The 122,012-nt window shown below is 34.8% G+C and overlaps 1 protein-coding gene and 1 non-coding gene across 2 annotated transcripts; one reads left to right on the top strand and one right to left on the bottom strand.

Annotated features, from left to right (window-relative positions):
- Positions 1-509: 509 nt before the first annotated feature.
- On the top strand, positions 510-112,606 carry CEMIP2 (cell migration inducing hyaluronidase 2). Its single transcript, XM_003761640.4, has 24 exons — positions 510-1,096; positions 34,377-34,719; positions 46,372-46,512; positions 47,220-47,781; positions 53,003-53,172; positions 56,357-56,545; positions 58,566-58,735; positions 60,300-60,509; positions 61,691-61,896; positions 62,054-62,123; positions 66,079-66,207; positions 68,933-69,021; positions 76,801-76,932; positions 78,044-78,079; positions 80,195-80,350; positions 82,819-82,996; positions 87,172-87,387; positions 90,839-91,047; positions 93,074-93,256; positions 95,782-96,001; positions 99,844-99,942; positions 106,515-106,669; positions 108,833-108,936; positions 110,788-112,606. The coding sequence occupies exons 2-24, from the start codon at positions 34,389-34,391 to the stop codon at positions 110,982-110,984; spliced, it is 4,152 nt and encodes a 1,383-aa protein (XP_003761688.1). The 5' UTR covers positions 510-1,096; positions 34,377-34,388; the 3' UTR covers positions 110,985-112,606.
- LOC111719347 lies at positions 110,233-110,339 on the bottom strand. Its single transcript, XR_002769523.1, has one exon. It is a non-coding gene; the product is annotated as a U6 spliceosomal RNA (small nuclear RNA).
- Positions 112,607-122,012: the final 9,406 nt, after the last annotated feature.

Below are 122,012 nucleotides of genomic sequence, written 5' to 3'. Positions count from 1 at the left end.
TTGGGCTGCTTCGGGAGCAGATGTATTTTCTCTCTCCGCAAAAGCTTGTTTGGGATGTTGTAGCAGGGATTTTAGTTGAAGTACGAGCCGAGCTAGTCTCTTTGGTCCCTTCCAACACCAAGATTCCATAAAGTGAGAGGATACGCGAGAGAAAAGCAGTCGCAATTTCCCCTCCACCAAGCGTGGGGACGTTGGGAAAGTAGAGCGAATTCCTGAATGTGAAATGGAAGCAGTGCCTCCTTTCCCGGACCGCAGGAGTAAGGTTGCAGGTTCGGTGGGACGCCAGGACCGCGGCTGCAGAGTACAGCTGTTCCTAGGTGGGAGCAGGGAGCAGAGAGCAGGGAGCGGCGGCGGGCTCTCACCTAGCTCGAGCTCCCGCCCGGCCCAGAGAGAGCTGCCACCGCCCTTTCAGTCCCGAAGCGCCGCCTTCTCCCCTTTCCTCCCCGCCTTTCTCCCGCCCCCACTCGCAACTCTCGGCCCGGCTCAGCACAGCCGGGGCCATGGCGCCCTTCAGGCAGAAAGAAGCTGGCTGGGGTGGAAAAGAGCAGCAGCCCCCTCGGCGGCCGAACCCCGAGAATTGAAAGCTCTGCACCTCGGAGCCGCAGCCCTGGCCAGTGAGTTGCTGTGGCTGCCGCCCAGGATTTATCCTTTCCCCAAGGGGCTCCGAGCGGCCCTGCGAACTACACCACTTTTCCTCCTCCTTGGAAAGGGAAGGAGGGGGGGAAAACCCAGAGCAATAGCAGCGGAATAAAAAGCGGCGGGCACTGCGGGATCTCTCTCTCGGTGCCCCCGCCTACTCTCTTCCCTCCGCCCCCATCCCAGGCTCCGGGCTATTCTAAGAGGGAGGAAACGGCGCGTCACTCTCTGGAGGAAAGTATTTCACCTATTGAGCAAAAGCTGCCTGGAAGCAGCCGCTGTAGCGGTAGCCCTGTTACATACAGCCTCACAGCAACCCCACAGCAGCCCGGGCTCTACGAGTTTCCTTTGCCATGGAAAGCAGGACCGGGACTAGGGGCGGGAGGACCACAACCCAGTCTATCTTGACTGCCGCGGTTTAGACACCCAGATTACCCGACACCAAACTGGGGAGAGAAAGGTAAGCGGCTGTAACCTCTGTCCCTTTTCCGGGGGTGCTTTACCCCCCGACGGGATTAACCATGTAGACAGACCCGGCGACGAGTTCGTCTAGTTCACAACTAGCCAACCGCAGCCTGCTGGGCTGAGTGTAGTGAGGGAGCACGTTGGGGATTCCGGGTGAATCAATAACCCTCCCCCTCTCAGCCCCCACTCGGCCGGGTTCGCCTCCCTTTGCTGACTCCCTTCCTTTCGGGATTAGGAGTAACTGGATTCCCCATGAAGTGAACCCACTCCTTTGAAAAGATTAGTTGGGGAATTGTCTCCATAGTAGTTTTTATCTAGTTTTCTGGAAAGGAAACAATGGGCCTTTTAAAATTCATGTGGACAGTCTTAAACTCTAGGAGCCGGGGAGCAAAAGGGGATGTGGAAATAAACCTCACAGGAAGCCGGCTTCTGGGGAAGATTGTTGGAATGCATTGTGTGTATGTGTGTGTATACACACACACACACACACACACATACGTGTGTTTGATGGCTCTGTCCTGTTGCTAATTTGATGGGAGTTTTTTTTTTTTTTTTTTTTTTTTTTTTTTGGTAGTTTGCAATAGACTAGATCTCAAATTTGGAAGATTTTTGAGAATTAAATATTCCAACTTCATATATTGTTGAATTTTAGATAAGATTGAAAGGAACAGGACCAAAATTGTAGCGGTACTTACTTTTACCTGATTTCTAAAGTCAATCTTTACTTTGTTGTACTGAACGTATTGAAGGACTGAAGGGGGTTGCTCTCTGGACTACAGTGAACTCCATATGCCTTTTCGCCACAGGCTAGGAGAACAGGCCGACAGGCTTCTTCTCATAATGTGTTTTGAGTTAAATAGCACAGATCATGGGACTTCACACGCTGAAGAACTCATAGGGATAAGTGAGTACAACTCTGTTTCTTAGTTTCCTCATGTATAAGACGAAAAATAAATTCCTTTACTTCTTCCACATCAAGCCTAGTGGCCAGACCAGGACTAAGAGTCTGACTCCAAGTTTCCTTTAGCTTGTTTTGCTAAAGCATTAACGGATTAAAACCAATCCATTTCTTGGTTTATTCCAGACATGAGGAACTAACTTTTTGAGGTCCACATTCTTAGTGCAATTAGAAATTGACAGCAGAAGTACATAATATAAGTATTTAAGATGCACCATTGTTATAGATTGTGCATATCAAAAGGAACAATTGAGATTAAGAGAAGATACACGTTGAGGACAGCTGGCCTGAGCTGAATTTAAAATGCAGTAAGAAACTTTATTTTGAACATGTAGAAACTTAAACTCAATCATATGTTGTGATTCTTTAATAGCAGAATTTTATTGATCTTTTGTTTTCTTTTCATTAGCATTCACAAAGCATTCAGGGCCATCTCCAGTTGTCCTGATATATATCTTGTCACTGGAGCAAGATGGCTTTGGAGAAGAGTGAGTCTGGTGACTTTGCACAGAACTTCTCTCACTTAAATCCAATTCACTTGCAAGTCATAGCATCATCTATCTGATGTCATGCTCTTCTTCGAGAATTAAGGAAAAACCATGATCTGTAAGTAGTGGAGTGCCCTACTGAGATAGTAGAAGCTGTCTTTGTATTAGATTTGAAGTCCCATCCAGGCATCTAGATAGAGTAGAGGCCAGTTCCACCAGAGCAGCACAGCTTCTTCCCTCCTTTTTCTTCCTCCCTCCCTCTCTAGCTCTGATCTCCACTACTGTCCTTATAGAGTAAATTTTAATCACAGAAATTTAATCGCTTAAATTTTGATTACAGAAACCTTGCTAGATAGCTTGGAATTTAAAGGGCTAGATCTCTTCCTTAAGGACCTGGCCTTAAACCCAAATCACTCTGGCTCTCATTGATTGGCCAATAGGAGGCTCCAACTCAAGTCTCACTTGGTCATTGTTTGGGCCTTGATTAATGCAGAGTGAATTTGATTAGCAATTGTTTCTGTTTTGGCCAGAAACCATGAAGGTTTTACCTTTTTAGATTCCTTCTTCTCCCCCTTCCCCCCCCCCCCCCCCCCCCCGTTTTTTTTTTTTTTTTTTTTAAACATTAGATAAAAGAGGCCATTCTTTGCTTCAGGGACTTGTTAAAAAGAACAAAAAACCTTTGCTTAAAAATGCCAAGGTCTCCCACTGCATCCAGTGTCATCTCTTAATATCTTTCCATTTGATCCAGATGACTGTAGAAGTGAGGCCAGTGACTTTGCATAGTTCTCCCCCTCTTAAAATACAATTCACTTGCAAATCATGGCATCATCTTCCAGATGTCATAGTCCCTTTTGAGAGGGAAGGACAAACAACAACTATTGTTAGTGATATATAAGAATGCTGATGACTTTTGTGGATTTATTTTGTATCCTGCAACTTTACTAAAGGTGTGGATTGCTTCTAATAGCTCTTTAGTAGAATCTCTGGGGCTCTCTAAGTATATCATCATATCATCAGCAAAGAGTGATAATTTGGTTTCCTCATTGCCTATTCTTATTCTTTTAATCTCTTTCTCAACTCTTATTGCCAAAGCTAGCATTTCTAATACAATATTAAATAGTATCGATGATAGTGGGCAACCTTGTTTCACTCCTGATCTTATTGGGAATACTTGCGATTTGTCCCCATTACATATGATGCTTACTTCTGGTTTTAAATAGACGCTACTGATTATTTTAAGGGAAAATCCATTTATTCCTATACTCTCAAGTATTTTTTAATAGGAATGGATGTTGGATTTTATCAAATGCTTTTTCTGCATGTATTGAGATGATCATATGGTTTTTGTTATTTGGTTATTAATATGGCCACTTATATGGCCACTTATACTGATAGTTTTCCTAATATTGAACCAGCCCTGCATTCCTAGTATAAATCCTACTTGATTGTGGTGTATTATCCTGGGGATGATTTTCTGTAGTCTTTTTGCTAATATCTTATTTAAGATTTTAGCATCAATATTCATTAGGGAGATTGATCTATAATTTTTTTTCTCTGTTTTCAACCTACCTGGTTTAGGTATCAGTACCATGTCTGTGTCATAAAAGGAATTTGGTAGGACTCCTTCATTCCCTAGTTTTTCAAATAGTTTATAAAGCATTGGGGCTAATTGTTCTTTGAATGTTTGGTAGAATTCACATGTAAATCCATCTGGTCCTGGGGATTAATTTTTAGGGAGTTGATTAATAGCTTGTTCTATTTCTTTTTCTGAAATGGGACTATTTAAGCAATTTACTTCCTCCTCTGTTAATCTGGGAAGCCTATATTTTTGGAGGTAGTCATCCATTTCATTTAGTTATCAAATTTATTGGCATAAAGTTGGGCAAAGTAACCCTTTATTATTTCTTTAATTTCCTCTTCATTGGTGGAAAGTTCTTCCTTTTCATTTTTAAGACTACTAATTTGATTTTCCTCTCTTCTTTTTTCTAATCAGAGTTATCAAAGGTTTATCAATTTTATTGGTTTTTTTCATAAAACCAACTCTTAGTTTTATTTATTCAGTAGTTTTTTACTTTCAATATTATTAATTTCTCCTTTTAATTTTAGAATTTCAAGTTTGGTAATTGGTTGGGGGTTTTTAATTTGGTCTTTTTCTAGCTTTTTAAGTTGCAAGCCCAATTCATTGATCTTCTCTTTGTCTGTTTTATTCAAGTAAGCCTCTAAGGATATAAAATTTCCCCTTATTACCGCTTTGTCTGCATCCCACAAATTTTGGTATGATGTCTCATTGTTGTCATTATCTTGAATGAAATTATTGTGTCTATAATTTGCTGTTTCACCCAATCATTCTTTAAGATGAGATTATTTAGTTTCCAATTACTTTTTGGTCTATTTACACCTAACTTTTTGTTGAATGTAGTTTTCATTGCATCGTGATCTGAAAAGAAAGCATTTACTATTTCTGCCTTCCTCCATTTAATTTTGAGGTCTTTATGTCCTAATATATGGTCAATTTATGTGTAGGTTCCATGAACTGCTGAGAAGAAAATATACTCCTTTCTGTCACCATTCAGTTTTCTCAGAGATCTATCATATCTAATTTTTCTAATATTCTATTTACCTCTTTAATTTCTTTCTTATTTGTTTTGTGATTTGATTTATCTAAATTTGAGAGTGCAAGATTGAGATCTCCCACTATTATAGTTTTGCTGTCTATTTCTTCTTGCAACTCTCTTTAACTTCTCCTTTAGGAAGTTAGATGCTATACCACGTGGTCATATATGTTTAATATTGATATTGCTTCATTGTCTATAGTACCCTTTAGCAAGATATAGTTTCCTTCCTTATCTCTTTTAATTAGATCAATTTTTGGTTTTGCTTGATCTGAGATAAGGATGACTTCCCCTGCTTTTTTGACTTCACTTGAAGTATAATAGATTCTGCTCCAGCCTTTACCTTTACTCTGTATGTATCTCCCTGTTTTAAATGTGTTTCCTGTAAACAACATATTGTAGAGTGCTGACTTTTGATCCAGTCTGTTATCCGCCTCCTCTTTATGGGAGAGTCATCACATTTACGGTTGAAATTACTAATTCTGTATTTCCTGCTATCCTAATATCCCCAGATTATGCTTTTCTTTTTCTTGCCCTCCTTCTCCCAATCTGTAGTATTAAACTTATTGGTCCCCCTTGCATCACGCAGCTCTCCCTGTTTAGGATCCCTCCCTCCTCCCTTTGAATCCATTCCCCTTTCTTGTACCCTTCCCTTATTACTCTTTTTCCTTTTCCCTTTTCCTCTCCCACTTTTTAATGAGGTGAGAGAAGATTCTCTGTAAAACAAATATGTCAATTATTTCCTCTTTGAGCCAACTCTGATGAGAGTAGGATTCACACAATGTTCCTCTCCCTCTCTAAGTTCCCTCAGATATAATAGGTTTCCTTTGCCTCATCGTCGCATATAGTTTTCCTTTTTTTAATCTCCCTTTCCCTTTTTCTGACACTATCCCCTTTCCATTTCTATTTTCCTTTTTTATGTTATATCAATAAAATCAAATTATGCATGTGGTTTTTATGTATATCCACAACAGAAATACAGTTCTCAAGAGTTCCTTTTACCTTTTTCTACTTCTCTTGAATCCTGTTGTTGGAGATCAAATTTTTTTTTTTTTTTTTTGTGGTCGAAGGCATAATTATGATTTAATCAAGATAAAATTCTATGCCTTTAGTAATTAGCCACTAAATGGTTTGTAGCTACAATGGAAGGAAATATGAAAGTTGTTCATTTCTTTGCTGAGTTTGTCCCCAAAAGGAACAAGAGGTTACCTCTTAGAATGTTTTGATGTTATTGAGCTATGAGCTATGACTCCTGAGAGTGTTTTTTTTTTTTTTTTTAATAGCCTTTTATTTATAGGTTATATGTATGGATAACTTTACAGCATTGACAATTGCCAAATGTCTTCTTCCAGTTTTTCCCCTCCTTCCCCCCATCCCCTCCCCCAGATGGCAGGATGACCAGTAGATGTTAAATATAATAAAATATAAATTAGACACACAATAAGTATACACGACCAAAGCGTTATTTTGTTGTACAAAAAGAATCAGACTCTGAAATATTGTACAATTAGCCTGTGAAGGAAATCAAAAATGCAGGTGGGCAAAAATATAGGGATTGGGAATTCAATGTAATGGTTTTTAGTCATCTCCCAGAATTCTTTCGTTGGGCATAGCTGGTTCAGTTCATTACTGCTCTATTGGAACTAATTTGTTTCATCTCATTGCTGAGGATGGCCAGGTCCATCAGAATTGGTTGTCATATAGTATTGTTGTTGAAGTACATAATGATCTCTTGGCCCTGCTTGTGTCACTCAGCATCAATTCGTGTAAGTCTCTCCAGGCCTTTGTGAAATCATCCAGTTGGTCATTTCTTACAGAACAATAATATTCCATAATATTCATATACCACAATTTATTCAGCCATTCTCCAACTGATGGGCATCAATTCAGTTTCCATTTTGTAGCTACTACAAAGAGGGCTGCCACAAACATTCGTGCACATACAGGTCCCTTTCTCTTCTTTATGATCTCTTTGGGATATAAGCCCAGTAGTAACAGTGCTGGATCAAAGGATATGATTTAGGCCAGTTTCAATAGTCTTGTGATGAAGAGAGCCATCTGCACCTTGCGAGAGGACTGTGGGTACAGAGTGTGGGTCACAACATAGTATTTTCACTCTTTATAAAAAGTTTTGGCATTTTTGCACATGTGGGTCCCTTTTCCTCCTTTAAGATCTCTTTGGGATATAAGCCCAGTAGAAACACTGCTGGGTCAAAGGGTATGCACAGTTTGATAACTTTTTGAGCATAGTTCCAAATTGCTCTCCAGAATGGTTGGTTGTATTCACAGTTCCACCAACAATGTATTAGTGTCCCTGTTTTCCCACATCCCTTCCAACATTCTGCATTATCTTTCCCTGTCATTCTAGCCAGTCTGACAGGTGTGTAGTGGTATCTCAGAGTTGTCTTAATTTGTATTTCTCTGATTAATAATGACTTGGAGCATCTTTTCATATGACTAGAAATAGTTTCAATTTCTTCATCTGAGAATTGTCTGTTCATATCCTTTGACCATTTTTCAATTGGAGAATGGCTTGATTTTTTATAAATTAGAGTCAATTCTCTATATATTTTGGAAATGAGGCCTTTATCAGAACCTTTGACTGTAAAAATATTTTCCCAGTTTATTGCTTCCCTTCTAATCTTGTCTGCATTAGTTTTGTTTGTACAAAAACTTTTCAGTTTGGTATAATCGAAATTTTCTATTTTGTGATCAGTAATGATCTCTAGTTCTTCTTTGGTCATAAATTCCTTCCTCTTCCACAGGTCTGAGAGGTAAACTATCCTGTGTTCCTCTAATTTATTTATAATCTCATTCTTTATGCCTAGGTCATGAACCCATTTTGACCTTATCTTGGTGTACGGTGTTAAGTATGGATCAATGCCTAGTTTCTGCCATATTAGTTTCCAATTTTCCCAGCAATTTTTGTCAAACAGTAAGTTCTTATCCCAAAAGCTGGGGTCTTTGGCTTTGTCAAACACTAGGTTGCTATATTGTTGACTGTTTTGTCCTTTGAACCTAACCTATTCCACTGATCAACTAATCTATTCCTTATCCTATACCAAATGGTTTTGTTAACTGCTGCTCTATAATATAATTTTAGATCTGGTACAGCTAAGCCACCTTCATTTGATTTTTTTTTTTTCCCATTAATTCCCTTGAAATTGTTGACCTTTTGTTTTAACATATGAATTTTGTTGTAATTTTTTCTAGGTCATTAAAATAGTTTTTTTGTAGTCTGATTGGTATAGCGCTAAACCAGTAGATTAGTTTAGGTAGTATTGTCATCTTTATTATATTTGCTCACCCTATACAAGAGCATTTAATATTTTTCCAGTTGGTTAGATCAGACTTAATTTGTATGAAAAATGGCTTGTAATTTTGCTCATAAAGTTTCTGATTTTCCCTTGGCAGATAGATTCCTAAGTATTTTATACTATCAGTAGTTACTTTAAATGGAATTTCTCTTTGTAACTTTTGACTGTTGCATTTTGTTAGTGATATATAAGAATGCTGATGATTTATGTGGGTTTATTTTATAACCAGCAACTTTGCTAAAGTTGTGGATTATTTCTAATAACTTTTTAGCAGAATCTCTGGGGTTCTCTAAGTATACCATCATGTCATCGGCAAAGAGTGATAATTTGGCTTCCTCATTGCCTACTCTAATTCCTTTAATCTCTTTCTCAACTCTTATTGCCAAAGCTAGCATTTCTAATACAATATTGAATAGTAACAGTGATAGTGGACAGCCTTGTTTCACTCCTGATCTTATTGGGAATGATTTGTTTTCCCCCATTACATATGATGCTTACTGATGGTTTTAAATAGATGCTGCTGATTATTTTAAGGAAAAGTCCATTTATTCCTATACTCTCAAGTGTTTTTAATAGGAATGGATGTTGGATTTTATCAAATGCTTTTTCTGCATCTATTGAGATGATCATATGGTTTTTGTTAATTTGGTTATTAAAATGGCCAAAATATATTGATAGTTTTCCTGATATTGAACCAGCCCTGCATTCCTGGTATAAATCCTACTTGATCATAGTGTATTATCCTGGGGATGATTTTCTGTAGTCTTTTTGCTAATATCTTATTTAAGATTTTAGCATCAATATTCATTAGGGAGATTGGTCTATAATTTTCTCTGTTTTCAACCTACCTGGAAATTTTTTGTTTATGTCTGGTTTTTTCTTTAGAAACAAATGGAGTTCTTCTGTTTCATTAAATGTCCATCTTCTTCCATGGAAAAAAAAAAGCTCAGCTCAGCTGGGTAGTTTATTCTTGGCTGCATTTCAAGTTCTTTTGCCGTTTGGAATATCAGATTCCAGGCCCTTTGATCCTTTAATGTTGCGGCAGCCAGATCTTGCATGACCCTTATTGTGGCACCTTGGTATTTGAATTGTTTTTTCCTGGCTGCTTGTAATATTTTTTCTTTAGTCTGAAAATTATGAAATGTGGCCACAATATTCCTCAGAGTCTTTATTTTAGGGTATTTTTCAGAAGGTGTTCGATTAATTCTTTCAACACCTATTTTACCTCCCGGTTTTATTGCTTTTGGGCAGTTCTCTTTCATGATTTCCTGTAAAATGGTATCTAGGCTCTTTTTTTCATCATAATTTTCGGGTAGTCCAATGATCCTCAGGTTATCTCTCCTAGATCTGTTTTCCAGGTCTGTTGTTTTTCCAAGTAAATATTTGACATTTTTTTCCAATCTTTCATTTTATTTTGGTTTTGCTTGATTGATTCTTGATGTCTCAATGAATCAGTCATTTCTATTTGTCCAGTTCTGATTTTTAGTGACTCTAATTTATAAGAAATCAAACCATTCTCCAGTTGATAAATGGTCAAAGGATATGAACAGACAATTCTCAGACGAAGAAATGAAACTATTTCTATCCATATGGAAAGGTGCTCTAAGTCATTATTAATCAGAGAAATGCAAATTAAGACAACTCTGAGAATCCACTACACACCTGTCAGATTGGCTAGAATGACAGGGAAAGATAATGTGGAATGTTGGAGGGGATGTGGGAAAACAGGGACACTGATACATTGTTGGTGGAACTGTGAATACAACCAACCATTCTGGAGAGCAATTTGGAACTGTGCTCAAAAAAGTTATCAAACTGTGCATACCCTTTGATCCAGCAGCATTTCTACTGGGCTTATGCCCCAAAGAGATACTAAAGAAGGGAAAGGGACTTGTATGTGCCAAAATGTTTGTGGCAGCCCTGTTTGTAGTGTCTAGAAGCTGGGAAATGAATGGATACCCATCAGTTGGAGAATGGTTAAGAAAATTGTGGTATATGAATGTTATGGAGTATTATTGTTCTGTAAGAAATGACCAGCAGGATGAATACAGAGAGGCTTGGAGAGATTTACATGAACTGATGGTAAGTGAAATGAGAACCAGGAGATCATTATATACCTCAACAATGATACTGTATGAGGATGTATTCTAATGGAAGGGGATTTCTTCGACAAAGAGATCCAACTCAGTTTCAATTGATCAAGGATGGACAGAAGCAGCTACACCCAAAGAAAGAACACTGGGAAATGAATGTAAACTGCTGGCATTTTTGTCTTTCTTCTCAGGTTATTTTTACCTTCTGAATCCAATTCTTCCTGTGCAAAAAGTAAACTGTTCGGTTCTGCTCACATATATTGTATCTAGGATACACTGTAACATATTTAACTTGTATAGGACTGCTTGCCATCTGGGGAAGGAGGGGAAGGCAGGGAGGGGAGAAAACGGAACAGAAGTGAGTGCGAGGGATAATGTTGTAAAAAAAAAAACTACCCAGGCATGGGCTCTGTCAATAAAAATTTTTTTTTAAAAAAAGTGTATATTGATATCCTGAGCTTCCTTGCTAATGCAAGTCACAACGGAATGCATTTACAATTATCCATTTTCTCTTTAACCTTTGATTCTCCCTATCGTGTGATTAATTCCTTCTTCCTAGAAACATACCTGGATCATTTTGTGTGGGATGTAGAAGACTCTTACTCAAAATAACCACTCAGAGATCACTCAGTAGAAAGCATAAAGATTGTTTATTAAAACCTCCAGAGGATGAGTTGTGCTATCATGAGATAAGGGAAAGAGAAAGCTCGCGGTAGGGGGGCTAAAGAAGTAGTAAAGATACACAGCTTTTATACAAAAGATTACATCATAAGTAAGAGAGCATTGAGAAGGGGAGGGGGAAAGTGTTTAATTGGTTGTTGCTATCCAGAGAGATTAGAATGGAAGGTTTCTGTTTCCCCAAAATCACCTGAGTTTTAGGAAATAGAAAATGAGGTCTTCAAGCTTCAGATAATTAGACAGTGGTCAAGCTAATAAACTAAATATTGATAAATGTCAAATATTGATAAATGTCATCAGCTTAGGTTAAGTAAATATGTTTATAGCTGACCAAGGCTCAAGTAAATATGGACCTGCCCATATTATACAGGTCATAGGGGAAACACAGAAATAAAGAAAATAAAATTCAGAAAAAAATTCACACATTCCTGTAAGTTCTTCACCTTATCTCTATTCCACACAATTCCCTCCTTGTAATATGTAAATGATTTTTATCATATACCTATGAAGAACTTACACACTGTTCAAAATCAGTTACTATATCTATACATTGTTTATCACGTTCACCATCAAGATCATCCCTCTCTAATATATTCCAGCCTTTTCTCTGAAGAATCATTTTAATAGCATCTTCTGTATGCAATATTTTGAGAGGGAGCATTGTACTATTCTGGTTATTAATGTAATTATACAAGGTAGACATAGTGGCAACAGAATAATACCACCAATTGCAGTAAGTCCATACCATAAAAATTGCTTCCACTAACTGTCTTGGAAACATTTATCACAGAACAGATTGGCATTTGGCAGAAATAAAAATACAAAGATAAATGAACAAATATGACAATCTAGGGAAACTGAGGCACAACATCACACACTTTCTTTCTGAATATTTGAATTTTTGAAGCACTCCCCTAGATACCTGGGAGGTCTCAGCACCATAATTTTGACCAACCCAATGTAAGAATTTATGGCAAAGGCAAGTCTCTTCCTGACAACTCCTGAGTTATCAACAATACAAAGGTCCTGATCTCAGCCAGAGAATCCAGTTTGAGATGGACAGTTCAACTGTGTTAGGTGGTCTTAAGACATTTGTGTACTTAACTCAGCTTCTGCTTGTATAGGAAGTAGCAGTGCTCAAGACAGTCATGCTGCCCATGCTAGGAGGGGCACTCCAAGTTTGTCAGGAATTCCAAAGGAGGGAAAGAGTGAGGCCTGGAGTAGCTCCACCTGTCCCCTCTGATAGAATAGGAGCTGCTACTAGGATCCAGAAAGGATTTCTGAGCAGAAGGCAGACAAATCCCGAACTTTAGAGGCTTGATCTCAAAACTGCAATGTCCTTTGAAAATGCTGAGATGCCAATTAAGAAACTGGGATCACAGGGTTGGAGACTGCCAGTCCCAAGACATATGTCTATATCTTGGATATTTCCTAAAAACAAGCAATCAGAGAATAGTCTGCCAGAGCAATTTCAACAGAATAAAGGATTTCAAAGCTAAAGCATCAAATAACCATCCCACATATAAAGTTACTATACATTCATAACAGCAATAGTTACACAATTTAACAATTTCCATCCCAAATCTTAAACACACAGTAATACACTTGTATTTTTGACAACAATTCATCAACCACTTTCCTACTTCCCCCATATCAGTCCAAATTACATTAAGAGCATGGGCGATGGTCTCAATCTAAGCTGCTTCAGGCTGAGAAATGGGCAAAGGCTCTCATCCATGCAGGGGTTTAGGTGTGGTGTGCAGACAGCTACCAAAGCTTCAGATGGGCTGATCCATGTCTCAGAAGAGGTTCAATAATCTGTAATTTGATCAAAATCTAGAACAACAAGAAAATCAAATCTAACAAGGTTAGATCAGTCTGAGATAGAAAGACTTGATTCAGCAGACTGCTGCCAACTGTGAAGAGCCAGCAGCTGAGTTTGCTTCACATGGCAGGCAAATGGCTGTCAGCTATATTCCCAATAAATAGAACAGTAGTTAGATTTCATAGACCATTGTTAACTGTCCTTTTATCATTTAGAAACCTTTTGAAAAAACACTTAAATATCATAAACACAATATCCAGTAACAGACAGATGACTAGCCTAAATACTTATTTGCCTAAGCATTTAGGATATAATGATTACATATAATTAGATTAGAAATAACAAGGTATGACATAATTGAATTGCATTAACAGTTTCTATTAAACATTGCTCTGATCATAGAAATCAGTCATAGGAAGAAAAAATGCAAGAACATAACTATAACATAACATAAGCAGTTAAAACTCAACCTTCAGCACATAAGAGAGTGGAACTTTAAAATTCCCAAAAAACTATAAGCAAGAGATTTTTTTCTCCAAAGTTTCAGATAAATCCCAAACAGTTATTTACCATGACCTTATATTGGTAACAATAAAAAATTTATCCCAGAAAATTCACACAATTCTTACATACGCAAGTAGATGTTGAATCTTGAATAAGTTGAATATTATACCAACCATTTTGCTTTTAAGATACCCAATACACAGAAAAATCCCAAACTATATATTGTTCATAACAAAAACATTTTCAAAAGGACGAAGGCAAAAACTCTTAGTCTTAGAGTTCCTTTCAGATAATTGGTATCAACAAAGTTAATTAAAACTTCCTATTTTCACATAAAAGAATCTGAAAAGTTCTTGAAAGCATCAATTAAACTTTTTTGAAATAACCTTTTCAAACTATCACATTTCTGATCATATTCTTTAATATTTATAACCATTATGTATCTAAAGAAACAAATGGTCAATCAATTAACATCTTGGAAGAGCAGCCTATCCCTTTAAATCACAGTTTGCTTTCTTCAGCCAAAGCTGAAGCTTTGCCAAAGCTGTTGCCGCTTTCCACTGCTGCCCCTCCAAAAATAGATCCCATCTCACAGCTGGCTCTCTATGACTACCCTTTCCAACCAGTTCCTTCTTTTCCCCACTGATTTCTTCTTGAAATCATTTGCTCCTACTAATCAGTCCTTCTTAAATCGCCTTCATTTTCCTGTCCCATCTCTCTGTCTCACTCTCCTCCCAATGCCTACTTGCTCAAACCTTCTCTGACATACTTTAAATACTCCCAAAGCAATAACCCTTCTGACTAGATGCTCCATTTAAACTATTAATTACTTTTGTAAATCAATCTTTCTTTTCTCTTTTCTTTAAATCACCTTTTTTTAAAACTTCAAGATTCACAATTAACTTTAAATCAAATTTCATAAAACTTATAATATCGCTTACAAATTACCCAATACTTTTAACAAGCAATATACCATTTAAGCAGGGAGATACAAACATGACCCCCTCTAAGTAAGCTATTGGCATTTTGTTTAATAACTTATATTTTTAATTTGAAGTCCAATCAAATAATAATAAAAAGTTTTTCTCTTCAGTTGTAAAGGCCACAATATTCAAACAATTCTTAAGATTTTATACTCAGAATAAATCTAACATGTGCAAGGCAACAGTAAAATTATTTCCCCCGATTTCAAATTATAGTACTTCTTTAAAATATAGTATGTTCTTAATCAAATGTTGCAGACAAAAACTCTTAATCAAATGTTGCAGACAAATAATTACCCACTTTAGCCTTCTTAAACTTTCTGTTCTCTAACTCCATGAAAGCAAACTTGCTAATAATGCTTTTTCTTTCTTCTCCTGGGAAAATTTTTAGAAACATGCCTAGTTTTCCCACACGTCCAATAGGTCAGAGAGACTCCGTGTTCAGCTATTTACCTCTCTTATTCTATTTTTATTCCTCCCTTCCAATATCTGCAGTTTCTTATTTCCAATCTTAACACACAAATACCAATTAAAAATTATTTTAAAATTAACCAGTACATTAGTTTGTGAAATTTCCTAAAATCTACCTAGACATTCCATTCAAACTTCTTTTCTTTGGTAAACCAGGAAAGAGTTAGGGACCAATCTTTGCTTTACCTTGAGATTTTTTTTTCTCTGACAGGATTCCCCAAGCTTGAGTTCTGATAACAGGCTTCTTGCTTATAGGAGTGATAACATACTGTTCTTCTATTTTCTCAAAATTTTCCAAACTTTCAATTTATGTTTTTATTTTTCCCCTTCCTTCTTTGTACTTTTCTAATCTTGAGAAGCCCAAAATTAGCTCCCAAATTACCTTACCATGATCTAAGACCAATATATTCTAAGCCACTTTGAAAGAATTACTACTCTGAATGAATTCCAATTCCCACAATTCAGTCTGATATTTTTCTAAGCCTGCAGCACAGAGGCTGAATTTTTATCTCTACAAACTTGCTAACTTTTAACACAGAACAAAAAATACAAAGCAGACATACACACACAGACACATGTAGAACACTATTTTCACCTTTTACATACAGATTTAAGTCTGACATACCTAAATAGTCCTGAGAACATCCTCCCAGTTTTTTTCCCTTTTATATCTGGGAAGTTCATCCCAGTCTTGAATTCCCTAGCTAATGTCCTGATACAAATTCTTGGACTGCTTCTATCCCATTTTACCACCTTGGACCCAGTCCAGGTGTTAGCAGAAGCTCTTCCTCTCATGCCCCACAGCCACCCGAGAGCTTCCTCAGGAAATATCCTTTCCTTGGAGTCTAAAGCAGTCCCAACACAAAAACAAATTTAGGGGTCTCCCTCGGCCCAGCCAATAGACCCCCAGACTCCCAAGAGCATTACCTCGAGTTTACATGTGTAAATATTTTTTAGGCTACAATGCCGGCCATCAGGACTCTACTTCCTTCAATCTTCAATTCTGCTTTCCACTGGGTATCTCTGCCTGGGGTCGTTGTCTAAGAGGAGAGGGAGGCTGTTACCTAGAACCAGAGACCATGGAGAAAACAACTCCGTGGGTGCCTGTCCCTGTTCAGGGTACAGACAGCCATCTCCCTCAAAGACAAGCCCCCAAATATGTGGGATGTAGAAGACCCTTACCCAAAATGACTACTTGGAGGTCACTCAGTAGAAAGCAGAAAGGCTGTTTATTGAAACCTCCAGAGGATGAGTTGTTCTATCATGAGAGCTCCTCGAGGCAAGTGGAGCTCATAAGCAAAATATTGGGGAAGAGGGTAAGGGGGAAAGAGAAAAGTATAATTTGGGTTTGATAAGATGGCAATAAATACAAAATTAGCACTTTTAACCATAAATGTGAATGGGATGAACTCTCCCATAAAGTGTAAGCAGATGGAAGAGTGCCTTAAAAGCCAGAACCCAACAATATGTTGTTTACAAGAAACACATTTAAAGCAGAGTGATACATACTGAGTAAAGGTAAAAAGCTGGAGCAGAATCTATTATGCTTCAGGTGAAGCAAAAAAAGCAGAGGTAGCCATCATCATCTCAGATGAAGCAAAGGCAAAAGTAAATCTAATTAAAAGAGATAAGGAAAGAAATTATATCATGGTAAAGGGTACCATAGATTATGAAGAACCAAGTGGTATAGCATCTGAATTCCTAAAGGAGAAATTAAGAGACCTACAAGATGAAATAAATAGCAAAACTATATATATAGTGGAGGACCTCAGTCTTGCTCTATCAGAACTAGATAAATCAAACCACAAAATAAATAAGAGAGAAGTTAAGGAAGTAAATAAAATATTAAAAAAAAGTTAGGTATGATAGATCTTTGGAGAAAATTGAATGGAGATAGAAAAGAATACACTTTTTTCTCAGCAATTCATGGAACCTATATAAAAATTGAACATGTATTATGGCATTAAAAAAGCCCCAAAATCCAGTGCAGAAAGGCAGAAATAGTAAACGCATTTTTTTTCAGATCATGATGCAATAAAAATTACATTCAGTAAAAGGTCAGGGAAAAATAGACCAATGAGTAATTGGAAACTAAATAATATCATCCTAAAGAATGAATGGGTGAAACAACAAATCATAGACACAATCAATAATTGCATCCAGGAGAATGACAATGAGACAACATACTAAAATTTATGGGATGCAGCCGAAGCGGTAATAAGAGGAAATTTTATATCTCCAGATGCTTACTTGCATAAAATAGAGAAAGAGAAGATCAATGAATGGGGCTTGCAACTAAAAAAGCTAGAAAAAGAACAAATTTTAAAAGTCCAATCAACTACCATACTTGAAATTCTAAAAATAAAAGGAGAGATTAATGAAATTGAAATTTAAAAATGATTGAATTAATAAGTAAAACTAAGAGTTTGTTTTGTGAAAAAAACAACAAAATAGATGAATCTTTAGTTAATTTGATTAGAAAAAGGAAAGAGTAAAATCAAATTGTTAGTCTCAAAGATGAAGAAGGAGAACTTTCCAGCAATAAAGAGGAAATTAGAGCAATAATTAGTAATTATTTTGCCCAATTTATACCAATAAATTTGATAACCTAAGTGAAATGTAGGAAAACCTACAAAAATATAGATTGCCCATATTAACAGAAAAAGAAATAAATTATTTAAATACTCACATTTTAGAAAAACAAATAGAACAAGTTATTAATCTACTCCCCAAGAAAAAATTCCCAGGACCAAATGGATTCACATGTGAATTCTACCAAACACTTAAAGAACAATTAACTCCAACACCGTATAAACTATTTGAAAAAAATAGGGAAAGAAGGACTCCTACCAAATTCCTTTTATGATACAGACATGATACTGATAGCTAAATCAGGTAGGATGAAAACAGAGAAAGAAAATTATAGAGCAATCTCCCTAATGAATATTGATGAAAAAGTCTTAAAATATTAGCAAAGAGATTACAGAAAATTATCTTTGGGATTATACACCATGACCAAGTAGAATATATATCAGGAATTCAGGGCTGGTTCAATATCAGAAAAACTATTAGTATAATTGACTTTATCAATAGCCAAATTAACAAAAACCGTATGATTATCTCAATAAATGCAGAAAAAGCATTAAATAAAACACCCATTCTTATTAAAAACACTAGACAGTATAGGAATAAATGAACTTTTCCTTAAAATAGTCAGTAGTATCTATTTAAAACCATCAGCAAGCATCATATGTAATAAAGACAAACTAAAAGCATACCCAGTAAGTTCAAGAATGAAACAAGGTTGCCCACTGTCGTCATTACTATTCAAATATTGTACTAGAAATGCTAGTTTTGGCAATAAGAGAAGAAAAAGAAATTAAAGGAATTAGAGTAGGTAATGAAGAAACCAAATTATCACTCTTTGCAGATGATATGATGGTATACTTAGAGAACCCTAGCTAATCAACTAAAAAATTACTAGAAACAATTCACAACTTTAGCAAAGTTGCAGGGTACAAAATAAATCCACATAAATCATCAGCATTTTTATATATTCCCAACAAAGTCCAGCAGCAAGAGATACAAAAAGAAATTCCATACAAAATAACTGTCAATACTATAAAATATTTGGGAATCTGTCTGCCAAAGGAATGTCAAGAACTATATGAATACAATTATAAAACACTTTCCACACAAATAAAGTTAGATCTAATCTAACTTTATCAATATATCAAATGCTCATTGGTAGACCAGTGAATATAATAAAAATGACAATACTATCTAAATTAATCTACTTATAATCTTAAATAGATTGTAATCTATTTATAATCTTAAATAGATTGTAATCTACTTACATTTAATCTACAATCAAACTCCCAAGAAATTATTTTATAGATGTAGAAAAAAATAATAACAAAGTTCATCTGGAAGAACAGAAGATCAAGAATTCAAGGGAATTAATGAAAGAAAAAAATGCAAAGAACGTGGTCTAGCTGTATCAGCCCTAGAACGATATAAAGCAGAGGTCATTAAAACCATTTGGAGCTGGCTAAGAAATAGAGTAGTCAATCAATTGAATAGATTAAATTCACAGGACAAATAGTCAATCACTGTAGCACTCTAGTGTTTAACAAACCCTAAAATCCCAGTTTTGGGGATAAGAACTCATTATTTGACAAAATCTGCTGGGAAAATTGGCAACCAGTATGGAAGAAACTAGGCCTTGATCCATACCTAACACAACATACTAAGAGAAGGTCAAAATGGGTTCATGATTTAGATATAAAGAGTGATATTATAAACAAATTAGAAGAAAATAGGATAGTTTACCTCTCAGATCTATGGAGAAAGAAGGAATTTCTGTCCAAAGAACTGGAACTCATAATTGAACACCAGATAGATAATTTTGCTTATATTAAGCTAAAAAGTTTTGCACAAACAAAACTAATGCAGACAAGATTAGAAAGGAAGCATGGCTAAATAATGCAATGGCTATAATAATAAGCAATAACAATAATAACAATAAGCAATGGCTAAATAATATGGTATATGAATGTTATGGAATATTATTGTTCTATAAGAAAGTATCAGGAGGGTAATTTTAGAGAGGTCTGAAGAGACTTATGTGAACTAATGTGAAAGAGCAGAACCAGGAAATCATTGTACACAGCAATATCAATGTTCAATCTGTTGGACATGATTCCTTCCAACAGTGAAGATGATTGATGCCAGTTCCAATGATCTTGTGATGAAGAGAGCCATTTATACCCAGAGAGAGGACTATGGAAACAGCATAACATTCTTATTCTTTTTGATGTTGTTTGCTTACATTTTGTTTTCTGACTCATTTTCTTTCCTTTTTGATCTGATTTTTCTTGTGCAACAAGAGAATTGTATAAATATGTTTACACATACTGGATTTAGCATATATTTTAGAATGCATAACATATATTGGATTGCTTGCCATCTAAGGGAGGGGGTAAGGGGAAAGAGGAGAAAATTTGGAACACAAGGCTATACAAGGGTCAATGTTGAAAAATTATCTGTGCATATGAAAATAAAAAGCTTTAAAATTTTAAAATAAAATAAAATAAAGATTGCCTAGATTAAAAAAATACATTACTTTGAGGCTTTTCTCCAGACTTACAAAGAGTTCATGATACAAAAAACTAAGTGTTTCTTATCTAAATACTTTAAATCTAAATACTAAAATATATTACTATGATTAAACTAAGGCATGTGGTAATTAAAATGATTTATCCAAAGGACATATATCCTGGGTCAGAAGACTTTTCCAAATCAGTGCTTTACTAAATCAATTAGACAGTACATGATCTTGTCTTCTTGCTTTTTTAACTCTAATTGTTCACTTATTTCTATAGTTAGCGGTCCCTTGGGTAACTCTGTCTAATAAAATGTAAACTTCTAGATAGTTGGGGATGGTTTTATTTTTGTCTTTGTATCTTTGAGATCTAGCATAGCGCCTTGCACAAAATAGACACTGGATAAATGATTGTTGAATAGGATTAATTGATTTCATATACCTCCCTGAATCATTTGCCATGCTTACTAAATATTGAATTCAATTGAATGCAAAATATAGATGAGATAAAATCATACATGATATTTGGGCTACAAAATCATTTTGGTCAACCCTTCATTTTAAAATGAGGAAACCGAAAGTGACTTGTTTAAGATCACACAAATTATAAGTAGCAGGAGTCTAGCCTCTAACTAATCAGTTCTTTTCCTAGTGCAGAGCTCCATTTTCCTTTGTATTCTGAAAAGAATCCATTGACTCTGTCCTTTGCTGTGACTTTAATTAAAATAGCCTCTTTCAAGTCAGTGGGACACCTGCCTTTTGGTTTTTCTTTGAGGGTCTAGTCATGCTGCTGATTAGATGCCAGAGCCTGGCTTTGTGTGCTTCAGCCCAGTCATCATTAACCATTGGCTAAATCTCTTCTATCATCTTAACTCAGTGATTGATGGAGGATCAGGGTAGAGGGGAAAAATAGAAGGAAGGTGGGATGGAGGCAGGGAGAGAGAAAAGGAAAAAAAAAAAGGGGGGGAGCAGCTATGTAATAGAACTGGGGAAAGGAGAAAAAAGGAATTCATGAGATGGCAATTAAAGAGGAAACAGAAAAGAGGAATAGTTGAAAAGGACAAAGAACAAGAGAAAGACTAGTAGGTGGAATTTAACCACATTGAATTTTTGAGATTAAAAAAATCCTTCTTTAATTTGGTCATCTCATTTTATTTTTCTGTTTTGGGGAGTATATTGTGCTTTATCTGCCTTGAAATTTTCTCCAAATTGACTTTAATGATGTGTTAGATGTTGCTCATTGTCATTCTTTATTCTTCCCTACTCCCATCCACATTGTCCAAAATGTGCAGTTCTCGTTCTCTTGTTCTCTCTCTGTCTCTTTTTCCATTTTTCACTTTCATTGAAGAGGAGAGTGCTCTGTATATTTTCACTGTGTCATATATCGTGGCTTTAGGGTTAAGCTTCCCCGTTAATGTGTGCATGTAATTTCATAAAGGGGGTAGAATTGGGCAGTCTGTTGTCACCACGAGCATAGAAGATTTCGTTCTCTTTCATATCACATAAATGAAAACATAAGAATGAAAAAAAAGTCCAATAGTCCACACTTATCACAATGCTTAAAACAGGAAAAGAAGTCTTGCTGATAATGTCACTGAAAATTATTTAACAGGCCATAATTGAACAAGTATCTCAAATAAGCTTTGTGTATAAATAGATAATTTTCACAAGTTTGCTACTGGTGTAACATGTTCACGTATATGCCTTTAATTTAGGACCTTGTGCATTTTTTAAAATGCTCAAAGCTAAGCAAACATAATTCTGGGATATATTTGACTTTTTTAGTGTTAAATATTTAGAAAGCAATATATTTCCCAGTTGTATTTGTTTAATGCATTTTGTCATAGCCTAACCAAAAACTGTTGTTTTACTCTAGTTAAAATGCTTGCTTAAGGGAAAAAAATTTTTCTGTTTTTTCAAGTTTAGCTTATTTAAACAAGGTATTTAAATGGCCCTTATTGCAGTTATTTATAAGTGTAATGTTGGAATATGCCCTTTTATAAATGGTTTGTATATAGTTCATATATATGAAAGTAGTTAGGATAAACATTTTATGTGGTTTAAAATGTTTTGAGAAGAAACAAAAGGTGAAAAGTAAACAGTAAAAATAAAGAGAGTAGATTGATTGGAACTGTGACTATGTACACAGAAGCAAATGTCTTCATGAAGGATGTGTGTATATTTTTCAGTCATTTAGGGGTTTCCATATCTCCATATGTGCAAGCATCGTCTTTATTTCAAGTTGATTCATTGTAATGGATTTGGAAGTAGAGTGTTTCAGTTGAATTTTGAAAAGTGAAATTAGTAGAATTAACTAGAAAAACTTTTTATTTCAATCAAGTTTGAAAAGCTTTCTAAAATGTCTAAATATGCTTTCCCCACCTACATTTGTGAAAGACAAATTGTATAAATAGATTGTGATGATTCAGAAATCTTACATTGCTCAAATCTTGCATTACTCAGGGTCATCATTTTAAAATTTAACTATATTAGGGTAATTACATTTAAAATGTGCATATTGATCTAAATGATGGTCATACAACTAACCCTGTGTGGTGGTTTTGTTTTTGTTTTTTTTAAATGATTGAATATCAGCTTGGTATCTGGTGTTGCCTCTTTCTCTTTAGAGAATGGGAAAAACCACAAAGAACCTGGGAGAATTTAGTTGGAATGTTATTGTCTTAAATAATTTCTTTGATGCATGTAGGTATTTCCTCCATCAGTTTAGATCACAAGCCACTCACATATTCTTCACCCCCATTTTAATTTATTAAAAATTTTATTCTGAACATAAGAAATAAAACAAGCATTTCTGTAATACAGTAGAACAGGAAAAAAAAATGATTGTACATCAAACTGCTAGTCTATTATGTGTAACTGGCTATTCCTTTTAAATATATAGTAAAGTTATCATGTAATTTTCTTTTTTCCCCCCCTCTCTCCCTGTCCTGGAGATGGCTGCATTTAATCACAAATATATATAAATCATAACCTATTCACATATTCTTAACCAGTATTATTCTTGAACCTGACTCTTTCTGTGAATCACCTGTAGAGGTGCTACCGGTGGCTTTGAGACCTCTTTCATTTTTATTAATATTTTGGAATTATCAATATGACACTTGAACTTTTAGTCTGTTTTCATTCAATTTTCACTGCAAATCAGTAGGCTTCCTTTTTTGGTTATGTGTTTCCACAATATTCAATATTGGATAGAATGCTGGACTTGGGAGGCAAGAAAACCCACCTTTGCATCCTGTCTCAGACACTGTGTAATCCTAGACAAGTTGTTTATATTCTTTCGTCCTTTGTTTTCTTGTCTATAAAATATATAGTGCCTATCTCACCGAATTGTTGTGAGGATAAGAGATGTAAAGCTCTTTGAACATTTTAAAGGACTTTATAAACATCAGTTATTATCATGCCATTTCTTTCAAGAAATGTCACTCAAGAAAATCACTATCCCATAAGGATATCATGCAGCTTTGCCTATTATACATCTTTTCAAGGTTTTCTGTTACATGTATTTTTGATTCTTCTGAGCTGTTTTTTGGTGATTTTTCAATCATATGGCAACATTAGTATAATATAAGTGCTAAAGAGCTGGACTTTGGTGATAGTGAGCAGTTTGAGATCACTAAAGGAACTTTCTCCTTTCTTTTGTAGAAGTAGGAAAGTATGAGTATGGACAATTGCATATGATTTCAGGTTGTTTTTTTAAATAAGTTTTGCTGAACTCTTCCTCTCCTCTTACCTAAATTTTAATCTTTGTTGTAAGGGAGAGCATTTCATGTAGGGAGGACAGCCAGAGAAAATTTTCAGAGTTGGGAGATGGAATGCCTTGTTTGTGAAACAGCCAGAAGGCCAGTATCACTGGATGGAAAGGTATGAAATAGAGAATAAGGTATAGGAAGACTGGAAAAGTAGGAAGGAACTGAATTATGACGGTTATTGAATACCAAACAGCATTTTGTATTTGCTCCTAAAGGCAATAAGAAGCCACTGAAATTTATTGAGGAGACAGTAACATAATGAGACCTTCCTTTTAGAAAAATCACTTTAGTGTCAGAATGGAGAATGGATTGCAGTGGGGAGAGACTTGAAGTAGGTAGACTTGCCAACAGACTATCATGTAGTCTTGTTACGAGGTGATGATGTGATGGCATTATCAGAGCAAAGAAGGAGGTGTATTCAAGAGACTGTACAAAGAGGAAATGGGCAGGCCTTGATAATAGGTTGAATTTGGGGTGATGATGAGAGAGAGGGAGGAATTCAGGATGATTCTTAGATTGAGAGCTGGGAGATTGGAAGAATAATGATGCTCTCTTCAGTAATGGGGAAGATTAGGAAGGTAGAGAGAGTGGAGGGAAGGAGGGAGGGAAGGAGAGAGAGACACTGACTGTATATGGGGGGGTGCATTGGAGTTTAGGGGGAAAGAATAAAGAGTGAACTGGAAGCAGAGTTATCCCAGTGACTTCTTTATGGTACAACTAACCCCCTTTCTTCTCTTCCCCCAAATGAGAAGACCAATGCAAGAAAGTCTTTGTTTTCAAGATGCTTATAAAAAAAAGGAAAAATTGGGTATAATCAGTAGAGAGCACTATCTTTAAAGGAGATTGGAAAAAGCTTCTTGTAGAAGATGAGATTTTAGATGGTATTTGAAGCAAGCCAAGAGGCAGAGATGAGGAGGGGGAAGAGTTCACCAGGAATGGTGAAAATAACTGGAGTCTGGAGATGAAGTGTCTTGAGTGAGGAACTGCAAGGGGCCAATTTTACTGGATTGTGTAATAAATTCTTATGTACTTTGCAGTTCATCTGCAAAGGAATGGGGTGGAGAGTAAGATGTAAGAAGGTGGAAGTGGTAGGAAGGGGTCACATTGCAAAGAATTTTAAATGCCAAATGGAGTATTTTATTTTGTACCTGTAGGCAAACACCTGGGAGTTTATTGAATGGGGTGTGAGTGAGGAGTGTGACATAGTCAGACCTGTCCTATAACATAATAAATACACTAAGTATTTGTGAATCTTTTTAATCAATTTCTTGTGGTGGACTTAGGTAGCATGGTATACTGGTTACAGAACTGACCTGGGAACTTAAGAACTGGGTTCAAATTCTACCTGTCAATCAATCCTGAAATACTTATAAGTTTCAGAGAAAGTATACATCTGCAATTCTGATGGATGTGGCCCTCTTCAACAATGAGAGGATCCAAATCAGTTCCAATTGATCAGTAATGAACAGAACCAGTTACATCCAGAGAAAGAACACTGAGAAATGAGTATGGACCACAACATAGCATTTCTACTCTTTCTGTTATTATTGTTTTTTCTTCTCAGGTTATTTTTACCTTCTTTCTAAATCCGATTTTTCTAGTGCAGCAAGATAAAAGCATAAATATGTATACAAATATTGTATTTAACATGTATGGGACTACCTGCCATATAAGGGAGGAGGTGGAGGGGAAAAGATGAAACAGAAGTTTTTGCCAAGGGTCAATGTTGAAAAATTACCCATGCATATCTTTTGTGTATAAAAAGCTATAATAAAAAAATGTTAGGAAAAAAAAAGAAAACAAAACAAAAAAGATATTTTAAAAGGATAGATCTGCATTGATAAAAGGAAATTTTCTCACCTAAGATTCTCAGTGCAGTGAAATCATAGGTACACTCTCTGTCCTTATCCCTGTTATGACTTAATTGTCCTTAGCAAACACTTCAGTATGCCAAAAACAATTACAACAACAAAAAAAAGATTGTAAATTAATCTGTGGCCTTCTGTTACATTTAATTTGTTTCGGTTTTTTTTTTTTTTTTTTTTTTTTAGAGTATATATTAAATCAACAAAGTAGTAACACACTTGATTTTTTGTGTTTCCCTTTGATCTTTTTGTACTTTTTATTTCCCAGTATTTTTATTGTTCCATCATTTCAGTACTGCTGGACTCCTTGTGACCCCAGTTTTGGGGTGAGGAGGGAAGATACAGGAATGGTTTGCCATTTTCTTTTTCAGCCCATTTTACAGATGAGGAAACTGAAACAAATAGAGTTAAGTGACTTGACAAGGGTCATACAACTAGGAAGTATCTGAGGACAGATTTTAACTCAGGAAGATGAGTCTTTCTGACTCCAGGATCAGCACTCTATCCACTGTGTCACTTGGGTGCCTCTTAATGTTTTATCAATGTTTTTTAAACATTTTTTAAAGTCTTTGTCAAGATAAGCCTCCCCATTCTTTTCTGCTTCTATCCTATAGCTGTGTGTGGTTCAGAAATGGTGAGGGGTCACCATTTAATTTAAAAAAAAAAAAAAACTGGAGAGATTTCTAGAAGCAAAACAAAGTTTTATTATACATTCTCTAGAGAGGGCATCCCACCCGTCCAGACAATCGAAGGGAGGAAACACCTTCTGACCCTCATCCCCATTAGCTGAGGATCTTACCTTCTAAACATGGGAACTAACCAAGAAATTGAACTTGACCAATAAGTACATAATTGCCCATATCTGACTGAAATAGGGAGAAACTGATGTCATAGGAGGATAGTAGGAAAGGGACTTAGGTATGCCCTTGACCCAATCTTCAAAGTCCTTCAGGCCTACTCAAACTCTGAAGTAGATGAAGCTTTATTCGATTTTCATGACACATGAAGCACCTAGGAAGACTTGGCCTTTAGAAGTTCCATGCTCAGTAAACTTTCCTTGACTGGGGATACTTTGTTTTGAGAATTCTTGCAATTCTTGGCATGGTTCCCTCTTGACTAAGGAACTTTTGCTATCTTTTTACCCTCTCTGGGATGCTGGAGGAGGCAAGGCACTATAGGAGTAGAAATTTTTTCTTTTGGCAAAAATGGGACACTTCTTTTATATCCTTTTTGTCTGTGTGTCACTGCAGAATGTCTGTTAGGCTTGTTCTGTGAGCTAGATTTTTTTAAAATTGTTTTTTTTTTTTTTATAGTGTGAGACAGTAGCAAACAGAAAAACTATATCAGAGACTCTCAGAGTAAGAAAAAGCAAAAATGGGTTTATTACGATTTTGTGAGAAAGGGCATCTCCCATTTGACTAGATATTTATCAGTAAAGGGGTGCAAAAAATAAACTGCAAAATGCAAAATTAAATAGAACAGAAAGTCCCCTCACCTTTAACCTTTTCTTCCATTGTTTGGGGGAGTCCAGACTTACACTTTAAACACTGAAATCTATCTCAGAAGCAAAAGAATAAATTACCTTTAAAAAAAAAAAAAGTACTTACATGCTAATTGAGTTGGTAGGAAACTGGAAAGGACTGTTTATTCAAGACAATCGAACACCTGCAGCTTTTTAGCTATAACTCAACTTGTTATGATAAAAGTATCAAGAAATATTAGAGAATAGTTACCATATTCCCACTAGAGGGTCTTCACTCAGTTCATCCCCATATGGTTCTGCATGTATAACTTTTAAAATATACATTTCTTTATGAATCATGTTAGGAGAGAAAAATCAGAAGGGGAAAAGCCACAAGAAAGAAAAATAAACAGAAAACGGAAGTGAACAGAGCATGTGTTGATTTATTCAATTTCCCTAGTTCTTTTTTCGGATGCAGACAGATTTTCTATCCAAAGTTTATTGGGATTTCCTTGGATCACTGAAGCACTGAGAATAACCAAGTCTTTCATAGTTGATCATCTTCCAATCTTGTTACTATACACAGTATATATAGTTCTGCTTGTTTCACTCAGCATTAGTTCATGCAAATCTTTCCAGGCCTTTCTAAGATTAGTTTGTTTATTATTTTTCCTAGAACAATAATATTCTGTTACCTTCATATACCACAAATACTAATCTACTCATTTTCCAATTCTTTGCTACCACAAAAAGAGCTGTTACAAATATTTTTGCAGATATAAGTCCTTTTCCATCTTTTATGATTTCCTTGAGATTCAGACTCATAGTGGCACTGCTGGGTCAAAGGATATGCACAGTTTTATAGCCTTTCATGCATAATTCTAAATTGCTCTCCAAAATGGTTAGATCATTTTACAACTCCACCAACAATTGCATTAGTGAACCAGTTTTCTTATTCTCCAACATTCATGATTCTCTTTTCCTGTTATCTTTGCCAGTCTGAGATGTAAGGTGGTACTTCAAAGTTATTTTAATTTGTATTTCTCCAATCATTAGTGATTTAGAGCATTTTTTTCATATGACTAGAAGTGGCTTTAATTTCATCATCTGAAAAATTATTCATATCCTTTGATCACTTATCAATTGGGGAATGACTTGTATTCTTATAAATTTGACAGTTCTTTATATAGTTTAGAAATGAGACCTTTATCAGAAAAACTGGCTATTAAAAATTTCCCCCCAGCTTTGTACTTCCCTTTTAATCTTGTTTGTGCAAAATCTTTTCTATTTAATGTAATCAAAGTTGTCCATTTCGCATTTCATAATGTTCTCTACTTCTTCTTTGGTCATAAATTCCTCCCTTCTCCAAAGATCTAATAGGTAAATTATCCTTTGCTCTTCTAATTTGCTATGGTATCACCCTTTATGCCCAAATCATGTACCCATTTTGACTTTATTTTGGTATGTGATGTGAGCTAGATTTTGTTACCAGGAAAGATTTAAAATATAGCCAGCAAGAAAAAAACTTCCATGTTGTAGTTAGAACCCTGGGAAAGATTTCTTAACAGCTTTGACTCCTACCTTAAAAAGGGAAAAGCCTGACTTTTCCTGTGGACTGCAGGTCTGGACAAGTTGAGGGCTATAGAAATAAAGTTAGTTAATTAAAATTATGTGGAATTTTGGAGGGGATGTGGGAAAACTGGGACACTGATACATTGTTGGTGGAATTGTGAATACATCCAGCCATTCTGGAGAGCATTTTGGAACTATGCTCAAAAAGTTATCGAACTGTGCATACCCTTTGATCCAGCAGTGTTTCTACTGGGCTTATACCCCAAAGAGATTTTAAAGAAGGAAAAGGGACCTGTGTGTGCGAGAACGTTTGTGGCAACCCTCTTTGTAGTGGCCAGAAACTGGAAACTGAGTGGATACCATCAATTGGAGAATGGCTGAATAAATTGTCGTATATGAATATGATGGAATATTATTGTTCTGTAAGAAATGACCAGCAGGATGATTTCAGAAAAGCCTAGAGGGACTTACATGAACTGATGCTGAGTGAAATGAGCAGGACCAGGAGATCATTATATACTTAAGCAACAGTACTATATGATGATGATCAATTCTGATGGACATGGCCCTCTTCAACAAGATGAACCAAAACAGTTCCAATAGAGCAGTAATGGATTGAATCAGCTACACCTAGCAAAAGAATTCTGGGAGGTGACTATGAACCACTACATAGAATTCCCAATCCCTCTATTTTTGTCCGCCTGCATTTTTTATTTCCTTCATAGACTAATTGTACATTATTTCAAAGTCCGATTCTTTTTGTACAGGTTTGGATATATACACATATATTGTACTTAACTTACACTTTAACATATTTAACATGTATTGGTCAAACTGCCATCTGGGGGAAAAGGTTGGGGGAAGGAGGTAAAAGTTGGAACAAAAGGTTTTGCAATTGTCAATGCAGAAAAATTACCCATGCATATGTCTTGTGAATAAAAAGCTATATTAAAAAAATTAAAATCATAGAACCACTAAAATAACACCATAGCAGATTCTCAAACTTTTGAGAGTTTGGCAAGAAAAAATATTCCTGAGACATTGGGGATAATTCCAGGAATTTATCCCATTCTGAAAGCAGAGAGTAGGAAAAAAAAACCCTAGGTAAATACAAATTTTTGCTAATTTTTCCTTGACTCTTATCTTGTACAGAGTCATCTTCTGCTCCATTGGGAAAAGAAATTATGGTTCACTTTACATAAAAACTAAGGTAGATACTGAAAAGGAAAAGAATCCCAGAAGGCATTAAGGCATCTTCTCCACAATCCTGGATCACTCCCCAACATTTTGAGTGTAGCTCAGTTATGGGAATTGCTAGCAATATATAGCTCACGTTCCTCTGTTAGTCACTCTCATCTCCAATCAGATTAAGAAAAGAGAATGCTGAAGAATTGTAGGAAAATTCAAAATCTGCCCTACTTGTAAGAATGAGTGAAGCAGCAATAGCAATGGGGTACTCACATACCTTGTCCAAGCACCTTCCTAACTCAGCTTGGGGAGTTGGGGATGGAGTGGGGGATAGTCCCCATGGTCAGCATTCCCTGAGCCTTGGCACTTGAAACTTCCATCAAAGGGAGATCCTGGCACCAGGCACCCCAGCCTTCAGCAGGGTCTGTTCAGCAACTTCCTGGGAAGATTTTGGGTGTCCCTGGTAGCATCAAGCATGGCAGTCAGTCTCTGCATTTGATAAATTCAAGTCACATGTCTTTTCTGGAGTTTTGTCTGTAGTCATCTAGGCAGGGCCAACTCTACACCTCTTATCAGCTGGAATTAGATCCAAAAGAGGAGACTTTCTTCCTTTTGCCCAAAATGAATTTGTGTCCCAATTGTTTGAAGGAAGAATGATGTAAAGTAGCTCCTAGAGAGGATGTAGCAATCACCCTAAGGCCACCTGGTCTTGGGATTGCTGTAGTTCCACAAATCATGCTGGTTGTCAGATAACAATCTGTGGGTCAGTAATAACAAAGTTTCTGAGACAATCTTGATGATGTTGTGTATGAATGAGATCCCTTCTGCTCTGAGAAGCAGGTTCAGAAGTGAAAGAATTCGCTAATCTGAAAGTCTGTGGCAAAAATAGGAGGTGTTATTTTTCACCAAGAGGCTTTCCCTTAAAGGGCATGTTTTTTAATGAAGAAATTTGCGAGGAATGAGCTGGCAAAAACCTATTTTATGAGCAAATCTGGGGGCAATTTGAACTGATTATCAGACCAGGATTTGCCAATTGAATGAAAATAGTTTCCTGAATGAGGATGCTACTCCCAAAAGATCAATGGGAGTTGATTTGCCCATGAATGATACTACTTATCTCAATCTGGGAGGATGTGCCTTCTTTTTAGACTCTTTGGAGCCTGGGAGATCCTGATCTCTTTTCTTTTGCAGATCAAAGGGGACATGGTTTCAGTAATTACACAACTTTTACAGATTTCACTCATGGTCAGTCTGAGATAATCCTTAGAATTCAGTAATGGGGTGTAGCTCCTCCTCTAAGACCACTCCTCAATTCTGCCTCTAAACCATAAAACATAAAACAACATCAGTGATATTGATGGAATTCGAGCCTTGGCTTGGAAACAAGAAAGGCAGAGCAAGGTCAGTTCTTGTGACAAGAATTCACTAAACCGAGTTATCTGTGGCAAAGAATAGGAAAATTTATTTCTGAATATCACTAAGAAAGAGACTCACTTAGTTTTATGGGCAGATCCTAGAGCTTGGAACTATTGAAACAATGAAGAATTTTTGGAATTGAATAGGTATCTGTTTACATCTATAGAGAACTTAATCAGTAGTGAGTGTTATGAATGGAGGATAACAAAATGAGACTGATTATTCTGTTTGCCTTGGGTAGGGTACAGAGGTAAAGTTCAAGGTAGCTTTCTCCTTGAGAGAGAAAGTTTCTTCAGCCTTCCCATTTTAGTGTGAAGCACTTTATCTTTTTATCTTTTTCCTATAAATATCATTTTACTCCTGGTTCTTTGCTAAATTCTTTTGGAATTTAAACTGCTTTTTGTTGGTGTTACAATTATAATAAACTTTGCCCCATGACATGGAGATGGATCTGAGCCAGCAAATTCTTTTGAGACACCTAACACAGGACATTGGTTTGGAACTCCAATTTTTGGGGGTCTCCTTTGAATCCCAACAAACACATTGACTATGTCTGAAAATGTATCTCATTCTGCATCTCTGGTTTGTCATCTTTCTAACAAAAGGAGTATTTTATCATCAGCCTCCTAAAATCACAACTAGTTCCTCTGTCAGAATTCTATGTTCTTTCTAAGTTATTTTCCTTTATATTATTTCAGTTATCCTTTAAACTGTTCTTCTGGTTCTGCTTATTTCACTCTTCATCAATTAATATAAGTCTTCCTCTCTGACTTCTGAGTGAGGAATGAAATATCTGTATTTTAATAGACAGAATATAGTTGGGTAATTAATATATTTAAATATCAATAGATGGGAGCTTCTCCCTCCAGAAACTTTAGGCTCACATCTCAACCCTTGAATTTATTATCTAAGATCTAAAACCTTAATAGGTTCAGACAAATTTGTTTAAATATGATAATGCCTTTTCTGTCATTGGTATTTTATCACAAGGAAGATGTGGCCTCCACATGTGGCTTTGTTATTTAGGAGTATTGATTTGTTTACCACATGCTTTTGTGCAACATTTTCCACTGTAAAAATAACTTAAAGCAACAAATCACCTTTAAGTGTTTAAAATACTAAGTATTTAGGTCTGCATCCATATAGTTGTTGGAAAACATTTGGAAGAGTTGAAGAAGACTTGTGGGCAGTAACCATCATGCAAAGACAGTGAAGCATATAGTTTTAGTTTGTGCAGTTCCCAAGTGAATTTTTCCGATTAAGATGCTATTTGGTAATGTTGCAAGACAAAAATTCATTGGTAGCTTGGTGACTCCATTTCTTTTTTCATTCACTGCCTTTTACTTTATTGTTTGTACATCTGGAGACATATTATCTCCAACAAAAGAATACTCCAGTCTGTTCAGTAATAACGTTTCTCATCCTGAAATAATGAAGTATCTGATTATTGTTGCCTTTGAAACAAAAGTTCTGTACTTCTTTTCAGAGATCTCCCTCCCTGATGAGCCTGGCATTCAAGAATCTTTAGTTTAGTCCTTCCTTTATTTGTAAAGGAGGATAGAGAGTCTTTTGTTGCTCTAATTTCCTTTGTTCCAACTGGATAAATGAATTGTGTTGTTTACTCTTCCAGTTTTTGGCATATGCAACTATGTATGCAAAAACACCTTAAATTTTAGAGCTTCTCTTCTTGTCATTAAGATTATCCTTTATCTAAATAATTTTGATCAGATTTTATGCTCCAGTTTAGACCCATTAAAATAAGTGACCAGCTAAGTGTTCTTGGGACAATGTGCTGACTCATACTATTCTCATAGGTAGGTAAAAATTTTGGAATTATATTCCCCTTAGATAACTTTTTGTTTTAAGCTGAATCTTGGGAATAATATTTAGGCCTATTTAATTGGCTTGCTAAAGAGCAAGATGGGGAACAGCAGCCCTGGGACCATTGTTTTGGCAAGCACTTGTGGACAAGAATGATTAGGTGTCAGATAGGAGGTGAGTCAGGTGTCTTCCCTGCTGTGCCATAACCCTAAAGGTTTAAAAGAGAGAAATAGATAGCCAAGGAAGTAGATGAATAGCTTGCAAATAATGGGTGAAGTCTTGAGAGTTTCTCATCACTTGCAACAAGGTTATAATGCATTTCACTTTTTTTTTTTTTTTTTTGCTAATACATTAAGAATAAAATTTCATCTAAAAATATTCTTACCTGTCCACTGAAAATGGAAAAGAATTTTGTTTATTTTAATTTTTACAGATGAACAAATAATATAAAATTAATTAGGTTTGAGTACTGAAGAATAAAGGAAGATGAATACATCACTGACATAGCCATTTATTACATTCTTGTTAAATAATTTACTTGTAATTATTTTAGGTTACTATCATCATAATTTTTTAATGCCCCTCCCTACCCTAACCTCATGCCATAACCTAGGTTTTAGGGAATTATAATGCATTGTGAAAAATACTGCCTGTAAAGAAAAATTTACAAGAGTGAGAGATAATAACGTTCTAAAAAACATTTAACTCTTGAGGCAGTTAGGTGGTGCAGTGTAGAACACCAGGTCTGAAGTCAGGAGGACCTGAGTTCAAATTTGTCCTCAGACCCTTAACACTTCCTAGCTGTAAGACCCCTGGGCAAGTCACTTAACCCCATTTGCCTCTGAAAAATAACAAACACACACACACAAAAACTTAATTAACTGTACATTAGCCAGGACTATTGAAATGTAGGATACCAAAGTACATGGTTACCTTACCTTTTTGTGGGACCTTTTACAAGTACAAATTGCATATATTGTTTTTTAAATTCTAAGACATATGAGCATTAAACTTTTTAAAAGAGTGTATTCATTACTAATAAATATAGTCAGTATTATACCAGTGATCTAAGCTAAGCTTTATTTTTTCATAGTTAATAATTTCAAATATTTTCTAGATTATATATTTTCTTTTTTCTTCTGCAGTGACATTGTATCATGCATGCCAGTGATTCCAGGGGAAACTCCCCTGCTTTCCTACAGCCTCAGAATGGGAATAGCCATCGATCTTCAGGTTATGTTCCAGGAAGGGTTGTTCCATTGCGCCCTCCACCCCCACCAAAGAGCCAAGCTTCAGCCAAATTTACCTCTGTCAGACAAGAAGCCCAGGCAACCTTTGCATTCTCTGCTGAGGAGCAGCACTCACAGAGAGAAGACCGAAAGCAGAGGAGACACAAAAATACATTCATTTGTTTTGCCATTTCCAGCTTTACATTTTTTGCTGCACTTGCAGTCATTTTAGGAATATCCTCAAAATATGCTCCAGATGGTAAGATTGTCTCTGTCCGTCTGCCTGTCTATCTTTCCCTCCTTCCCTCACTGCCTTCATAAAAAATGAAGAAATGAAGATATATGAATGTATTGTATTGCTTATAGTCATTTGATTGTTGATTCATTTGGATTTAGGTTGGATGCATAAATTATGGATGAAAAACTGACTTCAGTCTTGGTTTTTGACTGAATATTTGCTTGGACTAGATCTAACTATTTCATCCAAGACAACTGTTTCCATATAGATTGCCATAGAAATTATTGAACATCTGTTCTATTTTATGTTTATTTGTTGCCCTTCCAGTGTCATCTATAAATAAATGCTCTTAGAGTGATATGGTTTAGTATCATGTTATGTCTTCTGCAAGTATTTTGTGTTTTCTGCCTCTCACTTTGTGAGTTGATAGCCTCATAATTTTCCATCCTCTTTCTCTGTAATGTTAGCTAAATGTACTTGTAGTCCAAACCAGTGTTGTGCTTTGCTGCGATGGCAGTTTGATGAGCAGATTACTAGCTTCTTTCAAATTCCTTAATGTGGTAACTATATATTATATTGATTAAGCTTTTCTAAGACATGATGATGTCTTTATTTTTATGTTTTCTATTTTTTAAAGATAAGAGCTTATTTAAGTAAGTTAGATTGGAACTGCTGTAACTGCACACAGTTGTCTTGTCATCTGTTGTGGGGTTGACTGTGACTTTTGCATAATATAAATAGACTACACATTGTTGGGTCTGTAATGGTTACTATATTGTTAAGTAGACTTTTCCTATCTGGTAAAGATAGAGCCTATTTTATTTTATTTTTTTTTTTTGGAGGAAATACATATTTGATGTATGACATGTTCAGTGCTTTCCCATTCTTTTTTTGAGAAGAGTATTCATTACATTATAGCAATGTGGCTTCTTAGTAATATAGAAGTTTGGTATTGTAATGTCAGAGAAACTGAGCAAGACAGAAATTAGAGAACAATTTAATGATTTATTATATAGAGAGATATACTGGGACCAAATGGATCCATGGTTGGTCCCAGGGCTGAATGTCCAGCACTGAGAATCGGGACAGTAAGATTGTTATAGGATAACAAGAACAATGACATAATGGGGGAGGTACCTAGATGGGGATAACCTAATGGGGAGAGGCACCTAGAATGACACAATGGAGAGAGGTACTGGAGAGGTTGCTGATATTCTAATGTCTAAAATGGATAGACCTTTATCCTGTCAAACATTAAGAAGGAATGATTATAGCCTAAAGATATAAAACCTAGATATATATAGATATCTAAGATATATAACCTAAAGATATAAAAGATAAAGTCTCATCAAACATTAAGAGGGAAAGGTTATATAACCTGAGACAGAGTAAATAGGACAATGGGGAAACTAAGTCAGGACATTAAAAAGGAACTGTGGCACAACAGTATGTTTTTTGTTTATTATTTGTCACCCTTATTTTCCAGTATTTTTTGCTGTTGTTATCCTTTTCCATATCCATGGTAACATTGAAGTTGTTGAGCATCAAAGTAGATTTTAATTTATTTGGAGGAGCTTGCTGAGTTTAGAAAATATCTCTCCTCTTTCTCTTCTATTCTGCAATAAACATTAGAATTTGATCTTAATAGTTTGTCCATTCTTCTTCTGATGATGATGATGATGCAAGGAGAGGTGACCAAGTATCCCAGGAAATAGTTTCTTGTTATTTTTAGGCACACGGTAAAACCAAGCGATGTTAATTCCTTTATTCTCTTTTCTGAGAACTTGTGAACCATCATGCCATTTAAGTTCCATTTCTTTGTCCTTTTCTTTCATTTATAGTAAGATGAATGTAGATGTGGTTTAATTCCTCAAGTATAGCAACTCAATATTGTTGGGTGAAAATCTCACAATGAATAACAATAGTTGAGTTAATGTCTATGGATTTTTTTTTTTAATTGTGGGCCTCTTGGAAGCACATTCTCCCTTGTCCCCCTTCCTGTCATCTTGCCATAGTCAGTAAAAACTGGAGGTAGGGTTTCACAAGACTAAGGACTATATTGTATTTTTCCTGTCTCATAGCTCACCATGTCTAAAGGAAAAAAGCACAAAGAGAAATTGTTTCATGAAGTTAAAATAGATCAGGGATTCCATATAGATGCCAAGATTCTAGAAATGCTCTTTTTAGCAAATGACTATAATATTTGCAGTCTACAGGGTAGTTAAAAATCTAGAATATACCAACATTTGTATTATTCACCTGAAAGGCAGTATGTGTAGTGGAGAGAGACAGAGGTTTAGAGACAGGATAACGTGTTTAGATTCAACTTCTGCCAACTGCTGTCTCTGAGACATCTTTAAGACCACAAGTTGCAGAAGAGTATCTTCATTGACTGAGGGAGATTCCTCACTGCATGTGCCAATGAATCACAGATAAAGTCCAAAAAAAAATCTCATACCTATTGCCACCAATGGTATACAATGGGTTGATATACAGGTTGTACTTGTCTGTTTGATTTTTTTTTCCCAGTAAATTCTCTGAGTCATACCTGTTTCCTCTTTAAGAACATTTTGCTAGAGAGCAACTAATTAAGTTTTTATTTTGACTAGAATCATAAGGCTCCCACATACCACACATAAGTTATTTCTTTCCTTTTCCTAAATGATTATAAAGCTTATTGCCATTTATATATTTGTGTCTATTATAAGATAATGAGAGAACCAGTCATTCTTTCAACAAGTATTAAGTATCCGCCACATGATACTTAGCATGGAGCACAGTGTCTTGCCACATAGTAAGCACTTAATACATTTTTTTTTCATTCACATACCACATGCTATGCTAATTCTACTGTTTGAAGGCAAGTGTTTTATGGAATGAGGAGAAGAAAGGACAATGACATCTCAGCACTTAGTTTAAAGTTTCAGAGATTTTTTTTTTTGTTTCTTAGATGGGAAGAAAGTCTGGGGAATTAAAAAAAATCATAAAGATAATGATAAAGCAGGAAATGTTTCAGTGATCATGAAATTTATGTGAGGAGAGTTAACATGAAAGTTTGGTGAAATATAAATATAACAGGATATTATACATTGAAAGAAAAGAAATAAGTGTCAGGCAGGCTTGGTGCTTAGAAACACAAAAGAATGTTGAATTCATGTGCATAATGCAAGTTGGAATGAGGAGTCAGATTTTTGTCTATATTAGAGAAAAACTTTGTATTGCATCTATTTGCTAAATATGGTATTACTATTGTCAGTGGATGTGCATATACAAAAGGTCAAGGATCACATGCTCCTATTTTTCTATTTGAATTTGAGGCTTTGCTGCTTCCCCTTATCTCACAATAAGTACAGAACTATGTATAGAGATTACAAAAAACAAAACCCAAACAAACCCCAAACAATTGGTGTTTTAGAAGAAATATCCTTTTTTTAGCCATATTTCCTAACCTGATTTCTCTTTACCCCTTCTCAAGTAAATCATCTCTTTTCCATTTTCCTTTTCAGTTAGACTGAGATTTCTTGCCTAGTCCTTTTATTTCTTATAATTCTTATTGTTTGTCTCTATTCCCAGTGTTATTGTCCCAGCCCGTTATTTAAACAATTTCGAACAGGATTTCCACTCTCTTGGCTCTTTCCTGTCCAAATTGACTTCTATAGTACGCAAGTCTTAATTTTCCTGTAATACTGTTATCACAATGTTATTTCCTTGCTCAGCAACACACGATTCCTACTTGTCAGTTGGTTCGTCTTCTTCCTGTTTTCCATGATACTCCATTATCCTTTCTATCTTTAAGTTATCTGACCTGATTTCACTCACATAAATGTTGGAAGGAACCATATAAACCATGTAATTTAACTTGCTTGTTTTTATAAACAAGCATCCTCCACTCTAATCAGACTAGTTATTTTTACATTCCAGACTCATTCCCATCTTTGTACTGATGCTTATAACTATTTCCCAGGCCTACAACATTCTTTTTTGTTTTTGCAGCCTAGTCCAGTCCATTTTTTTCTAGAAAACTTTTGCAGTTGTTCATATCCATACAGTTTTGATGTGAACTATCTTCCCTTGTCAGGAAGAAGCCCATCTGGCTATTATCAGGTATAACCAATTTCTAGACTACCCTGTTGGTATTTTATGACTGTGAGAATGGAACTCTTTTGTGTATCCCTCAAACGCTATACATCTTTAAACAGCCTTTGAGATATTGATTAATATATCTTTAAACAGGTCTGGGATCTGGATCCTTAATTCATTCAATCTGGGTCCCTAATTCCCCCAACTTTGAACTCCCCCACACTTCTCTCTTACGCTATATTTTTCCTATAAAGAATCTGCATATGGTGAAGTGTTGGAATCCTAGTGTCAACTCAACTTGAAACAAGGTGAACACTCAAGGGTGATGTCAGAATCCTGGTGTTAACTCAGTAGAATTGATACAGTGCTTATTGGTTCACACCTTAGAGTGAATCCTTACAAGGTGATAAGTTGCTAATCCTGATAGAAACAATGCTTGTGTTCACACCTTTAGAGAGCTCATAAGTATCTAAGTACTCAATGGAGTTCACATGTTTGGGAGATTTCAGAGAGCATGCTGGGAGATATCCCACAATCCCACTCTCAGAGAAGTAGCATAAATACAGTTCCAGTGAGCGACTCAAGGGAGTTTTGGGGGAACATCGACTGGAGTTGGAGAAGTCACTCTGGAAGAAAGCCTACAAGTCCTATCTTTGAGGCAAGAGAGATTCATTCGTATCTTCTAACTTGGTGCTGGCTGGAGGCTGAAGAAAGCAGAGGCAGAAGCCAAGGACAAAGCTGCAAGATCTCTTGGAGCCAGGCAGAGAGATAGGCCTCAACTAACCGGGCTAATTTGGAAAGAGAAATAAACGTTTGCACTTTTATCAGCTGGCTACGATTTTGGAGTAATTATTTATTTCAACTGAGACTAAAGCTGCCTCCAGAAAACCTTCACAGTGAAGAACTTTGCTAAGTTCTTTTCAGGACTAAGCCAACTATGGGGTACTATCTCTGATGCCTTTCTCCTTTCTTTAACCTGGTTAGTCTGGTTCATCTAACTATATATACTCTCCCAACTCTATTACATATTTGCCATCCTTCATGCCTATTTTCCTACTTATTTTTGTCTTTAACTTCTCCTAAATAAACCTTCCTTTTGGCAAAGACAATGACCACTGTGATTTGTCATTTTGACAAATTTGACAATTCACAAAATTATTTTGAACTAGATATTGCTACTCTGACCTCATCAGTTTTTATTCCTTCCCTAGATTCCTGGGACATAGTCAATACCAAACAATTCAGAATTGAAAATGATTTCTAGTTACTTCATTTAGAAGGTTCTTTGCCTCAGAGAGTTTGCAGACCCTGTGATGGCAGAGGTCATGCGTCATACTTTTCCATAACTTTTGAAATAATATAATGTTAGGTGATTGAAAGATGCCTGTGATAAAACTCTGAATATTGTTTTGGACTAAGAGAAACTAAATAATTGATCCCCGAGGCAAGCAGGCAGAAGGTTCTGATAGAAATCTGTTGGAATCTTTACAAAGTGTTAAGACATTTCTTTACAAAGTGTTAAAGACATTGGAGTTGATTTGATCTTAGAAGAAGATATTTTGGGCCAGAACTTGAACTAGTTACTAAGTACAACTGATGGAAACAATGTTTGTGTTCACACCTTTAGAGAGCTCTAAGAACTCAAAGGAGTTCACAGTTTGGGAGATTCAGTGTCTAGAAAGAGATATCTGAATTCACACCTTCCTTAGGACCAGAGAGCACTCTGGGAGATAACCCAGAATCCCTCTCCCTCCAGAAGGTGGAGTTAATCTTCGGGAGATCACATAAATATAGGGAGCTTTTGAAGCTTGAAGTTACTTCTTCTGGTAGAACTGACTGGAGTTACAGAGAGATTCATTGCATCTTCCAACTTGGTGCTGGCTGGAGGCTGAAGAAAGCAGAGGCAGAAGCCAAGGACAAAGCTGCAAGATCTCTTGGAGCCAGGCAGAGAGATAGGTCTCAACTAACCGGGCTAATTTGGAAGGAGAAATCAACATTTGCATTTTTACCAGCTGGCTGCGATAGTGGAGTAATTATTTATTTCAACTGAGACTAAGGCTGCCTCCAGGAAAACCTTCACAGAAATCAGTTTAGCTCCATGGTCCCACCCTTTGGGGAGGTGGTCCACTCTGAAATCTGAGTTATGTCAACTCCTGAGAACTCACCCTCTATAGAAGTCTCAAACAGTCTCATATTGTCATGCTCTGTTAGGAATCTCACTCATGTCCCAGGAGATTAAAATTTCCCTATAAAACTTACTTGTGGGCCATCTACTAGTTGCTATCTTCCTTTGGGTCAGCCCACCATGATACTCAGCCTCGTGATCTCTTTCTCCTTACCCATTCCCCCTGTCATGCCATGTAGGATCTCCCCTAATTCCTACTTCTTATAGCTAACTAAATCTTTCAGGGTGATAAGGCCCTTTCAGGATTTAGCCTGACAATATTTAATCATCCTTCCTGACACTGTTTTACTCCTGGGAGATCCGTTATATATTTCCAGGAAGACAATAATGATTCTTCAGCATTCCGGAAGAGAAGAAACTAAATTGAACTCTGTCACTGATGACTACTTTCCTTCTTCTTTCAAAGAGCCACATTTAAAATAGAAAAAGTTCCATTGAGGAACTTGTATTTCTCATATGCTCCCATTCTATTTCATATACCCATTCTTGGTGTCTATTATATCCCTTCATTTCATGTGTAATGTGTTCCCCAAATAAATCTACCCTTTGCCAAAGAGAATGGCCATCGCAAACTCTTCACATGACTGAACCCCAATTTTTGGTGCCTGCCATCATCTAGTGGGGTGCCTGCCCCACATCATAGCTCACGTCATCTGGACTTGAATAAAAAAATACAATGTGCCCAAAGTCTTAGTGTTGTTTTAAGATTTATTACACTAAGATATTTAAGATACCCTTCTTCTTAAGTTAAAATATAAACTCCTTGATGTCAGGATCTGTCTTTCTTTTTGCTTATATTCTTAGGACTTAGCCTGACGCCTGATCCACATAAATGTTTCTTGACTTGGTATGAATTAACCTGGAAAATAGAGGATGTTGAGGTAGAATGAGAAGACTTAGAAGCTGCTTGGATAATGGGGTGAGGAGCGGGTAATGAAGAGGAAGGCATTAGGACTGATTGAAGTTATGAACCTAGATACTTGGGAAGATAGTGGTGATGGTGTCTCTTAATAGAAGAAAGGCATTCCTTGAGTTTATTTATCTCTAAAATGAGAAACTTCACCTTTTCTTATTTTCTTTCTGTAGTTTTATTGCTGAAACTACTTGTGTCCAATAGCCTTTTTCTTTGAGAGTATAACCATCTTTCTTTTAAGAACCAATTTTGTGTTTTAGTGAAGCCACAGACTATTTTGTGGTGTGTTACATTCTAATTCACAAAGTGTATATGGAAAGAGACTGTTAAAGTCATCTTTCTCTGGAAACTCTTCTTGCAAGTCAGTATAGTTCTTGCTATTTTGTTTAGACTAGTTTTAAATGACTCAAGTAATGGGCCTTTTTACCATTTCCTAAGGGAAGTGATTCCACAGTCTAATAGATTTCATTGTTATGAAATGTTTCCTGAAATCCAGCCTAGAAACTTTGCTATTCTCAGGCTTTTCCCTTTGCTTTAATTTTTTTTTTTTTTCCCCTGGTTGAACATTCTAAGCCAATCTATTTTCTGCTTAGTTTATATGTAATTAAATTATTTTCTCAGTGGTAATTCTAACTATTCTTGAACATTGCTTGGTCAGTTAACAAATTCTGAAAATATTTAATCATACTTCCTGAGGCAATCTGTTTTACTCCTGGGAGACCCATTATATACAGTATTTCCAGGAAGACAATAATGATTCTTCAGCATTCAGGAAGAGAAGAAACTAAATTGAACTCAGACATTGATGATTACTTCCCCTATTCTCCTAAAGGAGCCACATTTAAAACAGAAATAATTTTATGACTGTATTGACAGAAGACAGATGTTGAAAGACATTTGTGTTGCTTGGAAGATCTTGGAAGGTATTTGCCAGTTGGCTTAATTTTGTACTTTTTGAGTTTCAACTCTGGAAATAGCAGAATATGGAGTAAAGATTGATATATTTGGAGAGAGACCTTCTGGATTCACATCCCAATTTTGCCAGTTGTCACCCTTGTGACCTCTCAACTTCTTCCAGCTTTAGTTTTATTCATCTATAGGTCAGAATAGATAATGTTTAAGATTCTTTCCAGCACTAAATGATTCTATATGCTATATTCTAGAATATTTTGTTTCTAGCCGGAAAGTTAGTGTTCTTTCTGGGATTATATGTGACTGAACTCTGCTTTCCTACCTGTAAAAATGAGCAACAACACATAATTATTGTGAGGGAAAGTATTTTATAAACATGAACTAATAATAATAACTGACTTTTTAAAAAATGATTTGCACACTTTTAGATATCTCACCTCTGATAGACAGAAAGTATATTCTCATATCTTTTTTTTTTGGGGGGGGAAGCTTGCTCCTGTATATTTGCAATATTCACTTTGAATTTCTATTTCCATTTCATGATCATATTCTGGCTCTATTTATTTCATCTAGTATCAGGTCATAAAAAGCTTCTCCTGCTTCTTTGTTTCTTACAGTAGAGTAATATTCAGTTTTATTAATGTGTTGCCAACTTGCTTAGTCACATCCCGATAGACTTTGTGTCTAGAGTGCTTTTCAGATAATGTTGCATTTCTAGTCTGCCTTTCCCTATTGTAAATAGAATCTTTTGGCTGATGTTAAGAGAGCACTGTTTTCAGTTTGTTCTAGATGTTTTTGTTGATAGATATTTCTTATATATTTTTACTTTAAAAAATTATTTAGTATTTTATTTTCCTCCAGTTACATGTAAAAAGAATTTTTTAACGTTTGTTTTTAAAATTTCGAGTTCCAAATTCCCTCCCTCTTCCCCTCTCCTTTGAGAAGGCAAGCAATTCAATATAGTTTATAAATGTGTAGCAATGCAAAACATTTCCATGTCATGTTGTGAATATTGCTTATATTTAAAAGAACACATATGGAAGATTTTAAAGCAATTTATAATGTAACATTATCTTGCAATGTTTACACACAATATTCTTGGACAATGGAGTGCTCTAATCTAGTAATACATCTAACAATAGATATAATCTAGTAATAAGTGTAGTATTAGCTCTAACAATAATAATAATAGTAATGATGATCTCTAAGAGAGTGATTCTTATGGCTCAACTACTATGCTAACTACTTTACAGTTATTATCTCTTTGATCCTCACAACAGCTTTGGAAGGTAAGTGGTATTTTTATTCCTATTTTACAGATGAGGAAACTGAGGCAAACAAAAGTTAAGTGACTTGCCTTTAGTCACAGCTAGTAAGTTTGTGAAGTCAGAATATTATATAAAATAATACCTTAAAAAATGTCCAAGAGAAACAGAGATCCTATATCATTTTATGTTTGTTGAAATTTGTTTTCCAATCTACTCCTTTCTTCTTGAATTTAATTATAAAAATTCCCAAGAAGTATCAAAGATCCTGGAAGATGTTACTTGATTTGAGCTTAGGATATGGTACAGGCAGAAAACTGATAGAGATCTAAGGTTAGGTTTGCATATAGCCCATCAGGTGTTTCTATGATTTTGAAATGATAGCTGTCATCAAGGCAACTCCATGTCATATCCAAAGGCATTTGCTGGGAAAATCATTTGTTTCGAGGGCCCTGTATGTTTGTCCAGAATTTAAGAGCATAATTATTCAAGCTTTTCTTAATCTTCCTAAGAAGTCCACAGTTACACTGAAAGTATACCTGGATCTTAATGCCAATATGACAGGTTCAGGCACTACTTTCCAAAAAATAGATTTCATTATTAAGTCTGGGCTTGTAAGCAGGAAGAGTTCTCCTTAGTCTGACAAGATATCTCTCTTGTGATAATGTTTTGTAGTGACTTACTTGTCTGCTACCTGAGACTTCACCATTCAAATGATTCTTCAGGAAAACTCATATATCTTATCAGCAATTCTCTGTCTGGCAGTACTGAGAGTACTGACCTTGAGGTCTGAAGATCTGTGTTCCGGTCCTGTTTCCCCCCTGCCACCCAACACACACATTGGCTCTTCATTGTCCCAGAGAGTTCTTTAGCCTCTCTATGTAGGATTTGCCATCTGTATCAGTGGGGGACGTTTTCATACCCTAGAGTTCTCCACACTGAGATAATTGGAGGTCTTCACCAAAGCAAAACAAAACTAACTCGTATTGCATTTGTACTTCCTTCATGACCAAAATCTATAATTTTTAAAAGTTATAATAGTATATACATTATAAAGAGCAGTGGAGTAGGAATAAGTATGTCAGGATTCTAGTTCTAGCTGTGTTACCTTTTGAAATTCTTAAGCTCTCTGAGCCCCAGTTTCTTCACCTAGAAAATAGAGATAATAGTTCTCACCATGCATACCTTACAGGATTATTTTAAATATCAAATAATAGGGCAGCTAGGTGGAGCAGTGGCTAGAGTACCAACCCTGAAGTCAGGGAGGACCTGAGTTCAAATCTGGCTTCAGTCAGAGACTTCCTAGCTGTGTGACCCTGGGCAAGTCACTTAACCCCAATAGCCTCAGGGGGGGAAAAGATCAAATGAGAAGATATATATGGAAAATAATAAAATTCTATATAAACTTGAAATATTATTAATCATGTGTCTATTGTTTACACATGATCATACATGAAGTTGTGATGAGGCTTCAATCTTTTATCAGTGCAAATTGATGGTACCATTTTATCAAATCGCTGAAAGTCTTGCAGAGATTTATGTGTTTTATTCATTTTAAAAATATTTTTATCCTAATGTTAAAATAATGGAAAGTAACTGTTTTTACTTTGATTTTGAAGCTGATCTTGACACTAATAGCTATTAAACTTTTTATATCTTGGGGAAATAAAGGGTGCCATGCAGTAGAAAGACCAAGTTTTAGGGTGCACAGATGCCAGCTCTGCCATTACTATCTGGGTGATCCTGGACAAATCACTTAACTTCACAGTCTTCTCATCTATAAAACAAAGAATTGGACTAAAGGACCTTAAGGGTGTTCTGCTACTGGCTAATTAATGACCAGTAGACCTTGCCATTTGCATCTTCCTATGTGGAAAGAACTTTCTCTTTTTTGTGTTTGTATTCCTAGCACTTAGCACAGTTCTTGTTTTTTTTAGTAAGCACTAAGTATTATCTTCCCCTTCTGTTTCTCTTCATTTCCCCTTCCCTATTTCTTTCCTTTTTCCTTTTCCCCTTCTCTCCCCTTAACTTCCTGTCCTCTTCCCCTTTCTTTTCCCTCTACTTTCTTTCTTTGTCTCCTTTGTTTTGTTCTACCTGCCTCCTCCTTTTCCTTCTTTCTTTAGCTTTCCTAAATCTACTATCCTTTAAGTGAGATGGATCCTTTTATCTCTATTGTAGATCTTTGAATTATTCTGATATTTCATTGCAATTATCATAGATATGGATTAAATGGAATTGTGTGTTGTTAAAATTTTGATTCAGTATATGCTGTTATCTTGCTGTTTCTAATTACATTCTAATGTGGAATGTTATTGCAGAAAACTGCCCAGATCAAAACCCTCGTCTCAGGAACTGGGATCTAAAACATGATCCTGAAAAGCAAGTCATTATCAAGAAAGGAGATTGGCTCCGTTTAAACTCAGATGTTACAGTGAACTCTATAGTCATCCAGAATGGAGGTATACAACTAACTGTACCATAAAGATTTGTTTTTATGGATTTCTCAATCTTGATTAATATACTGGGGCATGTCTTAGACTCACATAAATTTTTAAAAGTAAAATTTTATTGATTTCTTTCATTTTTGTATTAGAATAATTTCTAGAGACAAGAGTCTCTCCTACCTCAACAAGCCTTTCTTTGAAAGGGAAAAAAAAAAGAAACACATATGCAACTCCAACAGCATTGTTAAGGAAAACTAAGCTACAGAATATTCTCATTTATTATTATTAAATAAAACATTTTATATTTCTTAACCCCCATCTCTCTAAGAAATGGTGAAAATTTACTTAATGTACATTGGAATCAATATCTAGGAATATATTAGTTGCTCTGGCCTATAGGTAGATCATTATTAGAGATGATAATGATACTGATAGATTGAGGCAAGACCCAACTCTAAGAAGAATGATGACACTGCATAAAGTTATTAAATTACATTTAAATGAACTTCAAATTTATAGGCTTTTTTGAAATTCAAGAACAAATAGTCTTCAAAGTAAAGAGAGGTAAGATACATGGTAGAGTCTTTGTCGCTGTTGTTTTTTTTTCTCTTACTTTGAGAATTCTCTTACTTTGGAATTCATAGAAGCTGTTAGAAGCTGTTTTAGTTTCCAGTTCACAAAAGATGTTTTTTCTTCTCTCTTCCCACCTTTTCCCTTCCCAGGATTACTTGTCTTTGGTGATGATAAAGATGGATCCAGAAATATTACTCTGAGAACTCATTATATCCTGATCAAGGATGGTGGAGCGCTTCATATTGGAGCAGAGAAATGCCGCTATAAATCCAAAGCAACTATTACCTTATTTGGCAAATCAAATGAAGGTGGCAGTATGCCAACATTTGGCAAAAAATTTATTGGTGTGGAAGCAGGTGGGACGCTGGAATTACATGGGACTTGGAAAACATCATGGACACTCTTAGCAAAGACTCTACCTTCCTCAGGGCTGACCTCTGGTTCTTATGTTTTTGAAAAGTCCTTTAATCGAGGTCTCAATGTGAGAGTCATTGACCAAGATACTGCTGAAGTTTTGGAGATTGGTAGGTTTGATACCCATGAGTACCAAAATGAAAGCAGGCGACTTCAGGAGTTTTTAAAAGCCCAGGATCCTGGCCGAATTGTTGCTATTGCTGTTGGAGATTCAGCTGTCAAAAGCCTCCTAGATGAAACTATACTGACTATCCAGAATCTTCTGGGAAGTAAACTGATCAAAGGATTGAGTTACAGGTAAAAGCAACTTGGTTTGTTCTCTCTCTCTACCCTCTCCCTCTCCTTCTTCCTCTTCTCTCTCCCCTACTCCTTCTCCTTCTCCCTTTCCCTCTCCCTTTCCTTCTTTCTCCCCCGCCATCTTTCTGTCTCTGTCTCTGTTTCTCTCCCTTACTCCTTGTTCCCCCTCCCCTCCTAATTTCAGTACCATATTACATAGAAGTCTTCTCATGAAAGGGCAAGAGGGGGAGAAAGGAGGATAAGATTTGGAGCTTCATAAAATGGCAACATGGTGGTAGAGTGGATAGATCTCTGGATCTGAAGTCAAAAAAACTTATCTTTTTGAGTTCAGATCTGACCTCAGACACTTACTAGTTATGTGACCCTAGGAAAGTCATTTAATCTTGTTTGCCTCAGTTTCTTCATCTGTAAAATGAGCTGAAGAAAGAAATGGCAAATAACTCTTTCTCTTTGCCAAGAAAACCCCAAATGCCATCACTATGACCCTAATGGACACAATTGAAAATGAATGAATAAGTACAACAAAAGAGCGTTAGATTTGAAGTTAGGTTCAAAGTCTACCTTTTACCAGCCGTGTGACCCTGGCAATCATTTAACTTCTCTTAACCATATGGTAGAGAAACAATCCCTATATTTTTAGTTGTTATGATGTAAAAGTTATGTCATATCTGACCACTATTTTATTTTAAGTTCCTTGAGTCTTTTCGGATTGTTTTTGTTTATGCTTGGCACCTGGTACTGCTCAATAGATACCTGTGATTGATAGATTATTTAAAAATTTAGGAACAGCTAGGAGGTATAGTGGATAGAATAGTAGCCCTGAAATCAGGAGGATCCCAGTTCACATTTGGTCTCAGACTCTTACTGTATGACCTTGAGCAAGTTACTTAATCCTTATTCCCTGCCCTCTTCCTCCTCCCTCCTTCCCCCTCCCCCCATCTATAATTTACTTATGGTTTCTAAAATGGTACCATCTGTTAAATCTTGTGATTAGACAAGCTTGATTGAAATTCTGTTTTAGGCTCAAACTCTACCTCTGATGCTTTCTGCTATGATATGATGTGGACAAGCCATTTAATCTCTTTGAGCCTCCCTTTCTTCAGTTGTAAAGTGAGGGGGTTGGCCTCTGAGATCCCTTCCAGTCTCTAGGTTCCTTGCTGTCTCCTACCACGTTTATACTGCTTCTCCCCTGCCCCCTACTCCCCACCATAATCACACTGGGATTGATTACCTAATTGTGATTCCATGCCAGTATTTCATTTCTTTTACAATATTTCCTATATATATAAATACACACCTCCTTTGAAGATAATATCCTAGTCCAGTAACATTTTCCTCAAATATAAGAGGGGAAGTGGAAAGAAGGGGGAAATGACTCCAGTGGAATAGCACATTTCCTATAATGGCTGGAGGCAATTTTGGTAAATAAATAAAATATTTGTGATGCCTCCTTCATAAACAGGAGGAATTGTATGCAGTTTTCAAAAGGATTTTTCTCTTGTAACAAAGGATAAAAATAGAAATGTAAGACATCAAGCATCAGAATTAATCTGTGGTGAGGATGCCTGGAATTTTGTGTGTGCTTAGTTGTTTTGACTTAACTTTTATCAGTGGAAAGGGAATATCTCTCCAGTTATGTATTGTCTTACCTTTTTTGGAGAAGTGTTTAGAGGAGGAGACAGGAAGAAGGAAGTTGAAAGTTTTTCTTTTCATTCTTGAAACCAGTATTCTGGTAGATTGATAGCCTTTCCCCTTTAAACTATCTTCCATGTTTACTGAGATAGCTGACATTTTTGTTCCATATCAGAATCACTGAAATATATAGCACAGTCCTGAGACAAGTTAAAAACAGCTCCTCATTAAATATTTTTTAACACACATTGCTTTCTGAATCATGTTGGTAGAAAAAAATCAGAGCAAAAAGGAAAAACCATATGAGAGATTAAAAAAAAAAAAAAAAGAAGTGAACATAGCTTGTATTAATTTACATTTAGTCTCCTTAGATCTTTTTCTGGATGCAAATGGCATTTTCTGTCCAAAGTCTATTGGGATTGCTTTGAATCACTGAACCACTGAGAAGTACTAAGTCTTTAATAATTGATCATCGCACGATATTGTATATTACTGGTTCTACTTGTTTCGCTCAACATAAATTCGTTTAATCTTTCCAGGCCTTTCTAAAATCAGCTTGTTCATCATTTTTTTATAGAACAATAATATTCTATTACCTTCATATACCACAACTTGTTCAGCCATTCCCCAATTATTGCACATCTACTCATTTTACAATTCTTTGCTACCACAAAAAGAGCTGCTACAAACATTTTTGCACATGTGGGTCCTTTTCCTTCTATTATGATTTCCTTGAGATACAGTTCCAGTAATATCATTGCTGAGTAAGAGTGTATGCACAATTTTATAGTCCTTTGGGCATAGTTCCAGATTGCTCTTCAGAATGGTTGGATCATTTTACAACTCCACCAACAATGCATTATGTTCCAGTTTTCCCATATCTTCGCCAACATTTATTATTCTCTCTTTTCCTGTCATCTTAGCTAATCTGAGAGATGTGAGGTGGTACCTCAGAGTTTTTTAAATTTGCATTTCTCTTATCAACAATGATTTATAGCATTTTTTCACATTATTATAGATGACATATTTTCATGTAAAAATTGTTCATATCCTTTGACCATTTATCATTTGGGGAATGACATGTATTTTTACAGATTTGACACAGTTCTTTACATATTTTAAAAATGAGATCTTTATCAGAAATATTGTCTCTACAGTTTTTTTCCCAGCTTTGTATTTCCCTTTTAATATTGTTTCTGTTGTTTTTGTTTGTGCAAAAACTTTTAAATTTAATGTAATCAAAGTTCTCCATTTTATCTTTCATAATGTTCTTTAGTTCTTCGTTGGTCATACATTCCTTCTTTCTCCAAGGATCTGATAGGTAAATTATCCCTTGTTCTCCTAATTTATTTATGGTATCATCCTTTATGCCCAAATCATGTATCCATTTGGTATGGGGTGTGAGATGTAACTCTATGCCAAGTTTCTGACATAGTATTTTTCAGTTTTCTCAGAAGTTTTGTCAAATAGTGAATTCTTATTCCAGAACCAGCTCTTCATTAAATAAACCATCAATGTGGGCTATTTAAAAATTCTTTTGCTAAGTAACCTAGGAATGAATTGGTCAATAATCAAGAATTTGTTAAATCCCTGCCAGTTTTCAGGTGAGGGGCAGCCTGGCATAATGGCTGGAATGTTGACTTCTAAATCAGAAAGAACTAAGTTCATGTCCCTCTTAACACATGGTGGTTGTATGACTCTGAGCTAGTCATCAAACCTTTCATTTCTATATGCAATTCTTTAAAATGATAAGCTGAAGATCAGAGGGAATCTGTAATTCCATCTCCAGGGAATTTCCTCATATCATAGTTCTCTAAATTAGTGAATTATTGGTCTAATCCCTATTCCTAGAAATATTCCTGGGAATACAACAAAACTGAAAAGCCCCTGTTCTCAATGATCTTACATTTTTCTCAAGAGAAGTAACATATGCAAACTGAGGTGCAGAATAAATATAAGATATAAAAAAATGGGACTTTTGTTGAGATGTTTAAAAGTAATATGAAAATCACTATTGCAAGGAATTACAGTGAAAGATTAATTTATTCTTTTTGAAAGAGAACATCATTTATTGCCAGGTAGGTGTGTGTGTGTGTGTGTGTGTGTGTGTGTGTATGTATGTGTGTGTGTGTGTAATATTAGGTATATTTTGAAAAGGGGAGAAAATGATTAACTAAAAAACCAGTCAGGATTGTTTTACCTGTTGCTGAGCTAGGCAAACAGTTCTGCAAAGGGGCATACTTTTCCTTTTTTCATCTTTGTTTCTTTAGTTATGGTCTGGAATATCGCAAAGGCATTTGGACAAATAGACATGAGGGTGGATGTATGTATGTATAAACATATATGTGCATATTTGTGATCTCTATATATTTTTATATCATGTAGATTTCCCCAGAGAATCATCCCTTATAACAAAGAATTCTTTTTGGAAAAAAAAAGAAGAATTTTTAAAAAGCAAAACTAACATACAGAAAAAAAAAATCTGATAATATATTTAGTGTTCCACATCTTTGCACACCATCCTCTAAAAAGAAGCTTAGGAGTTTTTTTTCTCATTTCCTCTTCCTTGGAGACAAGCTTATTCTTTATAATTTCACAACATTCAACTGTTTTGTGAGAATAATTCATACCATTAGCCTTGTAGTCATTATGTAATATTATTTTCCTTGTTAGGCTCACTTCTCTTTGTATCAGTTCATATGAGTCTTTCTATATTTCTTTATGTTTATCATACATTTTTAAAAGCATGATAATATGCAATTACATTCATAAGTTTCCTGAGCCATTTCCCAGTTCAATTCGGTTAACATTTTAAATATTTGTCATTTTCTAGGCACTGTGCTGTGCAATGGGAATTAAAAAAAAAAAAAAAGACAAAAAACAGTTCCTGCCCTCAAGAAATTTAAAATCTAATGGGGGAAACAACAAGGAAACAAATATTTACAAAGCAAGCTACATACAAGATAAATAGGAATTAAAAACAGAAAACCATTGGAATTAAGGGAGATTAGGGAAGACATTTTGTAAAAGGTAGACATCTAGTTTATTTTCCATTTCTTTGTTATGTGCATTAACATCTGCTTATTCCAACTGCAAGTCATCAGTATCGAAATAATTTATATTTATCCACCAGAAGAAATCCTCAAACTCCCAGAAATTCCATTCCCTTGAGAGAAAAAATGAATGAAAATCTATTTGCCCCTTTCATCTGCCCTACTATTATAGGCATCTCTACTTTACCTATTAACTGGTCCTGTGATTTCCTTGGTAGATGCATCTCCGATGAAGAAGCGTTCCACCAATGCAAATAAACTATTTTGCAATTTATAGTCTTAGGATATTGCCTGGGGACACTGAAAAGTAAAAAGATTTCTTTAGGATCACATAGCCAATATTTGTCAGAAGTGAGACTTTAATCCAAGTCTGAACTCAGTCCCTGATTCTACCTTGCCTTGGATTGGTTGTGAGTATATTATAATAAAAAAGGTAGTGATAGTTTATTATACTAATATTAATAATGGGGAAAAGTGCAACTTAATTTTTGTTTCTGATCTACAACATTCTATTTTAACATGTTTTTTCTTTACAGGCAAGCTTGGGCTTTGGTTGCTGTCATTGGTGGTGGAAGTGCCTCTTGCAGTGAATCGGTGAGAAATTATGAAAATCACAGCAGTGGAGGGAAGGCTCTTGCCCAAAGAGAATTTTTCACAGTCGATGGTCAGAAATTTGCTGTAACAGCTTATAGTGAATGGAATGAAGGTAGGAAAATAAAAACCCACATTCTTATGAGATAGTGGGTTACTCTTGTGGCAGATAGTTCTTTTCTTTGTTTTCCCCCCTTCAGCCTTCCACTCTCCTCTGTCTGGCCATTTTATTTTTCAAACCCTAGTTTACCACTGACAGAAAAAGAGGGTTTTTAGGGCAGTACATTTATGCCAGAGAAGAAGCCTATTGTTTGAATGGCATTAGGCAAGCTATCATCACTTGGCATACCCCCCCAAAACAAAACACAAATACATTGAGTACAGTAGAATCTGAGTCCTTATATAAGGAATGGAACCAATCTGACCTTTTAGTATGGGGCTATGTCTTTCATCCACATTGTAGTAGATAGCTAACTCTAGACCCATTGATAGTATTTAATTCATAATATCTTCATATATTCATAATATATTAATAATATCATAATATAAGTTCATAATATCTTCTAGGCCTGCAACTATGAAAAACACTTCTATACACCCAGACTAGATGGAATTATATAATACACAAATAATAAGAATGAACACAATCTTATATTGGGCTTCTCTTATGTAAACTTATCTGCAAATATCGCACTTAACTGTGTACTGTTTATACATGCTTATTTGTGTGGTAATATAGTAAACTCTAATCACGTTCTTACCAGCCTAGTGACTGATTTACTTCCACTAAAGTCTTATTAGGACTTTAGTGATGATGATGGGAGAGTTAAGGGAGTCACCTGCTAGTGGCTGCTGGGGATCTAATTCTGACCAGTAGAACAAGATCCCTTCATGTGAGAGGATGATAATGACAAGGAGATTGAGTGGCAATTGCATTTTCTGACCTCTCTCTTCTTCCCTCTTGCCTCCAGTTTATTTCATTCCTAATTCATAAGCAACATCTGTGTCAGTAAAGGCTGATTTGCATTTCCTTCAAGTGTGTGATTCATAGCTGTGGGGGCTTTCGGAGAACTGACCTACTCCTTCACAATTAGGCATGGTCCTTAACAATGGGTCTTTTCTGATTACACCAGTGGAATACAAGTTCTGTCAGGTCCTAATTGGAAAAGGCTTCTATACTGTACTTGATGGTTAGTTGAATCTGTCCCTGAACAACTAAATAAATCGTGGAGAGGTTTATCACTAGAAATTTAGGGAATGAATTCTTTTTAGCTAAAATAATTCATGAAACTATCTGCTAATTTATGATACTTCTTGCATCTCTTCCATCTCCACTCTTTTCATTATTACCTACTATATTAGCGCACTAATAAACCATTATGAGTTTCCTGATATGTACTTTTGCCTCTGTTTTTTTTTTTTTTTTTTTTTTTTTCCCTTCCAATTCATCCTTTGGCTTCCAGGCTAATTTTCTTTATATAAAGATCTTGACCTATGACTAGTCTACTCAAAAGTCTTTACTTAGTCCTTTTTGCCTTTCAAGTTATTGTTAGAGTCTCTTATCTGGTATTCAAGGCTTTCTGCAAACTGTTTCATCCCAACTTTTCCAAATTTATTTCTATTAGTCCTTGAAATATGCATCCCCCCCTTTCTTTATTATACAAATTGTTCTTCTGGTTTTACTCACTTTACTCTGTATAAGTTCAAACAAGTTTACCCAGGTTTCTCTGAAATGATGTCGTTTATTATTTATTATAGCACAAAAATATTCCCTTAATATTCACTTATTCCTGAAATGCATTTTATTTTTCAGTCAAAATAACTGTCTCATGTCCCAAGTCATTTATTTGACCACCTATAACTTCAGCCTGGAATTTTCCTCTTCCCCATCTTGCCTTATTGAATATAAAATCATACCTTAAAGGTTAACTCACATGATCCTTTCTGTGGCTAATAATCTTGCTATGTCAAGTCCAAGGAGATTTTAAATCCTGGTTTTACTGGAAGTCTTCCTTTCATCAAAATATTATCTCTTATAGGGTGTTGTTTTGTTTTCCACATTATCCATAATTATTTTCTGGAAGAGGTGGAAATTCTATTCAGGAAGTAGGGAGATTGAACTCTATTTCCTGCCTTTCTTCCTTTGCTATGTTGCCAATAGGAGATAATTTTGGGCTGGATTTTCTTTTAGAGGGTTGAGAAACTGACAATGTTTAACTCTCAATCAATTTTCCCTGTTGCCTGCCCCTTCCTAATCCCTTCCACTCCTCAGTTTACACTGGGCAACTTTTTACCTTTCTCTTCCAAATCTAGGTATTTAAAAATGTAAATGACCATTCCAGTTCAGGCACAGTATAATTGAAAAAATGCTGGGCTTGAATCCTAGCTGTGCTACTTAATAATTGTAAATAGCACCTTATAATTGAGAAATCTCTTCCTTGTTAGAACTCTGTTTTCTCATCCATATAATGGGGTAGTTCAATTAGATAATTTCTAAGCATGCTTTGAATGCTAAATCCTAAAAGTGTCAAAATCATTTTAAAGAATATTCATGTTTCTCAGCTCTGAGTTAGCCACTCATAGGGAACATTTTTCCTACTCATAATCTGAATACTAAATATTGGTGATTATTGTTAATATGAGATTTCTTTTCAGCCTTCTCAATTACTATGTTGGGTTTGACTTTGAGACAAAATAAAAGTCTGTCCTTTAGTCTCAGATATATTTTGTATGGCTAACAGGAAATATTTTGAATTTCATCTTGTTTCTTCTGTTCAGTAAGGTAGACAGGTAAAGAGGCATATTTACATATACTACATTTAATCAAGATGTTTCTTTTGGACCTGAGAAAGTCTGTATCCTTCATGCCATGTAAAATTATTTCCATAGTTCCAATCCAGAATCTTATTTGTTTGCATACCCTTTATGACATTGCACCCTCTTCCTAGAACATCAGCTTATTGTCATTTACCAGAAGAGGGATGAGCATGCAGTGACAATATTCATGAATCACAATTTATTAAGTTGACATGGTATTTCTCACTCCAATTCTTGACAATTTCAACTAGAAGAACTTAGTCATATTATTATATCACTTGGTCTGTTTTCTGGTTTGAAGTTTAAATTCCTATAGGAATTTTATCATTCATTCAGGAAAACCTAGTTTAAAGAGGACAAGGAATTACAGGCACCTCAAGGACATGGGGGTATTGCAAAAACCAATTGAGGTAATATGTTTAAAATCTTTAGAAAGTAAAATTCCTTGTAATATATTTTTTAAATTTGCTTTGTTGCTTTAGGGGTATCCCTTTCAGGTTTCCAGGTAGAGGCCATAGATGGAGTAAAATTACATCTGGTGGATGATGTCAGCAACTGGAAACCTGGAGACCAGATTGTGGTTGCAAGCACAGACTATTCTATGTACCAAACAGAGGAATTTACTCTTCTTCCTTGTCCTGAATGCAACAATTATGAGATCAAAGTCAAAGGTACAAAACTGATGCCCAATTTGCTTAATTTGAAACAAGATTTTTAGCCCAATTCTTTATTTTTTGTAATTTTTCTCCTTATTTATGAGTAGCTTCATCTAAGTGACAAAATCTTTGCCACAGAAATCATTAAGTTCTGACTTAGTAATAGAATGGAAACAGCCTTGGGCCTTGAGGTAGAGGAGGGCCTAGGTTCAAATTCCAACTTTGTTACTATGGGTATGATTTTAGGGAAGTCATTTTAATCACTGGATTGTAAACACCTAATTTAACCTTCCTGGGCCTTGGTTTCCTCATGTGCAAAAATAGAAGGTTGGATTAGATGACATCTGAAGATCTTTCCCCCTTTGCATCTATGATCCTATGATTTTGTGATCTGGAGTCTTTAAGAATTTGTTATATGTTTGTTGTTATTGTTTTAAACTAGAGCCATAGAAAGACTGAATTGTTGATCAGGAAACCTGGGTTCTAGTACTAACTTTTCCACTAATGATGTGACTTTGGAGAAGTCCTATCACTTAATTTAAAAATCTGTTTTTACAAATAAATCTTATTATTCAGTTATTTTTAATTATATCTGACTCTTCATGACCCCACTTGGAATTTTCTTGGCAGAGATATTGGAATGGTTTGCCATTTCCTTCTTTACCTCATTTTACAGATGAGAAAACTGAGGCAAACAGGGTTGAGTGACTTGTTCAGGTTCAGATAGCTAGTGTCTGATTTTAGATTTGAACTTAGCAATATGAGTTTTCCTGAATCCAAACCTGACACCCTATTCACTGAGATTTTTCATTTATCTCCCGTTTAAGATAATAAGAATATGAATTTGTAGCATTCACATTTTTCATGTTTTAGTGTGGTATTATTCCTTCTTTATAGTGCTTCAGGTAAGGCAAACAGAGTTTACAAAGGAAAATTCATAGTACCACGTGGTATAGATTTTTTGGAAATTCCCACTCTTGTGACTAATTCAAAGTTTTCCCAATTTTCATGATTTGTTTTTCCTTCCTGATTTTGTGAAATGAATAAAGAGATAAGCGTAAGATGGGTTGTAGAGAAATGATAAACTGCTACATTTGTTTTAATTCCTCCTCCCTAGTTTGGTCATGTTTGTTACAAATGGTCAAGATTTGTATCTTGGGGAGTCAGCAGAACTGAACTATTAAGCGTATACCATGCTGTGTGAGCTTTCTCTGTTTATATATTTTCACAATAATGTAGAAACAAAACAACTTCATGCCCTCAAATCCAAAGAAGTTCCTGCTGTGCATATTTGGGAGTCATATATTACAGCATATCCAGGGCAGTTTATTAAGACTTCTCCCGGGTGTTATGCTAGAGGGAGAGGAAAGGATGGGGGCAGTTTGAACTGTTTGGGTTTTGGAGACCCACCTTTACTGGGGATACCCTCTTTTTTGCCTTTTTCCCTTTCCTGGGCTACTTGATTGCTCCCAAACTTCAGATGAAATAGGAGACAATTCCTTCTGAAGAGATGGAGGACCATAGGACTTTACTGTCTGCCCTGCCTCTATCCCCAAAAGGACATCAAGGTAGTGCAGACCTAAGTTCAACTTCACCTTCAGACACATAGACCCTGAGCAAGACGTTTAACCTTTGATTGCCTCATTTTGCTCCTCTGTAAAATATCTATCACAATAGCACTTAACCTCCCAGTTAACACTTGTAAAGCGTTTAGTATAGTGTCTGGCACATAGCAGGTACTTAATCAATGTTTGTTCCCTTCCCTTTTCAACACTTATCATCTGAATTACTTAGGTAGCCCAAGTATTCCTGGGCTTTGCTAGTCAGTCTACCACTTCCCTTATGAGAATTCTAGATCTTTCCATCTGTGCTACAGTCGATTTTTTATGTTATCTTTCTTTGCCAGTTAGATAGAATATGAGCATCTTGCTTTTTAAAGTTATATTACCAGCAATTTGTACAGTGCTTGGCACAAAATATGAACTTAATAAATGATTCTTCCTTCTTGTTTGCCTTCATTGGATTCACCAAATAGAAACTCCTAAATTTCTGCACATGGGAGAGATGGTTGATGGAGTGGATATGCGGGCTGAGGTTGGAGTTCTTAGCCGAAATGTGGTGATCAGAGGAGAAATGGAAGCCTCCTGCTACGCTGACAATCAATGTCAGTTCTTCAGTTATGATACATTTGGGGGACATATTCAGGTATGTTGATTATACAGGTAGCTGTAGAAATTTTTATAGCAATTTCGAAAGTAAAAATTTAATTTTATATAGGAAATTTTATACTAGTTTTGATATTCTTCATCCTAACATGAAAAGGCATTTTTAGGCAGCAAACTGAAGGGATGGCATTTGCTTTTAGCTGATGTACATTTAGGTTCAAATGAAAAAAATGATTTATGTTACACATTAATTAAGAAGAAGTGATTATATGAAGAAATATCTATTTCTGATTTAGATGTCTGTACTTATTTTTTCTATGAGAATCAATTGTATTTCTTTTATAACAAAATATTGATGTATACACAATATGAACACAAATTGTGCACAGCAAAAATAAAAATTGTTTTTGACCAGGTGGAGATAGGACTGGCCCTGGGATTTCATTTGTATATGGAATTCCCAATGAGGAAATTATGCCAATGTGGATTTTATTGACAACTTAGAACTTTAGAATGTCTGTTGAGTACTGACTGTTTAAGTAACTTGTTAAATGGCATAGTTTCAATGTATCAGAGAAGAGACTTGAACCTAGGGCTTCCTGATATCAAGATTTCTACACCTTGGTTCTGAAAATGTGGTTGGGGAGATCTGAAGCATCTCTGAGACTCTTTTAGGGCTGTGTGGATCAAAAGTATTTTCTTAATAATATGAAGATGGTAAATATTAATAGTTATAACCCAAATAAGCAAAAGTCCTTGAGGAAGTCCTTAATAATTTTGTAAAGGAGTCCTGAGACCACAGAATTTGAGAACCACCGCTCTCCTCCAACTTGCTTCTCTTTAATACTTTTTTTCATATCAATAATTGTCTATTTAATGCCATTATTTCCTGGATAAATAGAATAATTTTTAAATGACATTTTGTAAAACAACTGAAAAAGCTGGAGTTTATAAACTATTATATTCTAACTTCTGTAAACTTGGTCAAAACTGTCCTTTTGTAGAGATATAATAATGTGTTTCAAGAACCAAAGCATTTTTAATAGAATTTTAACTCATGACCATGTAGAAACTTAAAAAAAAAAAGACTTCTTGTTTGATTACAAATATACCAACAATATAAAATTCTGTTTGCCACTTTAGTAGTAGGTTTCCAAGTACAGGAATGGAAAGAAAAGATAAATTTACAAAAAGAGATGATACAATCAGAACTTATTGGCAGATTTAGTTCCTAAAGCTGTTCAAGTCACAAGCTGTTGTTCTTGAAATTGACTGAGACTCTGAGTTTTTGTTTATTTAAAAAATTTCATAGATTCAGGGAAGAAGTATTCTATTAATAATCTAGGATCCAGAGAAACAAACATTTGAAACAAAAAAAATCAACGTAATTCTTCAGGGTCACTCTCCCCTCCTTCCTTTCTCTTTATTTCTTTCATTGCTTACCATTTTATTGATTAGGGTATATCACACATTCCCCTTTATCTTTTTCCTCTCCTTTACTACAGGATTTTTTTTTTATTAAAAAAAAAAAGAAAAAAGCTAACCCTTTTCTCTTTCTTTAAGTGTGAAATTTGTTGACACCAGTACTTTGTGTTGTGTTGTAGATTCAGAAAAATTTCACTTCCGTTCATCTTTCCCACGTGGAACTAAAGCACATGGGGCAACAGCATCTGGGGAAATACCCTGTGCATTTTCACCGATGTGGTGATGTGGACGATAGAGGAGGTTACAGACCTCAGACTTATCTGGATGGCGTGTCTATTCATCACTGCTTTTCTAGATGTATTACTATCCATGGAACAGATGGTTTGCTGGTAGGTGGACTCAAACCTAATCTTAAATTATTGTTTGAAAACTAAGCAGCCTAAGATATAAGGAAAAGATAATGACAAATGTTGGCAGGGATGTAGGCAAACTGGACACTAGTACATTGTTGGTGGAATTGTGAATGGATCCAACCAGTGGATGCCCAAAGAGTTATCAAACTGTGTATACCCTTTGATCCAGCAGTGTTTCTATTGGGCTTATATCCCAAAGAGATCTTAAAGGATTTAAAGGGACCCACATGTGCAAAATGTTTGTGGCAGCCCTTTTTGTAGTGGCAAGAAACTGGAAACCTGATGGATGCCCATCAGGTGGAGAATGGCTGAATAAGTTATGGTATATGAATGCTATGAAATATTACTGTTCTATAAGAAATTATAAGCAGGATGATTTCAGAGAGGCCTGGAGACTTGCATGAACTGATGCTAAGTGAGATGAGCAACATTGTACACAGCAACAAGACTATACGGCAATCCATTTGATGGATGTGGTTCTCTTCAACAATGAGATGATTCAGACCAGTTCCAATGGTCTTGTAATGAAAACAGCCATCTACACTCAGAGAGAGGACTGTGAGAACTGAGTGTAGTTCACAATATAGCATTTTCACTCTTTTTTTGTGTGGCATAAGAATTGTATAAATATGTATGCATATATTAGATTTAACATATTTCTACCATGTTTAACATATATTGGACTACTTGCCATCTAGTAGGGGAGGGGATGAGAGAAGGGGGAAAACTGGAACACAAGGTTTTGCAAGGACTAATGTTGCAGAATTATCCATGCATATATTTTGAAAAATAAACTTTAATAAAAAAAAATTAAACTAAGCAGCTTAAAGCTGATTGCAGATTCACAAATTTCCATTGCCTTTTCAACCATATCTAAATAATTTCTCACAGTCTATGCTTGGATCTACTGTTTCTACTGTGCTTTTATATACTTATCTTTTCCTAGTAAATTAGATTTTCTAGCCAAAGTAGTTACAATACCAGGGAAATTAAAAAACCTCAACATTGGATTTTTTTTTTTTTTTGGCTGCTGCTGCTGCTGCTGATAGGGAAACTTCCTCTTGCAATTGTACTGAGAATGTTAAACTGAGTATCACTTACATTTAATTTACAGTAAATCTTGTTGCTAATGATATAATGGACTTGTTTTTCTGCAGATAAAAGACACTATTGGCTTTGACACATTAGGTCATTGTTTCTTCTTGGAAGATGGCATTGAGCAAAGGAATATTTTGTTCCACAACCTTGGGCTTGTCACCAAACCAGGCACTCTTCTTCCCACTGACAGGAATAACACCATGTGCACAAGCATTAGAGGGAAAGTCTTTGGAAATTATGTCCCTGTGCCTGCTACAGATTGCATGTGAGTACTTGGCAGACAGGAAATTAAAAAAAAAAAATTAAAAAGCAAAACAACTCATTTGATTATATTGGTGGTGTAACTTTTGAAAATCTTAGTTTCCAATGGTCAAGATTTTTCGTGAAGAAATTTTAATCTTTCAAAAAAAATTATGTTACAGGGCTGTTTCAACATTTTGGATTGCACATCCCAATAACCATCTGATAAATAATGCAGCTGCTGGCTCACAGGTAAGTCACATGGGCTTACCATTATATTATTGAATTATTTCTTTTATAAATTCACTAAAGAGCTTGTGCATGTGGTATAAGTTCTGTTTTGTGGTGCTGTAAATATTCATTGTTTTTCTGTGATATTGACCTAACCTGTATTCACAAGCACAGAAAATAATTTTCCCTTTGTTTGTGGATATCTCCATTATTTTAGCCAGTAGAAGTAAGATAAATGCTGTGTTCAAGAACCGTATTGTCTTCAATTTGTATTATGAGTATACTACATAGCCATTGTCTTTAGTCTCTTGGTTTCTGTTGTTTAAGTCTTAATGGGACTGAGTGACTACTATTGAGTCATGGTTTTTAGTAATGATGTGCTGATTGCCTTGACTTTCCTTTCTGAGAATGGATTGTTTTGTAGGCTATAGTAACAAATTTTGAGTTTTTATGATACTAGGCAGAAAGTGGACCTTTTGAATTCAGGCTTTTTTCTCCTTTGTTTCGGCAGCTGGACTTAGCCATGTGATTTGTCAGGATTGTCCTGGATTGAATGACTGGGACAAGTTTTGTAATTGGGCTAATTTATGTAGCTAATGGTATTCCTTTGGAAGGAAGGACTGATGTTAATCCTGGATGAGCTTGAAAAAAACCCATAATTATGGTTTAATGGATGTGTTTAAAAAAACAATCAACACAAGACTTTAAATAGTTTTTTTTTTCCCAAGACAATATCATTGTTGGCTAAATATAGCTTAAAAGTTATGAAATTTGTTTTCATATCTTATATTGAGGTATATATAAAACAACTTTGAATGGAAAGAAAAACTTGACAGTGCTTTTCAGGACTTGTGTATATGGTCTGTGTGAGTCTGATCTGAATCAAAAGACTAGTTGAAATGTTTTATCTTTTGGGAAAAGTATACAAAAGATGGTATAAGTACAGTGTCTGGCATATACTAAGCAATTAAAAATGTTTATTGATTTCTTGATTGATTTACTCCTATTGAAAGAATTTCTTCCTGAATGTGTGATCATAGGCATCCTACATCTAGACCTCAAAGGAACTTCAGGAGCCACTATGCTCAATCCCACCAATCTTTATAATCTTTTGTAGGCTTTTTGTTTGATAGTCCATAGACAACCCTTATTCCACATTTTGAAGCTTCTGATCAGAAAATAGATCCTTGCGGATTGGAGAACTATTATGTCAGTCAGAAAGTAAGCATTTATTAGGTGCCTACTATGTGATAAGTGCTGATGTCCCTAATCAATCTTAATTAGCATTGTCCTTTGGTATGTATGATCTCAAGAATAAGAATCATGGATAAAAATTTCTTTCAGCTGTTTCAGGTATGACATGTTGAATAAACTACTTGGAAAGGATCTCTGGGAAAATGTAAGAAAATGATATTCTCTTGTACGCAGAAGTAGAAGGGATGCCCTTGGTTCTCGTTCTCTCTCTCTCTCTCTCTCTCTCATCTCATGTTTGGTGCTATGAAATGAAAAAAAAATATATGCTCAGCTTTATTTTTTTCTTCCCAGAGAAACTCATCAAGCAAAACTATTTAGATAGCCATTTGATAGGACTTTCAGCCTTGAACTAAATAAAGCCCTTTTGCACTGTACATCTCCATGGTTCTTGTCCAAAGTTCTTTTTATCTGTTTTAACTGCACAGTCAACAAGGCAACAAATATATGCTTAGCACTGGAGAAATAAACATAAACAGAAGGAACTTTAATTCTAAGAGAAGAGAACAGATAAAATGAAGCTAAAATTTTAGGAATTGTAGTGAGTGTGGAGGAGGGAAAGATACAGGTGGAGAAAGTCTCTGGAGGGAGAGTCAGGAGTGGATCACAGAGAAGAATGGAAATGTGCTGGCTTGGGTGATTTTTTTAAACTGGAATTTTAGTAGGAACTACAAGGGCATAGTGTACTTCTAGGGTAAGAAGGTTGAAGAATAAACTTCTAGGGGGAGGAGGCTGCTGGTAGAATAGCAGAGAAATTCAGGAAAGTCAAGAAAATAATAAAGAAACAAGAAAACAAGCTGTGAGGCAGAGACCCATTTTAAGATAGTTTTTCCCTTTGTTTTTAACTTGAAAGTTTGGGTTCTATCTGTACTAAGCTCTTCTCCATGTTTTCCAAATGTACTTTCTTTCATTTATCATCTTTGTGTATGATGCCAATGGGAGCAAATATATACATTTTTCACACTAACCCATTAGTGAAATACAATTTTAACCTTTTCAAAAGAAAAAAAAATTGTGCTTTATTCTCTCATATTCTCAATTCATATAAGATTTTCTATTCAATATTCTTAGATTTTATCTGCATGTTTAATCAGAATGAGTCTTTGTTAATATTCTCTGCTAATAGTAATCTGACAGACTAAATTTTTATATCTATATCTATATCTATATCTATATATATATATATATATAATATACTTTTATATCTTAAGTAGAGAAAATTCCTAAATCTCTCCTATGTTCCTATTAAGGATAGTAACACGGTATTCAGACTGAAAACATTTCCAACACCAAACAGGATTCTGATTCATTTGTAGTGTTTATTCTTTTAGAAAAAAAATGTTTCAGGACAGGAAGAGCATTAGAGCTGTTTGTAAGAAGTCAATAAAATCTGTACATTGGCTGAATGTTTGTCTAATGGGCATGACGCATTTATTGATCATTTTGGAACTGAACAAAAAAAACTTTATTGCTTTGATTCAGTGTGTTGTCTTTGTAGTGAGTTTATTGATTCGGCCCAGGTTTGGGGGTGATTTTAATAGATAATAACCAAAGACTTTGTAAGCAAATGGTAGTAGAAACTTACTATTTCAGCATCTTAGCTTTTTGCTTAATCTAAAAAATAACATGAAATGGGTTTTAAGTCTGTTCTGTGAAATCAAGTAAATCTTTTTTTTAAAAATTTTTTACATTTTATTTTTAAAAATTTTTTTCAAGTGTACTCTTTGTAGACTTGGCTCTGTTATTTGTTCTTAATCTGAAACATCTTAAGGAAATGAAATTAAGAGATTGTGATAGAAAGAAATTGAATGAGTGTGTCTTTTTCCCAATGTATTTTTATTTTGTTAAATACTTCCCAATTGCATGTAACTTTTAGCATTAATTTTTTTTCTCAATAGTATTTTATTTTCTAGGAGATCAATGTAATATACTGTCAGGAAGTCTCTTGTGACTACATCAGCAAACTTAATTTCCTATGGCTTGGTCTATATATTTCAAATAAGTTGCTTATAAAGAAGACATGTTTGTACCACAAAAAACACAGTACAAATAGATTAGTAATAAACTTGAATAAAAATGGAAAATGATAGTATTTAATTTTCCCAAATGCTTGTAAAGATAGTCTTCAATATTCATTTTGAAAAGATTTTGAATTCCAAATTTTTCTCCTCTCCTTTCTTTACCTCTTCCCTCCCCTAGATAGCAAGCAATCTAACAAAGGTTTAGCGTTCGTTTTTAAAAATTTTAACTTCCAAATTTTTTTCCTGTCTCTTCCCTTTTCCTCCTTTTTGAGAAGGTAAGAGATTTGATATTTTTACATGTGAAATCATGTCTAATGAAAATCATGTCTAATCAATCAAAACATATTTCCATATTAGCTATGTTGCAAAAGAAAACAGATTCAAAAAAGGAGAAAAATTAAGAAAGTAAAGTATTCAGTCTGATATTCAGAGTTCATCATTTCTCTCTCTGACAGTGGATAGCATATTTTATCATTTGGTCCTTTGGAATTATCTTGGATCATTGTCTTGATTAGAGTAGTTTAAGTCTTTCAGTTGATCATCCTTATAATATTGCTCTTGCTATGTGCAATATTCTCCCTTTTCTGCTCATTTCATTTTCCATGAGTTCATATAAGTGTTTCTAGGTTTTTCTGAAATCATTCTGTGTAAAGAATGTTTTTTTTTTTAAGTTTTTACTAATGATCTCTTCATTTTGATTTTAGGATGCTGGAATATGGTATTTGTTTCACAAGGAAGCCACAGGGGAGTCTAGTGAATCGCATGGATTAACCAAAGCAGAACTGACACCATTGGGTATTTTTTATAATAACAGAGTTCATTCAAATTTTAAGGTCAGTTCCTATTGTTTCTTGCACCAATGAATAATTTTTTTTTTTTCTGGGAGAAAAAATATGATCACAATTGAAGAATGAAAGTCAAATTTGGAACTATGCCCAAAGGGCTATCAAACTGTGCAAACCCTTTGATCCAGCAGTGTCTCTATTGGGCTTGTATTCTAAAGATCATAAAAACAGGGAAAAGGACCTATATGTGCAGATATGTTTGTAAGAATGAAAATCAAAACCATTTGTAAAGGAAATTAATTCTGAGCTTTCGAAGTATATGCTAACAAATATATACTAACAGATAAAGGAAGAATTGTTTTATTTGGATATCGTATGTGCTTTCCTTGGGGAAAAAAACTCACTGATATTTTTAAATATCTTTAGAATTTTCATATTTATATAAGTTCTGAGGTGCATTAGGGTTTCTCAAAGCAGTAACACTGAGGACTTTTTTTCTTTTTCATCCCAACTGGCAGCAGGAATATATGAATGGAGTAATTTTATAGAAATGGTTTTTACATATGACTGGCTTCACATATGGACTTTATCCATATTTAATGAAACATAATTAACTACACTAGATAACTTTACCTCCCAAGAGATAACACGCATGCATGTGCATGCGCGCGCGCGTGCACACACACACACACACACACACACACCACAACAATAACAACTTTATTTAGAATATACTTTATTTAAAACTTTTAGATGTATTTCTAATCCTGTTCAAATTAAACATAAGTTGCAGGAGGAAGGAATCTTTTCTTCCCATTCATGATATTAATGAGTAGTACTATGCCATTATAATCAATTAATATTTATTTTTATATAACATCAATAACTGACTGAGTAAATAAATGAGTAAAATGTTTCCTCCTTAAATGGATTTGACTTGGCTTTTAAAAGGTCAAATAGAATCTTTTATGACATTGGAATCTTTGGTTGATGGAGAAGATGGACAAATGGTTTACTCAATATAAATCTGACATTAATAATAATTTATCTAGTTTTTAAAAAAATGTTTTGTGTATGCAACATGACTCCAAAAATCCTTGACCATATGTGTGTTCCATGTCAGTTTTAAATGAATATTATGCTATTCTTAAAACTCTCCTGTAAGTAATGATATTTCACTTTTTTATTCATTTAAATAATAATTCATTTTATAAAGAAAGAAAGAAATGAACATGTATTATTTGACTACTATTGTACTGTGCTAAGTGCTTACCAAATATAATCTCACTCAGTACTCACAACTATCCTGAGAGGTAAGTGCTATTATTATTGTCATTTAACAGTTGAGAAAACTGAAGCAGCCTGAGATTTAGTGATTTTCCCAGGGTCACATAGTTCATAAGTTCCTGAGGTAGAATTTTAACTCAGGTCTTCCAGCCTCCAGATCTAGGGCATTGTTCAATTTACCTCCTCGTTGCTGTTAAAAAGTAAAAATAACTTGAATTGACATATGATATTTGGTGGTTTTACAAAACATTTTCCTTGCAAAAAATCCCAATCAAATCAAGATCACATAGTTAAGAAATGTCAATGGACTCCATCTGGTATCTGTAAGCCCTGGGATTCTTTCTATGCCGCCATATTGTAGGGCAAATAATCTTCATACTAGGAACAACCCAGGTATTTATGGGATGGAGAGACATTTCAGAGTAATAATACATGAAAGCATTTTTTACAAAGTGAATATTCCTACAAATATTTCATATATTATATATATGATACAATGAGTTCAGTAGACTCATGTTTTTTATATGATTTTTCATTTTTGCTTCCTGAGAAAAAGCATGTTGTATGGGAAGTCATCTATTAGGGCTTGGCTTCCTCTTCTCTATAGTGTAGTAGACCAGATGATCTCAGGAATTCCTTTATGCCCTAACCAAGGGTCAGAATATTAAGATTTGCATTTGTTTTTCTAATGTTTAACTAGCTCTGTAGTTGGAGGCTAGTTATGACTCCTGAGCCTCAGATAGGTTTATAACATTCCTTTGGTGGCACCAAGTATGGTCCTTACCTGATAGAGGACCTACAAACCATAAAGTGCTATTTTTACTTTTAGTATTCTAAATAAACAAATACAGATATTTCTTTTCTAATTTTGGACAACAATTTTTAAATAAAAATTTTGTGAGTGATTAATTTGGTTTCACTGTAGGAAATCTGTATAAGAAATATTCCCAAACACAATTTTACTATCAAAATTAAGTACATGTGCAAGTAGCAGATTATCTACTTGTGAATATTTTGTACAAAATCTGCACTATATTCATTATATTTATATAGATATTGAAATTAGATTTATAGGACACCTGTGATAGCATCAGGATTTTCAGGCATTTGCTATAAAATGAATGGTAAGTGGTGGCTATCTTGTTAGTCAGGTATCCCAGTGATTGAAACAACTTTGACATATTGTTTCTTGATGAGAAGAAATGTTTCAAACAATGTTTTTATATATATATTGGCATCAGATAGTGTCGTGTTTGAGAGGTTTTTCTATGTTTTATATGTCCCTTGGAAAAGTTTATACTGAAATAATACAGAATGAGCTGTTAAATGATTGAAATAGCTTAGAAAAGAATAGGAGTCCATTTGCAACTTATTTAAAATTTCTTTTTAGTTTCAGGATTATTAAGAAGATTCGTTAAGGGGATTTCTTGATTCATGTACACATGGTCGTGGTTTTAAGTATATGGTCCTTAATTATGTTTTTCAGGCGGGTTTGTTTATTGATAAAGGAGTAAAAACATCCAATGCTAGTGCTTCTGATCCAAGAGAGTATCTCTGTTTGGATAACAGCGCAAGGTATAAATTTTAATTTTTAAAATGCTATTCAATTTATGCTAAGCCAAGGGAAACTAAGTAAAATAATTGATAATAATTCAGTTTAGGAATTTGTTAAGTGCCTACTGTGTGCCTGGCACTGTGCTTAGGGATAAAAAGACAAAGATAAAAACAGTTCCTGCCTTCCAAGAGATTATATTTTACTGATGGCATGTGCATGTAATAAGAAAATGATTTCTGGAGAGAAGCTACTAATATGGAGGGGGGAGGGACTCAGGAGATGATGATAGTAATAGTAATTATAGTAATAGATTACATTTGTAACCTGGGAACAAATAATAGGTTACATTTGTACCCTTGGGAGAAATAGGATTTTACAAAGTAAATGACTTGCTCAGGGTCATACAACCAAAGTGTTGGAGCTGGGGTTTGAACTTGGGTATTTTCTGATTCCATTGTACTATGCTTACACTAAAAACAAAAAAGTCTGGAATAGCCTTTTTTTTTGTGAGTGTTGAGGAAACATATTTTACTGTTTTGACATCTGTGGATTAATATAAACTTCATCTTCAAATTACACAGAAGTAACTAGTGCTTTCCTGTTTATAGCACTCCTTCCCTATCCTTGTTGGTGCCATTTTCAGTCAATCAGCAAATATTTGTTAAGCAACTACTACATGCCAGGCACTGTGCTAAGTTCTGTAGATATAAAAAGGAGGCAAAAAACAATCCCTATCCTCAAAGGAGCTCACAGTCTAATGGGGCAGACAACATGCAAATATATTCTAAGCAAGTTACATACAGGATAAATAGGAAATGATTAAAAGAGGGAAAGCACTGAAATTAAGAGTTACTGGAAAAGGCTTCCCATAGAAGGTAGAATTTTAGTTAGGACTAAAGAAAGCCAAGGAAGTCAGTAGTAAGAGTGAAGGAAGGAGAGCATTCTAGGCATAATTGATAGCAAGAGATGTTCAGAGCTATCTCCCTTCCCCTTTACCTAATTTATTTAATATGTAGCTAACCTTCTTCCTTTCCAGCCCAAGGCCTACCACAATCCAGAGGAACTTTAGTTCTGTGTATGTTGATGAGCTAACAACCTGATTACACAGTTCCTCAGCTCACTCAAATCTAGTAATTTCTTCTGTCATACTACTTTTGCCATACTTTTGCAATTCCACTGCTTCCAGGAGCTAGAATTTTGAAATTCCATTCTAATTCTACAATCTTTTGTCTTTTTCCTACTCTCATTCACAACAAATAAATCTTTCCTTCCAATTAATCATTGATCTTTTGAGGCCATCTTTGTTCTACTCAATTTCTCCTGTTTGGTCTTTACTTGCTTTGATTCTGAACCTTGACCTCTGTCTCTATAATTTTTGATTATCATCTTAGAATTCCTTGTCTTATGGACTTAACATTCTCAATTTACTAATCCTCATCCTTCCACTTTTCCATGGCCATTCATGTGGTCATGTATTTATTCTCTAGGACCTTAGAATTTTACTGGGGGGAAAAAACATGAAATAAGCTGATTCTAGAGATCACATTTATCATTCATAGTCTCAACTGGGCCTTTGATTGATGTAGTTTGACATACTTTTTGTTAATGTTATTAATTCCCTATTTTTCCCCCACAGTGATAAATGTCACACTTCCCCCTCCTCTTACTATCTATTATACCTTCTATACTTGCAATAGAAAATTTAGCCTCTTAGTTAAAAAGCTTAAGACCATCTGCTGTAAGCACTCCCCTTATCCTACACTATTTCATTCCTCAAAACTTTTTAGATCACCAGATTATTTTCTCTTGCTTCCTTCTGGTCACAAAGGAAAACGTATCTCTTCTTTAGTAAGATGAATTTCTTACCTGCACCCTTAATTGCATTCCCCACCTTTATTTATTACTTTGTTTTACCAGTTATTCTCCACTTCACACCTTCTCTCTCTTTCTCTCTCTCTCTCTCTCTCTCTCTCTCTCTCTCTCTCTCTCTCTCACGGATCTTTAATTTCTTCCTTTCTATTGGCTTCTTTTCATCTACCCATAAATATGACTGTGTTCTCCCAGTCCTATAAAAACCATGTTTCTAAAAAAAATGCTTCATTGTCTTCTATTTCTTTTCTTGTTTTACTACCTTTTCCCTATCCTCTTTTCTTTTTCCTATCCCCTTAACCATTGCCAAATGAAAAGACAAAGTCTTTGTACAAATCTCTGTAGTCAAGTAAAACATTTTCCCTGACAGTCTGACAATGTTCCTCTTTGTTCTGTTTCATGAGTACTTCACTTCTCTGTTAGGTGGAGAATAGTATGCATCATCATCAGTCCTTTGGAATCATGGTTGGGCATTTCACTGGTCAGATTTGAGTATTTCAAAGTGATCTTCTTTTATGATCTTCTTTTACAATGTTATTGTTGACTTGTTCTCCCTGGTTCTGCTAACTTCCTTAAAGTACTTAATGAAGCCTTTTTAAATTTAATAGCATTTAATTTTTCCCAATTAAATATAAAGACACTTTTGTAAGATTTTGAGTTCCAATTTTCTTTTTCTCCCTTCCTTTCCTCCCTCCCTTCCCACAGTAGCAAGCAAATTGATATAGGTATTATATATAAATAATTTAAAACTTATTTCCCTATTAGTCATGTTGGGAAAGAAAAGTCAAAACAAAAGGGGAAAACCATAAGAAAGAAAAAAAAAGAAAAATATGCTTTGATCCTCATTCAGTCTCCATAGTTCTTTCTCTGGATGTGAATGGCATTTTCTATACCAAGTCTGTTGGAATTGTCTTGCTGAGAAAAGCCAAGTCAGTCACAATTGTCATAATAGATTATTACACAAAATTGCTGTTACATTGGACAATGTCTTCCAGGTTCTGCTCAGTATCAGTTATGTAAGTTCTTCTAGGCTTTTCTGAAATTGGCCTGCTTCTCATTTCTTATTGAAAAATGGTAATACATTACAAATACTTCATCTTATTCAGCCATTTCCCACTTGATGGACACCCACTCAATTTCCAGTTCCTTGCACCACAAAAAGAGTTGTGAAGTCTTTCTTGAACCTCCTCATCATTCATAACTTTCTGTTTGGCCCTTTTGCAGCACTTTGATTTATGCCTTTATGATGTATTTATGCATTGCAGTTAACTGGTTATGTGTTATGACTCTATTAGATTTTAAACTCCATGAGATCTTTGCTAAAAATTTTTCCCTAATACATAGCAGAGTACTTTTACACATGATGTATCATGATAAAAGTTTCTTGAGTGGAATAATTTTCTTTGTCAGCAATTTTAAGATTTCTGCAGTTTCAGAAAGCCTTTGTTTCCTGCTTATTAAAGAGAGAAGAGTATAATTAAGCAATAGTGACTATTGGAATGTATCATAATAATCCTCTTTGAATATCACTTATGCAGGAGGCCTAAGCACTAATTTACCTCTGAATGCAGCTACTTTCAGAAGGTGAGGTAGTGCATTCTTGATGAGAATTACACCTTATTTTTAGATTATAAAATGAAGAACTGTCTTCTTTAACAGGAAGCCAGATTGGTCAAGTCAAGCCAAGTCAAGTTAATAAACATTTATTAAGGATTTTCTATCTGCTTAGCACTGTTTTAAGTTTTGAGAATAGAAAGGCAAAAATAGTTTCTTCCCTGGAGGCAATTATATTCTATGGGGAAAATATGTAAAACATATACAGAGTATGAAAACTTTCAAAAGGAAATTTCTCTTACAGTAGGTAAAATTTGTGCTGTTCAGAAGATGGGATAGGCAGCAGCACAAATATAAGAATTCATTATAATGTTGATGGCTATGTATTACACTCATTTTGCAGGGTTTTGGGGAGAGGAAGGGGAGGAAAAAAAGACATAAGGGGAGGGAGAGGGAGCAAGAGAGAGAAAGCATTGTAAATGGAACAGAGATTTAAATAGCTTTAAGGTTTTTAAATTGCTTTTCATAAACCTGTGATCTTCACAACAACCTTAGGAAGAACATTCTATAGGTAATATCCTTATTTCATAGCTGTAGTTAAGAACCATTAGATTAATTTCTCAAAGTCAAGTAGCCAGTAAATTTCTGAGGCAGTATTTGAAAGCAGGGCTTCCTCATTCCAAGTCCTATTTCTTAACCATTTTCATATCATTCCATGGTGTAATCTAAATCATGCTATAATCCTAAAATGATATTTTCCTTTATGCCATGAATTTTTTTTTAACACTATAGCAGTTTTCTAAATAGGTTTAGTAGGATGTTTGTTCAAGCTAACATGAAGCAATGAGTTCCATCATGTGCTGATCTAAGCTCTTGTTTTCTTTTTAGCATTCTTGATTGCAAGTCATAAGTAGAACCAACTTTGCTTTCCTTTTCAGCCACTATGTATATATTGTGGTTGGTATATGGTGCAATATTTCAGGCATAAGCACACAATTTGAGCCAAGATAAACAATTTCAAAAATGGAAATTAAAATTTTTGAAAATAATGGCAGGAAAACAAAGATCAAGATGGGTCAACTCAGAAAATTGTACAAAAATAAATTGTATATCCAGTAAAAAGTTCTGGACCTTGATTAATTTTATTCCATCTCTAATGCATTGTAGATAATTACTACTCTGATTTCTCTAATAGCCAAGATTGAGATATTATAGATGAGGTTAATAGGCTTTACAGAATACAAAGCTAAACTTTGTCTTTAGCAAGTATTTGAAGGCAGAAATATTCCAGTAAGTCACAAAGTCTGATTTCAGTATGAAGTGAGGTTCCTTAATGAGACATGGGATTAAGAGAAAGTTTGGAAAATATGAGTTTGTAAAATTAGTCAGCATGAATTTACAAAGGCCAGATCTATTCTGAAATATTTTTAAGGGATATTCAGACAGCATTTGAAAAGTTAAAAAGGAAGTAAATAAAAAATTTGATCACACAGTTTGATCAAAGTATAACAAAGTAAAGTGAATAATAGCTGACAAGGTTTAGAAATCTTGGGAACTTGGCATCTTTTTTCTACTTATTTGATTATTGATAAGAGTTCTTGTGCTCATTTCATGTTTGTTGTATATGTTGTAGCCATAAGTATTGAGAAACTATGGAATCCATATATTGACAGATCAATAATCAAAAGGGCAAATATAACAAAGATCCTACAGAAATTTTATTCACTTGTGATAAATTAAACTGTTATTGCATTCTGTATAATAAGAAATGCTTTATGTAAATGTTTGTGATATTATGGGTAATTATAAAATCTCTTTGATTCCACTAACCCTTATACATGCCCATATGCATATATTGACAATCTATAGGAGGTTCCATTCTGTAGAAGAAAAGTTTGGACAACTGTCTTAGACACCGTCCATGATGTACACACATGCATTCAGGTAATTCAAATGTGGGAACACATGATTAAATTGCCAACTAAATGAATAATAAACCACATTAGGCTGATGACTTCTCTTAAGATATCCAAGATACTAAAGTTTAAAAAACAGCATTAAAACTTTTTGGGACATCCTATATATATTAGATCTTCTTCAGAAAGACAGATTCACTAACTGGTTAATCAGATTAATTTTTTGCCTACAAAATGTCAATCTTCAGAATTTGAAAGAAAGGAGAATGAGCATAAAGCCAGTTGTGTGGTGAAAAATGGGAAATTTGGGCTAAACTTACAAGATAGTAAAGAGATAACAAGAAACAAGAGTATCAAGAAAGTCAAAAAAAAGAGAAAAAGTGAGTGTTTAAGAGGGAAATAAATCAAGAGAGCATCTATTTTAAATCATAAACCGAAGATTGTGAATTCAATGAACCATCATGCATCAAGTAGCAAGAGATTGCCTAGAGTTAGTTCTAGAAATAGCTAGAGAGGCATTGATATTGCAACATGTGGTATTGAGGTGGTTTTTTTTTCTCATCTTATTTTGGCTGTCATTGAGAACATTGATAAGTTTCCTTTATAAGAATATTCCATCTGTTTAGTATTATGTAAGGACTAGGAACCTACTCAGCATGACATGACCAATCTCACATTGGTAGCTTAAGAATCAGAGGAATTGTCTTTAGTACCCCAGGGTACTGGGATAGGGTTCTTGGATTAAGCTAGAGGCAAAGAAAGGCAAGTAAATATGAATTAAAACACATGTAATATTGTATCTAAGGATAGAGTTATTGCATTTGTGTTTTATGTCAGGATAAGAGTTGAATATGATATGTGAGAATGGCCTGGGAATGTTTATGACTATCTTTTCTAATTGACAAGGAAAATCTCAACATACCTTTTTTCTTTTGATCAGTGTAGTCTTTGTGAAAAAAATTTTTTTTTTCATTGATACCTTTTAAATCTATCACTTATTTCTGGATATAGGTCCCTAAGTCCCCTGAAAAACAACCTTCCCCTCACCTCCTTGGTACTTTGAAATCAGTCAGTCTCCATAAACTCAGTAAGCATGTACTTTGGGCTTTGGCACCATTCTAAGTTCTGGGAAAACAGAGAGGCAGAAAACAATTTTTGCCTGGTTTATTTGAGATGAAGGCTTTAGCAGTTGTGGAGGGAACCAGAAAAGGTCTCCTGCAGAAGGTGGGATTGGAACTGAGTTTTGAAAAAAGCCAGCAAAACTAAGAACTAAAACTAAGAAAGAAAAATGATTATGTAAAAACACCACATCTGAAAATGCTTTTAACATTCTGCTCTTGTGGTCCCCTTCTTTCCTAGAAGGAAATGTTTCATTATTAGATGTCTGGGACCAATATCACTGATTAGGCTTTGTCTTCTTTTTAGAGCAGCTAGGGACCACAAGGCACAGAACACTGGCCCTGGAGACAGAAAAATCTGAGTTTAAATCAGCGTCAGTCACTTAATAGTTATGTGCCTTTGGACATTTAACCTGTTTACTTCAGTTTCCTTAGTTGTAAAAATAGAGATAATAATAGGAGCTACTTCCCAGACTTATTGAGATGATCAAATGAGATAACATTTGTAAAGTGCTTAACATAGTGCCTGACACATAATAGGCTATATATAAATAATTATTCCCTTCCTTTTTTATATTTTGTTTGATTATAGTCATTATGAAGATTGTCATTCTGGTTCTGCTTATTTTTTATTGTACGTCAGTTCTTAAAGATCTTCCCATGTTTCTATGAATTTCTTATTCACCATTTCTTATTATACAAAAACATTTCATTACATATACCATAGTTTCAATCTATCAACACTCATGTATGTGGTTGCTAGTATTTTTTTTCTTCAGTAAAAAAAAATCCTGTAAAAATATGCTTTAGATATTTGGGTATATATTGAAACTTTCTTTTTGACTTTAACTCCTTGAAGCCCAATTGAAGGCTCAACATGGATATATTGATCTTTCTAGAAAATTCATGACTCAAAGAGGAAGGAGGCTAGTCATATAGAAAGAATGAGGATTGGCAGGTGTAATGAGCATTAAACTGATATCCCATTTGAGAGGAAGGCTTCTAGAAGATTGAATTAGTGTATCATGGAGGTTTTAAAGGAAGGCATGGATAAGAAGCTTATTCTGAAAGTACACAGATGTTTGTGAACATTACTGGTAGGATTATGTCAGTGTGGGCCTTTCTTCTATGTCAATGGGGAAAAAAATCTTGTACTTCTTTGAATTTTTGAAATACTAATGTTATATAATATGGACAGAGATTGAAACTAACATTAATTTTAAATCAAAGATTTTTAAAAAGAGGTTGTTAAGTTATACAGGTACAAATAAATATGCTGACTAATCTATTTCTATAGTAATTTTGTTTTACACTGTATATATTTTCTTCACTTTATCTCAAGATTTCGACCTCATCAAGATGCAGATCCCGAAAAACCCCGTGTTGCTGCACTTATTGACAGACTCATCACTTTTAAAAATAATGATCATGGAGCATGGGTCCGAGGAGGAGATATTATCATTCAGAATTCAGCGTATGTGACCTAACCAAAATAATTTAATTGACTATTGGAAAAAAATTTTGGGGGTGGGTGGGAGGAGCATCATGCGAGAAAAGATAGTATTGTATCCTGAAATTATTTTGCTTCTCTTAATACAAGAGAGGAACCAGTTGTAGAGGCTGACTTACCAAGTATAGCAAGAATTTACTATTAACTAATAACAACTAATTTTACTTCTTCCTTGGTTTAGCCCTTATTTTTTGCCTTCTGGAATAGTTCAAACTCTCCTCTCTTTTATAGTTGCAGTTGCCATTGCAGTTGCCAAGTTTTGTGGTGATCTTAACTGTGGATCCTTTTCTTTTTGTGGAGTTGTTTGCAGTATTTTGTGTTTGAGCAGAGTTCCAGGAATTTAGCTAAAGAAGTCCTTAGGGAAAACTTATATCCCAGAACTGTTTCAGGGGCTTCCCTTTTCCTGGCCCCAGGGCTGTGGTGGTGGTTTCCTTATCATTAGATAGATCTTTTGATTATTTGGTCTCTTTCAAATGGTTTCTTTTCCTTCTTCATCTAGCTTCTTTCCCTAAAAAGAAACCAATCTGGTAAAATGGCAATTCTAGAGTTGCACAGAAACTAGGAATTTAACTCTGTGTGAATAAGGGTAGTGTCCCAAAATCAAATAAAAATTAGGGGAAACATGGATTTCCCCCCCTTAAATCTTTAAACAAAACTCCACCATTCTCTAGTTTTGTTGACTTAAGTTTTTTAAATGACTTATGGCTATACTACTTTTTTCATGCCCAATATGTATTTATTTTATTTTGGGCATAGATATAATGCTCAAGGATTGTTGAATTCTGTTGCTGGATATGACATTATTGTTACTTTTTATTTTTTGGGAGTTCAAATTCCTTTTTGACCTTGCCATCCAAGAAAGTGGCCAGGTAGACTAACCAAAGCAATGCTTAAAGATTAAAGATATTGATAATAAACTGATGTTAGTAATGTTAAATTATTTGAATGAAGCTGTCTCTGAACTCTGTTCACAATTTGAAGAGAGTAAAAATTATTGGTCCTATTGAGATTTCCCAGAATTCAAATAATCTTTTACACAATTTATTGAATTTCTTTCATTTCCTTTCTCTTGCAGATTTGCAGATAATGGAATAGGATTAACCTTTGCCAGGTTAGTAATTGCTCATAGCATTTTTCATTCATTTATTTTTTCTCTCTCTTCTCTTTCTTGCCTTACCTGTCCACATTTAAGTTTGCCACTATGATTCTACATTGCTTTAATTTTGTAAACAAAGATAAACAATACAAGAAAGTTAGGGAATAAAATATTATTTCATGCAACTCAACAAATATTTATTAAGCATGGTATTATAGACAGTGGGGAGCACAAAGGAAAAGAACACTATTTCTGCCTGCAGGAAACTTATGTAACCTTAGAGTCAAATAGGAGGTACATGTCCATGAATAAATATTTTTTTTAATTTATTTAATAGCCTTTTATTTACAGGTTATATGCATGGGTAACTTTACAGCATTAACAATTGCCAAACCTCTTGTTCCAATTTTTCACCTCTTACCCCCCACACCCTCCCCCAGATGGCAGGATGACCAGTAGATGTTAAATATATTAAAGTATAAATTAGATACACAATAAGTATATATGACCAAACCGTCATTTTGCTGTACAAAAAGAATCAGACTCTGAAATATTGTACAATTAGCTTGTGAAGGAAATCAAAAATGCAGGTGGGCATAAATATAGGGATTGGGAGTTCAATGTAATGGTTTTTAGTCATCACCCAGAGTCTTTCTCTGGGCGTAGCTGGTTCAGTTCATTACTGCTCCATTGGAAATGATTTGGTTGATCTCCTTGCTGAGTATGGCCAGGTCCATCAGAACTGGTTATCATATAGTATTGTTGTTGGAGTATATAATGATCTCCTGGTCCTGCTCATTTCACTCAGCATCAGTTCATGTAAGTCTCTCCAGGCCTTCATGAATAAATATTAAAACTAAAACTGATCAATAGTTTGTAGAAATATAGAATCTTATTCTGTAATCGTATAATAATCTTATAATCTCTGAATCTTATAGAGTCAAAGGAGAAAGATTTCTTTAGCCTTATACCATTAGAAGTCAAAAATTCATTTAGATTGAATAAGGAATTTTTGGGTAGGTATGTGGCACAGTGAGTGGATAGAGTTCTGGCCTGTTGTCAGAAAGACTCATCTTATAGACTTCAAATCTAGCTTCAGAAGTTCCTGGGCAAGTCACTTAATCCTGTTTAACTCAGTTTCCTCATTTGTTAAAATGAGCTGGAAAAGGGAATGGCAAACCACTCCAGTATCTTTGCTAAGAAAACCCCAAATGGGGTCACGTAGAGTCAGACAGATGTGACAGGAACAACTTAATATGTTAACATTTCTACCAGTACCACACCAACAAAGAGTTCTTACTACCAATGAAACTTTGATGTCACTAGAGACTTATAGACAAATAGAAGTATCTTCATTTCTTATTCAGTAGAAAAGTCTCAAGACTTAAAATCAAAAGCAAAAAGTTGAAGAAGGATTTGTGAGAAATTAAAAAAAGAGAAAATTTGTTTTTCCAAGAAGCTACTTTTCATTAGCAATGACTCTTATTATATAAGCAAGAAGCAGCTTGATGATAAGAGGATTGAATCTTGGTTTTGAATCTAAGTTTAAATTCAGTCTCAAACACTTTCAGTTTTTGGGAAGAGTCACTTAACTTCTCTCAGCCTCAGGTTCCTCCTCATCATGGGAATAATAATTGAACTTATCTTACAGGGTTGTTGTGGAGGTAAAATGAAATAATATTCGTAAGGCTCTTTGTAAAACTTAAAGTGAAGTATAAATTCTAGCTATGAATAATTTTTTGGGAGTGGGTTGTGTCCTTAATTCTCAGTCTCTTGACGTAGGAAAATCTTAAATGCTTGTTGCTTTAATATAATTATTAAATGAAAGTCAGTAGTTCCTCCTCACTCTTTTTTTCTTTTATTACAAATGTGGTATATTTTGTTCTAGGACTATTAGGTTGTTGCAAAAAAAAAAAAAAGCTTTAGTTGTATATGTTTAATTTTAAGATTTTCAGTATTTCATGACTTAAAATTATATTGTTCTGATTTTTTCAAAAGGCAAGAAAATTCCTGATTTGAATTGCAAATACATTAAATTTCAATATAGCAAAAAGAATTTATAATACAAATTTTAGCTTGCCTTTCTCTTTGGATAATAAGGTATGATTAATACTCATTCTCCTTTGACAGTGATGGAAGCTTCCCCAACGATGAAGGTTCCAGCCAAGAAGTATCAGAATCTCTGTTTGTTGGGGAGAGCCAGAACTATGGCTTTCAAGGTGGTCAGAACAAGTATGCAGGCATTGGAGGGATAGCCAAGAGACTTAGGACTTTGCCTAGGAACAGGTAAGACTGCTTCCCACACTTGGACAAATTATACTTCCTTGAATCAGGAAAATTATGAATTATAATATTACCTCTTCTGCTCCCTAGCTGAGTGACCATGAGTCGTTCACTTAACCTCAGTACCTTAACCTGTTAAATGAGGATAATGGTATCTGTAGTGCCTGCTTTACAATGCTATTTTTAAAAATATATATTTTTTTAATTATTATGAAACTGACAAACATCAACAGCAACAATGGTGTTGGAATTGGAGTCAAGAAAATCTGAGTTCAAATTGGACCTGAAATATTTAGTGGCTGTGGGGCCTTGGGCAAGTCAGTGAGCCTCTCCCCTCAGTTTCCTTATCTGAAAAATGGGATTAACAAGAGTACTTAATTTCTAGGTTTGTTATGAGGATCAAATGAGATAATATTTGTAAAGTTTTGCAAACTTTAAAGTTTGCAAATAGATGTTATAAATGTTAGCTTCTAGAATTATGAGTAAAAATGAACATTTTATCTAAGCAAAGAAGAAAAGAAAAATATATATGTCATGGCAAAATTTTATCATGTAAATAGATTTTAGGTTGTTTTTTTAAAGTATATGTTAATTTTAACTTAATAGTTGGACATTGTTCTTAACTGTGTCTCTTCTGAATTTCCTTCTACTTTATTTTTTAAAAGATCCATTTTTTCCCTTTTATTTTTATATTCATCCCTCCATTCTCCATTCTTCATTATAACTTCTTTATTCATCTTCAAAAAAATCACAAATAATTAATAGCCCTGGCTGTCCCTTATACCTGAAACTCATATCTTCATCATTTCTTCTTCCTCAAGTCTCGGCTAAAGTTTTCTAAATCCCTTTCTTGTCCTCCTGAATCTTTGTGCCTTCCCTCAGATTTTCTCCCAATTTTTCTTTTTTTTAAATTTTGTTTGTACATAGTTCTTTGCATGTCGTTTCCTTCATTAGGCTGCAAGCTCCTTAAGAACAGGAACCATTCTGGGGAGGAAGGGAGCTTTTTTTGTATGTCTGACACTATTGTACAGAGGCTAACATATAGTTGGAGCTTAGTAAATGTTTATTGATTTGGTTTGATTTTGATCTCCCTGAATGGTCAAGCCAACCTGACTTCAATGAATTATTGATTACTTTAAGCTCCCCTCTCTCAGGAATTATTATCCTGAAATATGTTAGGCATGTGCCAGGCACTCTTCAGACAATATGTTGGTCACAGCTTAAATGTCATGAGGAGAAAGATTTTTTTGATGTGTAGATTGTAGTTTTAAACACAATAGTCTATTTTCTGTGATCAAGAAAAGGAATCTTTGCTGGTCAATGCTATCATATCCAAGATTGGTCAGTTCCTATAGACATTCTAGGGAAAAGAGTTAAGAATAGTAGAGTAATTTGTGTGTCCCTAATTCAATTAGGTATTTGCTAAGTGCTTATCAATATAGAAGACATTGTCCTAAGCCCTAGGAATACAAAGACTAATGAAATAGGTAGTTTTTACCCTAAAAGAATTTAAATTGTCTTCCTAACATTTTTTCATAGCTAAAATACAATTGTTACTAGTTGGTTTCTATATTGGATCTTTATATGAAATCCCAAGAAATTTAGAGTACTGAAAGACTATTTTTCTCAGCATAGGTATTTCCCTAGGTTTATCTATCCTTCTAAACTTCATTTATGTTTATACATTTATATTTGTGCTGATTCTTGAATTATAGAATCGTAGAATTTAAGAAGGGACTTCAGAGACTTTTGGCCTTTCAATTATTGAATTTTACACATTAGGGAACTAGGACACAGAGAGATGAAGGAATTTGTTTATATTCATCCAAGAGTAAGACCAATTTTAGTTCCCAGGTCTCTTGATTCTCATTTTAGAGTTATTTCTAATATTATAGCTCCTTCACCTAGCTTTTCATTGCTTCATTACCAAATCAAAAAGAGGTCCTTCCTGCTTCTCTAGATTTAATAACTTTAACCTTTTCAGGACAAGAACACTTTTATTTTTATCTTCATGTTTTTATGAGTATTATGCATATAGTGGGTTCTTAATAAATGTTTGAATGATTTTTTTCTCATTCTGAGTATTTTATGTATATATTTATTAGCCATCCAATCACTTAGTAAATATTTATTAAGCACATTTTGTGTACCAGACACTGTGTCAAGTGCTGAGAGTATAAAAAGAATCAGAAGATAGGTTGTGCCCTCAAGGAACTTATAATCGAATGGTGTAGAATAGTTAATGCAAAGAAAAATGTAGCTAATAAAAGTACTTATTTTTCAAAAAGAAAAAAAAAATGTTGATTTCTTTTCCCCCCTGAATTTGACTTGGGGAGAGGCAAGTTTACTTCAGTATTTTCTTGAATTAGTCTGTCCTCTCTCTCTTCCAAATTAAACACACTGAAAGAAATTATTTAATGTTTAATAAGTGTACAAATTTTCACCTGTGATTTAATTTTATGTTTCAACAGGACATTTCCAATTAGAGGTTTTCAGATTTATGATGGACCTATTCATCTTACCAAAAGTACATTCAAAAACTATGTGCCAACAACAGATAGATACAGCAGTGCCATTGGATTCTTAATGAAGAATGTCTGGCAGTTAACACCCAAAAATAACATCTCCTTGGTGAAGTTTGGTGCTCATGTATGTATATTCTCTTAGTTCTTCTTTATGACAGTAAAGGAAGAAAAAAAGATAAGGGAGGAAACCAAATTGAGTTTGTGGATGGTGGAACTATAAAGAAAGATGTAAATAAACTGGATTTCATGTACTTTTGTCCATATGAATTCCAGATGATAGCAAAAGAAATGATCTCAGGCTCCTTGACATTTAGCTGACATTCTGGAAGAGAAAAGTAGCTTAAAATATGATGGTTTCGGTGTTTTAATTTCATGTAGTGGTAGTTTGATAGCACAGTGAATAAAATGCTGGGCCTGGAGTTGGGAAGACTCATCTTCTTGAGTTCAGATCTGGTCTCAGGCATTTATTAGCTGGAAAATTCATTGTTTCCCTCAGTTTCTCATCTGTAAAATAAGGTGGTTAAGAAAATGGCAAACTACTCCAATATTAGCTTCCCATTTTGGGCAGCTAGATGTTACAGTGATTAGAGTGTTAGGCTTGAAGTCAGGAAGACTTTATCTCCCTGGATTCAAATTAAATCTCAAATACTTAGTAGTTGTGTGAACTAGACACAACACTTTTTAATCTTAGTTTCTCCATCCGTAAAATGAACTGGAGAAGCAAATGGCAAACTATTCTAGTATCTTTGCCAAAACTCAGATGGGGTCACAAAGAGGTTACATGACTGAAATAACCCAAAGATCATGAAAGAGATACTATTTAAACTATATAGCATTTTGGTTAAGTACTTAAATTTGTAAAATTCTGTTTCCATCATTTTCATTTATACCTCTAGAATCTTGTTCCTCTACATAACACAATTCAAAATATATCACTTGTGTCTTTATAACCAGACACACATTTAGAGTTTCAGTTCTCATGGTGTAAGTGGAAAATAACAGGCTAAGACCATGTCATAGCCCCTAATCTACTGGCAGTAGCAGTTGAGTACAGTGGACTGAGCCTCATTCACTCACTTCATGGGCAGCAATAATAATCACAGTGGCTTGTTGAAACCCAAGCTAGTTTTTGCTTTAAAATAAAGTCTGTGGTAGGTCAATGAAGGTCAGGATCTACTGACTGCAGAAGGAAACAATTGCATCATATCACAGAATATTGAATAATAGGTGCTAGTCAATCCAACTTTTATTTTGACCATGTATCTCCAGTGAGATAGTTCAGGGCTATATTATTAGGCCATGATTATTGAATTAGACTATTCCTTACCATCCAATATAAATAGAAAACCTTCTGCATGACCCCATGGGGTTCATGTTACTATGATATCAAAGACAATATCATGGTCTACATACACTCATTCATTAAGCTTGAAGCTGTAGTATCTAGTGGGAATTAGGTAACATGTTATTGAAAGTCATTCAATAAATAGAACAATGATTAAATTGATAAAATTTGCCTTTCTCTAGGCTCTGTGCTAAATACTAGGGATACTTAGTAGTAGCTCTCATACTTAGATAAATGAATTAGTCCTAAGAATTTGTAATCTAGTGTGGACAGGCACCTACATATATGTTCAGTTCTTTTAATGGCTTCTGACTCTTTGTGACACTCTGGAGTTTGCTTGACAAAGATGTGGAGGGGATTTGCTATTTCCTTCTCCAGCTCATTTTACAGATGAGGAACTGAGGCAAACAAGATTAAGTGAGTCACATAATAAGATTAAGGGTCACATAACTACTGAATGTCTGAGACAAGATTTGAACTCGGGAAGATGAGTCTTCCTGACTTCAGGCTTTGCATTCTATCCACTGCTTCATGTACATATATAGGAATATATATAGGATACAAAATCAACACAAGGTTATGTTGGGGGAAGACATGAGTATATTTATTTGTCTGTTTATTTGTTTACATAGTTTGTTTAAAAAACATACAAAAACAAACATGAGTTTTTAGGAAGGAAGTACTTGAAATGGTATTTGAATTGAATCTTGAAGGAAACTAAGCATTTGGAACTGAGGTGGGAATGAAATCCAGACATATGAGAAATAGCTGCAATAAAGAGACAATCAAATATCATGTATGAGAAACAGCAAGAAGTCCAGTTGGGCTGAATTGTAGGGTATATAATAAGGCTAGAAAAGTAGAATAGGGTCAAGTTATAAAGGTCCTTAAATGCCCAACAGAGGATTTTGTCCTAGAGGCAATAAGAATCACTGAAGATAATTGAGTAAGGAAGTTACATCATCAAACCTGTACTTTAAAGAAAATAAATGACAGCTATGTAGCGAATGTTTTAGGGAAATTGAGAGATAAATTACAAAACTTTGACATTGTGACAATATGGACAATGAGGAAAGAAATGATGAGTGCCTGATCTAGGGTGATGGCTATATAGGTGGAAAATAAGGTGACAAATGGAAGAATTGTTATGATCCAGTATAAGATTATCACTATGTTATGCAGTTATAAAATCCCCATAGGAGTATCATAAGAAAAGCTTAACTGGTCTATCCAGCCTTGTATTTTATCTGACAGTGACACCAAGAGACTGTAGCAGAGTCTATTAGGAACCTTCCATTATCTCAGAAGATTAGAGGCCTAAAATATACTAGCATGTGGAGGCACAAAGTTAGATACCCCAAACTCAGAACTGGAAATCTGTAGCTATTCAAAACCAATTGTAGTCAGACATAAGCCCCAAGTCAAATTATGATCTAAAGGTATAGGTATTGTAAAAAAAAAAAAAATTCATGTAAAAAGTGTGTTTCTGTGGCTTGAACACAGTATTAATTTAAAGAAAATGAGAAATGTTGTTGGCTTAGTTCCTCTAAGTCTGACCAGAAGCTTCATAATATTAGTTGTAATCTATTCTAAAGTGTATGTTTTCTTCTGAGTCAAGACTATAAAATGTGTCCCTCCTTTCTTAGGAGGAGATGTTGGATGTGGAATGGGTGCATATGTATATGTTTTCAGTTCATTGATTTGTATTGAATTTGGGGGGGGGTATAAGTGAAGGCTTATGAAAGGAGTGGACAATTAGAGATATATTCAGATATTAATATGATGTTAAAATTAGGCATCAATAGAGCTTTTTAAAAACGAGCACAGTAAAAATTAACCTTACATTCTGTCAAAGAATATATGGGGAATAAATGGGGCATATATGCTTAGTACTACTACTACTACTACTAAAAAGTACCTACTACTATATCTAGCTGCCTTAAAGACCATTTGAGAAATTGGGTAAAAACTAGAATTAGACTTTATAACACTTAAATTTTATTCTCGCTCCTTTCCTTTTCCCCCTAAATAAAATGGCCAAGATGTTCAGTACTGAAGATAATTATCATGTCATTTAGTTTGATTTGTCAGAACTGGAATTTGAATCCAGATCTCCTAAGTCCCAAGTCTAATTCCTCCACCCCACCCCCCAAATATAGCAGCTTTATGCACTGTTCTTTCTAGGTTAGATATATCAATTTTTTAGTCAAACTGAAATATGGGAATTAACACATGATCGCTTGACTTAGTGATAGCTTAGGAGTCAAAAGACAGCAAGGTCATTTACAAACTCTGAAATTCTTCTAATTAGACATATACTAGCCTTTAAGGTGGTTGTCTTTCATTTTCAAAGAGGACCAATGATATGATGTGATTTTTTAACTTGAATATGAACTGAATTTAAGTAAAGCAGAGATGCACAAAGTTGTCAGTCTCATTGTCTCTTTCTAAGAACAATGGCACATTAAAAGTCAAGAAGACTAGTGATGGCCCCAGCTCTAAGCACCTCAAAGCATCTCATAGTCATTGGAACAAATTGTTCTTCATGTGCTTGGGGATAAACGTCCCCCTAATTCATTGTTGGATTTGAGGCCTGTCACCTCAATCTGGTTAGCCCATCTGCCAAGACGATTTACTAGGGTATGGCTGCTAAGGAATCACATTACAATTTCTTGGAGTAATAGGTGAGAGTTGAGTGGATAGTAGACACCTAAAAGTTGATAAGCAGCCTTGAAAAGGTCTTGGCAGGCCCTCACACTGAAAGTGCTATTACTCTTTGATACTCCATGTATTCCAACTTAAGATAATCTCTGTTCTGAACTTTGAAAAGGCTGGTGTTAGTAATTCAGGCATTAAAACAATTGTATCCAGTATGCCACTAGAAAATCAAATCATTGTTGCTAAAACTTTGGTGTTTCCATTTTCTTTCTTTTTTTTTTTCTTTCTGCAATCAGGTTTCTTTGAATGTCTTTTTTGGTAAACCTGGTCCCTGGTTTGAAGACTGTGACCTAGATGGTGATAAAAATTCCATATTCCATGATGTTGATGGCTCTGTAACAAGATATAAGGACACTTATGTGGGTAGAATGGACAACTATTTGATCAGACATCCCGACTGTGTTAATGTGATCAAGTGGAATGGAATTATTTGTAGTGGGACTTATGCCCAGGTAGGCACATACAATACTGCTCTTTCTTTCTTTGTATCTTTAAATCCATTGACATAAGACACATTCTTTCTGCTTTGTAAACTTTTATTTTATTCATAGTTATAGATGGAAAATTCAATGAAAAAATAAAAGGTAAAAGAAAACTCAAAAAAAGGAGAAGGTTATAAACTCTTAATAGAAGGAATGAAAGTTAAAATACCTCAAAGGAAGAAACTGTTATCAATTGATGCACTGATTTTTTTTTTTTTAATCTGCAAAGCAGAGAAAAAAAGAGATAATAGGATACACATTTTCATTTCAAAGTAAAATTACAGGATCTACTTGTAATTTTTATATTTGAGGTACATTTGCCCAAATAGGAGAAATTTGTTGTTTTTGTCATTCAGTCGTTTTAATTGTACTTAGTCCTTCTAGGGTTATAAATTGAAAGGAAACTTTAAGATGGTCCATTTTCAATCCCTTCATTTTAGATTTAGTAAAGTGAGATCTAGAGGGAGCAATGATTTGTCCAAGATAACACAGTAAATGAGGGGGGGAAACTGAGTCTGGAGTCTTCACCTGCTGAGCCTCAATTAAGTGATTTGATTTCTCTTGCACCATGTGCAAGATGAAGAATAGTGGAATATGATTATTGTTTAGTGCCATGTGGGTAGCTCTGCTAATCAGGAATTGTTTTGTCCTTTGTTATTGAAGAGGACCATGATGACATGATGTGCAAATGAATTGGATTTAAGTGAGTGAGGCTTGTGCAAAGTCACCAAGCCTCAGTTTCTCTTCCAGAACCACCAGGGTCCAGTGACATCGATCGGGTGATCTGGATGTAATGGAGACCTTAGTCCTCTCAAGCTGGGGTCTTTAACAGATGTCAGTTTGACTGGAACAGAGAATGGCCCCTTTTACCTACTTAAAAAAAAGAAAGGATCCACCTAGGGAGGGAAGACCCTCATAGTTTGTGGCCAAAAACAGAAACAATTGCTTTTTACATTTACCCTGAGCCAGTCAAGGCCCTTCATTCTCATAGAGGACCATGATGTTGGGGAGGTAATGCATGGCATGGAAGTGAATTAAATTTAAGTGAGGGAGGGCTTTTCAAAGTCATCAGCCTCACTTTCTACTCTAGAGCCCTCTGGATTCAGTGGCAAGATATAGATCAGGATCATGGAAGATGGCCCTGGATACAATAGGAGACCTTGAATTTCTTCCTTTAATCAGGAAAACTTTAGAGATTCTGAGTTATTTTGAAAATTATTAGGCTAACAGGTGGCAGGAAAGAAAGTATAGAGTTAATAATAATAATAGTAAATCACACATAAATACTTTAAAGTTTGTAAAGTACTTTTTTCATGAAATCTCCATGAGATAGAATTCACATCCAGGTCTTTTAACTCTAAGTCTAGCTATCTTTCCATAGTGAGACAGATGAATCAAAGATGACCAATTGCTAAGAGAAGCAAAATCTCAGAAAAGATAAAACAAGTGAAATTTGCTTAAAAACCATAACAAATATAAGCTTTCTTTATTATTAGATTTAATAATGCAGTGATCGGGGAGAGTGATTTGGGACAAGGTTATCAAATAATAGAAAGATGATTTTTTACTGTGTCATTGTCGACTGATGAAAAACTGTAGAGGTGAATGAAGAAAATTCAATAATTTAGGCACTAGATGATTGTATTTTCAAATGGAAAAGAGATTAAGGTCTCTATTTTATAGAATGAAATGGAAGGATTTGCTAATGAGCTGGATAAAAGGCAAAAGAATATTAAAACATGCTTATCTAGTTAGAAAGATATTCATAAGATCATAGGATTTAGATTAATCACATCATTTTACGAATGAAGAAACCAAGACTCGGGGCAAGACAAGTTAAGAAGTATTTATTAAACATTTAGCTATGTGATAGGCATCATGCTAAGCATTGCAATTATAAGTAAAAGTATAAAGAAAGACAGTCCCTATTCTCTAGGAGCCACAGTGGAGGAAGATAAAGCACAAAAGGGAACCACAAATTAGGGTGGGGCTTGTTGCCAGGAAGGGGAAAGTATCCTTTTAGGGCATGGTATTAAAGTCAGAAAAGTTAAAAGGAAAGCCTGGAGGGGAATAAAAGGTGGTGGACCTGGATCCTTTCCCAAAATAGAGGCCCATGGAGCACTCATTAATGAGAGAAATAGACTAGTCTGTTCCAGGGGAATGCTTCATAGTTGTCTAAGGTAAGTTGCTTTCAGGCCCTGAGGGAAATTCTAGGGTGAGACAGTCACTGAGGCATGATGTTGAAGTTGGAAAAGTCAGAAGCAAAGTTGAAAGAGAAATGATTATTGACTGACATAACTGTTGGCTGATCTAGGACCCTTTCCATAAAGGGCATTGAGAATTAACTTAAACAGTGTCACTCAGGAAATAAATGGAAGAGCTAGGATTTATTTTAAAAAAAAAAAAAAAAAAAAAAGAGTGTTCTGACTCCACTGCCATTATTTGAGATGAATGTCCTGATGGACCTTAGAACTAGAGGCTAGAAAACCTACAGACTTAGGCTTGTAGACTAAGCAGTACAGAGGTGTGATAAATGAGAAAAGAAAGTTCAGGCAATTTAACTATCATAATTAAGGATGCATAGAGAAAGAACAATTTTTTTTTAAATGAATGGAAAAGTAGAATATTGAAAGATTGATAAGGGCAAAGTAGAATAAATGTTTAGCAGTATACTCAGTATCTATAAAACGTCCTGATGACAAATGATAAAAAAGTCAAGATAGGGAGTATTATGGATTAGGTGATTACATATGTGTATATTAAAGGTATATATAATATAACACATACATGTATCTACATAATAATAATGTATCTCTAGGAGTAATTATTACTAGTGAGAAATTTGGGGATAGCTTATTAGTTCTGTGATGCCTTGATACTCCTTTTTTGTTAATATTTTGCAAGAAAGTTTTGGTTAGAGCATTGCAGAGGCCTTGAATGATAATGGAATAAATCTTTCAAATTTGCCTCTTTAATAATAGGGTTTTTTGGCCAATTTTTTTCAGTGACTTTTAGTTTAGCTTTATTTTTGTGGCTGAAAAATGAGAATTTAGACTGCCTCATATCATTGAAAAAGAAGCGTGAACGTTCCAAGTTGTTAAATTTTCCATATATTGTTTTTTGAGAGACTTCTTTCAAAGTCTGGCTAAAGAGTATAAGTTTAATATAGATTTGTTCATTTCTACTTTAGTTATTTTTTCCCTTCTTTGTCATAAAAGCCAGAAAGATTTTGTCTTATGATGAATAAACACTATATTTTCTGCTTTTTACAGATCTAGTTTAGAAAACTGCTATGTATATATAGCTTAGTATTTTGTAGTTGGCTACTTCAAATATAGATGTTTACTTTTTCAGTGAAAATCTTACTCAACTGTTTTTTAATATCCAGTTTCTTGTAATTCTTCAAATTTATTTTTTGAAGGTTTATGTACAGACATGGAGCATGCAAAATCTTACCATGACCATCACACGGGATGAATACCCATCTAACCCCATGATACTGCGAGGGATTAACCAGAGAGCTGCATTTCAGCAGTACCAGCCAGTAGTGATGCTAGAAAAAGGATACACCATTCATTGGAATGGACCAGCCCCACGAGCTACCTTTCTTTACCTCATAAATTTCAACAAGTATGTTTATAATGGTCTTAGTCTGTGAAACAAAGTAATAATTATTTTGTTATGCTATTTATTAGTGAGGAGTGCTTATTTTATCTATTTTGAAGCATATAGTAAGTAGATTAGACTAATACTTTAATTTTTTAGGCTGTTCTTTTAAAATTAATTAATTTTTTTTTTTTGTTATACATGTAAAGTCATTTTTTAAGAAACATATTTTCTTGCGTATCATGTTAGGAGAGAAAAATCAAAACAAAAGGGAAAAACCATGAGAGAAAAATAAAACTGAATAAAAAGAAAAAAAGTGAATGGAGCATGTATTGATTTATATTCAGTCTCCATAGTTCTCTCTCTCTGGATGCTGATGGTATCTTCTATCTAAAGTTTATTGAGGTTGCCTTGGATCACTGAACTGCTGAGAAAGAACCAAGTCTTTCATAATTGATACTGTGTACAATACATTCCTGGTTCAGCTTGTTTTACTCAGCATCAGTTTATATAAATCTTTTCAGGCCTTTCTAAAATCAGCTTGTTCATCATTTTTTTACAAAATAATAATATTCCATTACTTTCAAATGCCATAACTTATTCAGCTATTCCCCATTTGATGGGGTTCTACGTACTCATTTTTCAGTTCTTTGCCACCACAAAGAGCTGCTACAAACATTTGTGCAGATGTGACTCCTTTCTCTTCCTTTATGATTTCTTTGGTATACAGACCAGTAGTGGCACTAGGCTGTTCTGAGAGCTGGCACAAATGTAATTTGGGAATTTTAGTAGTATTTAGACTCCCTCTGTTGTAAGTATGGGAGAAAATAGGGGAAAGAGCACTTAACTGGAGGTTAAAAATTCTTAATTCAAGTTCTGATTTTTCTACTATCTAGCAATATGATATTAGGTAATTCATCTAAGTTCTCTGGATTTCTGTTTCTTCATCTATAAAGTGAATAGATTGAATTACATGATCTTTTTGGTTTCTTCCAATTATAAAATTTTAGAAACTATTCAGTTAACATGATGCATCATGAAGCTAGGACAAAGGAACGTTGGACATAGCTTAGGCTTGGAGTCATGAAGACCTGAGTTTGGACCCTGCCTCAAGCAACTCCTTAAAGTTTTCCTACTAAGTCAGAGACTGATTGCAGTGTGAATTGGTAGACAGAGTTCTCACACTGAGATTTCCTTAAATCAAGGCTCTTTAATTTTTGTGCATGTGTCCTAGATCCTTTTAGCCATCTGGAAAAACCTCTTCAGAATGATATTTTCAAATCGATTTTTAAAAATTACATGGGATTATAAAGAAAGCCAATTGTATTGAAAAGAATTATTAAAATATTATTAATTAGCCAAATTAATTAAATATTAATTGAAGGTTTAAGAACCCTTGACCCAGACTGTTAAATGAAAGATTTTTTCAGGTATTTAGATCTGCTGTGGATACAAATTTCTATGATAAATACCACTCTTTTCAGTATTCTTTTGTAATTTTTAACTGTAATCTCGCACCAAGTTTTAGTTTTATTGCTAGTATGGACTGAGTTTATTCTAAATCAGCTGGCCAGTTAATTTATTATCATATAAAATCTTTTTGGCTCATATAACAGGGAAAACAACCAACAACTGAAGAACTAAGTGCTGAAATGCCCTAGAATGGACATTATTATTAGTCCTTCCTTTCTTTACCTTTAGGGGAGCCAGAGGTAATGTTGGCCTAAGCTTATGTCAGCACATCTGGCTCATGCTCTCTGTGATTTAAAATGTAAGTCTTGTAGCAAGGGAGGAAACTTACAATGGAGTACTCATTTTGTAAGGTCATTGCTAAAAAGAATTTGAGGTGAAAGACAGAGAAGATCTTGAGTTTCTTCAGGTGTTTTCATTGCTAGCAATAGGAATCCATGGCTAAAAAAAATCATAAGTCAACAAAGCCAAGGAAACTTAAGGCTAAAAATGGCTTTTAAAAAGTTGGTAGGATTAGTAATGATGGAAATATAAGCAGCCCATTTTGTAAGTTAAACTAGCTAAGTATCTGTATTTGTAGGAATGACTGGATTCGAGTTGGTCTCTGTTATCCATCAAACACTACTTTTCAAGTGACATTTAGCAGATACCACAGGCAAAGTGGTATTTCTACCAACATGGAAGAATATGAGCCTGTGCTTTCAATGGAAGAACTGGAGAGGAAGCCATCTGACAGGAAGTTCTATTTTGATTATGGCACAGGGTAAGTCACTAGAGCTTGGAGATAAGAATTACTGCTCTCTTTTTCTTAATAGTAAAATTACCAGCACTGCAGAATGTCTAAGAATAGGGTATGATGATTGTTTAGAAAGGCAACTTTAGTTCAGTAGTTCTCTGCACATTGCCAAAATGGCTTATAATTGTTTGTAGCCAGAGTCTAGTGGAAATGTTTATTATGCACCTATAGATGCACAGTGGGAAAGAGAGGAGGAAATTCACCTATACTGGAGATATTATAGAAAGACAAATTTAAGAATTAAATATATTGTAGGTAACAGCTTTTTTTTTTTTTTTTAAATCCAGTCATAGTATATATTTCAGTGAAATATGCCTTACTATGCTTCTTACTTTAACTGTCACTGTATCAGTTGTCATCACACTGACTCAGCAAAATGGGTTAGTTAGTGTATAGAGTGCTGGCCTTGGAGACAAGAAAATAGGTTCAAATTTTGTCTTTGGCATTTACTAGCTACATAACCATTGGCAAATATCTTCACTTTTCTGAGCCTCATAGAAATCCTTATAATTGTGAGTTCCAACTTTAACTGAGTATTATAAATAAGACAAAGCTATTTTTTACTTTCCCTTTTTTCTACTCAAGCTAACTGATCTAATCCTTTTCATGGGTGCTTAGAGGTCTGTTTAGAGTCTGTGATGTCATTCATCCAGATATAACTTTCTAGTCCCAGCCACCATTTCTGCTTTTGGTTCTAGTGTGTACTTTTGGTTATATTTAATTTTGACTTTTGTTTTTCTAATCCCTTAGATCATCTAAGAAGTTCAGTTGAAAAACATTTTTAAAAATTTTATAATAGCTTTTTATTTTTCCAAATATATGCAAAGCTAATTTTCCACATTGACCTTTGCAAATCTTGTGTTCCGAATTTTTCTCCCTTCCCCTCTCCCTCAGACAGCAAATAATTCAATATGCTAAATATGTGCAATTCTTCTAAACATATTTCCATATTTGTCAAGCCATGCAAGAAAAATCAGATCAAAAAAAGAAAGAAAACAAACAACAACATCCCCCCTCCCCCAAAAAGGTGAAAATACTATGTTTTGATACACATTCAGTCTCATTGTTCTCTCTCTGAACATGGATGGCTCTTTTCATCACAAGTCTATTGGAATTGTCTTGAATCACCAAAAGACTTTATTCTTATAGAAAATTCTTACCTTTTAACAGGCTGTTGAAGAATTGATCCATAAGTCCCCATTTTTCTTATTTGGCCAAGGCATTTTTTCCATTATGCAAGGGAAGAATGAGAATAACGTCTATAAAGACATTATGATAGGAACTTAATGAAGATCATGACTTAACTGGGAGGCTTGACATTTTTATAATTTTTTTTGAGAAGACAAAAAAAAAAAGCAGAATCCCACCAAAAGAAGAGAGACCTAGAGTCCTTTATTTCATAGCATTTTACAGTTTGATTGTAGCAAAAACAATAATGGTAGGCTATAATAATGCCTTTGTCTCTATCCACGTTTCTTCAGCCTGAATTACATTTCCTCAAAGGACATAGAAGGAAATCTAAAAAATAAAACAAAGCCTCCCCCCAAAAAAAATAAAAATAAAAAGACTTCCCTGATAATGGTGATTCCTGTAAGGATTATCTTAAAACTTTTTGCATAGCTCTGCTTAGTAGAATTTAAGATGGTTTGAACTCTAGTAGTACAATCTTTTACATTTCAATCAGGTATAAAAATATATTTCCCTGATGTTTTCTTGATATATGAACTCCTAACTTTTTATGCTGCCACTATGAAAAAAGACTAGGAATAGCTCTTGGGATTTCACTGGCATAGAGACCTCCCAATATAGGAACTTCTTACCAAAAAAGAGACTGGTATTTCCCCACGTAACTTATAGGCTTAGAGGAGGAGTTCTTATGCTACAGTTCATTAACTTAAAAGTTTTAATGCAGTTTAAGCTTTACAAATTTTAAGCTTTAGTAACTTACAACTGCACTAAGACATTTGAGCTTCCCTGTATAAGTACATTTAAAAAATGTTATACCATTTGAATCCATGGTGAGTAAGGGATGCTTGTTCAGTATTCTCTAAATCAACAGTGTCAAACTCTATAGAAACAGATCCCTGTCAGCCACATAATGATTTAGAAAACAAACCACCAATTAACATTCTCGCTATTGTATTTATTTATTTGTCAAGTATTTCCCAATTACATTTTGATCTGATTCTAGCCTGGCCAAGAATACTAGAGAATTTTGGGGGCAGCCTACAACCTGTGAGTTTGTGAGCTGTGAGTTTGACAACCCTACTCTAAATGATCATTTCATTTGGTACTTTTACTTGGTTATTAACATATTATCTAAGCTACTCTACCATGTTTTGTAATAGTTTTTAAATGAAAAGTCACCCCATAGCAGTAATTTTAACTTGGTGTGTCTATTCTGCCCAAAAGGATATAATTAAAGAATGGTTCAAGTATATCATCATCTGGTGTTAATCCTAGCTTAGTGGATGTGTTTCCATTTTATATAGACTGCTGTTTCTGTACCTCAAAGCTAAAAATAACAGGGAAGGCCATGGTTATTGCTCATCAGAGGGATGTGAACGGATCAAAATACAAGCAACAACTAGCTCAAAAGAGATCAGTAATTGCATGGCTAAAGCTTACCCAAAGTACTCCAAGAAACCATCAGTCACTAAGAAGATGCCAGCCATGTTAACTGGACCCTGTCAAGCCTGTGGTGCACATCAGGTAAGAGGAGTGACATTATGGGCTAAGGGAGAAAACTCACATAGTATCTTTGTGTTGAGATGGTACTCCTCTGTGATCCCCACTACTAGGAATGCTAAGAGTGGGAAATCTCTGAAACCAGGGAGTTCTGAGTTTCAGTAGGCTATATCATTTGGATTTCTATACTAAAACCAGTGCTCAAATGGTGAACCTTTATGAACAAACCTCCAAGGAGTGGCAAACTGAAAATGGAACAGATAATGCCAGTCATTAGAAGAAAGGAAAGAAAACAGAGAAGGAATGAAGGGAGGGAAGGAGGAACAAAGGGACTGAAGGGGAAAAGGATGAAAGGAGAGAAGGAAGGAAAAGAGGGGAAGAAAGGATAGATTAAATACTTCACTGGATTACAAAAAGAAAAATAATAAAAAGAATCTAAGGAAAGTTTTTCAGTCTATTTGATAGGTTCCAAACAAATGAGATCACAGCTTCTTTCGAAGATGAGTTAGCAAGTTAAAATTTATAGTAGCATCCCTTAATTTTTAACTAGTTAAGTGGCATAATGGATGGAATGGTGTACCTGGCATTAGGAAGACTTGTGTTTAAAATATGACTTCAGACACATTCTAATTCTGTGACCATCGGCAGGTCATTTGATCTTTGCCTCAGTTTCATCTGTAAAATGAAAATATTATACTATAATCTAGAGTTGTGAGGATAAAATGTGACAGGATTTATGAAGTGCTTTGCAAACCTTAAAGAATAACATAAATAGTAACTCTTGTCATGATGTAGTTTTTGATGTTTTATAGAATTTGAATTAGACAAAAATATGAGAAATGTTATCTCTCCTGATATTGCATTAAAAAGGTTTACAATACATATGACTTTACAATGTAGAGAATATACTTTAATATAGTTCATATATATTACATATATGCATATAGATTTTTTTTTTGAAACTGGATATCTTTAAGCCATTTTTAAACCTGATCTCAATACAGATCCTCAGGGAAGTTTTAATCTGCTCTGTTTTTCCAACCTAAGCTAGTTCATCCCTTCCTGGAGGCTCATCCTGTTGGTGCCAGATTCACTGTGGAGACCTGATTGACATTAGCCCTACTGCATCTCAGAACTCCTCCCTGATAGTAGGGATTACAAGCATGTACCATCATGCCCAGCATATTCCTTTCTTTATATTTAATATGATTCTATTCATTAATAATCTCCATCTATATTTTTATATTTCAATGATATACAAAATATCATTTTCCTTTTTTTTTTATTATGCATGAGCTCTTTTTAGAAAAGGCCATTACTATGAAAAGGACTTGGAACCTCTTATGATCAGTCATCACTTGTGTCGTTGGTTGTAGGGAACTCCTAGATTTGAAACTTCTCTACACCAGTAAAGATCACTACCATCTCTGAAACTTTAGGCTGTTGCCTAAAGGACTGAGAAGTTAAATGATGACTTGCCTAGGGGTATACAATTAGAGACTGGATTTGAACCCAGATTCTTCTTGAACAGAGAGAAAACAGTCAAAATGTGACCTAAAAATTACATGTACAAAATGGGGTTCAAAATGAAAACAGAACCATTACAAATGAAAATAAGTGCATTGCACGGTAACTTCCTACCGTAATAGCTACTTCAGTAACACACACATACTTCCCTCATTTTAATGCTGATCTCTCTAAAAAAGGGAAATAAAATTTCATAAGGGAAATTTTTTAAAAATCATGTGGTAAGATATTGGATAAACCAAAGAAACAATACATTTAGGGGAAAAAGTTAGTGATTAGCTTTTTGAGATCATTTTCATTGTCAAAGCAGAATTTAGGCTGTAAAAGAGAAATAAGGGATAAATGAAAAAAATTTTAAAAGCTTAAATTGACAAAATATATTGCTTATTACTGTGGGAAAATAGACTTTAATGTTTCCTTTCCTTCCTTATCAACATTAGGATAGCCCACATCCATTCTTTTGTTTTGTTTTTTTCTTTTCCCACATGCATTTATAAGAGTAAACTAGAATAGGCAGAAATGGTTATATTTAGTTTCCTTACAATATACAATAAAGTGCTCTTCTAGAAAAGTACTATCCTTATTTTCCATCAATTCATCATCAATTTTTTTTTTTAAGTTTCATTTAATTCTTTTTCTTTGATCAGCCTCAGCTCTGGTTTTAGTGACAATAACTTCTTCAAGTAATACTGTCTTTCTAGTTTAATTCTTCAGTTGGCTCTGTAGAGTTCCTTTGATCTAAAGGACTTAGGTGCTTTATCAGGCCCTTAAAGAGCATTAGAAGATTTTCTTTTTCTAAAATATAACACTGACAGTGTCTAATATAATATCACATGAAGCATTTGGGTAATTGAATTATTTTACAATAGAAATTTACAGTAGAAATATTTTACAATAGAAATATTGATTAGAATGAGGTTTGATATCATCGTATCATAGATTGAGAATTCAAAGGGACCTCAACAGCCAACCCTTTCATTTTACAATTTAGGAAATTAAGATCCTAGAGATTAAATGACTCTTGCTAGAGGTTTCACACTATAAGCTTCAGACCTGTAATTTAAATTCATGTCCTTCCACTATATGGTCTTGTACCATGCTATTTCCTAACATAATTACCCAGAGTCTCAGTGTTTTGATGCCAATGGAATTCATTGAAATAAAATATTTGCTGTTCAGACATTTTTCTGACATTCTGTGACCCTATTTGGGGTTTTCTTAGCAAAGATACTGGAGTGATTTGCCATTTTCTTCTTTAGCTCATTTTGTAGATGAGAATATTGAGGCAGACCAGGAAAAGTGACTTGTCCAGGGTCACATAACTAGTAAATGTCTGGGATTAGATTTGTGGTGGGGACAATGAGTCTTCCTGACTCCTAGCTGCTTGAAAGAAAGTAGAGAATATATCACACTAATATTGATCACTCTTTGATCACTAATCAATCAAGAAGTACTTATTTATATATTTAGTATTGGGATTTTCCAAAGCAAGAAATGTGGTTCCTCTTAACAAAGTGGCTTCATTTGGGAGATAAATCATTTAATACACATGAAACAATTAGAGAGCAAATCAAACAATTAACTGTTAAATGATGTGATTGACTGCAATTTTTTCACTTCCTAAGAGAAATAAATCTGCTTTTTGGAGAACATGGCACTTCATATAGAGTGCACAGGGCTTGGAGAGGCAGAGCCAATTCAAGAAGCATTTCAGGTGATGGGTACACCTGAATATAGGGCCAAAGGTAGGAAGGAGCATGATATAGTTAAGGGTCAGTGAAGAAATGAATATGACTGAACCGGATGGTCAATATTATAGGGTTATATGTGAGAAATAAGTCCAAGGACATATTCTAGAACAGAGATGTCAAACTTCTATCCACTCCTGAGAGTGGTCAGATCAGAGTAAAATGTAATTGGAAAATCTTTAACAAATAAATAAAAATACAATACAACATAATGTTAATTTGTGTTTTTCTATGTTAATATGCAATTGCAGGAATCTGTTCCTGTTTGAATTTGACACCAGTGTTCTAGAGGGCTTGGAAAACCACACATAACAATTTACATTTGAGACAATAGGCAGCAAGGAATCACTGAAAATTTTTGACTCGGGGAGTGTAAAGATAAAAATATGTCACTTAGTTACTTTGTTCTAACACTTCACCAAAAGCATGGATTCAAGCTCCCTGAAAATCAACTGAAGAAGGGTTTTTAGTATCCTTGCAGGTGTGAAACATATTTTGAGAGTTCCAACCAAAAAGAATTTATTGTATTTGGGGGAGGTAAGTTTTGTACCCATATTCAAATGATGTGTGTTGACTTATTTCATTACCTAGATGGTGTTTACCAGTGATCCTCACAAATTGTACCTGACTATACAGTTCCAGTTACTTACTGAAGAAGACATTCAACATGGAAATAAATCCTTTATCTCTGTGAGTAAAAGCTTATTAGTGAACTTCTCTTGTTTATTTGAAAATAATATTTAAAGACATTCATACTGGATTTTAAACTTGAAGAGTATTTTTTCTACATTATTTCATGGGAGCCTCATTAAAACCCCATAAAAAAGATATTTTAAATATCATTTCCATTTTTCAGATGAGGAAACTTAGGCTTGAAAAAAGTTAAATGCTTAAAGTCAAATAGCTATCAGAAAGCAAGTTCTGAAGCTGGATCTTTGGTCCATCAACCATGTTGTTCTGAGAACTATTTATTTTTTAGTATATCACTTCTGGATTGAATGTGCCACTGGAAAAAAAAGTAGTTGCCTTTCATTTATATTGTTTTAGTTTGTTTTTTCCCCTATAACCAGAGCAGATTTATTTTCCTAATTACCTTAAGTTTCAATTAAGATCAAGATGGATTTACATTCCTGAAGCACATATTGACTCAGAATGAGCATAAGTGACTTAGGTATATCAGCTGAGTGTCAGGGTAAAAAACTACCTTGAAAAGAATATTTTTCCAGGAAAAAAAATTCATATCTAGCTTTTGCATTTGTGTACTGTAAAGTATGGGGAATAAACTTGTGTGTAGATATTCTGTAGATATCTTGTATGTGAGCTTCTCACAAGTCAATTAATGTTGATATTGTCAAATTATGAAACTTTTTCATGAAATTGGCTGCCATTCTAATCTCAGAAAACTTAATTATAACTTCAAGTTAAATTTAATCTAGCCTCTCCAGAAATAATTGCCTAGAGCAGAGTGATCTGTCTCCGTGAAGGCAATCAAGAACTTGTTCCTATGCTTTTCAATGACATTATTTAGATGAAATGTGCATTGCCTTAAAGATGTGGCTAAAGACTATTCATGTATACATACCAATCCCTTTGTAGTATATAATAATGGCAATATCTTGTATTTGTATGATGCTTTGCTATTTATTTATTTTATTTGTATTTGTGTGTGTGTGTGTATGTATCTATAACATAATATTTTCTAAGCTTTTTCCAGCAAATTCATTTTGAGAAAAAAAAATCAGATGTTAGCTCATTTGATCAATTTTTTAAAAATATATAAATTTAAAGTATGTTACCAGATTTTCAAATCACTAAATTTAAATGTCTAAGTTTTAAAATTTTGATGTTTAAGGATTTGTTTTTTTCAATTTCCTGTGTTTGCTTTTCCAAACTCTTCTGCAAAGCTTTCATTTCTTTACCCCATTTCTCTTCTCTCTTCTAAGATCTTTTTTGAACTCCTTCAAGAGAGCCTTTTTAGCTAGAGACCAATTCATGTCTTCCTTTAAGACTTCCCCTGAAGTCTTTTTTCCCCTCAAGTCCCTTTGCTGTCCTCTTCTGGGTTTATATTCTATTCTTCCCTTTCTCCATAGTCAGAGCTCTTTTTTGCTTTTTTGTTCATTTTTAAAGATCTCAATCTTCAATCCTGAAGTCCTTCCAAAATATCATATGCTGGAAAGTTATTACACTCTGCATGTTTCTGGGTTCTGTCACTCCAAAATCTGTTCAGAGGTTTGATGTAGGGTTGATTCTGAGAGAAACCAGAAAGAGCCCCTTCAAAGTCCTGTCTACTTTCTGCCATCTTGGCTTTCTCCTCCTCATTTTCATTTCTTTGCAATAAAAATATTAACAACATTTGTATATGTAAGTTGTGGTTCACCTCTTTGTCATGAAATTGTTTAATTTGTTCTGGAATTGCTGCCTGAATGAGAGAAACTTAAATGTAACTGTAGCATCCAGCTTAGTGGATAAAACTCTGGGCCTAGAATCAAGAAGGTACGAGTTCAAATCTTGTCTCAGATATGTACTAGCTATGTGATCCTGGGCAAGATACCTAACATCTGTCTATCTCAGTTTTGCCTTCTATAAAATGGAGACAACCTACTTCCCAAGGCTATTGTGAGGATAAAATGAAATATTTATGTTGAGAGCTTTGAAAGCCTTAATATGTCATATATTAACTATTATTATTATCCTTATTAATTTGAATATTCTTATGTCTGATATGTAATATTAATTGAGAAAAAAAATTTAAAGATAACTTTCACAATGTTTAAATTAGAGCTTTCATATTTTCTTTAACTATATTATTGGTCTTGGGCCAGTCATCTTTTTACACATTCTAGCAGAAGCATAACTGATTTGGGGTTAAATTCATTGAAATATCTCTTAATTTAGTTACACTTTTGGGGAGAGAACAACAATATCAGGACCAGGATTGAGGAGGCATTGTTTTTTATTGTTTTAGAAGAGGGGGCAGATGATTTGTTACATGGTACCAAAGTACATTATAATTAGGAGTGATTTGGGCAGCTAGATGGCTCAATGAATAGAGCACCAGCCCTGAAGTCAGGAGGATCTGAGTTCAAATGTGACCACAGATACTTAACACTTCCTAGCTGTGTGATCCTGAGCAAATCACTTACCCCAGATGCCTCTCAAAAGTAAATAAATAAATGAGATTTAAAATTAGGAGTGATTCTTAGCAATCTAGATCTTGTCCAATCTTTTGATCTTACAGAAAGGAAACTGCAGAACAGGAAAAATAAAATGATTTGCTCAAGGTCACATGGAGAAGTAATAGCAGAGTTAAGTCTCCTGATTCCTGAGTCTCCTGATTCCTAATTCAGTTCTCTTTCCACTATATTTTGTTATATCCCCATATTAGCTTTAAATCAAAACATATAGGAAGATGCTAAATTCTTGCTTTCCATGCTAATGGAATGAGGCTGAGCTAGCCTCAGTAGCATTCAAAGTTTAAATTCATAACTTGAGATTGGTGATCTACAGAACTAGATCTGTAGTGTGATACTTTCTCCTGAACTTATGAAATAACGATTATATTATTAAATTGCTTCAGTTGAGGGATTGAACCTGCCCACCAGGATAAGAAGTGAACGGGCTGTGGATAGTGCTTTACCCTTTTTAAGATAAAGCTTGCTTAAGAAATGGATATTGCAGATACAGTAGCAGAAATAATTATAGTGAGTTGCAGTGGTGGTTACATTGTGCTTTTACTCAGAGCTCCTTCTCTAATCAAAAAAGAGCCATCTAGTTAGGTTCTAAGAGATTAATGCAATCTAAAGCACCTGTTAAATGTTTTCTCGCTTTTCAGTCTTTTCTGTTAAATCCAACTCCTTGTCTCATTTGGAGTTTTCTTGACAAAGGTACTGGAATGGTTTACCATTTCCTTTTGAAGTTGAGGAAACTGAGGCAAATAGGATTAAGTGACTTGCCCACAGTCACATAGCTAGGTCTGACCAAATTTGAACTCAGGAAGATAAGTCTTCCAGCTAATAATTACACTAGACCGGGTTGGCACAAAAATAAAATGATAAACACTCCCAAAGCAGGGAGTATGTTATACCAGAGGCCCTGATACAGAAAGCCAGTGACCAGGTCTCTGAACCTCCAGAGTAAAAACCTCAGGACAATGCCCCCTGTTCCCCAGGAACAGAGCTCAACTTTAAAAAATGATCAAAAAACAAAAAAGAACTCTGACCATAGAGAGGTACTATGGAGACAGAGGAGATCAAAACATAAACTCAGAAGAGGATAATGTTTAAATGCCTATATTGCAAAGCCTCAAAGTATGTATGTCTCAGGCCCCAAAAGTTCTTTCAGAAGAACTAAAAGAGGATTTTTAAAATCAAGTAAGAGAGATAGAAGAAATGGGAAAAGAAATGAGAATTTTACAAGAGAATTAAGAAAACAATCAACAATTTAGAAAAGGAAGCACAAAAACTGAAGAAAACAATTCCTTAAAAATTAATTTGGCTAAATGGGGAAAAACAATCCACTGATGAAAACAACTCCTTTAAAAGTAGAATCGACCAAATGGAAAAGGAGGTTCAAAAGCTAATTGAAGAAAATAATTCCTTAAAAATTAGAATTGGACAAATAAAAGCTAGTGACTCTATGAGTCTCATGTCTATGAGACATGAAAAATCAGTCTGACAAAATTAAAAGAATGAACAAATAAAAGCAAATGTAAAATACCTCTTAGGAAAAATAACTGACCTAGAAAATAGATCCAGTAAAGATAATTTTAAAATTATTGAACTACCCAAAAGCCATGATCAAAAAAAAAAGAAAGAAATTATCAAGGAAAACTGCCCTGATATTCTAGAACCAGTGAGTAAAATAATCATTGAAAAAAATCTACTATTCTCTTGCTGAAAGAAATCTCAAAATAAAAACTCCAAAGAATATTGTGGCTAAATTCAAGAATTATCAGGTCAAGAAGAAAAAACTGCAAGCTGTCAGAAAGAAACAGTTTAAATATCAGAGTCACAAACAGGATTGGTCAGGACTTAACAACTTACATTAAAGGATTGAAGGGTCTGGAATATGATATTCCAGAAGGCAAAGGAGCTTGAATTGCAACCAAGAATAAACTACCTAGAAAATTTGAGCATAATCTTTCAGAGAAAAAGATGGAGATTCAATGAAATTGGGGACTTTAAAATTTCTCTGATGAAAAGACTAGAACTGAAGAGAAAATTTGTTCTTCAAATACAAAATTCAAGAGAAGCATAAAAAGATAAACAGGAAAGAAAAATAAACACACCATGTTATTCTTTAAAGTTAAATAGGAAGATAATGTTGTATTTCTTTTAGGACAGTTAGAGAATATACTTTGAATAGAAGGTGTAGATATAATTTGACTTTGATGTGATGATAAAAAATTTAATTTGGGTGTGAAAAAGAGGATTGTATTGGGAGAAGAGGAAAAGGGGAAGCAGAATGGGCTAAGTTTTACATACAACACACACACACACACACACACACACACACGAGATCTATTACAGTAAAGGGAAAGAAAAAAGGGCTTGAACATTTCTTGAAATTTACTCTCAATTGGGTAGATTTATCTTATCCTATAGGGAAAAAAGAGAGGAAAATAAGAGGAGGAGGGAGGGAGTACTGATAGAAGGGAGGACAGATTTGGGGAGATGGTGATCAGAAGCAAAACACTGTTGAAAAAGGACAGGGTGAAGGGAGAAAGAAAAGTATAAGTGGGGGAAAATGTGGATGGGAATGTCAATGGGATGAAGTCACCTATAAAATGAAGTCAGCAGAATCTTACAATATGTTCTTTGTGCATTTGAAGCAGTGACACACCGAGTAAAAGAAAAAAATCTGAGACAGAATATGTTAAAAACAAAAAAAGTAAAAAAATGGTGGAGGGGATCTCAGCCAAAGCAAAAGCAAAAATAGATTTAAGAGATAAGGAAGGAATAATAGGTGCTCTAAACAATGCTGTAATATCAATAGTAAACATATGTATTAAGTGGTGTGGAATTGAAATTCTTAGAGCAGAAGTTAAATAAATTACAGGAAGAAATAGATAGTAAAACTATACTAATGGGGCTCAATCTCCTCCTCTCAGAGCTAGATAAATCTAACCATCTACAAAGCTAGAAAGAAATTAAAGAGGTAAATTGAATTTTTAGCAAAGTTGGAGAAAACTGAAGAGGGATAGAAAGGAATGTACTTTTTCTCAGTGGTAAGTGGCAGCTGCACAAAAAGTGACAGTCTGTCCATTAGAGCATTAAAAACCTCACCATGAAATACAGAAAGGCAGAAATATTAAATACTTTTCACATCCTGATGTAATAAAAATTACAAAGTAATAAAAGGCCCAGAGGATTATAGATTAAAAATTAATTGAAACTAAAAATAATCCTAAGGAATGAGTGGATCAAATAATAAATCATAAAAAGAATCAATAATTTCATGTAAGAGAATGACAACAATGAGACAACATACCAAAACTTACGGGATGCAATCAAGATAGTGTTTAAGGGAAATTTTATATCTCTTAGTGCTTACATGAACAAAATAGAGAAAGAGATCAATCAGTTGGTCATGCAACTAAAAAAAGAGAGAGAAATAGGAGAGAGGGAGAAACCAAAATTTTGTTTAAAAAAAAAAAAAAAAAGAATGTTGAGAGGCAGCTAGGCGCAGTGAGCACCAGCCCTGAAGTCAGGAAGATCTGAGTTCAAATCTGGTCTCAGACACTTAACACTTCCTAGCTGTGTGATCCTGGGCAAGTCTCAGACACTTAACACTTCCTAGCTGTGTGACCCTGAGCAAGTCACTTAATCCCAATTGCTTCAGGGAAAAAAAATGTTGAAAACTATCTTTACATGTAATTGGAAAAAAAAAAAATACTATTTTCCAAAGCAAATAGACTAAAAATTTTGATCAACTCTGATCAAAATATAATGAACAACAATGATTCCAGAGGACTGATGATGAAGCTTGCTACCCTTTTCCTAAAAGAGAATGATTTCAAAATACAGAATAAGACATGGTCATTGTGGGAATTTGTTTTTGCATGGCTGGGAATATTTTTTTTTTAAATTTTTTAACCCTTTAAATTGAGTGTGTATAGAAAGGAAAGAAAATAAATGTTAATTGAAAAATACAATTTAAAAAATTTATCTTAAAAACAAGAAGGGAATGGGAGAAGAGGGTAAGGAATAGTTGAGAAACCACAAAAATGGCATTAATAATAGGTAATGTATTTGTACTATTAGGTCAATGGCACCAACTATCCACTCACAAGTATGGGTTTGCATCTCCTCGTTGTGGATGCCTGTAGTGTTCCTTCCCGAGTATCTGAAAACAAATTATTCTCTTTTACTGAAGCTGAACATTTGAAAGAGTACTTAAAAACATCAATTCCTATGAGGTATGTGAACTTTTCTTTAATAATTATAATAATGTACCTTAGGTTTATAAAATGCTTTCCACACAGCAAGTATTATTATCTTATTTTACTGATGAGGAAACTGAGGTTTAGCAACAGTGACTTGCCCACAGTCAAACAGCTAACAGCTATCAGAACTAGGATTCAAATTTAACTTTTTTAGGTCTTCAAATTCACCATTCTATCTACTGTTCAAGGATATCTGCCTGTATTTCCATAGAATAAAAAGTAAACTATTTTAAGGTCTCAAAGTACTTTGATAAGATTAACTCTCTGAGGTTTTGTCTCCCTACTCTGACATTTTAACAGTTTATGCTTTTTCACGCTATTTCTCCCTCTCCTTCGTTCATCACCAATTTTTATATCTAGAGTAGTTTCTTTGATTATTTTTCTTTGAAGAGTGGTCCTGAGTTGTTTTCAATTCAGCAGACCTACAGAGGAACAAATGAGGCAGTGTTGACACTTTGCCAACCATAAAGCATGACAAAGCCTAGTTTATCATCATCTTTATTATTCTACTCTCCATGGACTTTATCAAAGGAGACTGAGGGCTTGAATTCTGGACATTTCTCTATTGTTATAAAATCTCTTAGGAGAAGGAAAGACACACGGAGAACTTATTGTTAACACTTTCTGTTATAGAGATTTGGTTATATGGGGATGCAATCTGCACAAGTTATTAACATACTAGAAGGACCTAAAAGATCCTGACGAAATGATTACTTTCAAAGGTATAGACCTTGAGTATGGAGAACGGCTATAATCTGGTCAGGCAGAATTGAGCACAGTTTTGAAAATGAAAACCTTACGTCTTTTTGATTGTGTCATAATCTAACCATCATTTTGAATAAAATGAACAAGTCAGACTTTTGTTTTATTTTAATTATCCTTACATAGATTTTTGTCTTTGGGGAATGGTCTAAATCTTTTTAGGGGGGAGGTACTCTCAGGAATGCTCTCAAAGTCCTCTTTAGTTCAATAACTGTGATAAAGATTATCATATTAACTATTGCTGAAGGACATTACACATGCCTTTGTTGAGAAAAGCTCCCCAAATGCACATTTTATTTTGCAAGCCTTTTTCATTTCATTATATCTTGCCATTGTTTTATGTAGACATGAGAAATAGATATTCACAATATTCTGGTTTTCGTTATTCAACAGATTATTTGATCTTTCTTGTTCTCTCTCCCTTTCCCTATTATCATCTTTCTTTCTCCCTCTATCTCTCTCCATTCCCCTAACCCCCAGGATAAATGTCTTTTCTACTTTATTCTTTTCCTGTTTTAGATTGCACTTATGGAAGAATCCTTTCCTGGGCCTTATTCATTAAAGTTTTGACTATTTAATTATAAAACACCAAAGACTTCAGCCTGTAATATGAATTTTGTCACATATATTCAAGATAGTCCTTTAAACTCACAAATCATTCTTCAAACTTAGAAGACTTAACTGAGTAAATGAATACTCTCCTGTGGCTATTAGAATTAGCTTCTAGAGTTCTTAACATGTGCCATGGACCCCTTTCACAGTATGCTGAAGTCATTGGACTCATGATTAGAGTAATGCTTTTTTTTTTTTTTTCCAGAAAAATACATAATTGAAGATAATTCTGAATTTTACTTAGAGGTTAATGAAAATTATGAAATATATAAATATACATTTACATTCCCATTTAAATTCACAGAATGCCTAAAACTTATCCACAGATAGCTTGGGAATTCATGGACTACAGGTTAGGTCCTCTTTTTAGAGTGACCAAGTTCCCTTGCAAATGTTTGGTAGACATTTCAAGGGACTGGGCTGGTCAGCTCTCATCTGTTCAGAGGTAGTCAAAGCTTCAGGATATTTTGGGATTTAGTACTTTTGAGGCATCCTGCTGCTGAGATTCTTTGGCTTGTGGAAGGGAGTCCTGGCATACATTGAATCTATGTCTTCTATTAAAAAAGTTAAACCCTGGGTCCTTCAGTAGCTTAGTTTACCTAAAATATCTATGGCTTATCCAAGTTTAGATTTTGTTTTTGCTGGGGATGGTTTATGAGAAGGGAAGGGATGAGGCAGGAGAATATGAGGGTCATGGAAGGGAATTTTGTATGTATATAATAGATACATTTCACTTAATGAAAATAAAATTTTAAAATATAGGTCAATTGTTCTGATGAGCACAAGAGGAGAAATTAAAAATCTGAATATTTCTGAAGCATTAATGACTCTGGGATTAGCCAAAGCAGCTCATCTTCAAAACAAAGGTTGGTATTTGCATTTTTGTAGATAATCCTTAAATGCTGATGCTCTGGAGTTTTTATATGTTCACTGGGTACTTTAACTTGTGAATGAATGAAAGAAAGAAAAATTAAAAGGTACACTCTCTCTTTTTCTGCCCTTTTTATCATTAACTTCCCTATGAAAAGGATCTTTTTTATTTAATTTTTTTCCCCCAATAACCTGTTAAAAACAATTTTCAACATCCATTTTTAAAAATTGATTCCAAATTCTCTCACTGTTCTCATCCCTTCTATTAAGAAGGCAAATGATTTTATATGATTTATACATTATAGTCATGGAAGACATTTCTATATTTGTCATGTTGTAAAAGAAAACATAGACCAAGATAAAAACCCAAGAAAAATAAAGGAAGTTTAGAAAGTGTATTTGAATCTATATTCAGACTTCATCAGTTCTTTTTCTTGGAATGGATAGTATTTTCCATCATAAGTCCTTCAGAGCTGTCTTGGATAATTGAAATGCTGAAAATACCTAAGTCATTCACAATTAATCCTCTTATAGTATTGTTGTTCCTGTCCCCACAATTTTATTTTGGTTCATCTCTTTTCATTTTGTATCAGTTAATGTAAGTATTTCTAAGTTTTTCTGAGAGCATCTAAATCATTTCTTGTAGCACAATTAATATTCCATCACTGTCATATACTACAACTTGTTCATTCAAATTCCAATTCTTTGCAACTAGAAAAGTGTTGCTATAAATATTTTGATGTATAAATCCTTTTTTTTCCTTTCTCTTTCTCTCTTCCTTTCTTTTTATTTAAATCTCTAGTACCCAATAGAAATATTGTTAGATCCTGCATAGTTTTATATCCCTCTGGGCATAGTTCCAAGTTACTCTACAAATGGTTGAATCAGTTCATAACTCTACCAACAATGCATTAGTGTTTCAATTTTCACATATCTTCTCCAACATTTGTCATTTTCTTTTTCTATTTTATTTACCATTCTAATAGTTGTGAGGTAGTAATTTGCATTCCAAGAAATAGTGATGTAGAGCATTTATCAGTTGGGAAATGCTCTTTTTTTTCTTTTTAAATAAAATTGACTCATTTCTCTATATTTCAGAGATGAGGCCTTTTTACAGAGAAACATGCTTCAAAATTTTTTTTCACAGTTATTACTATTTTCCTCCATTCTGTTTCCCCCCTCCATTTTTTCTACTCTATACTGTCCCTCCTCAAAAGTGTTTTTCTTTTGACTGTTGTCTCCCACAATCTGTCTTCTCTTCTATAAGCACCCCCTCTATCTCCTACTATTACAAAAATGTGGAATGCTTCACAAACTTAATTGTTATCCTCATACGGGGGCTATGCTAATCTTTCCTGTATTGTTCCGATTTAAGTAAATGTGCTGCTAAAGCAAACACATGAAAAGGATTTTAATGAGATATCATACTTTCCAAAAGCATTTATTATATGCTCACTATATGCTGTATGCTGTGTATACAATAATATAATACAAAATATACAAAATACAATACAGGGTTGATAGATAAAAGCAAGTAAAAAACTTCCTGTAAGAAAAAACATATAGAAGAATAATAGCTGAAGAGTAGTGTTTTAAAGAGGGCTTTCAGAAGGAATGAGGAAGTGGTCTCCAAATGAATGCTATTATGCTGGACTGCAAATTTAAAAATGAAAGGACTTTTTAAAAGAAATGTATGGGTTTGTATTTTGTTACTTGGTACAAGATGTGGGTTGTAGGAGTCAGTTTGCTGACATAAAGGAATGTGATTTTTATGACTATCTCTGGCTTGACCTTCCTCTGGTCTTACATGGAACTTTGTAGCTAATAACTGTGCTCTTATGTTGCAGGGAGCATGGTATTTCTGGGATTCAGAGGAAACTTTAAACCAGCATGGACTAAGCTGTTTACCAGTCCTGCTGGACAGGGCTTAGGACTGCTTGAAAAATACATACCTTTACAGCTGGAAGAGTATGGCTGTGACAAAGTCTACAGTATCCGAAGAAGAGATTTTGAACTTTTAAAGAGAGCTTCAAGAGCACATTAGAGACTAAAATGTTAACTTGTGCTAGGGGAAAATGTGAACTAACTTATTTAATTTATGACATTTTAAATGACACTGTTAATACCTAAGGAAATCATTTTGTTGTTTGTGACAGGAAGAAGCCTGAATTTGCAGCTTCATTGCCAGTCTGTGCACCTTTTCATTGTACACAATGTTAAAAGAATTTATTCCTATTTGTAAAGCCAGTTTATTCAGAGTGTCTCTTCTGTTCCCTTAATGCTTTCCCTCAACCTCCCCCCTCAATTCTAGTTTGTATTTACTATAAACAGTTTTCTATTTTTTGTATTGTATTGTATTGTATTGTGGAGAAACCTGGGGTGTCCACAAGAATGTGCCTGAGAGTATTTGGAGACAAATCTTGTTGTACCTTGGATTACTTGAAGTCTGACATTCAGTTATGTGTCTTGCAGCTGTTTGATTCTTATCAGGTGGCATGTGGATATGATTCTTTTATGCCTGCCCCCAGGCAGACTTTGAGGATTTTACATGTTATCAATTGACTTTATTTTTGCTGTTAGTTTCTAAGTGGCAGCTCAGGCATGGCTCCTGTCCTTGTCTGGACATGGTCATTTTGTTCACTTTTACACTGAGTTTGTGGGATGTGTGTGTGTGTGTGTGTGTGTGTGTGTATGTTCAGTTTTCAAACAGTGAAATGAATTGGGAAGAGAGGGCTATTTTTAAGGTATAAATTTTTTAACCTATGACCCTCAGGAGATTTTTTAAAAATTCTAGTATTAAAGTTTGAAGTTGATTGGGATCATGCAGCTTTAATCCTTAGCCTGCTCTAGCTATGTTTGTGTCTTACATGCAGTGCTAAGCTGGATATTTACATTTGTTACTCATATTTAATAATGAGGCTCTTTTCCTTTAAGCCTTTCTGCTCAGAAATCTGCCTGAACATCCTAGGAATCTAGCTACCTCCTGACATAGTTATTCCCAAGACTAAAGGAATGAACTTCTGGATCTATTCTGAAGCCCCAGATAACATGGCAGAAATATAGAAATGGACTTTTTTAAAGTCTAGGGAGAGTAGATTATCCTGATTTATCACAGTTTTGAAAGTAAGTTGAACAAAGTGGCGATTGTACCCTCTTTCACTTTCCAGTTATATGCATGGCATTCCAGTGGATACTAAGGAGTGTTCCATGCAGCAAGGGGAGTGGCTAGACCCTTTAGACAACAGATCATAGGAAACTTGATTTAGAACTGGAAGGAACTTTAGAGATCATTTAATCCAAACCTTTCCTTTAATGAATAAGGAAAGTGAGGGACGGGGTGACTTGCTGATGGTCATAGAGATTATAAGTGTAAGAGCCAGGATTCAAACCTACATCCTTTGCCTACAATCTAGTATTCTTTCCACTGTGTTATACTGTTTAATTCAGTAGGAAAAAAAAATCAATAGGTGGGTAACTGGGTCCCTTGTCACTCAGTTAATCAAATTTTATAAATAAAATCAGCGAGGGTAGGGGTGGGTTGGGAGAGCTGGGGAGATGGGATTTAGGGGAAAGGGTTGAGCATTAACATATACAATTTCACTTTCTTTACTCATATGCAGAAATGGGCATGACAGTGCTTGTGAATAAAGGGGAAATTGATGAGCAGCTCTGACTCTTTTTATTATTTTACAAAGTGTGCTACCTCAAAGTGCTACCAATAAAACTTTTCTAATTATAAAGACACGTGCCCGATTTTGTTTACTAATGAAGTTTACCTTTGATAATAACTATATGGATGAATTTTGTCAAGTTGTTTCCCTCTCTGGAACTGTTTTCTCCTATGTAAAATGAGGAAGTTGGACCGGGTCAGAAATTTTTAATCTCTTTGTGGCATAGACTCCTTTGGCAAATTAATGAAACTGATGAAGTTTTTTCTAAACAATGTTTTGTTTTTTAAATCTACAATGGAAGAAAATTATAAATTTCAGTTAGACTTTAGTGCAAATAAAAATGTAATTTCCCCCCATCAAAGTTAATAGAGCTCCTCAAAATGTATTCATAGACTTCTTGGCGATTCATGGACCCCAAACCCCAGGATCCCCTTAGATAAGATGATTGTTAAGGTTCTGGCCAGATTTGAAAGTACTGATTTTTTCCATTTTTTCAGCAATGATATAATTAATTTGGTAAAAACTCTACTGAACATTTTATTTATATAGTAAGTACTTTGCCATATGAAGTCAATGACTATATATTAAATGCCTGCCATATGCCATGTGCCAGGCACTGTGCAAAAAACTAAAGATATAAAGAAAAGCAAAAACAATCTCTGCTATCAGGGAGCCTGTTGAAAAGAATGAGAATAGATGCAAATAACTAGATACAAAAGATTTTATATATATATATATATATATATATATATATATATTTATATATATATACCCAGAGGTCTGAGAACTTTAAAATAAATTGATAATTGTATTTTAATATACTTGACTTCCTTTGTAATCTGTGTATTTTATTATATACGTTTAATAACATAATTCTGAGAAGGGGTTTTACTAGACTACAAAAGAAAGATTAAGTTCTCCTGTATGAGAGTGATTGCGACTGCAATGGTACATGTCCACTTTCTACCTTTTTTTTTTTTTAATAGTATTTTAAAGGGCAGCTAGATGTTGTAGTAGATAGAGCACTAACCTTGAAGTCAGGAGGACCTGAATTCACATCTGGTTTCAGATACTCAACACTTCCTAGCTGTGTGACCCTGGGCAAGTCACTTAAGCTAATTGCCTCAGGGGAAAAAAATAGTATTTTATTTTCCCCCTAATTACATGTCAAGAAAATCCTTAGCATTCATTTTTACAAGATTTTCAGTTCCATATTTTTCTCCTCTCCCCTCTCCTGAAGATGTTAGGCAGTTTGATACAGTTTATATATTGTGCTATCATGTAAAGCATTTTCATATTAGTCACAGTCGTGAAAGAAGAAACATATTGAAAGGGAAAAAAACCCATGAAAAAATAAAGTACATAAAAAATTATGCTTTGATCTGCATTCTGAGTCCACCAGTTCTTTATCTGGTTACAGGTAGGATTTGTAAGTCCTTTGTACTTGTTTTGGATATTGTATTGCTGAGAAGAGCTGAATCAATCATAGTTATTATCATACAGTATTATTAATACTTTGCACAATATATTCCTGGTTCTGTTCGTTTCACTTTGTATCAGTTCATACAAGTCTTTCCAGGTTTTTCTGAAATCTTCCTGTTGATCATTTCTTATTTCACAACAGTATTACATTCATAAACCACAGTTTGTTCAGCCATTCCTCAATTAATGGGCAACTCTTCAATTTCTAATATTTTACCAATACAAAAAGGGCTACTATGAATTTTTTTTTTGAACATGTAAGTCCTTTTCCCTTTCTTATGACCTCTTTGGAATGCAGACCTAGTAGTTATATTGTTGGGTCAAAGGATACACATAGTTTGATTGACCTTTGAGTAGAGTTCAAAACTGTTCTCCAGAATGTTTGAATCAGTTTACAATTCTACCAACAGTGCATTAATATCTCAATTTTCCCACATCCTTTCCAACATTTATTCTTTTTTTCTCTTTTTTTCTTGTTGTCATATTGGCCAATCTGACAGGTGTGAGGTGATATACCCTCAGAGTTGTTTTAATTTGCATTATTCTGATCAAAAGGGATTTAGAGCACTTCTTCATATGTTTATAGATACCTTTGATTTCATCTGAAAATTGTTCATATCTTTTGACCATTTATGAACTGGAGAATTGCTTGTATTCTAAGTTTGAGTCAGTGTCCTATATATTTGAGAAATGTGCCTTTATCAGAGACATTTGCTAGAAAGATTGTTTCCCAACTTTCTCCAGTTTTTGTAAATGGGAAGGATGAACATATGTTTTAACCTTAATCATAAAGATTGGAGAAGACTTTATGCATCTAGCAAATAAATCACCAAGTCTTCTGATAACAAGTCTAATGTCTTTTTATTATGATTTTGTAAAAGCTGTCCTTTAAAGGATATATATAAATATATATTCATGACTTTAAGCAAATTTTCCCTAGCCTAGAATTTTACAGGACTAAAGGCTCATAGGACCATATATTTCAAGTTTAAAGGAACCTTAAATGTCATTTCTTAGATCCCTTCTCTGACATTCTGTGAAATTCCACCTTCTACATAAAGTCTTCTCCAATTTTTCAAATCTAATATAATATTTTATTTTTTAACTTTTCTAAGGTATTATTGCATGTAATGGCTTAAATATCCTCTCAAAGGATTCTGGGGTTTCATAGTGCCAATCAAATCCTGAAAGGATCACTGTTTCTTAAACTCTGGGGAACTGTCTTTTATATATTCATGATAACAGATGCTAGGTTCCCCAAGTGTGAATATTAGGATTCCTTATAGCTATGCAGTTCGTTCTCTCTCTCTCTCTCTCTCTCTCTCTCTCTCTCTCTCTCTCTCCCTACTCACCCATCTATCTGTCTCAGCAGTGGATATATCGCCTTTATTTTCCCTCTACAGAAATTGCAGAAGACATGAAGGCAACTTTGAGCAGAAATGGAATCACAAAACATTCAAATAGTCCATTAGATTTTCCCTGAAGGTAAACACAAGTCTGGTACTGCTAAGTAGTCTCATGGTGAACAACTCATGTCAATAATGGAAGGGACTGAGAAGTTCAAGATCTACTGTCCTCCTAAGCTCCAATCTTTATTGTTGGAATCTTTACAAATTGTTAAGTCATTAGAGTTGATAGAGACAATAATTATCTAATTTAGCATGGTTCAGTATGATTAATCTGATCCTACAAGGAGATGTTATGGGCCAGAAGAAACAAGGTACTAAGTACAACTAATAGAAACAATGCTTGTGTTCACACCTTTAGAGAGCTCATATAAACAAGAGGTATTTAAGTACTCATTCACACGTTTGGGAGATTTCAAGGTTTAGTATGAGATAACCAAATTCACACCTCCCTTAATCCCTGCCTCCAGAAGGAGGAGTTAACTTTTGGGAGATCATATATAAAGAGGCTCTTAGCTTCAGGAGTTACTTTGGAACATTCCCAGGTGTCAGTCAGAGAGGAGCACTCTGGGACAGACACAGAGCACTCTGGGAGATTGAGAGATTGAGGTAAGACAGATTCACCTTGGTGCTGGCTGGAGGCTGAAGAAAGCAGAGGCAAAGGACAAAGCTGCAAGAGCTCTTAGAACCAAGGAAAGAGAGAAGCCTCTAAGAAAACTAACTGGGCTATATTGGAGACAATAAAAAATCAGAACTTTTAGCCACCTGGCTGCATTTGGGTGATTATGTACTTTTAACTGAAACTAAGGTTGCCTCCAGAACACCTCCCCAAGAAACCCGCTCCCAGAAAGAACCATCTTATTATTATATTATTTATCACTTTGGAATGGTTCATGATTTCAGTCATCTAGTAATAACCTAATAATAATTATTAGGAATAATAATTCCCAAGACTGGGAAAGTTCATTCTTAGGATCTCTTTTTCTCAAGCCAAGTAGAACCACATACCTATCTCTTTCACGTGCTTTTAGATGAACTTTACCAATGTGTTGACTCCTTGGACAGGAAAGGGCTATCTTCAGGAATTCTTGTCTCTGATATATTCTCAAAAAAAAAAAAAAAAAAAAAAAAAAGGAGGAGGAGGAAAAAGAACATGAGAAAGCATCAATAACCTGAGGTGAAGAAATGCATGGTATCTAGGTAAGCACATAAACAGCTATCTTTATCCATTCCTGGGAGTGAATAGAAAAATTTTTTCTCTCCCCACCTATTGTTGTGTTTTAATTTAGCCCTCACCCAGGAGAGAGGTAAAAGGAGAAGGAAAGAAAGTAAAATTGAAAGCCCCAGGGAGAGCAGGTTCCGGGTGTTCTCCACATGACCTCCTTGTACAGCTCCTTCTGAGAGGGGTCCAAGAGCCCCCACTCCTCCCATGTGAAGTCCACAGCCACATCTTTGAACATTATCACCTCCTGAGGAGGTCCGAGGCTCCCAGAGTCCATTCCCTCTGGCTCCAGGCTCCTGTTGCTTCCTTCAATTTAGTAGATTGACTTCAGCTTCTGTAGTTCCTGATCTAAGATTCCTGGAGTCAGCTTCTGATTCCTCCATTTTCCGGATTTCTTTTTCACAACAAACACTGGGGAATTCCAAGGACTTAGAGAAGGTTTTAAGTGTCCTTGGTCAAGCTGCTCCTGTATTATATCTAATAAGGCCTGAATTTTATCATTACTTAAGGGCCACTGTTCTATCCACACTGGTGTATCAGTTTTCCATTGGATAGGAACAGGTGAAAGTTTGGAGGCCTTCAACACAGCCTGCTTAAAAACCCAGTACTCATTTTAACCCCTAATTCTGTAAGCGTCTCTTCCCCACAGATTGTGGGGATTTTCTACTATATAAGGGTAAAAACTCCTGTTTGCCTTCAAAGTCCATCTCATAGGGCAGCACTAACTTCCAGCTGCTATTGATCCTCCTACACCAGACATGTAGGTGTTGCTTTAATCTTGGCCAGTGACTGGGCCAATTGGCACCTCTAATGACCGTCTATCTGCACCAGTGTTTACCAGTCCTTCCAATGGAAGGCCATTTATATAGATCGTGAGCATGGGTCGGTCAGTTTTCAACTCTGTCCAATATATTGCTGGATTTTGTGATCCTGAAATGGAATCTGGGTGACTATCAAAGCTGCTTATTAAGGTTCTGTAGGTAAACCTGATGCTACTATTTCTCCTGGGTGATAAGTCACAATTGTCTGCCTGTATTGGTGACTGGGATATTATCACATTCCCCAGTTTCCCACATCAGTGTGTGGATGGACACTGTTTTGTATGTACTCTCAGGAGGTGAAATGGTCAAGCCTACTGTGCCTGGAGCTGTACAAGGAGGTCATGGTGGAGAACGCCCGAAACCTGCTCTCCCTGGGGCTTCCAGTTCTCAGTGAAGAAGGATCGGAGGTGGAAGAGAATCGGCGATAGCAATGTGTGCAGCCAAGCCAAGAAGCTAGCTAGATCCGCAGCCACACGACCAGCAGCCAGGAGTATGGAATCCAGGCCCAATCTATCCCAGCTTCTCTTCCTGTTCCTCTCTCTGCCTCCACCCACCAAAATCATCATTTCCTGTACAACACATCAGGACTTGCACAGAGAGTGGGCGGGGGCCATTCTTTATCCAATCATGTATATTAATAGAGTATAGTCCAATTAGTATTTAGCCTCATATACTTGGGCCCTCAGTGCATCAACTCAATCCTCAGCCCATTACATAAAATGAGAAGGGCAAGAAAAGACAAGAAGGAGGAAGAAAGAGGGGAAGGAAGCTGTAGAAGGAGAAGGGAGAGAAAAGCATGATCACCTTTATTTAACAGGGGAGGAGCAGTAATTTTTTTTTTTTTTAATAGCCTTTTATTTACAGGATATATACATGGGTAACTTTACAGGATTAACAATTGCCAAACCTCTTGTTCCAATTTTTCACCTCTTAGCCCCCACCCCTCCCTAGATGGCAGGATGACAGTAGATGTTAAATATTTAAAATATAACTTAGATACATAATAAGTATACATGAAAAACATTATTTTTTACAAAAAATCAGACTCTGAATTATTGTACAATTAGCTTGTGAAGGAAATCAAAAATCGGTAGGCATAAATATAGGGATTAGGGAATTCAATGTTGGTTTTTAGTCATCTCCAGAGTTCTTTTCTGGGCATAGCTAGTTCAGTTCATTACTGCTCCATTAGAAATGATTTGGTTGATCTCGTTGCTGAGGAGGGCCTGATCCATCAGAACTGGTCATCATATAGTATTGTTGTTGAAGTATATAATGATCTCCTGGTCCTACTCATTTCACTCAGCATCAGTTCATGTAAGTCTCTCCAGGCCCTTCTGAAATTATCCTGTTGGTCATTTCTTACAGAACAGTAATATTCCATAATTTCATATACCAAATTTATTCAACCATTCTTCAACTGATGGACATCCATTTCAGTTTCCAATTTTAGCCACTACAAAAGGGCTGCCTACAACATTCTATACAGGTCCCTTTCCCTTCTTTATAATCTCTTTGGGATATAATCCCATAGTAACACTGCTGGATCCAAGGTATCACAGTTTTAACTTTTTGAGATAGTTCAAACTTCTCTCCAGAATGGTTGGATTGTTCACAACTCCACCAACAATGCATCAATGTCCCAGTTTTCCCATCCCCTCCAACAATCATCATTATTTTTTCCTGTCATCTTAGCCAATCTGAACAGGTGTGAGTGGTATCTTAGAGTTGTAATAATTTGCATTTCTCTGATTAATAATTGACTTGGAGCATCTTTTCATATGACTAGAAATAGTTTCAATTTCTTCATCTGAGAATTGTCTGTTCTATCCTTTGACCATTTTCAATTGGAGAATGGCTTGATTTTTATAAATTAAGTTAATTCTCTATATATTTTGGAAATGAGGCCTTTATCAGAACCTTTGACTGTAAAAATATTTTCCCAGTTTATTGCTTCCCTTCTAATCTTGTCTGCATTAGTTTTGTTTGTGCAAAAACTTTTCAGTTTGGTATAATCGAAATTTTGTATTTTGTGATCAGTAATGATCTCTAGTTCTGAGGAGCAGTAATTTCAATAAAAGACTTTCAGTTGCCAGTTATCTCAGAAGCAATCTAATCAATGGCAACCAATCTGAGGAGTTTCTTGTGTTCTCACTGCAAGGTGCCATTGAGCATGATTACCTCTGCTGGAGGTGCCCTTCAGATACCTTCAGAATCTATCTCTATAAAACAGTCAAGTTGATTGGCACCTCCTTGATCAAGTCTCTTCTGTGTAGCAGGTGTGCTCTGGCTTTTCTCTCTCATAGTCAAACTGTTATATCTTTGGGATTCTTGAGGATAAAATTTAATGGAAAGGATATTTTTCTCTTCTGTCATCAGTTCAAACCCTTATTAAGTTCCCCCCATTTTTAGGGACTAATATCAAATATCAATTAGCTTTTTTTTTCTGATGAAATATATATTTTATTTTGTTCTTTAATTGTTTTAGTCATGCCTAACTCTCCATGGCACTATTTGGGATTTTCTTTTTTTCAGTGATATTTTATTTTTTCAAATACATGCAAAGATAGTTTTCAAAATTCACTTTTGCAAAACCTTGTGTTTCAAATTTTTCTTTGCCTCTCCCATCTTCTCTCTCCCCATGACAGTGAGCAATCTGATATAGATTAAAGATATGCAATTCTTCTAAACATATTTCCATATATATCATGCCATGCAAGAAAAATCAAATCAAAAAGGAAAAAGTCATGGGAGGGAAAACAAACAAACAACAATAACAACAAAAAGGTGAAATTCTCTGCTTTGATCCACATTCAATCTCCACTGTTCTCTCTTTGGATACAGATGGCACTTTTCAAGACAAGTCTATTGAAAATGCCTTATCAATTAGCTTTCATAAGAAGATATTTCCCTCAAAGATATAACAAAAATAAATTACAAATATTTTCCCCAAGACATTGAGATACAATTTCCTCTGAGTTGGGAGGAATTAGTCTCATAATTTAGTCTAGTTTCTATATAGAACTGATCATAGAAGATATCTCATTCAGATATGGCATTACTATTGATTCACCAGTCTTTCTGTTGGACTATAATCCTGAAAGTTATCTCTTTAGGGCATCTGTGCTACATTAGCTATAAACCTTGGTCTGGATCCAAAATATATAGAGAATTGACTCAAATTTATAAGAAATCAAGCCATTCTCCAATTGATAAATGGTCAAAGGATATGAACAGACAATTCTCAGAAAAAAAAATTGAAACTATTTTTAGCCATATGAAAAGGTACTCCAAGTCATTATTAATCAGAGAAATACAAATTAAGACAGCACTGAGATACCACTACACACCTGTCAGATTGATTAGAATGACAGGGAAAAATAAGTCAGAATATTGGAGGGGATGTGGGAAAACTGGGACACTGATGCATTGTTGGTGGAGTTGTGAATGGATCCAACCATTCTGGAGAGCGATTTAGAACTAAGCTCAAAAAGTTATCAAACTGTGCATACCTTTTGATCCAGCAGTGTTACTACTGGGCTTATACCCCAAAGAGATCTTAAAGAAGGGAAAGGGACCTGTATGTGCAAGAATTTTTGTGGCAGCCCTCTTTGTAGTGGCCAGAAACTGGAAACTGAGCGGATGCTCATCAACTGGAGAATGGCTAAATAAATTGTGATATATGAATGTTATAGAATAGTATTGTTCTGTAAGAAATAACCAGCAGAATGATTTCAGAAAGGCCTGGAGAGACTTACATGAACTGATGTTGAGTGAAATGAGCAGGACCAGGAGATCATTATATACTTCTACAACAATACTATATGATGATCAATTCTGATGGACTTGGCCATCTTCAACAATGAGATGAACCAAATCCAATAGAGCAGTAATTGTAATGCCAAAGAAACTGAGTAAGACAGAGGTTAGAGACCAATTCAATTGTTTATTAAATAGAGAGAAATACTGGGACCAAATGGTCTTTATGTTATAGACATTCCTTCTTACTGTTAGACAGGATAAAGGTTTATCCATTTTAGATGTCATTAGAATATCAGTAACCTTCCTCCATTGTGTCATCTTAGGGGCCTCCCCCACCCTTAGGTTATCCCCACCTAGGTACCTCTCCCATTATGCCATTGTTCTTATTATACTATAAAAAAGCTCCATTTGGTCCCAGTATTTCTCTCTATTTAATAAACAATTGAATTGGTCTCTAACCTCTGTCTTACTCAGTTTCTTTGGCATTTCAACCTTCATCTCAACCATTTAAGAGGGAATGATTATAGCCTGGGGTTTTGGGGCAGAGCAACTGAGGTAGACCTTTATCTCATCAAACATTAAGAGGGAAAGGTTATAACCTGAGGTAGAATAACTAAATAGGACAATTGGAGAAACTGGGTCACAACATTAAAAGGGAACTTTGGCACAACATAATGAATTGAACCAGCTACACCCAGTGAAAGAACC

This window comes from Sarcophilus harrisii, chromosome 1 (genome assembly GCF_902635505.1).
Source record: "Sarcophilus harrisii chromosome 1, mSarHar1.11, whole genome shotgun sequence".
Classification (NCBI taxonomy): domain Eukaryota; kingdom Metazoa; phylum Chordata; class Mammalia; order Dasyuromorphia; family Dasyuridae; genus Sarcophilus; species Sarcophilus harrisii.
The sequence above is the reverse complement of the archived record's forward strand: the minus strand, read 5'-3'. Positions and strand labels throughout refer to the sequence as shown.

Bases quoted from the DNA above. Each gene is read 5' to 3' on its own strand.
- CEMIP2 (XM_003761640.4), top strand. From the start codon at position 34,389: ATGCATGCCAGTGATTCCAGGGGAAACTCCCCTGCTTTCCTACAGCCT. The intron at 61,897-62,053 runs GTGAGTACTTGG...ATTATGTTACAG, and splicing joins GTGCCTGCTACAGATTGCAT to GGCTGTTTCAACATTTTGGA. The intron at 80,351-82,818 runs GTAAGACTGCTT...ATGTTTCAACAG, and splicing joins AGGACTTTGCCTAGGAACAG to GACATTTCCAATTAGAGGTT.